The sequence below is a fragment of the Mustela putorius genome, unplaced genomic scaffold, assembly GCF_011764305.1.
Source record: "Mustela putorius furo isolate JIRA1106 unplaced genomic scaffold, ASM1176430v1.1 tig00003834_pilon_pilon_pilon, whole genome shotgun sequence".
Lineage (NCBI taxonomy): Eukaryota > Metazoa > Chordata > Mammalia > Carnivora > Mustelidae > Mustela > Mustela putorius.
The window spans coordinates 6,802,301-6,946,479 of NW_025421987.1; the positions used below are offsets into that span (position 1 = coordinate 6,802,301).

Below are 144,179 nucleotides of genomic sequence, written 5' to 3' on the forward strand. Positions count from 1 at the left end.
ACTAATGTTTCTCATTCTCCCTTTTCAAAATGGACAGGATTATTGCAATAATCCATTCCTTCTCCAAAACTTAAAGGTGCTGATAGCTGAAAACATGTCTTTAACACTAAAGGTTTTAAAGGTTGCCAGCCTACAGGGAGTCACATCTGGGATCCTTGGAAAGGGCTGCATATCATCCAGAAATCTTAGGCAGTAGATCTGAGGAAGTCTCAGAAAAAAGACTTGTGTTTGGATGCCTGGAAGAGACAGTGAGACTGCTGAGCCTCTGAAAACAAAGGTGTATATACTGGTTTAGAAAACCAAAGAGGCAGACCATGACAGAAAATGCTAATAGCCTGCTGCCTTGGCTTTAAGCTATGCCCACAAATTATTTGATACCCTTCCCTTCAGGATGACTTTCCTTTTAAGAGTGGAATTAATTTAGTGACTTACCTGGAATTAATGCAATAAAATGGAAGTACTCTGTGTGAATTGGGCGACCAGGTCACAAAGGACATTGTGACTTCATCATTGCTCTCTCTGGGGGGAGTTAGCAGCCACATCGTCAGGATACTCAAGCTCATGTAGCAAGGACCCGAGGTCTCTTGCCAACAGCCATGTGAAGAACTGAGGCTTCCTGCCAAAAGCCTTGTGAAGGAGCCTTCTTGAAATTGGATACTCCAGCTCCAGGCAAGCCTTCAGATGATTGCAGAACCTGCCAATATCCTGATTGCAGCCACATGAGAGACCTTGTATCAGAATGATCTGGCTAAGCTGTTCCTGAATTTTATACCTACCAGAAACCATGAGATAATAGTGTTTCTTGTTTTAAGCTACTAATTTTTGTGGCAGCTTGTTATGCAGCATGAGATATCTAATACACCTGCTCAATATGGAGTCTCATCTTCTTAGAAATAAAACCTTGATTTTCTCTGAGAATTGTTCCTAACTAAAACACTATATACCCCCATACTCTTTCTGGATACTTCTAGTGAAATGCTAGTAGAAATTATTGGATGGTCCTTTCAGGAAAACTCCTTAAAAAGGTGGTAGGTCACCCACATTCTTTCTGCCAGAAATGCAGACTTGATGACTGGAGCTGCAGCAGCCAATCAACATCATGAGGCAATCTTTAGGGTGAAAGCCAAGAAAGAGCCAAAAGTAACAGAATAGAAGGAATCTGGATGCTTCAAGATGATAGCATCATCAAACCAGTTCCAGAAATGCCTTTGTGGATTTTTATTTTTACATTGGAAGGAAATTAAACTTCTATCTTGGTTTAGTTGCTGTTAGTGTTTACCTCTATACTAGCAACCAAATGTAGTTACTAGATGAAGGAACTTAGAATTAGATTTCTTGGATATGACTATTAGGGAAATATAATACAGTGAACTACCTAATAAGAGTAATCATTTAGCTTTGTAGGAATAGTTATTACTATAAATTACTGAGTTATGTATATCATATAAGCCAGCTTTGTGGGACATGAACAGTATAATGTAGTTTATCCAGAATCCTCTTCTAAGTCACCTCCAGAATTCAATATTAGTGTTGCTGAAAGACGACACACACACACACACACACACACACACACACTTAATATAGTGCACACTAAATTACTGACACTTGGGCTGTCCCGATAAAACCTATCCTTCTGTACTGTGTCATTGAAGAATTGTAAAGCAGCCAAAGTTAATTTCCAATGTGTAGTTTTTTGGTTTTATAAATAGATACATTATTTTGCTAATTTCTGGCAAATCGTAACCAGCAAAAATAATTTTGAGTTGTAACATTTTTTAAACATTTACAGACTTTATTGTTTGATACATGTCAAAGTTTTATTTTCAAAATGAGAAGATAGAAAGGTTCTTTCATGTTGATTTGTTTTTTTTTAAATATATGATAGCTTTATTTAGATGTAATTCATATACCATACAACTCATCCATTTAAAGTGTATAACTCAATGGTTTTTGGAATATTCAGAGTTGTACAAACATCACCACAATTTTAGAACACACTTTTCACTACAAAAAGATATCCTATGCCCATTACCAGTCAATCCCCATTTCTTCCCAAACCCTGCCTCTGTCCTAGGTAATCACTATTCTACTCTCCATCTCTATAGATGTGCATATTATGAACATCTCATATAAATGTGATTACACACTATGCAGTCTTTTGGCACTAACTACTTTTATTCAGCATAATCTCTCCGAGTTCATTCATACTGTAGCATGTGTCAGCTTATTCCCTTTTTATTGCTCAGTAATATTTCATTGTAAGGATAGACCACATTTCCAAATCCATTCATCAGTTGGATATTTGCCTTTGTTTCTCTTTTTTTATGTTAGGAAGAGTACCACTGTGTACATTCATATATACAAGTTGTTTTGTGGAGATAGAGTTTTCATTTCTTCAGGGAATCTACTTAGGCGTAGAATTGATGGGTCACACGGTAACTATATTTAACCTTTTGAGGAACTGCCAGACTCTCAAAGTAGCCACGACACTTTAGATTTTCATCAACAATGTAGAAGGGTTCCAATTACTCCACATCCTCCCCAACACTTGTTTTTAACTGTTTTGTTTTGTTTCATTTGTTTATGGACATTCTTAGCAAGTGTGAAGTGGTAAAACATTGTAGTTTGGATTTGCATTTCCCTAGTGACTACTGCCAAGGAGCATCTCTCCATGTGCTTAACTTATATCTTTGGAAAAATGTCTATTCAGAGCCTTTGTTCATTTTAAAATATTGAGTAATAGTCTTTTTATTATTGAGTTGTAAGAGTTATACATTCTAGACACAACTCCCTTATCAGATATATGATTTGCAATTTTTTCTCTCATTCTGTGAGTTGTCATTTCATTTTATTTATAGTGTCCATTGAAGTACCAAAGATTTTAACTTTATTTAAGTCCAATACACCTACTTTCTCTTTCGACACTTGTGCTTTTGGTACCATATCTAAGAAGGTTTTGCTTAACTAAGATCATGAAGCTGCTGGCACACAATCATTTTCAGACTTTTTTTTTTTTAAGATCCAGTTTTCAGGGTTCATTTCAGTGTAGAAATTGAGTGCCCTGGTTTTGCCAGTCCATGACATTCAAGCCCCACCAAAAGTATAAAGGCTCCAATGTCATTATGGAAAACTTCACAGTAGCCTGCAGACAGATGTCTGAACATCTTCATCTGAGCCCTGTAGACCTTTCCGGTACCCAAGACTCTGTGGCACAACCTTACCACTGGCTTCAGGCAGGTGACTGCCTCAAACAAGGCTGGTCTGGACTTTAGAGTCCACAAGTAACTAACTGGGCATGGAGGAACTGAAAAGCAAAACCTGGGCTTGCACAGAATGTGCTTGACGGTAACTTGCACAGAGGTAGTTCACAGAAGACTTCTTTAAAGCTTATTCAACCCCAAATTTATAGTGTTTTATTTCTGCCATAAAGCCAGTTTACGTTTACAGTCCACCACCAGAGTTAATAGAAATAGCAGTAGTTGTAACTACTGTATGGTTAATGAAGACACAGTACATAAAACGTAAACTTTGCTGATTTTCTAATTGGCATAAAAGCCTAGATATAAGAAAGTGGTTTTTATAACACAGTATAGTTAAACACCAGTAATCAACACAAATAAAATCTTAGATTTAATAAGACTTAGATTTTTCATCCTAAGAGTTTTTTTTAAAGATTTTATTTATTCATTTGAGAGAGAGACAGAGCACGAGCAGGGGGAGAGGCAGAGGGAGAAGGAGAGGGAGAAGCAGACTCCCCGCCCAGCTGGGAGCCAGACACCACATTTGATTCCAGGACCTGGAGATCACGATTCTAGGACCTAGAGCTCATGACTTGAGCAGAAAGCAGGTGCTTAATCTTCTGAGCCACTTAGGCGCCCCTAAGAGATTTCTTTTAATTGTATTGGTAAATATTTCTTGTGTCCTCTAGAGCTGTTCTGTCCAGTACAGCAGCCATTAGTTGTACATGACTTTTAAACACTTGAATATGACTTATTCAAATTGAGATGTCCATTGGATTTTTGAAAATGTAGTGTGAATAATGAAAAATATCTAAGAAATAATGTTTATGTTGTACATACATTAAAATAATATTTTAAGTCTACTTGTGATTTCTCTGTCAAATAAATAAATAAAATCTTTAAAAAAATAATAATATTTTAATATATTGGGTTAAAATTACTTCCACCTATTTCTTTGTATTTTTTTTAATGTGGCTACTAAAAAGCTTAAAAGTCTATATGAAGCTCACATTTGTGTCTCAATTTATATTTTTATTGGGCCGTGCTTTCTCTGGAGGCTAAGGAGAGCATAACAGTGTAGCTACACTGCAGTCCCGTCACTAAATATTTTTGTCGGTTGTCATAGTTCGTTAGTCACTAATTCATAGTGTATAATGTAGATTCAATACCCCTCAATGTATATTTTTGTTTTCTTTATACCTCTCTCGTGTCCAACAGTCTTTTCTCATTTCCTGAGAATCCGTTTACTTAGCCTATGTGGCAAATTTTACCTTTTAATAGTTTGAGGAAGCATTATCTTCTCTGTAAAAATGTTCCCTCAACTCCCTCCTCCCACATCTGTACCCCAGGTGGAGCTAAACACTGTCCACTGGGCCAGAACAGAATCTTGCCCAGGGTCTACTGAATTCTGCTTGTTGGGCACAGGGATAGATGGTGGAGAGATACCAGTGTGAACCAGAGGGATATGGACCCTGACTGCCAGGAGTGCTTGCATTTAGAATGGGGTACAGTCACAGGATGGTGTGAAAAGATGCTAATGATAGCGGAGATGAGGGAGCACCTCATAAACATACCCTTCCCAGACTATTTCTCCGTGAGGGATAATCATACTAAGCCTGAACTATGAACGTCTGAGGCCATAGGAACCCTGGGTTTATAAAAATACTTTTGTGTTTAAGTATATAAACTGAAGGGCATCTTTTTCAAATCACAATTGGTTAAAATGAGTGTTGTCTTCAAAATACAAATTACTGAATAGGCATTCTGATATTATATATATGCCCCGTATCACTGCAATGTCTCTCTTAGCCAGGAAACTTAGGTATTGATTTTTCAAAAACAAAGAACAACAAAGGAGCCTCATCACAATTAGCATGATTAAGTAAAAATGAATTCCACAAAAGGTGCTCAATTTACTTTCACTAAGGCACTATCAAAAAAGAGTTCAGGATTTCAGTGATTGGATTTTTGGGGGGTATAGAAGATGGATTAATAAGAGTTGAGCACCTTTGTTAAGTCATCTGACAAATGGTTGTAGACTTTAACACTAGCGTTGGAGGGCAGGACAGATACTCTGCTGGTTGGGTCAACTGTGTAACCTCACTTATTATTAGAAGGCTGTTTGTCTACAGGTCTCAGTGATCCAAAACCCAGTTAAGGAGCAAAAACAATGCTTTTCAAAGCAACATTTGAGTGGTCTGAATAGCTGTCCCAGAGTCTAGGCATTGAGGTTGAAGTGTTTTACTCCTTGGTGAGCACATCAGCTTCTTACATAAGATCTATTTAGTTTTACTGTACGGAATTGTGGGAAGTGAAGTTATCTAGATTCCCAGTCTGCACCAGACTAGAAGCTGCTGATCAGAAGAGGAGGAAAATACCAGAGGCAGGCATGCTGTGGCAATAGAGAATAAGGCCAACAGATCCTCAGTGAGTGAAGGGGAAGAGAGAAACTACAAAAGGCAGAACAAATCATGAAGTCATAGCATTCTAGAGTCCTTTAGCGCAGCCATTGATAGCTTATGCACCTCCTGGGAGCATCTCTTAACACGTGGGAAGAAGCCTGATACAGAAGAGAAACTTGATGTATTTGTAGAATCCACTACAACCTACCACAATAAACACTTTTAATATAATTAACCCTGACTTTTTAAAGAACAAGCCAAATAAAAGAAAGAAAGAAAGAAATCCAATAAACTGCTTCAGGAAAAAAATATATATAACCCATTTTAGAAAATCTTTGTATAATACTTAACAGTTTTTTTTTTTTTAAAGAAGTTTGACTTTTAAAGGGCCAGATTCCAATTCTGCTGATCATCACTTAATTGGAACAGTTTGTTTTGCATCAATCCTGGATAAATGATATACTATGGAACAGAAGGTTTTACTAAGTTGCCTTGAACAGATTTCACACTGGTGTATACACACAATAAGCCATCATATGAAGTTTAAACAATATAAGATGGCAACAGATTGCACAGTTGAGTCACTAAGGTAATGTAAAATAATTGTTCTAAAATGCACTATCACCATTAAGCAAACTATTTCTACAATGGGCCCAGCACGGTGCTAGGTGGTGGATTTATTAAGCATATTAACCATTGCTTTCATTATTAAGACTTGAAGGTATTACAGAACTTTCATTCATATTTTTAAAGGTTAAATGAGATTTTAAATGTACAATATAGTCATTACATAACAGGCACAGAATACTGTTTCATGACTAGGATAGTGAGTTTTGGGGTTTTTTTGGGGGGAGGGTGTTTAAGTGCACCAGCAACTCTATTTTCAAATGTTATAGAATTCTTAAGGATATGGACACCTCCATGTAAGAATGGAGTGCCTCACCCACTCATTTGTTTGTGTAATAAGTGTTTTAACACGGGCATGCCATTTCTGAGTTAAGGGTGAGGCTAAGCCATACTTCAGCGTTTTTGTATCAAGCAAAAACAATTTCAGCAACAGCACTCATTTCCCCTGGTAATTTTTTTTTTTTTTTTTTTTCATGGCGAGTTACTAAATGCTAGATGCTAGAGTCAAAAAGAAACCTGACATCTGGGGAGGTGTTGAAGGGGTGTTAATAGTTCTAGTTAGATGTTTGGGGGAGCATTGAGGATAGGATTTTTAAAACAGCAAATGCAAGGTCGGGGGGGGGAGGTGGTGGATTATGGTTTCTTAGGACTCTCTCCCCTCTCCACTTTCTCTCGCCACCAATCCATATGCCCCCCAGTTTACAGGCGGGTGCAGCGAGATTAAGCTGCAGGAAACCGAGAGGCTCCACAGCGCTGCCGCCCCGGCCTCGTGATGTAATTGTTATTTCTTATTCGGAGACAGAACCGAGGAGAGCTGCCGAAGAAGTGGCAGCCCTGCTCTTTTTTGCCTCGCCTGGTAGGGTCAAATTCTTCCCGGCCTGATGTCGATTCGCCGACTGACTCCGCCGGAGACTTCGCAGTGACAAAGCAGCTGAAGACAAACCCTGCCTCTGGGTCCTACGTCCGTCCAAGGAGCTGAACGGGGCACTCCTCAGGTCTCCTCCCCAGTGTTCCTCTCCGAGTCACTCCACATTTATTCCCGGGCGCCTGCTACGCGCTAAGGCGTGGGGTCAAAGTGACCCGGAGTTAGTGCCCGTGCCCCCCAAGATCAAAGCAGGACACATACATTGCAAGGTGGTGGAAGCTGGGGGTGGGTGACAAGGAGCCGAGAGAACGCGCGTCTTGGGGGCGGGGGGGGGGATGGGAGGGGGACGCCGAGGCGCCAGCACCCCGGCGGGACCTGGGCGTCCCGGCCCCCAGACTGTGTCCCAAACGCGAGCCCTCGGCCTGGGCGACGAGAACGAGCCCCCGGGGCCCGGGAGGAGCTGTCCAGGCGCCTCCGGCGGTCAGGGGCGGCTGGACAGAGCCGCGAGCCGAGGGGGCCGGCTCGGGCGCGTGGAGCACCCACCTCTCCCGGCCGCCGCGGTCCTCCCGCCGCCTCGGGGGCCCTGCAGCCCCCGCCCGGCCATCCGGAGGGCGGGCACGGAGGAAAACAGCAAAACCGGGGTGTGTGTGTGTGTGTGTTGGGGGGGAGGCTCCTCAGCGCCCGGGAGCCGCGGGGACCCGAGCGGCTTCCTCCAGCCCCGGTGACAATGGGAGGGAGGGGGAAAAAAGGGTTAAGAAACTTGGCTGAAGAGCTGAATGGCGTGGAGCGGCGAGGGGAGGGACTGGGCCGCGGCGGACTCGGCGGCGGAGGGAGGAGCGCGGCTGCGGGCGGGCGGCGAGCGAGGCGCTCAAAGTCAGCCTCGCAGACATTGCAGCAGAGCCCCGAACTCGGGAGGCGGCGGCGGCGGCGGCGGTGGAGGAGGAGGAGGAGGAGGAGGAGGAGGAGGCGGCGGCGGCCGAGGCGGAGGGACGACCCGGCCCCGAGCCCTCCCGCCCGCCCGCGCACGCCCGCCGGTGGCCCCGCGGCCGCCCCTGCGCTTGGCAGCGCCGCCGACCTGAGGGAAGAGCTCGCCGGGGCGCCGGGGAGGACGGGGCGGCGGGGCGCCTTCGCGGAGGGAGCCTGACGGAGCCCGAGGCTCGGAGCCGCGGCGGCCTCGGGTGAGTGGCGGCCGCGGCCGGGGGCTCCGGGAGCGGCCGCGGGCGCCGCCGGAAACGGCCCGGGAGCGCGGCCCGCGGCGGCGGCGGGCAGGGCCGCGGGGGCGTCGGGGCCGCGGGGATGGCGCGGCCGCCGGCAGGAGCGAACGCGGACGGCGGGGTGGGCACGGCGGCGGGCAGGAAGCGTTTCCGGGGACGTTGCGCCCCTCCTGCCGCGTCCGCACCTTCCCGGGCACTCGGGGGGCCCGGGCAGCCGGGCCGGCAAGTTGTGGAGTTGGCCCCGGGCTCACCGGCCGGTCTGTGGCAGTCCTGGGCCGAGGGGCCGCCGCCGCGTGTCCCCTGAGGCGGCCCGGGCACGGCTGGCCCGGCCCGGGTCGCGCCCCCGCTCGGCTGCCCCCTCGGCCCGGAGTCCGGGCGCTTCTGGCCGCGCAGCTCTCGGTCTTGCTGCCCGGGGCGACCTGGGCGGCGCCGGGCGCTGCTACCCGCCTCTCGCCCGGTGCCTCCCGGCTCCGCGCTCGCCGGATTCCGGGTCGAGAAAAGTGAACAGGACTGGGGACAGCTCTCCGGGCCCCCCCACCCGACCCCCAAGCCTGGCCGATCGGTCCTTGTCCTCCCCCCGCACTCCCCCACCTTCCCCGAGGGCGAGGCTCTTTGGACCCAAGGCCTCAACCATCACTTTCAACCCCCGAGCGCGGAGCGGGGCTCTCGTTTGGGATGAGCCCCGTGGAGGTCCTGGGAGGCTTCTTTCCTCTCCTCTTACATCTCTGCCCTCCTTACTACTAGTGAATATTGTTTTATGAACGGTTTCCCTGGAAGTAGTCTACAAACCCTCCCATCCTTTCCAAAGTAGTTTCCAAATTTTAACCAAGAGTTGGTGTTCCGTCTGGAGGAACAAAGGAATCAACTGTGTCTCCGAGGCTTGCAAGCCCGGACTCTGACACATGTTGATCTCTGAAGCATTGCAGGCGGTTCTTACCATCTATCTCATGAGTGATTGCATGGGTTTCTGAAGATAGTCAAAGAACAGAATGATAAGTACTTTTGCGTTCAGTTTCTTAATAGGACATCTTATTTTAGACAAAAATTAAGACGTTCCTACCTGCAAGGACTTCTCTCTCAGTCGGTGGAACGAAGTTGGAGTTTGTCTCCGGTCATGTAAATGATTAAATTGTGAGATGGTCCGGGGCTGAAAAACTGTCTTCAGAGGGAGAAAGACTGTGTATAGGTGGCCAGAGTGAAAATAGGTGTTGGGTTCTATACCATGAATGCTCTTTACATTTTGGGTGAGGGGAGTGGGATTTGTGAAGCAGAGGGCTTTGGTAACTCATTCTTTAAAGCTGTGAATCGCATTGAACCTACTTATTAGTGAATCATAGGTTTAGCAAGTGGGTGCATCTTCCCGATGGATTATTCAGTGTTTAATCACCGGTTTGCCACCTTCGTGGAAGAGGCCTTGCAATGAGTGGACTTTTTAAACACATCTAGTGCTTCCATTGCCTGGCACCTAACTAGGCTGCTGCCTGGAGTATGTTGAAATGTTTTTCAACTTAGAAATAAGTTGCTTTGGTTTTGCTCGGGGGTTCATTGATGTTGAGTGGGTTTAGCTGGTTCTGATCATAAGGCTTCATCACCAGTAGCAACTTTTCTCTGTCTGGAATTAGTTCCTAGAGACAAAGAACAGTCAGTCAATGAAACAGCTGTGGGATTGTTTCTCTGGTCCACTTCATTCACTCTGGTGGGGAAACACCTCCTTCCACACCTACCCCTGAAAGTGCCCTATGAGTAAATACGTATTTGGAAAAAAAAAAAAAAAAAGGTCTGCTCATTGTTAGTTTTACTCAAGTGAAATCTCTGCAGTGCTTTTGAAGCAATTGAAAACCTTGTTTAATATCTGCGGGAAAACTTGACTTAGATCCATATATTGCATTTGTCTCCAAAACTCTGTAGAACTTGGAGTTTACTAATTGAAACATCCTAAAAGATTGTAGGTCTGTAAGAAAGAAGTGTCTGTAGAAGAGGCTGAAGGCTCCTCTGACTCTTGCAGTTTTAAGAGCAAAACATCATGATAAAAAATAACCTATACCACCACCTAGAGTCTGTTTGTTAGTTTATTGCTCCTGAAGTTTGCTTAAATTGACATGTCTCTTGTGGTTCCAGTAGGGCCAAAAAATGATGAAGAAGTGCTAGCTTTCAAAAGGCCATCCGAGAGAACAATTATTTGTGTAATAAATAACAAGTGCCAATTTAAATTATCCATGGTGCCTTTAGAAATGAAAATTATGACATATCCAGTTGAGTGGCTATTCTCCAAAAGGTACTAATTCAAAAGAATTTAAAACAGGGAATTTTCAGTTTGTGCTCCAAGTTTGCTCTCTCTGATGGCTTCATGACTTTAATGCATTATTAACCAGAAATTTAAGAAATGTTACAGATTAAATGTCATTAAGACTTTCTGAGGTCTGTTTCAAATAGAAGCAATGATAAAAGTATAAAGGAATGTTAAAACGCCAGAAATTCTGGAGATTCACAAGGTACGAGAGAGTGTAGGCAAAGTAGACTGAGGCTTCAGAGATGTTAGAAGTAAATCAGTGTGAAGTAAAGTGGTAATCTGTCTTGCTGGTAGTTTATGCTTGGTAAAGCAATCTGTTAAATGGGAGACCTGGGGATGGCAGCTTTAGTGCCATGTGGCTTATCACATTGTCTGGAGGAAGTAACGTTCCTTCTTTAAATGGTGTAACCTGAGAGAAAGATGGCCTCCAAGATCTTTAATTAAGTACCCGTTGAACAGAGAGAACTAGAGCACTGTATTAATTCTGTCAAACATCACTATTTTAGAACATTGAGGACAACTAAAAATGAATTAACTCATATCTGAAAGCAGAGTTTTATGGAAGGTGACAGATGAGGCAAAATATGTCAATCTAATGGAACAAGTAGGGAGATAAGAAGATATGTCATCCTTGGCTCTCTAGAAAGATGAGAGGGAAGAAGGTTATTATTAATTGTACAGATTTCATTGCAAACCAATAATAGGCGGCAATGATACAGAAGGTGATGTTAAATCAAAGTGGCTTAGGATATGTGATGGTAAAGGGATGAGACTTTAATTTTAAGACTTGCAGAATGTAAGACATTTGAAAGCTCCTATTTTAAGTGTTATTTTGGAAAAGTAGTTTTATGTATCAGGTTAAAAGATAATTCTGCCAAAATAAGTTCAAAACATCCAATTTTCATCAAGAAAGTGTTGTTCAGCTTAAACTGTGATAGGATCACTTTTGTTTTTCAGACTTTAGATTGCCAGATACCGTTAGTTTTTAGAGTGTAGGTTAATAAAGAAGAATTCTTGTTTATCTGTCAGTGCTACACCTCTCTCTCTATTGCTCTCTCCTCTCTTGCCCCCTTTTCTAAAGTAAACAGCTTCTACAATTTGGGATGTGTTCTTTCATGAAAATGCCTTCATTTGTAGCTTCCCTTCTCAGCTATTATGGTGAGGGGCAGTTTCTTTACTCGGGTGCTTTTTCCATATGCCCCTTCAGGAGGCTAATACACCATCCGGGTGCATTTCGTTTTGTTTTAATACTGATTTACTGTTCTGTGGGTGAAGACAAGGGAAAGAAGAATTTGCTCTTTTAACAAAGCCCCTGTACCCACATCTTCCAACTGAGGAAATAGTTTTATGAAAAGTGTACTGATCACCAAAAAGCACATTGATTACTATTGAAAAGTCAAACATTCTCAACAGAATAGGGCAGGGGGAGGGACCTTAGGATAATACACTTGAATCCCTGAACTGAATTGTTTAAGATTCATTTCCTTAAGTTGCTGTCTGGAGGGTAATGAGCAAACTCCTTCTGTAGGATTTAGACACCAGAACAATCACCGAAATGTAACAGGATGGTCACTAAGACTTGAAAAGGTAGAAATCAGGAGTGTCAGATGATGGAGCAGACCAGTGGAATGGGACTGAGGGTTATGTCCAGAGGTTGGAATGAACAAAAAGTAAATGGAGGAGAGAGATCTTGTTTCCGTATCCTGTTTGCATCTGATGCTGAAGCAGGGACATGAATTGCTGATGGTAATGGATTCCCTTTTATGAGGGCAGCAATATTATATAAATAGTGGTTGTTTGGAGGGGGGAAATGACAAATGCCCCATCTGTGCCTGTGCACACTTTGCATTTGAGTGTCTCTTAAATCTACCTAAGTTGGAAGATGAAAACTGGGTACCAGGATAGAACCAGGACTTACAGTTTGTTTGGAAGAAAATGAATTCATATTAGATCGCCTTCTCTTTATTCTTTTAAGAACTTGTGTTTTAAGAACTTGTGTCTTCTAAGGGTCTTCCTGAACATGGAAGAGAGTGCTGCATTTGGGTAGTGAACTAGGGACTTCCTTTATAGGATTACTGAAGAAGATAACTCGATGTCAATTACTACAGAAAGAATGTTTCCTTTAGGCACATTATCAGGGGCAGGGGAAAACTGCAAATAAGAGACATCTGAAGTCTTATCAGGGTTTCTTCACACATTATGTTATAAATGCCCATGTGTTGTTTTTTTGTTCCTTGAAATTTAACATTCAATTTGATGGATACTTAATATTTAGGATTCTAAAAATTAGAGGTCATTTAGAACAGACCTTTCCTTTCACTTTACTACAGTCATCAAGGGCAGTTTTAATTTTTCATAATAAATACAGCTACTGAGATAACATTATACTAACTGTTGCCATTATAATAGTACATTCTCTGCACCGAGAACCTTGAAATTCAAATGGATTCCTGCACTATATTGCAAATATTACAGATAAAGCATTACAAACCTTGTGATATTTTAGGGTGTCAATACATCCGAAACAACGTAATTTTTTTTTCAAGTTCATAGAACATTGAGAAGATCAGAAAAGAGGGAAACGTGATACATTTTACCACCGTATTTGCATTTTGTTAAAATTAATACCTTAGACCATGCTAGGGATAACATTTCGCTTAGAACTCTAGGAGCAATAGAAAGAGAGAGAGATTTAAAGAATTCATTGGGAGATTGGCAACTCAAAAATGTAGTTCTGAAAAAAAAAGGACCACTATACTCTATTTACTAAGTAGTAGTAAGATTTTTTTCTTATTGTCTTTACCAGATTTTAAGATAGATTGTTCCTGAAGATAATGTTATGGATAACTACCTGATTTGGATAAATCATCTGTTTTGGTTTTTTTTTTTTTTTGGTTGAAATAAATTCAAGGATAATTCCAGAATATGTTGAACTTCGGCAATATGTTGAAACTAAAGTTTCGAATATGTTGAAATTTTAGGAGGATGCTTGTGACATCCGTCCGTCCGTCCGTCCATCCTTCCGTCCTTCTCTCTCTCTCTCCCCCCCCCCAACTTTCTCCATCCACCTGTCCTCTTACCCACCCTTCCTTCTGTCTTACCTTCCTCTTTTAATAAATGAGGAGGGGGGAGCATTTTGTTAAGAAATTTGGAAATAGAATTTCTTCTCTGACAGGGTTAATAGTTGTGTTTGAAATTCAAAGCTAGCATGTTACACTCTCCCCAGGAAATTTTTTGGCTTGGTGTACCTCAGGGAATAAAAACTCTAAATTAAAACCCATCTAACCATAAGTGACTCTTAATCTCACAAAACAAACTGAGGGTTGCTGGGGGGAGGGGGTTTGGGAGAAGGGGGTGGGATTATGGACATTGGGGAGGGTCTGTGCTTTGGTGAGTGCTGTGAAGTGTGTAAACCTGGTGATTCACAGACCTGTACCCCTGGGGATAAAAACATGTTTATAACAAATGTCTTTAAGGATGAAAGGAAGAGACCCTGATTTGCCTTAAATTCCAGGTCACTCTGTGACTAAGCCTAGTGCTTCAAGAAATATTAAACTAGAAGTCTGCTGGGAACTTGAGTCATCAGCTTAAGATACCACTAGGACCAGGACCACTCTTACTGACCTGATGCTGGTGTTTATTCAGAGCTTTGGTGGAACGGACGGAGTCTCTTGCCCTTGACTTCTAATTAAGAGAGTCTTTTTTCAGTCACATGTTAAGTGACAGGGCTTATTTTCAAATCTGTAATTTGGTGATGAATTGAGGACAGATCAGGAACTAAGGAATTAGGAGTGTCTCTTGTTATTGGGATGCTTTATTTTACCTGTACCAGCAATGTGAGGTTACTGGGTGAAAAGTCAGGGGATTCGTTTTAGATAGATAAGAGGAAAGCTTAAGTCACATAGTGGTTACACTAGCTTCTCTTTGTAGTTGTGGGCTTTTAATTGTTGAATTTGTCCATACTGTGTATAACATGTGAACATCTTAAATATGTTACCGTATTTTAAAAAGTCGGATGATAATTTAGCATTGCAGTAGTTAGGAAATCATGTTTATATGCAGTCTTAAAGTGAAAATAGTATTATAATTGTGTTGATTTAATAACATAATGTAGATAAGAGTACTTGCATGTGACAGAACATAATCAAAATTTGAGAATTAGAAGTTCGAGATAAAAAAATTTCTCGGGGGCCTGGGTGGCTCAGTGGGTTAAGCCTCTCCTTCAGCTCAGGTCATGATCTCAGGGTCCTGGGATGTAGCCCAACAACGGGCTCTCTGCTCAGCGGGGAGGCTGCATCCCTCCCCCCGCCCCCCACCCCCCGCCAACCCCCGACCCCCGCCTGCTTCTGCCTACTTGTGCTCTCTGTCTGTCAAATCAATAAATAAAATCTTTTTTTAAAAAAGGGTTTTATCTTTTAAGGCGTCTCTTCAGAATTTGAGAGACAGGAAGTCTTTAAGGGATTGTAACTGGTTTTTGAAAAGCATAATTTCTTAGATATTTTTTTGATTCTTGAATTTATGAATTTATAGTAATCTACAACAGAGTGGTGGATGTATACACTAGGAAAAAAAAACAGATTAAGGGAAGGAGGGTAGATAGAAGAAGGGGACGAACACCAAGAAAAAGTACTAGAAAACCTGTGAAACCCTCCCAGGTAGGATATAATAAGAAACATCCTCAAAGGAATTAATCACAGTTTCACTTTTTTTCCTGTAAAAGGAGTATTTGCACAATGGATCATGTAGGCTCAAGTTTGATTTTTGGAAAATTAATTTTTAAGTATTTGTTATGTTTTCCCAAGTATACTTTTTCAAGCTTAGGATCTGCTACTAATACAATGTATGATACAGATAATGGGAAAGTCCTTTTGTTTCTCTGGGTAACATCATTAGATTATAGAGCAAGGGAGATTCGTTTGACTTCTAAATTCTGGAATTCTGGTTCTATATATCGATGTATGCTGTTGTCAGTAAACAGTAAAGATTTCAAGCCTATGGTTTTAATAGGAGTAGACAAGGGGAAAAATTTGAAATAGAGAGAAGCTACCTTTTTTTGCATTGTCCTTTTTTATTAAGAGAAAGATCAGGAAAAGGAAGAGGATTGGGGGGCACCTGCTTTGGCCAGGCATTGAGCTGGCCCCTTTACAGTTCCATGTAGTATAATGCTATCATTTTCTCTACTTATAGAGATAAACCTAATCTGAAAAATTCTCGAGGTCACACACCTAATTTCATTGATAATGATTTGCTTTATCATGGGAATATGCCATCTTTATAAGAGAAAACCAGTCTCTATTTGATTTCTAGAATGCCATCAACGATCCTGCTCCCAAACTTGATAGCCGGAGAGCCGGAGAACTCAAGGAGCACATCCAGTCCACCCAGCCTGGATTCTCAAAAACCAGTCCTAGGAGGAAAGCACTCTTATTTCTGGTTGATAATTCTGCAGGAGTTATTGTTAATTCTCTGGAGAACTAATGCCCCATTCCCTGTGCTTACCTGAAAACTAAGCACCAAGGGCAACCATGCAAGCTCTTTTCCCTCCTCAAATGCTAACCCTTGGAAAGTATACCACAGAGTTACTATAATGTTCTTTGAAGCAGAGAAAGCAACTATGTTTCTCGATTTAATTCATTAGAACACCTTGTCATGGTCTTAATCCAGATATTCCCAAGGCTAATTATGTTTGTCTACTTCAAGGAGCAGTTGCCACAAATTCAAACCTGGAGCTCTTCCTGGTTGAAAAGTTAAAATTCTTGACTATAACGGTTCTTGACATGAATTTTGTTTCATTGCCCTATGTTCATCCACAATAATTTATTTTAAAGACTAAATTATGCTAATAAACTAGGCTCTTTGATACAAAGAGGAAATTAATAATATGTTTGTGAATTTACCAGAAGGAAGCAGATAGAAAGATGAGTATTTGGCTTCATTTGGGAGTAGACTATTGTCAGGAAAGAGATTTTTGATTTTAGGGAGGTTTGTGGCATATAGTGTATTTTTAAGTGTACATTAGACATGCTCTTTTATTGTTGAGGTCATGAGAAATGTAGTCCTAAACCTCTTTACCTCTTTTTACTTACCTCATTTAAAATTTATAGAATTTTGAACCCAAAAGAGTCAAGCCGAGGGTTGCCTGTGTGGCTCAGTCGGTTAAAACCTCTGCCTTTGGCTCAGGTCATGATCCCAGGGTCCTGGGATGAAGCCCCACATCAGCCTCTCTTCTTGGCAGGGAGCCTGCTTCCCTTCCTCTCTCTCTGTCTGCTTCTCTGCCTACTTTTGATCTCTGTCAAATGAATAAATAAAATCTTAAAAAAAAAAAAAAGCCCGACTGGTTCCCTCTACATTAAAAGTTACAGTCAAATTCAAACAACATTGGAGACACAAGGATGAGTAATAACGCTCATATACATAATATTTTCTAGTGTGCTTTAGATTTTGAATTGCCAAGTAAATGTTGGATAAACAAAAGGGTTTCTATAAAACCTGTGAAAGAATGTTTTACTATGATGTTTTATTAAGAGGATGTATTGTATTTGGCCAGGGTAAGAAAGAAACTACATAAGTGAACTATTGGAGGGGGGCAAACTTTCTAGGGTTCAGATACATATTTTCATATTTCCCTAACCCATCCATGCCTTTAAAAAATATTTAATTGAAATAGACTGAATCTCCATGAGGCCAGGGATTGAAGATAGAAATTTTGTATTCACCATCTGGTTCTTTCCCAATATCCAGATGTTTGGTGGTGTTGACGCAAAACTCAAAGAATTGCATTGTTTACTTTGTTAATAAAACATCGCTTTTACCTATCCTAGTAATTATTGACTGACCTGAATCAACGTCATATTTTCCTCTTCCTGTTTTGTTTTGTTTGGTTTTCAGGTTTTACGAGTTGAAGTAATTTCATAGAATCCTTAGATTTTCAGATTGGAAGGGAATTTGATAAAACCTAAGGATGCTCCAGGTTTAAGTATATTTGTCCTAGAGGTATTTTGTCCTCCCCATTTTCAAACAAGTTGGTTTTATAGAGGCATCATAATGGAAAAGCACATAGGATAGGTGGTTGGTATAAACTATAAATCAAACAGTAGTAAATGCTACTGTTTAGCCCTTACACACCTTTTTCTTTTGATCTTCCTTTCTCTCTCTCTCTCTCTTTTTTGTTTCCTCTTTTTCCTGTTTTCCCTTTTGTTTTCTCAATTTCTAACTTGTCCCTTTTTTTTTTTTTTTTTCTTTTTTCTTTATTGCCAGGGTATACCTGTGGTGCAATGGGGTAAAATTACTTGCTTATCTTCCAACATTGTTGTTAATGCTATGATGTATGGAAATGTGGAATCACTATATTGTACACCTGAAACTAATATTACACTGTATGTTGACTAACTGGAATTTAAATAAAAACTGGAAAAAAATAAAATAAAATATCCAAAACAGTTGCTTGCATTTTACAGAGGAGGAAATTGAACCCCTGAGAATTTTAGTAAATTTTAAAACTCATCCAGACAGCAGGGGCGCCTGGGTGGCTTAGTGGATTAAGCCTCTGCTTTCAGCTCAGGTCATGATCTCAGGGTCCTGGGATCGAGCCCCGCATCGGGCTCTCTGCTCAGCAGTGAGCCTGCTTCCTCCCCCCTCTCTCTCTGCCTGCCTCTCTGCCTACTTGTAATCTCTCTCTGTCAAATAAATAAATGAAAACCTAAAAAATAAATAAATAAAATAAGGAATCCTGAGCTCCTTTAAAAAACAAAACAAAACTCATACGGATAGCAGTTGAGTAAACCCAGATAAGAAATCAAATCTTAATTTATTTCACACTTTGTTTTATTAAGGCAGTCTCAGCAAGAGGGCTATGTACCAGGTGTTAAGAAGTAGTTATTAATCTTTGGTGATGGATCTAGCAGTAAAGTCCAAGCTGACCTCATGATAATCAGAAAGACGGTCTTGAGAAGCACAGTGAGGCAGAGCCAGCTACACCCCCCCCCCCCAACGTCTTTGTAGCCTATTTTCTTCTCCTGGGACTGAAATATGGTCTTCAGAACAGTCATACGATTCATGTATTCTAGTAGTTGGAATGTTACTTTCTAGGCTGAGAATTTAAAACAAGTTTTACAGTGGAGCTATGCATCTATTCATGCGGCAGCTTTGTTCCTACATGTTATATACATTTTTGAGTTCTACTTAAAAACCAGTAGGGAAACTTCTCTTTGTAGGTTAACAGAGCCAGGTGCCTTTAGTTGGCTAGTGGGATCAAAATACTCACAGGTCAGCTCTGGTTATTACTGAAGAGTCATGTTCTAAAATCATCAGTGCAGATAGTTGGGTGTCTCAGTTCAATTGGGAATATAAGGTAAGGTTATGGCCCCTGTTTCAGTGCTCTCCTATGAAAAGGTAACAAGATGAGAGGGCACTGTGTGGACGAAGGTGATGATGCCCTGAGCCAAGTGTGTCTAGATCCACCCTTCTAGAACGAGAGCAAGAGAAGAAACCTAAGGGTAGCCCAGACTGACCACATTTTAACCCTGGTGAAGCAGATTGAGAAGGAATATTCTCACTCCTGGGACAGTGGGCAAGAGTGTGTAGATGCTCACTACAGTCCCCAGGCCTCCAGTAAGATCAGATTTGTCTCTCACAGTTCTCTGTACTCCTTCCTGATTGTAATAGTCCCACTTGTTTAGTGATTGTGTTTCTCAGTAGACCCTAAGCTCTGTGAATAGGGGCTTTTCATCAGTGTACTTTTGGTGCCATAGGTGCCTGGCACAGAGAAGGCTCTTATAAACATTTGTTGAAATGGACCGTACCAATCCCAGTTACTGGTAAAATCTGGTTTTGTGGGGGGGGGGGTCAGGAATGGAGTCTTTATGTATTTATATATAATGGCAGCTAATTATTATCTGTAACTAATTCGTAGTAGCTACTGTTCTACAGGGTTTTTTTTTCTTTAGATTATTTAAATTAGGACTTCTAAAAGGGATAATATTTCTTAAAATTTATCATCATCTTTCTAGGCATATTAATTATGAAGAAAAATGTGAAACTATTGGTGACATTATAATTACTTGGCACTTAAAATTGTTTTATAATGCTAGGTTTCTTCAAAAATACACAAATGACAATATATTAGAAAACACATTTAGCGAAACCTTTGGGGGAACATTTAATTATTTCTTAAGGAAACAAATTTTTTTATAGAGCCTTATAGATAGTCTCTTTAGGTTATGGTAATGTAAAATCCACCAGCTTGACACTTAATCGCATTGGATTTGACTGGTTGGGAAGAGGGAGGCATTTTGAAATCTCATGTCTAGAATTAATTTTGGTGTTAATTAATCTAAAAGTTAGAGGCCATCAAGAATGATTTGATGATTCAAACCTACTAAGTTGGAGGACTTACGTAGTATATGAAGCCCCTTTGCTGTTGTTTTAACTAGTAACTGCTCTTCTCTGGAGGTGAATCTTCTGTTAGAATACTGTTATAGTCAACTAGATTAATAATGCTAAGGTAGAGAAGAAATTTATTTTAAAATGGAGCTCAGAAATTTCTAAGCTAGCCATTTTCAAATGCAAAAGGAAATGTGTAGATTATCAGGGATATATATATTTACAACACTGAGATTTCACAAATGCTCTTAAAATAACTTTAATCCAGTTTCTTGCTTTGTGAAGACAAAAGTGTTTTTACTAAACTTCAAGCATGCTTGCAAGGGATGTCTTCTCTCATGGCTCGTATATATATTTTTTATGTCACATGCTTATAAATCATAGTAAAAAAGATATGCAGGCCCCACTGGACGATTGTCCAAAGTAAGAGGGTAGAAAAATTAGCACATTTACTAATTATGTGATATATTCTACTTTGTGCTTTCAACCTTGTTTTATCCTGATTAACTGAATTGTCTTTGCTTTTCATTGTTCCTTAATGTCAGTCAATATGTTAAGAGAATGCATGAATTCTATACATTGGTATAAATCTTCCAAAGTAGGATTCCTCAACAAAGACTCAAACTTAATCTCTATGTTCATAAACTGACTCTTGTAACGAAGACATGATGTATCGTTTGAATTAACAACATTTTCCTTTACAGTAAAAAGGGTGAATAAGATTCTGAATCATTATTTCGCTGGTAATTTTCTCTGCTACCAGTGTTTGTTTTAGTTCTGACTACTCATCCATCCGTGTATTTTACATTTTATACATCCTCCTATGCCTTCTGATAATGCCAACTGACACTTTCCTTTGAAGGTGTCATTCTAATAGCATGACCACATTTACTTTGAGTTTTAAACTTTGATGCCGTGTTTTCTTACACCTTAACACATAATAAATTCTGTCATTGGATTTAGTCATCATTTTAGTACAACACTGATCTTTCTGTGAAAAATTATGGTATGTTCCAATTAAAGGCATATTACCTTCACCTGTAAGGTTCTGGTGGAATGACAGCATTGATTAATACTGGAAATAGGTAAAGTGGGCTTTGGACAAAATTAAAATCTGATGACTCATCTTCTGAAAATTGAAAATTAATATGCATTTTTTCACAAGAATCCCAGATGAAATCCAAAATTTGTTATCTGTTACTGATCTTTACATTGTTTCCATGTGTTACAGTGAGAGTAGTAAGAACGTTTTCTAGTGGTATGAAGAGAATGGAAGAGGAATAATAATGCACATTACTATATGTTACAAGTACCCCAGTGATGACAGCATGTTAGTTTGGACTATATCTGATTTGATTTTACACTGAATTTCTTTTTCACTGTAAACAAAAAAACAAGGTTTTTTTGTCTATATATTTTGAAATTCTGATATATGGGAACAGAAATCCATATATTTATGGGTGTAAAAAAGAGGTATTTTCAAAAGATATCCAGCTATGAATTCGTCTGCTGGGGAGAAGTTGTGAGTTGTAATTGCTTAGTGTGGCTTAAGTCATTTTCTCTGTTGAATACTTAAATGAAGCATCAGGAAAGAAAGAAAAAATTGTATTCATACATATTGCCTTATATTCGAGTGTTGCAGAAGCTAGCCGTTCTTGATGACCATTGTTAGCCTTTAAAAAGAAGAAAAGAAATAGGGCGGGGATAGAAAGTCCTGTGTGCGTGGGGAAATTATTTCTGAGGTCCATTCACGTGCCCACATATTTTCCTTTAGGCCAGTTTGTGCAGTGCGACATGTGTAGTGCATTCTAGAGGATGGGGAGCGATCCACATTTGTGGTGAAAATATTAGTATCCTTAACATGCTATCAGTTGGTTTAACTATTAATCAGAGATACAGTGGAGAATAAAGGACTAGAGCCAGAGACAGGTTTCAGTATGGCTCAGCTGAAACTATGAAAGGGACAAGTCATTTAATGTTCTTCTGGACTCGGTTGGTAAAATAAGGGGGTTGGGCTAGAATCATAATTTGGTTCTTCTCAACTCCGTAAGAGTCAGTATCACTTCAAAAACGAGGTTTTACTGTTGCATGCGTGGAGTAACAGGGTGCATAGAACTAAGGGCTGGGAGGGTGTCCCTTATGATTTTTTGAGCTTGGCATTTAATATTTTACAGCAAAGTTTTTAGCTTAACATAATTGAACTTGTACTAGATAGGGTTAATAGGCTAGAACAAAAGGTCAAAGCATAAGGCATTAGGCTTAATTAAGGGAGAGCAGGAGTGGCAGGAGTATGTGACAGTTAAATGGGTTTCCCACAGACTAATGTCGGTTACAGTGCAACCATGCCTCAACTTAAGTGGGTTATTTTGTGCAAAGGGCAGCAGTGATTAGCAGTTTGACATGCCAGACACTTCTGGCCAATCCCATCTGTTTTAGAGGTTAAAAAAGCACACCTTTATGAGCTGATGGATTGATTTGTGTGCCCGTCTGGTAAAGATTAGAAGTCCAAGGCCAATGCAGTAAATGTCAGTTATGGAATATTGTACTTTCTCCGTTGGCTCATTGTTTTAACCGTCAACTGTTTTATAATGGTGGATTACTGCTGTTTATGGAGGTGGGTGCAGGCTGGGCGGGGGAACAGGTGAGAGAGGAAGAAAAATATTTCCTAGACAGAATTGTGAATGCACATATTCTTAGCAGGTGTTTCGAATGGAGATACGGCGTATTCTAGGCAGACTTGATTTTTATGGAGTGTTTTTGGCCTGTTCCTTACAGTTTAAGTCACGTTGTGCTTTTCTGAGTGTTATCTGAACAACCCTGTCAGTCCAGGATTTAATTTTACATACACAATTGTTAAGTTTATTTAGGTAACTCTTTTTCTGACACATGGGTAGTTTATCTCTGGATCATTATATATACTTAAAAGTATAATAATTTGTTCATTAACCTTCTGGGGAAGAAGAAAGAAAAAAGTAAAGAGAAAATGGAAAGAGGCACACACATACTTGAACACGCGTGCACACTTGCTTTGTGGGTAGGATTTACTAGGCTCACCTGAGATTGATGCTGTTAAAATAAGTGTATCTAAACCTGGAGTCGGACTTAACTTCTTTCTTCGAGAGCTGGAGGAGTGATGCCGTTAATACAGTTCGTTTTCAGTTCAAGGTTGTAGCCCATTTAAAGATACACAAAGGCTAGTCTGTGGCTACAAAAATTGGTTTTAACGTGTTCTGATATCCAAGGAAAGGAAAATCCTAAATTTGTGTGGATGGAATAGAACTTCAGATGTTGTGATTGTAATCAGTGAGCTGCGGGAACATAAGGCATTTGTTTAGTCACTTGGGTGGACAGAGGGAAGTGTTTCAGAAATAACAAAAAGTTGTCATCTTAATAGGAAATTAATATTGTCAACCTGAGATTTGAGTTTAAGTAAAAATGTGACCAAGAAAAAAAAAATGTGACCAAGAACACTGGAAAAAATATTGGAAGATTCTGATCTGCCCCCATGTTTTTATCCTTGTCAAAGGATATGAACCATGAATTGCCTGTTACATAGTTATACAAATTATGTATATTATGTTAGACCCTGAGTTGCTTCTTACAGAAGGAAATTTATCTAAAGAAGAAATGGCCACTGAAAGTTACATGTGGATCATAATAGTAACTAGTACCTTTAGAAATACCTGTATGCATTAATTTTATTAGTAAGCTATTCCAAAGTGAATTGGCTTAACTTATAGAGAAAAAAATGAGATATTTTATTTCTCATTTAAAAAGAATAAAATGACATTATGGTATTGGAGTTTATTTAGGAATATAGTACTTAAATAAATATGTATTTATCCTGTGTTCTTTGTGGAGTAGCATCGGTTGAAACTATTTGGATCTAACAGATTTACATGAAAAAAAGTCTTGCCCTTCTGTGAAGGTAGAGAAGAAGGTGAAGATTTTATAATAAGGTTGTTTCTCTTTCACTAACTCAGTTTTAATTACAAAACATTGGCTTGGGGAGTATAAAAGTACGTGGTTAGTTAATGAAATGTGGGAGGCTTATCTAATTTAATGGACAGAAACTTTTTTTTTTTTTAAGTGAGAGAAAGAGAGAGATAGAGAGAGGGGGTGGGGAGGGGCAGAGGGAGAGAGAGAATCCCAAGCAGGCTCCTAGTCCAGTGCGGAGGCAACATGGGGCTCCATCTTAACAACCCCAAGCCCATGACCTGAGCCCAAACCACGAGCTGAACACTTAACTGACTGAGCCACCCAGGCAACCCTGGATAGGAATTTCTTAAATGAGTATTCCAGTGATGTTATGTTAAACATAAAAGAAATATCTGATACTCTACATTTGTTCTAATAAACATTTTTAAGGTACCCCTGAGATCCTATCTTCGTCTCCTTCTCTTTTCTCCAGTAAATTCAAGTGCCAATATTATCTAGTTTGTATTAGAATTTTACAAAACTAAAGGGAAATATTTTTTTGGTTACCTTGGTTTTGTGTGGTTTGGTATATTCTGAAGTTTTCAAAGATACGCCTTGGCTTATAATCTGTGGTAATCAATTTCTGTCTGTTGTATTTCCCTCCTTTTACTAATACAGCATTACTGACATTGAGACATTTAAAATCTGCTTCTCTAAGCCAAATAATTGAATGTATGCTTGTTAAGGTTATAAAAAGAGAAAGCAGAAACTCTTAATATACTTAAGATCCTGTGTTTGCAGTTCTTGTCCTAAAAATTGTTATAACTTTGTAACCTGAATTTTAGTTGTTAGAAATTTTGTGAGAGAATGGAAAAAATAATAGCTCTGTTTCATCTTTTGGTTTTAAATGCTGGTGAATTGTGCTTTACCTCCACTCAGGCAGATTGATTTTAACAAGCAAGCCATAATATATGATGAACTTATTCTAATATATATTCTTAGTATATCTATGTATTTATAGTTATAAAATCAGTGTGCATATGTGTGATATGTTTCAAAAAGAGAACTCTGCACCTGTTGATTGCATTAAGCATTTGGTATCTTTTAATGAGGAGGGAGAAGGTGCTGAAACTCTAAGCGGATCATTCCTCCTCAGTAAATTGTATACATTTTACTTTTTTGTATTCTGTGACCTTGCAGTCAGTGACTTCAGCCCAGAATAGTTTCAAAGTCATGTAAATGAATGCAATTAAGGTATTGCTTATCATCTTACATAGTTCAGATGGAACCTTATTGGATAGAGAGATTGTTTGCTTTATGAGGAAGGTCAAAATAAGGTTAAATTTTATTACATAAAATGATTTGGTAATGTTTTTATTTAGCTGCTGAAAAAGTAATGTCCTAATAGGAAATGATAATGCTCTTTTTTCTTTTGTCTTTAAACCCCTGGGAGGTCTTTTCAGGGTTTTTGTTTGTTTGTTTGTTATCTGTCTCTAATAGTTATAATTCTATTTAAAGATGATACCGTCTGTCTACTTCTAAAATTTTGGGAACATTCTGCCCTTAGTTATGATTCTGGGTATCTTTGACTCATACATGTAGGTGACATTTCCTGGGTTGCTTAGGAGCCGCTGATGTATGTGCGTAGAGAATTTGTGTTCATGTGCAATTACCAGGCCAGTTGGTGCAGGACCTCGGACAGCAGGATTGGAGTCCTAGTTCAGAAAGGAGATGCACCACCCTACCAGGCTGATTGTCTATAAGGGATGGGAGAGCATTAATATAGATTAGAAAGAAGAGTTTTGCTGATGAAGGAGTGTGTGTGTGTGTGTGTGTGTGTGTGAGTAAAGTAATTAAAAGGCAAGTATTCCTCATTGTAGTTGGCCCATATAATTACCCTCTTTGTTTCACGGTATTATTTTTACTTCAGCATGGTATATTATTGAGGAAGTCTGGAAGATCCACCGATTAGTGGAGCCGGTCAGCTCTGGGCCTCGCACCGTGTTAGGTGTCGGAGGACTCAAAGATGAATGAGGGGTTCACAGTCACAGTGAGAGTAAGAAGAAGCACGATGCCCAGAAAGTGATCTGGAAGCATAATGGTCAAAGAGCCTGCTTGGATAGGGTGTTGAGAAAGTATTACTCAAAGAAATCTGATACCTCTATGTGGTTTTAGGGTAACTACAGACACTGGTAAAATAAAGTAATGATGGAAAGTAGCTACTGTATTTTCGGAAGTTGAAATTGCCGTAGTGGGGTCAGGGTGTCTGCGTCACACCTTCTTTAGGACTAACTAACTTCACTGTCCATTAGCCTTTTGATCAATATAAAGTCCCCTCAGCTACCGCAGTATTGAAGTACAGCCTGTGTCTCTTGATGGTCAGAAAGTCTTCACCCGCTCCTCTATTCCTGAGGGTATACACTTGCCCACACGTTGATGTCATTCTGTATCTAGAAGGCTTCAAAATCTCAGCTCAGCATTTTTTTGTTCCTAGTGGTCTAGAGAGAAAGAGAGAGGAAGAAAAGAGGTGTTCAACTCAGTATTGACTACAGAATACTCCTAGTAGCTTTTCTCTCAGAATTCATCTTCATCATCATTAACTTCTCACCTTGAGAATAGGTAATGGTGTTTATGTAGTATAAGGACAGTGTATTTTGGTAAATAATTTTGTAAGCAGATTGTTCATCAGATACAGTCAACAGCTATGCAGAGGAAAGCATGTATAATGAAGAATATTTCTTATCTTATATCTTTTTTGCTATTTTTTGAGATAATTTATTTTAGTCAATGATTAAGATTCCATTGTAAAACATACCATTGAAATTCTTTGAGATAAGAGGCGCTTGAAGTAATATTTATTTTTCTTAATTTTCAGGGAGTTTCTGGACTGTGAGCTATTTCAGACCTCTGTTCTCAGGACCCATTATTTTAACAGTCAGGAGACACACATCCGGAAGGTATTGTATTTTGTCTGTTGCTCCATTTTTTAAAAAAAGTAGAGTTAAGCCTTTCCAATTATAGAAAGAATATTATGTTGCATTTTGTTCTTTGTTTTTCTTTAAGTTTCAGATATTGATTAACTAGTTGTTTGATGTTTGTAACAGAGGAGAGGGATATATTTCAGTGTTGGTAATTCTGAATTTTGTGTAAGTCAGTAAAAAAAAGCTGCTTTGGGGGGCTGGCTGGTTAGCACAGTTCATTAAGCATCCCGCTCTTGATTTCCACTGAGGTCGTGATCTCAGGGTCATGAGATCAAGTCCCTCGTGGGGCTCCTCACTCAGCAGGGAATCTGCTTGAGATTCTCTCCCTCTACCCACCCCCACTCTCTCTAAAATAAATAAATAAATCTTGTTTAAAAATCTGGCTTAGTGGGATGCCTGGATGGCTCAGTCGGTTACATCTGCCTTCAGCTCAGGTCATGATACTAGGGTCCTGGGATTCAGCCCCACGTCAGGCTCCCTGCTCAGTGGGGAGCCTCCTTCTCCCTCTGCCTGCTATTCCCCCTGCTTGCTCTCGCTCTCTTTCTTTCTCTCTCTGACAAATAAATAAATAAAATCTTCCAAAAAAAAAAAAGAAATTTTTGGCTTAGATAGAAACAGCGTTGCCTATTTTAAGCACCTGAAGTATTTACATTTTACCTTTTTTCATACAGGACTATTTTAAAGAATGTTTTCATTTGAAAATGAGATATTGAAGGCACTTATTTATCTAAGACAGTATGGAATAGACATTAAATTAATCAGGCAGGGCTAAAGTCCTTCCTGCCTTTGACAACTCCACCTTGTAGTATAGGGATCAGCTGCTGTCTACATTTCTGCCAGTCTTTCATCAGGATCCCTGGACACCTGACTCTGCCTCTGTCCATCTGCTAAGTTCCCTATCTGCGTTATCACGTGGTTAGATCAGTGTTGCATAATAATTCATCTGCTTGCAAAGCCTGAGTCTCAGACATGTAATGTATTACTAGGAAGGAAGGAACTTACCCGTTTTATGTTTTTGTCTTTTGTGACCCCAAGACCCCATGTGATTGCACCAAAATAGACTAAAAGTCAGTGGTGAAGGCAGTTCCCTTCAGCCTTATCCAAAGTTTCCTTCTTAATATCCACCTTTAAACCTCCCCTAAGTTTTGTGTTTTCCTAAACTTGCCTGCTTTCTTGCTTGGAATAGAAATATTTAATAAAATAATGCATTTCTTGAAGTTGTAGTGAATAAGCCTACTTCTTTGAATACATATTTTCTTTATTAATTGGATATTTATTATTTATATTCACATGAGATGACACAGAAATCAGTGTCATAGAGTTTCTTAATCATTTGCCAAACCACATGAATTCCTAGGATTGATTACATTTACAGTATTTTATGTTTCCTAGTACAATATATTGAACTTTTAAAAGTAGTAACTTTATGTGTTTAAAATTCTTCACCATTGGCAAAGTGGCATTTTCTCCTTCCTCTTGTCAGTTATGAGAGGGAGAGTAAAAGTGAGTAAGAAATTTAAATAAGCACATTAGGACTATAAAAGAAATTGTAAGTGAACCCCAAATGTTAACTTTAATTTTGACTATTACCAGTGAAAGAAATGATATGATCAGAAACTCTGGATTTTGTGACATCTAGTTACCTTTTTATTTTGGGGGAGGGGTTACTAGTATTTATTTTTTTTTAATTTAATTTTATTATAGTTCTGGTATAATTAACACACAGTGTTATAGTAATTTCACATATACAATGCAGTGATTCAACAATTCCATACATCACCCCATGTTTAACACGAGTGCACTCCCTAATCCCCATCACTTACTTCGCCCATCCCCCCACCCAGCTCTCCTCTGGTAACCATCAGTTTATTTTCTACAGTTAAGAGTCTGTTTTTTAGCTTGTCCCTCTCCCTCTTTTTCTCTCTCTCTTTTTTCCTTACTTTTTTGTTTTGTTCTTAAATTGCACATATGAGTGAAATCATACGGTATTTGTCTTTCTCTGACTGAGTTATTTCAGTTAACATTATACTCTCTAGCTCATCCATGCCATTGCAAATAGCAAGATTTCATTCTTTTTTTATAGCTTAATAATATTCCAGTATATATTATTTTATATATATATATATATATATATATATATGTACAGACATATGTTCCTATGTATATATATGGCAGTTCTATTTTCAACTTTGTGAGGAACCACCACACTGCTTTCCACAGTGGCCGTACCATTGGCATTCATTGAATTCCATTTGCACTCACCAACAGTGAAAGAGAATTCCTTTTTCTCTACATCCTCCCCAACACTGAGAGTTTCTTGTGTTTTGTTTTCGGCCATTCTGACAGGTGTGAGGTGATACCTCTTTGCAGCTTAGATTTTGCTTTTCCTGATGATGACTGATGTTGAACATCTTTTCGTGTGTGTTGGCTATCAGGATGTCTTCTTTAGGGAAATGTCTTACAAATGCCCATTTTTAATCAGATTATTTGTTTTTTGGGTGTTGTATACGTCTTTATATATTTTGGATGCTAACCCTGTATTGGATATGTCTTTGCAAGTATCTTCTCCCATTCACTAGGTTGCCTTTTAGGTTTTTTTTTTTGTTGATTGTTTCCTTCACTGTTGCAGAAGCTTTTCATTTTGATGTCCCAATAGTTTATTTTGCTTCTGTTTCTCTTGCCTCAGGAGACCTATCTAGAAAAATATTGCTATGGCTGATGTCACAGATCTTATTGCCTTTGCTGTCTTCTAGGACTTTTATGGTTTCAGGTCTCACATTTAGGTCTTTAATCCATTTTGAGTCTATTTTTGTGTGTGGTGTAATAAAGTGGTCCAGTATCATTGTTTTGCATGTAGCTGTCCAGTTTTCCCAAGCACCATTTGTTGAAGAGACTTTTTCCCATTACATATTCTTGCCTCCTTTGTCAAGGAATTGACCATATGATTGTGGGTTTATATCTGGGCTCTCTATTTTGTGCCATTGATCTGTGTGTCTGTTTTTGTGTTAATACCAGGCTGTTTTGATGACTACACCTTTGTACTGTAACTTGAAGTGTGGGTTTATAATACCTCCAGCTGTACTTTTCTTTTGCAAAATTGCTTTGGCTGTTCGGGTCTTTTGTACAAATTTTAGGATTTTGGGGGGGTACCAGGTGGCTCAGTTGGTTAAGTATCAGCTTTTGGCTCAGGTTATGATCTTAGGGTCCTGGGATCGAGCCCCACGTTGGACTCCTGGCTTAGCGGGGAGCCTGCTTCTCCCACTGCCAATCCCTAGGCTTCTGCTCTATCTCTCTATCTAAAATAAATAAATAAAATCTTTTTTAAAAATTTAGGATTTTTTTTTTCAAGTTCTATGAAAAACACTGTTGGTATTTTGATAGGGATTGCATTAATGGTATAGATTGCTTGGGGGTAATTTAAACCTTTTAACAATATTTGTTCTTCTCATTCATGGAAAGTTATCTTTTTAAATTGAAGATAAGAATGAACTATTATAATTAAATTTTTGAAACAGACATTCAAATAGTTCATTAGTTATACAGAGGCTTGTTACACTTTTCAAGTCATGAATTATCCATTTATGAAAGTTTATCATGTAATCTCAAAATTCAGAGGATGTTTGAATAAAGTTGAACTGGTTACGATATTTTATTAAAAATGCAAATAAATTCAGTTTAGTTGTAGGATTAAGTAAATTCAGAATAAGAATGTGAATTCAAAATAGGAATTGGTTTTAAGTAATTCTTTTGAAACTAATGATACTTAAGACCCCTTAAAAAAAAAGTTACTTTTAAAAAAACAAAACAAAACAACTTTTTACCAAGGTATAACTTCATGTAGTCAAATAGACACTCTTACTTGGTAGTTCAGTGATTTTTTTTTTCTTGTTACACATAAGCATACCCTGCGTAACTAACACCCTACTTCAGAAGGTTGTCTTTCCTAGTCAGTACTACCTCTACTCAACAGAAACAAATCTATGACATTTTTGCCACATGTTCATTTTGCCTGTTTTTGACCTTCTTATGGCTGGAATCACGTAATGTGAACTCTTGTGTCGGAGCTTTTCATCAACATCTTGTCTCTGAGCGTCATCATGTGTGTGTCCTGTGTTCCCTCAGTTGTCTGTATTCCGTTATGTGATCACACCATTGTTTCTCCTTTCCATTCACTTTAGATGGACATTGAATAGCTTTCCAGTTTGGGGCTACAAATAAGGCTGCCATGAATTTTTTTTAGATCATTTGGTAGGAATAAGCGTTCCTTTCTGATGAGTGTATGCACAGGAGCCGAACTGCTAAATTGTGGAGCATGTGTTTGTCTGACTTTAGTAGAATGCATACTTGGACTGCTCTTTGGGATATTTTGGGATATTTGGGAAATGTCAATCAGTGTATCTTTTTGTAATAACAGATTATACTGTGATACAGATTTATTTTTCTCCAATTTTGTGCAAACTCCAAAGTTGTTTTTTTTTTTTTTAGGAGGAATGAAATTTTTCCATCTATTAAAAATAAGTTGCCTGTTTTCTGATGCCATTATGGCATGTATTTGATCTATGAAACTTAGATCTCTTCTAACCCTACTGAAGGTAAATAGGACGTAAAACCCTCCCGTATATATTTACTACTGTAGAAATACTGAAATTTTAAATGAAATCAGACATTTTAAACATGAAGCTTTTATCTTATTCTTGAATTTTGGGATACCTCTTGAATATCTAAAATAATACACTCTAGAGTCACAAAAAACTTACCTTAGCATTTGTGATGAATATTTCTTTCTACTTTTATCTGTGTTGTGTTCATCTTTTTGGTGATCTAAAGTGAAATTATTCATTCTAGAACATCAGTACTTGAGAAATTTTTTGTCAGGTCTTTTTCTCAGTCTTGAGAGCAGTGATATTCATTCAAAAAAAGTATAATGTAAGCTGCACATGTGATTTTAAATTGCCCAGCAGGCACATTAAAAAAGGAAAAAGAAACTGAACATTTAATAAAATATTTTATTTAACCCAGTATCAGCAAAATATATTTCATTGCATAATTAATATAAAATTATGAGATATCTTACATTTATTTTCTTATAGTAGGCTTTTGAAATTCAGTGTATATTTTCACTTATGTCACTTCTCAGTTAAAACTAGTCATCTTTCCTCTACATTGTTAGATCTTGGAGTTGAGTTACCTTGCAAGTGTGGGTAGTACTACATGAGGAGGGACAAGTCTTTTGCTCACAAGGGGCTCTGTTTGGCCCAGTCAATGAGTGTTATAGTAATTTTTGCTGCAAGTGTGTGTGTGTGTAAATATATATAAAAGTAAAATTGAAAATTAAAATTGAAAAGATTTTGAAAAGGCAAACTAGTCCCTTTTCAAGTGCTTCATAGCCACATGTATCTATCTAGTGGCTATCATATTGGACAGCACAGCTATAGAATTACATCTTGGGTTTTTAAAAGACAAGGCTTTAGTCAAATTCATATCTAGTTATCCCTTAGGGGCGCTAGGTGGCACAGTCGCTTTAGCAGCCCACTCTGGGTTTGGGCTCAGGTCGAGATTTCAGGCTCCTGAGATCGAACCCCCCCATTGGGCTCCACAGCCAGCGAGTAGACTGCTTCAGATTCTCTCTCTTTCTGACCTTCCTGCTTGTGCTATCAGAAGCTAATATACCATCATTGAGTGGGTCTCAAACTGCCAGTTTTTCCTTCACTGTTGAAATAATTAACATTTTCTTTGGTTGAACATCAGATAAAGCAATTCACCATGTTTAGGGAACATGTATGAAAAATACATATCTCTAAACCGCAGAATCGAAATCTGTAACAGCAGATGAGTCATAGCTTCCATCTTACTCTAGGTTATATGATGGATAGAATTTTAATCTTATTGTATGTTTCTTTTTTCCTTTTTTTTTTTTTTATTTTTTTAAAAGCATGGCTGGTTCAATTTGAATGTGATAAAACTGAGCAATGTAATTCCACTATCTCCCGCATAAAATAGGGCAGTTAAAAAAAGGTTATATGTATACATATTGGTGTACCTGTGACTTTCATCAGTGAGGATATTTAAAGGTTACCTACATTATGAGGGTTAATTAATGTTTCTTCATGCATATATTTGCCAAGTAGGATAAATCAAGACATATGCTACCTCATATGAACTTAGGTCGAATTTTACTACCAAATGCCTTGCTTTAAGCTTTTTTAGTGTTCAGAATGTGGATAAGGTTCTTTTGACCTTTGAATATGGTCACATGTGGAGTTGTTGTGAGGGATAGGGCTCCTTGAGCAATACTGGCCGTAATTGTATATGTTACCTGTTATTTTGGATTCTAGATCTGAGGTAGCCGGTTTACAGTTCAGTTCTACTCACTAACTTTTTTTTTTTTTTTTTAAGAGTACTTAACCTCTTCCTTTATAAAAGAAATCAGTTGACATCCAGTTCTAACAGTACATGGTATTGGCTGCTTTTTAAAGATGAAAATCATCCTTCTGTTGAAAATCCCTCACTTTGGTTGTAGTAAAATTTAAAGTCCTGTCTTTGCTGACCAGGCCATCACATCTTCTTAATTAGGCCTTAACCTGGCGACCACTCCACCCTGAGTGGAGGCCTTCCCTCTTTGCTTTCTCCACTTTTCTTTTTCCGCAGCACTTACTACCTTGAATATTACCAACATAAAATTTTTTAAAGTTATTGTTTATTGATTATTTTCCTCTTCTAAAGTGAAAGCTCCCCGAGGGCAGGAATCTTTTTATGTTGTGTTCATCACTAATATATATGAAAGAAGCAAGAATAATGCCGGGTTTCGATTGGTACAGCTACTATAGAGCAGTGTGGAGCTTACTCAAAAAATAAAGAACTACTGTCTGATCCAGAGTCCTACTCCTGGGTATATAGCCAAAGAAATTGAAATTAGGAGATTGAAGAGCTGTCTGCACTCCTGTGTACATTGCAGAAGTATTCACAGTAACCGAAACATGAAAGCAACCCAGAGGTCCATCGGCATGTGAATGCATCAAAGAAAATGTAGTATTTCCATTCCTTAAAAAAGAAGGAAATCCTGTCATTTGTGACAACATGGATGAACCTAAAGGACATTACCTTAAGTAAAATAAGCTAACCAGAAGCACAAATACTACACGATCTCGCTTCGGTGAGGACTCCAAAAAGTCAGACTCACAGAAGCAGAGAATAGAATGGGGGTTACCAGGAATTGGGAGGAAGAGGAAACTGAGGTTTTGGTCAAAAGGTGTAAACCTTAAATTACGCAAGAGGAATAAATCCTAGTGATCTGCTGTATAGCACAGCACCTGTAGTTAGCAATACTGTATTTTATACATAAAAATTTGCTGAGAGGTAGGTCTTATGTTAAGTGTTCTAATCATACAAAAAATAAAGAGGGCGGAAAGAAACTTCTGAAGGTGTTGGATATATTTATGGCATTGCCTGTGGCGGTGATTTCATGAGTGTGTGATTACTTCCAAATTCATCAAGTTGTATAGCATATTGTATATCAGTTATACTTTTAAAAATTGTTGTTGCTTGATGACAGGGATTTACAAGGAGCTCATAAATATTTATTGACTAAGTATTTCTTGAATTTGTGGACAAACTACACTTTTTTTCCACTCCTGGAAATATGCCTTTAGGAATTTTCTGGGGGCAGGGAATATTTAAAGCAAGAAAAAAACAAAGATCTTCAGTTGTATATATAATAATACATTTTGATAATTTGAATTCATCAAAAATAGTTTATTCATCCAATTGATACATGTATTATACCACTGAAAGGTAACATGTAAATTATTATGGCCAAGTAATTTATCTTTTGGGTATTTATATGTGTATTTTTTATTTGGGTCATAAAAATAATGTTGGTAATCAGAGAAATATATTTATAAGATACTTCTTCTTGTGAAATATAGAGACACACGTATTTTGGCATCTTAAAATTAGTATGAATCAAACAGACCTTGATAGTTTTTAAGAAATAATTTATATGTAGCAGAGTATAGATTACTTTTCAACTTATTAGATGTTTTCTTTCTTTTTTCTATTTTTTTAGTAGACGTTTTCTAATTGTAGTTTTTAAAGTTTTATATTTAGGTTACCTACAATAAATATCTTTAAAATAGTACAAAAATGTAATCAAAGACTTACATTAACAAATGGTGTATCCTACCTTAGAATACATTGAAAGGAGTTGTTATAAGTGGTTTTTCCAGAATGGTGAATGGTATGGTATGTGATTATATCTCAATAAGGCTGTAAAAGATGTAAAAAATATTTTAAAAATTTTAAAATTAAAAGAAGTTTTTATTTTTTTTTCCAAAGTAGAATAGGTAACTTTATGTGGTAATTTAAGCAGTTTTTCTTGCAAGTCTGTTTTGTAAACAGTGTTTGGTTTTATTTTATGCCCTTATTTATCAACCCATGATATATCTGACCATTTCAATAGTCATTTTTATGAGAACAGGAAGAATTATAAGTTTTGGTTTCTTTCTTTCTTTTTCCACTGCTGTTCTCCAAATTCAAGCATCCGTGCTTCCTGCTTGCGAGACAGTTAACTGCTGTCGCTTTCTAACTGGTCTTTTTGCCTTTTCCTTTTTATTATTCAACCCATTCTCCATACTATAGGACAGTAAACCTCTCAGAAGAAAGTATTAATAACTCTGAACAAAGGCCTTTGCCTAACAAGATAAAGGTCAAGTTCTATTTTGATCTGGCTCCTACTTCTTATCCCAACATTGTATTCCATTTGCCTGGGCCTCAGAGATGTTAACGCACATTTCTTCTGCGTTGTCTTGTGATCTCTGCTCATTTTCTTTTACCAAAAAACGCTACCTGTCCTGTGATTTGAATCATCACCCTGAAGTGCCCTCTTCTCTTCTCCCTTAGTAGTTGATGAGTACCTTTCACACTGCATTTATTTTATTCATCTCTTCTGCAAGATTGTAAACTTCTGAGGGAAAGGGACCATATGTTTTATAAATCTGCGATTCATAAAGCACCCTGCTTCAAGCCCTGTGTGTATGGGATGATAAAACGTTGTTGAGACAGCAGCTCGAGGGTATATCCTGGAGCTTTAGATACAATTAAGAAAAGGATACAAATTCATCATGTACGGTGCTTAAGGTGCAACAATTTTTACATGTGGCTCCTATGAAGATTTTACATGTGGTTAGAAATTTGTAGGTTCCAAAGTATAATCTGAGCATTTGTGATAGTTCTCAAACTGTGTTTTGTGGACTTTAAGTTTCTTTGTATTCATGTAGAATACATAGAATGTTGTTTTAATGTTCCTTACCTGACTAATGACAAGATTGATTTGGTATGTTAGCTTGAATGTTTACTGTAATAAGTCTCTTTACCATTCATCTGAAACAAGAAAGAAAATAGAGATGCCTTTGGGAAAGTAATAAATTACCTGCATGGTGAATGCAACAATTTGAGAGATGAATGAATTTGAAAGTTTTGTTAACAACTTCCCAGAATTGATCTTTAAGTCATCATATTGAATTACATGGAGTAAAAAAAATTTTTGAAGGGCATCATCTCACAGATTTCCTTAAGTTTCTCAAAGGTGACCCCATCCCTGTCAATTCTATTTCCTAGGAGTATTTAAAATTAAATAGCTTACTAGGCTAGTAGACGTTCTAAATGGGACTGAAATCAGAATGATGAATTTTTTTTTTTTTTTTTTTTTTTAATGGGGATATAGTTCTGGTGCTCAGAACAGCATCTAGAAATGGAGTAAGTTTCTGATTTTTCAGGGATTTCTTTTTTTTCTCCTCCTCCCCCCCCCCCCCCCCCGCCAAATCTGGATATCATGTATATCTGGGTTATAGCTGTGGAATTAATTCAAAGAAAGAGATAGGTTGAGGTTCCAGGGAGGAAACGGTTTTATAGAACCAGCATCTTGAACCATGAATACAGTCACCACCGTAGACCCTGAAAATAGGGGCCCGTATGGTCTTGTGTTTATGGGATTATGGTTTCTAAATCCTCCTTACTTGTGGTAAAATGTGATGTGCAATTTGGATACTATTCTTTTGGCAACTGAATAGGTTTGAGAAGTTAACCTTACAGGCCACCCAGGTATATTTTAGGTGGTTAGTATACAAAGCCTTTACTTATTATCTAGGTCATAATAGGAAATAGCCTTTTATTTTTTAATGGTGGCTAAATATTTGATCCTTCAGTCTTTTTTGTTTGTTTGTTTGTTTTGTTTTGTTTTTGTTTTTTATATTGCAGACAAAGATTTTGAAGGAAAGTCCAAGTGTTTACCCTAATAGAAATGGATAAAGCCTGACAGTGAATGGCTGTGAATTCTGGACAGTGAATGTTAAATGTTACTTTGACAAGTGTATTAAAAATATGTGCACGGGGTTTATATTAATAATGAGTCCATGCTAATTTGCTATTTTCACAATAATTTCAGTAAATAAGAAATAGATAAATAACACTTTCATTTTATTTAAGTACTTCCATGGGTTTCTATTAGGGTGAATAGTATTTGTTGGAAAGTTGCATATAATTTAAACCTAGTCCGGTGACCACAGAATGCTATTTTCTTAGTTTTTAAGTCTTAGTGTAACTTGAGAGAAGGCAAAAGTAGCTGTTTCTTTGTCATATATATATGACATATATATATACATATATATATATATATATATATATATACACCAAAGGATAGACAGTTGACCTTTGAACATGGAGGTTAAGGGTACCAGTCCCTGCAGAATCGAAAATCTGTGTGTAATTTTGAGTCCCCAAAACTTAACTGCTAATAGCCTACTGTTTACTGGAAGCCTTCCTGATAACCGTGAACAGCTATGTGTGTTACATACTATAGTCTTATTCTTAATTTTCTCGTATTTCTAGGCTACATGGTTCTTCCGTTTTTTCAAATTGTTGCAGATCTCCAAAAAATTTTCCAATATATTTACTGAAAGATAGTGGAGCTACACAGTTCAAACTTGTTCAAGGGTCAGTGGCATTCCTTTTACTCCTTGTGCAGATCCCAAGAGTAGTCCTGTCATGGCCACAGTTTAATACAGTGACATGAAAAATGCTGGTTTTAGAGTCTCAAGTTTGACGTTTGAGCTGTAGCTCACCAAAGAGACTGTTTAACTTGAGCCTCGAGCTTCCCTATCTGTAAAATAAGGACATAACCTACATCAGAGGAATATTATGCAAAAAGTAAAGGAGAAAGTAAGTTTGTTGTCACCCAGTGAAATGTTCTAGAAAGATAATGTTTTATTGACAATACTGTTAATTCTGTATATTCCAAAAGAATTAAAATAGGTTTTTGGATGACTACTGTTTTACTCAATAGCACACCCTTCTAAATTAGGACCTCTCTTCCACACATTATGCATTCTTCTTTTTTTGCTTCTCTTCCACTTGAGGAGTTTTCACAAACCCTGCTCCACGCTTTTGAACTCCTTTCAAGTTTGAACCCGTTACCATCTGCCACCTACTGACCCACTTCTCTCTGCTTCCTTCAACTGTGCTCTCCCCATACAGACTTGCTTATTTTTGTTGGGTGATTAAATTGGCCGTCATTTGATTTTTCCAAGATCTAGATTAATACAGGGTTATAAACAGCAGCTCCCGAATGTGTGTGAACTATAAAGCAAGATAGAGAGGGGCCCGTAAGTAATAATACTCTTTTCTCCCCCTCAGGAAGACAGTTGTCAGAGAAAACAATGGATAAAACCCCAAATGGACTTGCTTTTCCTTTCGTTGTATAGTATTTAGAAGTTTGTAAAGTGATTTCTGATTACATATCCAGGTTAAAAAAGTTTTCAGTATAAAGTATTAGTTTGTAAAGTGACTCACCATGTATGAAAGCACTTCAAAATGCATGCCCTTAACTACTATTTGAATTTTTATAGGTTTGTAGTTTTGCTGACTGCAAGAAAATAAAAGGCCTAGTGCCAGTTTTTACTGGGTCAAGATTTATTTTAATGTATCAACATTTCCTCAACGTTTTGATACTTTAAAAAGTCCTAGAGATTTTCCTGCAAAAAGGCTTCACAGACTTTATTCCAACAAGGAAAATTCAGGGTACTTATGCCATGGTAGTAACAAAAGCAGTATATTTGGTAAATTTGTTTACAGAAATGGCCAGACTATCCTAGAGATGTATTTTTGTTTAAAGAGGAAGGGACTAGTAATTATATTTGTACAGCTCCAGGCAGAGGAGATTTGACATGTGATTTAAAAACATACTGTTAGTCTTTCATGAAATGATCAGCAGATGGGTTGACCAAGGCAATTGGTCTGACACTGTGGAGGCTTCCTTCAGTCATGGTTTGTTCAATGTGTTATAGGAGCACACTGACTGAATTTGAATCCCAGGTCTACCCCATAACTGTTTATGACTTTGGGCAAGTCACTCCATGGCTCTGAAGCCTTAGTTTCTTCATCTGTAAAGTTGAATAGTATCTGTTTTATAGATAATGATTAAGTGAGATAATGTATGACTTAGTATGATTGTTAAAAAACAAAAATAAAAACTGGCATCTGCTTGCCATCTAATTAATAAAAGTTCATTATAATGTCTGGGATTTAACCCTCCAAATAGTAGTTTTAAAAACTTGCATTTCTGGGGCACCTGAGTGGCTCAGTTGGTTAAGCCACTGCCTTCGGCTCAGGTCATGATCCCGGAGTCTCAGGATTGAGTCCCACATCGGACTCCTAGCTCCACGGGGAATCTACTTCTCCTTCTGACCTCCTCCCCTCTCATGCTCTCTCTCACTCTCTCTATCAAATAAATAAAATCTTAAAAATCAAAAACAAAAACAAAAACTTGCCTCTCTAACGAGTACACTTTCTGTTTGCCCATGTGGCTCAGTCAGTTAAGTATCTGACTCTTGATTTCGGCTCAGGTCATGATCTGAGTCGTGAGATCAAGCCCTTCGTGGGGCTCCGGCTTAGTGTGGAATCTCTGACTGAGATCCTCTGCCTCTCCCTCTGCCCTTCCCCCATCCGCTGTCTCAAATAAATAAATAAAATCTTAAAAAAAAAAGTACACGTACCATGATGCGCACGGAGTGATGTATAGAATTGTTGAATGACTATGTTGTACACCTGAAACTAATATAACACTATGTTAACTATATTGGAATTTAAAAACTTGCTTAAAAAACTTGCACTGCATGTTGAGAGTCATTAAAGTATGGAAATATATTTAAGATTTCTTTAAAATCTTTAGGAAGCCATGTTAGAGTCAAAACAGTGTTTATGGGGCGCCTGGGTGGCTCAGTGGGTTAAGCCTCTGCCTTCAGCTCAGGTCATAATCTCAGGGTCCTGGGATCGAGCCCTGCATCGAGCTCTCTGCTGAGTGGGGAGTCTGCTTCCTCCGCCCTCTCTCTCTGCCTGCCTCTCTGCCTACTTGTGATCTCTCTCTCTCTGTCCAATGAATAATAAAATCTTAAAAAAAAATCAGTGTTTATAACTAATAGACTGAATTTGAGAAGGATTGAGACACTGGTGGTGTGTTTTGGACAAGTCTGAATCCTGACTCTTGACACCTGCTTTGTTGACTTTGGACTAACCATCTTACCTCCTAAGGCTCAGTTTTCTCATCTGTAAAATGGGGATAACTCAGTAGGGTTGGTTTTGAGAATTGAAAGACTAAAATCATGGAAAGCACTTAATGTTGTTCTTGGCACAGTAAGTTTTAGTTATTGTTAGTCCGTAGATACCTTTTAAACATGGCCTTTAGTACTTGTGAGAAGTATAGGCTAAATTTTTTTGGAGTAATAGTTAATGTTGGAATTTTGGAATTGATGCTTTTTTTTCCCATTTGTATAATGCTTATCTAGTTGACTTAAGATAAAATACTAAAATATTTTGAATCTCCTATTGTCCAGATAGCACTTAATTTATATTTGGAAAAACACATTTTTATATATCATCTACTGTGGTCGGAATGTTTATTTTCCCCTCTAAAATTCATATGTTGAAATCCTAACCCCCAAAAAGATGGCATTAGGAGGTAGAACATGGTGCTTAGATCATGAAGGTGGAACCCTCACAGTGGGATGAGTTTCCATATAAAAAAGGCCTGAGAGAGATCCCTTTCTCTTTCTGCCATCTTTGGTATAGTGAAAAGATGGCCATCTCTGCACCAGAAGGTAGGTTCTCCCTGGATACCGTATCTGCATGTACCAGGATCCTAGACTTACTAGCCACCACTGTGAGAAATCAGTTTTTGTTGTTATAATCACAGCCTGAATGGACTAAGACAGTATCCCTTTTTTGGAACAATTTTATGGCTCTGTACTTATAATCCAGTCTTTAATCATGTTTCTGCTTTCCTTCCTGCATCATTGCCTGAGAGTGACCCAAAGGAGAAGCAGGGAAAGCAGGAGGAGGCAGCGTCAGTAGATGGTCAGCCTTACCTTGATCAGACGTACTCGCAGGACTAAAGCCCTCGGCTAAATTGATTCATGTATACTTTTTGAAGTATTACCAATAGAATAATTGTTATTGCCTTTTTACTATTGTGGAATATGTGGACAAGATTTTAAAGGAAATCTCTACTTTTCCCACCATCCTTCAGTGATTTTTTTTCAGAGCCATGATTCATCCAGTAATTTTTCCAAGTGGCAGCTAATAAAAGATTGGCAATTAAATAGTTACCATAGGGGCCCCTGGGTGGCTCAGTGGGTTAAAGCCTCTGCCTTCAGCTGAGGTCATGATCCCAGGGTCCTGGGATCAAGCCCTGAATCGAGCTGTCTGTTCTGCGGGAAGCCTGCTTCCCCCTTTCTTTCTGCCTGCCTCTCTGCCTACTGTGTCTCTGTCAAATCTCTGTCAAATAAGTAAATAAAATCTTGAAAAAAATAAATACTTAGCATATATTGTAGGCATAATATTCAGTATAGAGTTAAGTTTATCCTATATAAAGTTAATTTTTTTTTTTAATCTTCTGTTTGGTGCCCTTTTTGTTTAAAGAAAGTTGTTTAATGGCATAGGGATTTTACATTTGTAGGAATTTTCTAAGTTTATAAGACCTTAATGAGCAAACACTGTAGTTTGGTAGGTTCTTAGAGTGAGAACTTGAGAGTTTTGGATAGATAAAACTTTGGCTTTGTTACCAACGATTTGTCTTTGAGTTAAAAACCAAAACCTGATGACTATTAGCCCTTGTACTCAAACCATTACTGAATCACCAGATCCGCCTTCCCTGTAAATCTACAATTACTTCACGGATAAAAGGGTCCCCCAGCTGCCGTCCAGTGTGTGTACACACACAAAGGAAGTGTAATTATTTATGTTTAATTCATCATGTCCTGATTTTGTGTGGCCTTGAGACCTCCAGCGCCCCTCCTTACCATGTAACTTCCTCTCTTTCTCCTTCCCTTTCTTCCTTCCTTTGGATGAGTACTGATAGTGCTGCAGAACCTGGTTAGGCAGATAGTGGTTTAGAGCACAATTCCCTATTTAAATTATTTCAAAGTTCTATATTTAGATTGCCTTTGCTTTGGTCATATGTTTCTTTTCAACTCTTAATTAAGAACACACTGTTTATAAATTAAATTCCTGTGAGAAAATATGACTCATATTGAGAGATCTTGTTTTATTATCATATGACATGTTCTGTAGGCATGCAGCATAAAAAAGGCGAAAAACACCTGACATCCATCTTCATTTTATTTGATTAACACATTGCAGGAAACTGTGACTATTTAAAAACTTTTTTTTCTGTGTTAATTAAAATAAAAGTAATTAAAGACCTAACTAAAATAACTTAAATAATGAGGGATAAATATCATACCAAACATGAAGTTTAAAATACAGGTAGCTAATTAATTGTCATAATAGTGTGATCAGGAACGCACATGCTATTTTCCATTTTTCTACTCTGTTGTCTTGAATGTTCTGGCAATCTTTGGTTACGAGGTAGACATTTTTTCCATACTACTTTTTTTTTTTTTTAAGTGAGAAAAACATTTTCTAGTAAACCCCATTGGCCATAATTGCCTCATATACCTATGCCTAAATTCCTGACTGGCAGAGTAAAGATTACTTGTCATGGTGGCTTGACCTAATCAGGATTCAGTTCCTAAGAGGAAGAGAGTGAGTGTTCTGCCAGCAAGTGAGAAGGGGAAGGTGTGTCTTTGAGAGGGCTATCACGGTGGATGACACAGCTAGGGAAGTTCAGAGTTCTGTTAATTTCTACAGGCTTCCTTATGGGATCACAAAATATAGACAGGTATGCCTTGATTCATTCAATGTATGTTTATTGAGTATCTACTGTATTCTAGTTATTCTCTGTCCTAAGAATAGAGCAGTGACCAAAAAGGGGAAAAATCACTGTCCCTTTGAAGCTTACATTTTCCTGATGAAACAGACAAAGAGTATACAACCATTCAACTTCCTATGAACTGTGCTGAGAAAAAGCTGAACCAGAGAAGGGAACTTGGAAGGTTTGGGGCAGGGATGTATGAAATTTTAGATTATGTCCAGGGAACCTTTCACTCAGAAGATGATTTAAGTAAAGGCTTAGTTGAAGTGGTACATACAGCTCTCTGAGGAGAAGAGTATTCTAGTCAAAGCCCCTGTGGGTGAATGAGAGAGAGTCACAGGAAGTGAGGTCAGAGTGAGGTGCACTAGATGGTTTTGAGCCAAGAGGTGAACACATTTTATGTGTTCACCGAATCACTTTGGCGGTTGTGTTAAGGAGAGCAAAGGGCATTAGAAACAGAAGTGGGGAAAAACCAAGCAGGAAGCTGTTGTAATAATCCAGAAGAGATGATGGTGACTTGAAAGGGGCAGTGAGAAATAGTTGGATTTTAGATATTTCCAAGGCAAAGCCTACAGAATTTGCTGACAAATTGGATGTGGCCTGTGAGGAGAGGACAGGCATCTAGGATGCCAGCCAGGTTTTTAGAATGGAGTTAATATTATCTGAGATTAGAAGGAACAGGCACTTGGTCATTGACATGTTAAATCTGAGATGTCAGATAAACAATTTATAGATGTCAAATGGAGATGTCAAATAAACAGTTGGATATGTACATATTTTTAAAAGATGGTTCAATATATATTTTTAATAGGGTAACTTTGGTCATTAATATAAATAGGGAATGTCTTTTAAAAGAATATAAATTTAAAAACAAAAACCATACGAGAGTAAGGGTAAAGTGTATATGGGGAGGGATATTTTATGTTCTGTTGACCAAATACAGGGAAATATTGGAAGGAATCTTAGGATAGACCAATGGGGGGGAAAAATTATGCACTGAGCATTTATTTAGTGCCCAATATATTCTAGTTTCAGAAATTGCACAAGAAATATACTTATTCTTTCAATCAGTACCTCATTCCTGAAACCCCAACCTTTGTCAAAAATATGCATGAAAAGTAAAATGCACCACAAGGACCAGTGGTGTGCATGGATTTAGTTTCTGCTTGTTCCCTTTATAACATGATGCAACATTTCCTCTAAAGGACGTCTCTTAACCAAGAAGCTATCGCCCCCAGCCCAATTTCCTCAGTATTGTACTATAACTATATAACTATAGGTAAGACTCAGGCGTAATATTCAGTAGTGATCCAAGCCAGGAGAAATAATTGCTATTATGTACACAGACACACACACACACACACACACACACACTATATATATAATGTATCAGGATGAGTGGTTTTTCTTTTGAAGAGGAATTAGTCCAAGATGCCCTTTAACCAGATTTTCAGTCTGTGTATATCACATAAAGTGCTGAGAAGCACCTTATAAAATACCTTTTATATTATAGATAATAAATATTTAGATAGAAAATTTGATTTAGAGCATCATTAACATTTCTAACTTATTTTTAAACTTTTAAAAACCCTATGCTGCATGAAGTAAGTGTTGCTTGATAATACGTGCCTTACCTCTAATGCAAGGTTGTTGAGAAAATTGAATTATCATGGGTTTTGTCAGATCAAAGTATTGTATAATGAGTATAAGGAATTGTTTATTGGGCAAACAAATTTTGCTTTAAGGTGGGTTAGGCTTTTCTCATCAAACTTTTGGCCAATCAGAATGAGTATATAACCATTAGCCTATAAGACCAATGAGGGGAAATGCTTAGGATTAGAGGGGAAATACTGTCTAGTCAGAACCTGAAGTATATTGAATTACTTCAGTTTGCCTGTTTCTCATGTTAAGTAATTTTTGCAACGTGACCATCTCCCATGAAAGAGTTCTGCAGATTTGCAGTAATTAAGCAAGCATTTATGCTAGTTTTGAGACCAAATTGACAGTAGATATGAATTAGCCTCATTCTTTGGTTGACCGAGCTCTAAGTTTTTATCTACAAATCTACCTTCCATTTCCGTGGAGTGTATCTCTTTATGTGCTCCTTTGCTTTTGTTTTTGAAGAGGAGATTTAGGAAAATCTGTTCCCCAGCAGTTTAGCATTTGTTCATGTGTGCAAGTTAAGATGCTTACCTAAACAATATTCTTATCAAAGTAAAACTCTGTTTTGCTACAGCGTGGCAGCTTATTTTTTATTATGCAATCAGGAATATATTTATATTTTAAAGCATAATACTGAAATGATCTACCAAGAATCCACCAGCTGACATGGAACCAGAACTTGACTAATAAAGTCTACATCTACCAGCATACGCCTCTTCTTCCCTGTGGTGCTGCCCTTACTGCCCTCCCTGACCCCCCGACCCCCCAATCATTCTTCAAGTTCGTGTTTATCATTTACTCTTTAATAATACTGCTGTTATCACATGGGTCTTTAAGTAATATGCTATTTAATTTTACTTTTTTTTTTTAAAGCTTTATAAAAATGGTAGCATTCTGCATTAGCATTCTGCATCTTCTGAGACTTGCTTTTGTTCTTTGTGTTTTTTTTGAAATTTATTATCATATGTAGTTTGTAGTTCATATATTTCACTGCTGAGTAATACTTCATTGTATGAATGTATTTATTTTCTTGTTGGTAGATATCTGGATTATTGTTGCTGTTGGGTATTTTTGTTTGCCTGTTTCTGGGCAACTATATTGAGTTTGATGTATATCTGTACGTTGATACAGATATGTTTTTGCTATTAAAAGCATTGCTAAGGTCTGCGTTCTTTTATATGTGTTCTGGAGCACACGTGTAAGACTCTAGAATACATACCTGGGAGTAGAGGTGTAGAGAATTATGAGCATTATATGAATATATTAACCAATTATACAAATTAATGCCAGTTGTTTAACATATCATTGGGCCAGTTTAAATACCACGAATAACAACCAGAAGCTCCCAGTGAACCAAATCATTGCCAAAACTTGGAAATCTCAGGCTGCTTAACTTTTCTGAATATAGTAGCAACAAAATGACATCTTACTATTTTGCTTTTCTGTGATTGCCAGTGAGATTGAACCTCTTTTTATGTGATTACTCAACATTGGTATTTTTCTTTCATGAATTTCTCATTTATGTGTTTTATCCATTACATACTCAAAACTATGCATTAAATATATATATTTTTAAAATTTTAAAAATTAAAAAAAAATAAAATAAAATTTAAAAAATTTTTAAATAACACAATGAGGAGGAAAAATTTCCCCCAACCAATTTTTCCCCAACCAATCACCCATTCAGGGGTGATGCTTAATCACCCCTGAATAAATGAGTGTATATTTCCTACAAACAAGGACATCATCCTATAAGCCACAATAAAGCCATCAAAATCAGGAAATTAACATTGATGCATTACTACCATCTAATCCTCAGATCTCATTCAATTTTCACAAGTAGTCCCAATAATGTCCTTTATAGCAAAAGGATCTAGTTCAGAAGCACAGCTTGCATTTTACTTGTCACATCTTTTCAGTCTCCTTCAATCTGGAACAGTTCTTCAGTCTTTGTTTGGCTTTCAAGACCTTGGCACTTTTCAAGACTCTGCTGTATAAGCCACCTATTTTGTAGAATGTCTCTACCTTTAGGTTCAGCTGCTGTTTCTTAATGATTACGTGCTAGTTAATGTATATTTGCAGGAATATCACGGATGTTATGCTGTGTCTTCTCTTTGTATCTTGTCAGGTGACACATTTTCATTGTGACCCGTTACTGTGTATGTTTACTTGATTACTTGATTAAGATGGTGTCTGCCATGTTTCTCTACTGTGAAATTACTCATTTTTTCTCTGTGTTTAATAATTGTTTTGTGCAGAGGTACTTTAAAACTAAGTGACTGTCTCCTTCCCCATCAAGCTTTCATTTAATTAATTAATTTGTATTAGTATGAGTTCATGATTCTGTCTTTTATTCAGTGAGCTCTGATCAGTAACTGTTGTTCCTTATTTTGATGCTCACCTTGCCCCGATTTAGCCAGAGGGATTCCTTTAAAGTTGGCTTCTGTGTTCTTTTGATATGTCATTCATCAATCATGCTGCTACTTCCAATTTCATTCCTACACGAAAGTTTAGTCCCATTTTTCCCTTTTCTTTTTTAATATCCCCTTCTCTAACATTAAGAAACTTGCCTATAATTAGCCTAAATGTGTTTACTTAATTTGACCAGTTCCACTGGGTGTCCTCAGTCTGCCATATCCATCACACCCTCCTGCCCAAATTCTCTTTAAGCTTAGAAGACCCTTCATGTGGAGGCCCCCTTCACCCTGTTTGGATTCCTGCATTCCTACATGCACCGCACAGTGCATCATTTTATGGGCACCCTCCTGCCCCTGATCAGTCACTCACATCTGCTGTTAGATCGCTGGTGGGCAGGTCCTGCTCCAACCCATACCGCTCTGCCAAAGCTTGGACTCTGACTCCCACACCTCACTTTTCCCTCCATTCCAGCATGGTACCAGCCTCATCCTGCTCAGACTTTCACACCCCTAATCAGGGATACGTTTTTGTATTTTGCCTATTTTTATTTTTATTTTAAAGATCTCATTTATGTATTTATTTATTTATTTATTTGAGAGGGAGGCACTGCACCTGAGCATGAGCAGAGGGAGAAGCATCAGGAGAGGGAGAGAATCTCAAGCAAACGCCCAACTGAGCCAGAAGCCCTACACAGGGCTTTCTCTCGTGACCCTGAGATCATGACCTGAGCTATAGTCAAGAGTCGGAAGGCTTAACCAACAGAGCTGCCCAGGCACCCTTACATTTTGCCTAATATTTTATTTTTATTTTTATTTTTTAAAGTTTTTTTTTTTTTTGTAGATTTTATTTATTTGACAGAGAGATCTCAAGTAGGCAGAGAGGCAGGCAGAGAGAGAGGGAAACAGATTTCCAGCTGAGCAGAGAGCCCGATGCGCGGCTTGATCCCAAGACCCTGAGATCATGGCCTGAGACAATGGCAGAGACTTTTGCCTATTTTTAAATAAAATGTTATAGGATACACATACGTGTGCACACACACATATTCCAGCCACCGTTTTTTTTTTTTTTTAGGCAATGTGCTTTGTGGTATTGTAGTTAATCTTTTTTTAAATTTCCTTGTTGTGTCTGTTGATGAATGAAAGTTTTTAATTATAATGTACTTGAATTTATTAATCATATGCTTTATAGTTAGCCCTATTCTGTGTCTTAAGTTTTAAATCATCCGTACTCTGAATTCATAAAGATAGTCTCTTATGTTTTTTTCAAATATTAAGAACTTGTATTCTCAACTTAAAATTTTAATCCCTCTTGAATTTATTTTTTTTTTTTTTTTTTTTTTTAAAGATTTTATTTATTTATTCGACAGAGAGAAATCACAAGTAGATAGAGAGGCAGGCAGAGAGAGAGAGAGAGGGAAGCAGGCTCCCTGCTGAGAGCCCGATGCGGGACTCGATCCCAGGACTCTGAGATCATGACCTGAGCCGAAAGCAGCGGCCCAACCCACTGAGCCACCCAGGCGCCCTTGAATTTATTTTTTACATGTTGTGTAGGAGGGATTCAATTTCTTTTTATCCCTCAAATGAATAACCAATTCTTTCAGCACTGTTGAATGATTCCTTCTTCCTTCAGTGATCTGCAGTGTTGTGACTTTTGTCAAATATCAACTCATAAAACCTTTTGAATTTCAATCGGCATTGCATTAAAATCAGTTGAATTTGGGGGAAAATTTTCATTTTATGATACTGAGTCTTTCTTTGATGAATATGGTATGTCCTCCTGTTTATTAGGTCATATTTAATGTCTTCAGATAAATTTTCAAGTTAACTTTTATTCTTTAGGTACATTTTATTGTTGGATATTTTTTAAATGTGATTTTCTGTTTGTTACTGGTGAGTAAAAGTGCAGTTGATTTTTTTTTTTAAGTGTGATTTTGTTTGTTTTTGTTTGCAAGATTTTATTTGTTTATTTGATAGAGAGAGAGAATGAGCACAAGCAGGGGGAGGGACAGGAGTGGCAGAAGCAGGCTCCCTACAACAAGGAGCCCGATGTGGGACTAGATCCTAGGACCCTGGGATCATGACCTGAGCCAAAGGCACTTAACGAACTGAGCCACCCGGGTGCCTGCAGCTGATTTTTTAAAAATGAATTCTATATAGCCACAATGAACTGAACACTAACATACCTGTTTAGATAAATGTTAGACATGCTCAAAAGAAAGTAAGATTAGAAGCCCAGATTTTTACTCTGAAATTACTTTTGCTATTTTAATAAATCGTACATTAACAGTCATCGTTTTTTTACATATGGAACGCTTCACGAGTTTGCGTGTCATCCTTGTGCAGTGACCATGCTGTTCTTCTCCGTATTGTTCCACTTTTAGCATATATGCTGTCTAAGTGAGCACAGTAATCATCTTTTTGAATAGATTTTATTGAGATACAGTTCACATACAATAAAATTCACCCATTTAAAAGTGTTCTTTATAGTCACACGTGTACGCAGCATCACTACCATCTAATTTTTGAATATTTTCATGATCCTAAAAAGAAACCCTATACCCATGGTCAGTCACTCCCCATTCTTATCCTTCCCCACTCCCAGCTCTGAGGCAGCTACGAATCTATTTTCTGTTTCTGAATTTGCCTGTTCTGGACATTTTTACATAAATGGAATCATACGGTACATGTTTTTTTGTGACTGGCTTTTTTCACTCAGCGTAATAATTTCCAAGGTTCATCTGTGTTGTAGCTTGTATCAGTACTTCATCCTTTTTGTGGTTGGATAATACTTTCTTGCTGAATGTATCACATTTTGCTTACCCATTCATCTGTTGAGAGACACTAGACTGTTTCCAGTTTTTGGCTGTCATGAATAATGCAATTATGAGCCTGCATATACAGATTTTTATATGGACATAAGCTTTCATTTCTCTACTTAGGGGTTAGACTTTCTGGGTCATATGGTAATTCTGTATTTAACTTTTAAGGAACTGCCAAACTGGTTCTACTTAGCAGTTATACCATTTTACCCTTCCACCAGCAATAGATGAGAGAGGTGAATAGTCGCCTTAAAACTACTTTTGCATTCTCTAAAGAGTAGTTGCTATACATTAGGCTTATCTTTAATTGTGATTATTATTTTAAATAATGGGAGAAATAGCAATTTATTTTAACATTGGATTCATTTTAAGTGAATTTAAGTGAATTAAAATTCATTTTAAATGAATTGAGAAACACTCATTTATGATTCTATTTAGAATATATCCTTTTAATTTTTTATAGCCTTATTGAGGTGTCATTTACATACCATACAGTTTACCCTTCCTTAGCATTCAGCATGATGATGTGCAGCCATCACCACCGTCCAGTTGTAGAACATTTCCCTCACTCCAAAGGGGTCCTTTATGCTTGTTGCAGTCAATTTCTGTTCCCTTCTCCTGTCCCAGGATATGATCTACTTTCTCCTTAATTAATTTTGGCTTTTCTAGACATTTTACATATAAATGGAATCATATAAATATGTCTTTATATCTAGCTTCCTTCACTAAGCATTACGTTTCTTCCATTAAGTTTTATCTTTGTTGCATGAATTATTAATTTCTTTCTGGGGTATTGTTTGTTTGTTTGTTTGTTTGTTACTACTTTTTGCTTATCCCTTTACCAGTTGATGGATATTTGGGCTGTTTACAGTTTTTGGCTGTTATGATTGATACTGCTATGACCATTTACATACAGTGACATATGTTATCATTTCTCTTGGTTAGATACCCAGGAGTGAAACTACTGGGTCATATGGTTAAGTATCTGAGTAGGCTGTTGAGAAACGGCCAAACTGTTTTCCAAAGTGGCCGGGCCATTTTATATTCTCATCAGCAATGTATGAGGGTTGCAATTTCTTCCTATCCTCCCAAACTTTGAATTTTTCAATTTTATAAAGATAATTATGGCTATTCTAGTGAGTTGTGTAGTGGAATATCATTGTGGTTTTATTTGTATTTCTCTATTAGGTAATGATGATGAGCACCTTTTTATATGTTTACTTAAATATTAATGCATCTTTGGTGAAATAGCTTCATAACTTTAGCCCATTTTAAAAAATTGTTTTATTATTCTTCAGGTCTGAGGGTTTTAATATGTTAGACACCATTTCTTTATCATTTGTATGATTTGCACATATTTTCTCTTATTTTAGGGCTTGTCTTTTACCTAAATTATGACTTTTGAAGAATTTGATGAAGTCTAATTTTTCCATTTTTCTTGTTCATTTTTTAATAGATTGCATCTTTGTTGTCATGTTTAGAACTCTTTCCCTAACTTAAGCTTACAAGCTTTTTTCTATGCCTCCTAGAATTTTTGAAGTTTTAGTTCTATAATTCCTGCGGTGGTCCATTTTAAGTTATTTTTTTGTATATTGTGAAAGATTGACACTTATCTACTTTTGCATGTGATTCTTGACCTGTCCCAGCATCATTTGTTGAAATGACTATGAATGTGAGAGTTTATTCTGGGCTCTATCCAATTTCATTATCTGTATGTCTGTCTTTATGCCAATATCACACTGTGTTGGTTTTTATAGCTTTATAAAGGTTTGAAGTTAAGTAATGTAAGTCCTAAAGCTTTAATCTTCTTTTTCAGAATTGTTTTGGATATTCTAAATCTTTATTTAGATTTTATATATGTCTATATATGATATATAAAATATTTTATATATATGTGTGTGTGCATGTATATAAATATATCTTTCATATATATCTTAGAGTCAATTTCATGTGTATCTTAGAATCAGTTTCTACCAAAAAAATAGCTATGGTGGTATTTTGATGATGATCAGTATGGGGAGACTTGCCATCTTTTTTTTTTTTTTTTCTTTTTGCTAAGAATGTTTTAATTTTTTAAATTTTAATTCTGGAATACTTAACATACATGTTATATTAGTTTCAAGTGAACAATGTAGTGATTCAACAATTCCATACATTAGCCCATGCTCATCACGACAAACACACTTCTTAATCCCCATCCCCCCCCCTGCTCTGGCAACCATCAATTTGTTCTCTGTAGTTAAGAGTCTTTTCTTGGCTTGTTCAACTCTCTCTTCTTTTTTTTTTTTTCCTTACTTGTTTTGTTTCTTAAATTCCACATAGGAGTGAAATTGTATGGTATCTGTCTTTCTCTGACTTATTTCACTTAATATTATACTCTGTAGCTCATCCATATCTTTTCAAACGGCAAGATTTTATTCTTTTTTATGACTGAATAATATTCCATTTTATGGAATTTCATTATATTTTATATGTAGATATATAGATTTATATATTGCAGCCTCTCTAAACTTTCTTAGTAGCTTTTTGGTAGACTTCCTAGAATTATCTCATAGAAGATAACGTTGCCTGCAAAGAGTTTTAACCTTTTTTTTTTTTTTCCCCCAATTTATGTGTCTTTCTCTTCCTGGTCTTAGAGCAGTGAGTAAACTTTCTGGTTCAATGGTGAATAGTGTTGTCTAGAGCAGGCCTCTTGCCTTTTAACCAGGATTATAGGGCAGTAGGACAGAGCATTCAGTCTCTCACCATGAAGTATGGTATTAGTTGTAGATGTTTGTCTCAGAAAGGAAGGGTTGTTTTCACTCTGAAGCAATCAATTACGTAATATATCTTATTAATAGAATAAAAGGACAAGAGCCTTTTATGTACCTCAGTAGATGCAGATAAAAGAAAATCAGGGAAATATAACAAAATAAAAAGTTTAAACAAAAGAAGAGGTAGAGGGGAAGCTACTTTATGTAAAGTGATGTGGACAAACTTCTCTGAGGAAATGACATTGAAATTGATTATCTAGACAACCTGAAGGTCCTAATCAGGCAAAGAGAATATACATGAAGGGTAGTTCAGCATCTGGCATTGTTCTTGTCTTATTCACTTTATAATTCCGACACCAAGCACAGTGCCTAGCCCCTTACAATTTGTTCAGCTTAACAGGTAGTTGAGTGTCTTGCTTTCTTAGCATCACATTCATTTTGCTGTATCTGTCATTAAATATTATTTGAAATTATGTATTTTGATGATCACATAATATTGTACGGAAATACTATATTTCTATAATTATAACAGTTACTTAAATGCTTTCTTATTCATAGAAATGCTTCCTATCTTCATGATCCCAAACTTCTGGGAAATATAGTTCCACTGACTTGTATTTAAGACTGATTTACTCATTTATTAATATAAAACAGTCTTAAGATATTAATCTATGAGAGTAGTTTCTTTAATATTACCTTTTGCCAACTTTTATTTAAGTATTCTTTTAATTTATCTTTCATGTGATCGTGTTGGCTCAAAAAGGTTAAATAGTGCTTTAATAGAAACTAGCCATTAAACTGTTGTAGAATGTGGCAAAATATCAGACACCAATTTTGGGCTCTGGGTATTTTTCTCTTTATATAGAAAGTATAGACTCATGAACTTCATATACCATTGCCAAGTGTTTTGTACTGCCTGAACTGAGACCACTGTAGGTGGGTTACTCTAGAGAAAAGTCAGATGTCTCTTCCAGAGAACTGCCAAGGCCCCATTTTTGTTGTAAGTAAAATATACCAGAGTTTGAATTCCACTTTAAGCTTTTACTGGTATTTTGATTTGGGGCCAGGTTCCTCATTTATAAAGTGGGATTGATGATAGTCACCTCATTAGGTCGTTTTAAAGATCATGTATATAACCTGATACACATGACACACTAGCGTGTCTGATACACACTAAGCACCCAGAAAACAAGGCTACCATTAATTACCTTTTAAGTCTCTGGTAGTCGTGGGCGTGTTGGTAGGAATGCTAGCTATAAGTGTTCCTAATGCTTCAAGGCCTCATTAGCAGATGCTAACCAGCTTGTTAATGTTGTGCCTCTGAAGATGGTTACTGATATTTTTGTGAGGAATTGATCATTTTCTTCACTGAGTATACTTGGAGTCATCTGGAGACTGTTTCTTGACTGCACGTGTCCCCAAAAAGATTTGGCCCCAAAGGTGGTATTTTAAAATACCATTAAGTTAGATCTTTTGACCTCTTGTAAGTCAATGTTTGTAGCATTCATTAATTTATGTATATAGTTATGGTTACTTTCTTTTACCCTCTTTAAAATAAAAGGTAATACATTTTCTTTATTTTTCAAGAAGGAAAGAATTGCAACTGAAAAATAAACGATTAAATTCTACTTGAATTTCAGAGCTTTAGTAAATAATGTTGACAAGGGGCAAGATGGGGTTGCCAGGGTCTAGCGTCTGGAAATCCCTAAGGCCCCCAGCAGATGCTAATAGGAATACTAATATGATTGCAAATACGGTTATTTTAAAATTCACATATAAATCACTGCCTTCTAGTTATAAATAATCAGAAGTGATTATTCCCTGTTTCTCTTAGAATTCCTATCAGAATTTATAGTCAAGGCTCAATTTAAATCCAAGATTTGGGGACACCTGGCTGGCTCAGTTGGTTAAGCAGCTGCCTTCAGCTCGGGTCATGATCCCAGCGTCCTGGGATCGAGTCCCACATCGGGCTCCTTGCTTGGCAGGGAGCCTGCTTCTCTGCCTCTGCCTGTCACTCTGTCTGCCTGTGTTCGCTCTCTCTCCCTCTCTCTCTGACAGATAAATAAATAAAATCTTTTAAAAATAAATAAATAAATAAATCCAAGATTTGTAATTTGGGGACACGACACTTGATTGGCCTTGCTCAGTTGTCTGTTTCCCCTCAGTAGAATGGGATCATGCCTTCTCTGCTCGTTTCACTGAGTTACGAAGATCAAATGAGGTCATGCCCATGAAAGCGCTTTGTAAAGCACGTAGCTTACTAATTATTACTCCAGTTTATCCTGTCAGACCTGCCCTTTTCTCACGACTGTTTGGTAGGTCACTGGTGGAGGTGACGTGATAGCTCAGAGCTCTGTAATGGGCACAGCTCTGAGGAGTCTTTTACTCGTATAGGGAGTGGACAGTTGTAGGCTGTTGGTATTTTTATCCTTTAATTCATTTTATTTTACCAAAGTAATGTGTGTTTATTATAAAGAAAAAAGAAACTAGGGACTATAAATCAGCAAAAAGGAAAAATAAAAATTACCTCTAAATACAGAAATAATTGCTACATTTATTTTCATATATGTTGGAAACAAATTCAGCTATACTGAACTTAGTGCTCTGTTTCCTATTTTTATCACTCAGTGCATGTTTTATGGAATGATAGCCTATATTTTTTTATATAATATATTAGTGGCTACATAGTATCCTACCATGTAATATGCCAGAATTTATTAAACCTGTCCCAAATTTGTTATTTTACATTTAATGGCTGTTTTCTTTTTTTTTTTTTTTAATGATTAGAAATAATGTATATTGTCACATCCTTATGGCTGAATACTTGTATATGTCCTCATTTTTTTTTCTCATTATGATAAATCCTAGACTTGGCATTGCTACACAAAGGGGCATACAACATTTGAGGAAATTTAATATTTTGTAGCTTTATTAAGTCGTAATTGACATCTAATAAACTGCACATGTTTAAAGTTTAAAGCTTGATCAATTTTGAATGTGTATACACCCATGTCCAACACAGTTAAGGTAACGTCCTTTTGTAATCCTTCCTTCCTGCACCATCCCACCGCTGGATCCCCAGATAACCACCGAAACATTTTCTTTCCCTGTGGATTACTTTGCATTTTCTACAGTTTTATGCAAATGGAATTACAAACTGTGTATTCCTTTTTGTCTGGCTTCTTGCACTCAGCATAATTATTTTGAAACTCATCCGTGCTGTTGTTTATATCAATCGTGCATCCTTTTTTGTTGCTGAGTAGTAAATATCCCATTGTATGAGTATACCATAATTCATTTACCTACTGAAAGGCATTTGAGTTATTCCCAATTTTTGACTTTTTAAAATAAAGCTGTTTTGGAGATTGGTGTGCAAGTCTGTCTCTGGACATAAGGCATTTGATATTTATTACAAATTTTGTGCTAGAAGGTTACATACGGAGTATTTTGTAACAGGAAAAGCTTAATATGAACATCTATTTTTCCTTTTTCCTTTTTAGTTTTCTTTTTAATTTCTTTCCTTTTTTTTTTTGAAATATACCTTTGGGAGGATTTAGAATTTTTAGATGTAACTTAATTGGAATAATTTGACAGAAATTTGAAATTAACAGAGGTTAATAAGCACAAGCTAGCAACTGTAAACCTTACTCACACTTGCCTTGAAACATCTACTTCTATCCAATGTATTGTCTAGAAAGCAAAAGTTACGTAGTTTCCCTTAATGAATGATCCCTATTTCATAAACTATATTCCTCTGTTAAATGACTACTTCTACATGGAACTTGAACAGAAAATATACTGGGAAAAGTTTACAGAACTCCACAAAAAATATTCCAGAATCTGGTTTTCCTTTTCCTCAGGTGCACACTAGACCGGAGGAGAAACGGGGAATTTTAAGTTTCCAGATGACACCAGAGCTCCTTTTCAACAGCCTTCTCCATTTCCTTTCTCAGAAAGTAGAGACAGATGGTGAGAATATTCTTCCTGATTTCTTAAGGCTTAATCATGGTGATTTTAATATATTTTGGAGAATCCTTTCTTAGTGATAAATTAGCTTGTAATCACCAGATTTATGTTTTGTGTTTTATCTGTGCAAATTATTTCATTAGGCACAATGTGGTTTAAAACAAACCAACAAAAAAGTCGATACTGAATAAGATACAATCCTAAGGAACTTACTGAGAAAGGATAAGTAGAGATAAATTTAATCAAGTAGTAGAAAGAGCTTAAACGCCATAAGAAAAACAAACAAAAAAAAATTCTATAGAATTCAAAGGACTAGATTACTTGTGGAGTGGGGTATTGGGAAGCTTGAAATTAAAAATAGTGTTTGTGTTGATGATAATGTGTTTTTACCAAAAAACAGAGAAAATGAACAGTTAATATAAAACCCGAAATAGCAATCTGATTTCAGATAAAAAGTTAATTATTGTTTTGAGGAAAAATAGAAGCATGCTTGGTTATTGTGGGATTATTATAGTCTAAGTCAATGATTACTTTTTGAATTAGGTAAAATGGTTACCTCTTATAAGGCAAATAGTATATTGGAATTTCTGAGAAGCGATAAAATGGTCTGATTAAATTAACACTAGTAAGTGGACAGCACAACAGAAAGAGATGGGTGAGTGGCTAATTCTATGTGGATTAACACTCCTGTTATCTAGTTGAACTAGAACCTAAATGAATTTGTCATATCTTAAGCTCTTGAATTTGTGCCTGCTTACGCCTGGGCAGAGAAGCGCTCCAAATAAACTGGGAAAGGACACAGTGATTAATTATTGTGCTCATCATTCGTTGTGAAGAGTTCACTTTCAATTAGCTAGCTGAAAACTCCTGTTAGAAGAAAGCAGATAGGATATCCTGAACTTCATGGTGTTTTAATGGACCCTGATGTTTCTAAAGGAGAATGGCAACTTTGAATCAAATTTGTTCCTTATCTAAGGTGTCATATGGTTGGCTCAGTGATAATACAAATTCCTTTTTCTCTACTCTTCTGATTATATTCAGAAAACCTAGTAATTAAGTTATTTAAGCATTCTACCTCTTTCTTATTTTAATTCTGTTTATTCTTGTAGTTTAAGCAAGAAAATCTTTAAAACATTTACTTAATAAAAATTAGTTACTCATAATTATTTGGTTGCTCGTCATTCGTCACATACTCACATACTGTTTTTTTTCCCCTAAATCAAGATTATAAATCAGCCAGACTTTTATTTGTTCAATGCTGAGTTCTTTCATTCAGGTATAATTATGTGTTAATGACTGATAGTCTGAAATCTATTTTTATATTTGATGAGCTAAGTTGCTACTGCACCCCAATCTCCAACTTTTAATTTCACTAAAATGAAAATTATAATCATGCATATTCTTGTGACCTGCAAGATACAATTAGTTTGTTGTTGTTCTTTGTCAACGCCTTTGTTGTTCCAAGTACCGACCACCACTTTGCCAGTTGGATAAATAAATCATACATAGCCAGCTGAGAAATTTACTTAGCCAATAAGTTGTCCTTGAAAAATGGTCAGATTTAGATCTTTCTCCCAGATAGAAAAGACAGATTATTTAGAATGTACAATGAATAGTTTGGAAAGCATATACAAATGAGCTATTTGTGATCATTTTTTATGTATATTTAAATTTTTTTCAAGATTTGAAAGGGAATATGTTAAGTATGTTTTCCAAATTGTGTTTTGTATATGTGCTGCCGAAGCGAGCACTCCAAATTGTGTTTTGAATGAGACTCCATGGTCAAATAAATTTGGGAGAAGTTGTCATTATATAAAATATCTTTTCAGTAGGCATTCCATGAGCCAGCCTTTGACTTCTCAGTTTCCAAAAGGAGGGTCTTATTTAGACTAGTATTTGATAGAAAAGCATTTGAAGACTCTGAATTAATATATTCCATGATGTTTTACTATGGTTTGTCTGTCATACAGCTACACTCCAAGAACGGGTATGGTCACTTTTTTTTTTTTTTTAATGGAAGAGAGAGAAGGGAGAGGGAGAGAGAGAGAATCTCAAGCAGACCCCACACCGAGCTCGGGAGCTTTATACGGGGCTCAGTCTCACCACCCTGAGATCATGACCTGAGCCAAAATCAAGAGTTGGATGCTTAACCTGCTGAGCCACCCAGGCGCCCCAGTACATCGTGTTTTTTAAGTAGAGTAATGTCCTGAATGAGAGGCCAAGGAGGGTGATTAGGAAAAAAGGAGAAGAATCGGATTAAATGAATATTGCAAACCATATAAAGCAGGCGGCGTTTCTGAAGCTTCTCAGGGCCTGAAGCGAGATCTCCTTTGCTCCCCTGTCAGCTCCTGCTTTGGAACAGAAAAAGTAATCATCCCACATAACTCATAAAATAAAATCACCTTTTTCTTTGGTTTTTAGAACTCCATATTCTTTCTGTCTTCTGTTTATTTCAGAGTGCAGCATTTGTTAGCTGATTTTGGCAAATACTGATAATATTAAAAACAGTGACTGTCTCCGGTAGAATTAGATAATTGGCCATAAATCAATTTACCTTAAGTACTTGAATATACTCCTTTTCTCACTAAGTGGAGTTTTTATTACTATATCTCATGAGTTCTCACTGGGAAGAGTTCTTTAATGTATGTTTTTTTTTTCCCTAGTTTGATTACATTGGTGATAGCTATTTCAATGCACATAACTATTTCAAAACAGTTTTAAGTGCTAGAACTTTTCGATCAGTGATATAAGTATCTGTATGAAAAGACAATGGCCATTACTCAGTTGGTTCTAACAGAATAGGTCACCAGTAAAGTGACCTATTTTAGTAGGTGGTAAAGTGAGTCTAATCATCTCCATGAAATGGTTTCCCCAAACTTTATAAAGCATTTCTTAAAGTCATGTTTTTAATTTAAGAAATAATACTTTGAGAGGCACCTGGGTGGCTCAGTCAATTAAGCATCTGGCTCTTGATCTTAGCTCAGGTCTTGATCTCAGGGTCATGAGTTCAAGCCCCACCTCCACACCCAGCATGGAGCCTACTTGAGAAAACAAAAAACAGGGGCGCCTGGATGGCTCAATGGGTTGAAGCCTCTGCCTTCCGCTAGCTTGGGTCGTGATCCCAGGATCTTGGGATGGAGCCCCACATTGGGCTCTCTGCTCAGCAGGGAGCCTGCTTCCTCCTCTCTCTCTGCCTACTTGTGATCTCTTCTGTCACATAAATAATAAAACCTTAAAAAAAAAAAAAAGAAAGAAAGAAAGAAGGAAATAACACTTTGAAAAAGTGTTTATGCAAGGTAATCAGTGAAGACTGTGGTACTGGTGAAACCAAGATCAATCCAGAATCTAGGTGAGTTATTTTAGTTGGAATTAATTCCCATAAACTAAGTTGTCTTTCTCAGCGGATGTTTCCCTGGCTTTGTGGACAACCTGGGCAAGAAAATTTGGGTGATGGGCTCAAATGAAGTATTGATTTCCAGCATTGCTTCTACCTACTCTTTAATTTCCTTTCCCACAGCCAGCATCTTGTCTCCGAGTGCATACCTCATCTGGAATGCTTGTGCTGGAAGCCTGCTTACTTAGGCCTTGTCTCCACAACTACCACATTTTCCTAAAACTTCCAATTTGCTTGTTACTTCTCTGATAAAATAATTCAGTGATCCCAATAATATAATGACCATAGGAAAGTGACAGGCCTTCCTTAATCCTAATTCACTGTTACAATGGGAACTGTTAATATAATTAATATTTTGCTGAAATTGATGTCATTAAAGAATTGGCTTTTTTAAAGTCTTTTACTTAGTACCTTAGTTGATACAACCAGCATCATTTTGAGAGGGAAATTCCCCACTACACCAAGCCTCCATGTCAACTCAGGTTTTTTTCTCTCCCATGAAAATTTTCAAATGAAATAATTAAAATAATTTTAAAATGTCTTGGTAAGAGTGTCCACTCACTTTCTCTTCTTATTCACACTCTGGTTTTTCTCACTTAAAATAATTGTAGTGAACCTGATACTCTCCTTGATTCTCTGCGATGTTTGCCCTCCAACCACACGGCCTGAGGTTTGCACTTTGAAGTTAGTGTGATGCTAACAGTACAGCTTATGCATGTTATTTAGATAACCAGAATTATCTCATTCTAGATCAGAGATATACTACATATACTAGAGTAATTTTCAAACCCTATTTATTTATTTAGTTAGTTAGTTATTTGCAGTTACTTATAGAAAGATTATTAATAGGGCACCTGTGTGGTTCAGCCAATTGAGTGTCTGACTCTTCTTGATTTCAGCTCAGGTCATGATCTCAGGGTTGTGAGATCGAGCCCCAGGACAGGCTCCCGCACTGGGTGGGCATGGAGCTTTGACCAACGTTCTCTCCCACCTTCTCCCTCTCCCTGCCCTCTTCCTGCCCTGCCCTATATGAGCATGTCCTCTCTTTTTCTAAGCAAAATAGATGATGAAATTTTTATCTCCAGTTGTCCTGCCTCCATCCCACCATCCTGCAGCTTGTTCTCTAAGGTTCTCAAAATGCCTATGGCAAAGGACCAGTGTTTGTTTACACTCCATTTTTTTTTTAACAAATTACTGTTATTGTATTTTTTTTAAAAAGCCACTATCTAGGACAGATTGGAAATGAAGAAAAAGGCCTACAAATTTACAAGTCCAAATTTTCCATCATTGACTTCAACTGATATATCATATTACATTATCGAATTCTAGAAAGTGTCATTATTCACAATTTCTGTGCCTTGAACAGAGGTCCGTTATCTGTTACTAGAAACTTAGTTAAACAAGTCTCTAAAACATCTGTGTGCTGTTCCTCTTCCCGCTGGGACCGACGCACCTCCCCCTGCTTGAAGAGTGCTCCTTAACTTCTGTTCCATTTGGCAAAGCCTGATTTTTGCTAGTCAGTTCATGCCACCTCCGTGGCAGAGTGCCTTCACTAACAAACGTGTTCCCTGCCTGTCTTCCTCCCAAGAATTTGCCCTTCCATGCTCTTTTGGCTTTGCGCAGGCCTTTTCTTACACTAGTATCTCACTGGGTTGTGGATTACGTTTTTCCTGACAGGGTGGGCCTACCAAAGGCTCGTTTGTTACTTAGTTATCCTCCTGTCCCGTCTTCAGCTCTCGGCACACACCAGCTTATTTATAAATATTTGTGGATTTGTTACTTCTGGCGTGGTGAATTCAGAAGAGTAGTAACTGTGCGTCTCTAGCTTACTAATTTTCTTTTTTAAAGGTCATTTTTTTCTCCCCCCTACTCAGCTCTCCGAGACGTTTCTGCATAGAGAACAGTACTTATCTGGCATAGTTATAGCATAAATTCTTGAAAATTAGAAAGTAGAGATTTTGTTTGAACATTGAAACCAAGATGGAAGTTCTTAACTTTATTAGAGTAGACTAGCAGCAGCTCTCAAACTTTTCCCTCTCAGCACCCCTTCAATCTCTTAAATTATTGAGGACCCAAGAGAGCTTTTCTTTATGGGAGTCATATCAACCAATATTTTACCATACTAGAAATTAAAACTGAGAAAATTTGTAAAGCACAAGAATATACAAGGCTACACTCCATGAGCCATTAACACATTAGCCATGACACATCTCATGGCCCCTGGACAACACTGTTGCACACTCATGAGAGAGACAAAATGGGTATCAGATTAGGTTTTGACCTCATGCACCTCCTAAATGGATCATGGAGACTCTGGGGATCCCTGGACCACGGTTTAAGAACTGCTTTATAGGAATTTACTGTCTAATTGCCTACAGAATATTCTGTATTTTTACTTCAATAATGTATCATAGCTTTTGCATTTGTAGGTTAATAAGTTGTGTGGGTTTTTTTGTTTGTTTGTTTTTTGGTTTGTTTTTTGTTTAGTATCTACAAATCTTAACATAGTACCCACCCCCATATTAATAACTAAACATCCAGTGTGCTGGAAACTTATTACTGCTAGGGTGGAGATGCTCAGTCAAGAAGTCATTTTGTTTGTAGATACTTGGGAAGGTCATTTCTAGTTGTGCCCTCCCACTATACTGGCTTTCAATTGCTAGACCTTTTTATGACTTGTGAATCTCCAAATATATCTCCTGTGATGATGATTCTTCCTCCGGAGGGTTTGGAGACTTCATCATTTCTTAAGGAGTTCACAGAGTAAAGTTTGCTTCTTCTTCAGGGAAGTGAGAAGTACTCCCTTCAGAATCTTTCTTCTCTCCTTTGTTTGACCTTCCCCTCCACTTGCCTCAACCTGATCCCTGATGCTGGCTTTCCTTTTCTGAGAGTACAGTCTGCTCTCTGGCAGATAGTTTCTTGGCCCTGGTGACTCCTGTTCTTTTTTACTCCCTACCCTCTTACTTTGGCTGATACTCTGTTAAATTCTTTCTGAGGTCTTAGCAGGACAGTCAGTCTCCAGAGAATTTGACGACTCTCTTCAAATTGCATGGGTACTGGGTCTTCCCAGAGAGTTCTGGGATTTCTCTGTATACCTTGTCAGCTGCCTGGGAATACCAAGATGGCTGCTAGTTGAGAACTGATTCCCTGAAAACTCAATATTCTTTTTACTAATAGGCTTTTTATTGTGTAGTGGTGTGATGGTGTGAACTATAATTTAGGGACTTATCATTGTAAGTGACACACTAGAAGCACAAAGTTGATAGAATGTTGGGGACTTTTTATTTTTTAATTCTGAGTTCTAAACATAGTACATACTCAATAAATGTTTGCAGAGTTAATTTTGTGCTCATTAGTGTTGATGAAATGCTTCATAATATGGTAGCCTCATCAACCACGTTATGATTTAAGCCAGACATCTCTGTCTTATACCCAAGGGAGATATGCCTTCACACTATTCTGAAAAGGTACATATTGCTGCCTTCATAAACAACAATCCCTACCTGATACTTAATGAAGATTATGGTTTGAAATGTACAAAATTCAAATCTCAATGAATTCTGATTGTGACTGTTCCCTAAATTCCTCTAAAGGAGTTCTTAGTTATCATGAAACTTTGTACAAATCATGTCAACAAGATGATTTACAAATGTGGGCTTCAGATATAATAATTATTTTCATTGTTTTTTGACTTAATGAATTTGCTATTAAAAATACCCTTTTTGGGGGTGCCTGGGTGGCTCAGTGGGTTAAGCCACTGCCTTCGGCTCAGGTCATGATCTCAGGGTCCTGGGATCCAGTCCCTCATCAGGCTCTCTGCTCAGCAGGGAGCCTGCTTCCTTCTCTTTCTCTGCCTGCCTCTCCATCTACTTGTGATTTCTCTCTGTCAAATAAATACATAAAAAATCTTTAAAAAACAAAAAAACAACCCCTTTTTTACAGCACTATTTATGTTCTATAAATTGCTTTCTAAATATTCAGACCAGCCTTTATTTATTTTTCAGTTAATTTTTTTCTTCAACATTCCTGCCCCTGTCATATTTTGACCATATTTTCTTCTCTGCACAAATTCATCCCAATTTCTCCCCTCCAAGCCATCAACGACTCTACAACTTCTGTTTTTGTTTTTGGCATGCATTTAATCATACCATTGCCTGTAAACCTTCCACTGCCCACCAGATAAAGGCTAGCTCCTTGGCATGGCCTTGATTCAAAGTCCTTGGTCCCAATTGCATTTTCAGCCTAATCTCTAGTCACACTGGACCACCCCCTTCCTGTATCACACTCAGCTCTTCCCTGCCTATTTATGTAACCCAGAGTGGCGCCTTTCTCTTCTCCCTGGCCAGACCTTCCTTGTTTTTTAATGATCACGGACCATCACCTAGGGCACACGTATCTGTGAACGGAAAACCTAGTTACTGCTCACTCTGCATCCTTAGAGTTCTTTTTTTTTTTTTAACACCAGTTTTCTAGCTGAAGCATTTAGCACAGTATATATACTCTTTTCTCCTTTTGCACAGGTACTAAAGAAATTCATATGTATGGTTCACTTTCTCATGCGTTATCTACTTACCTAGGTACTGCTTTACCCTTTTCCTGTCCCATTCAGGAAAGCCTATCAGAATTCAAGTTAGTGGGAGCGCCTGGGTGGCTCAGTGGGTTAAAGCCTCTGCCTTCAGCTCAGGTCCCCATCCTAGGGTCCTGGGATAGAGCCCTGCATCTGGCTCTCTGCTCAGCAGGGAGCATGCTTCCCCCTCTCTCTGCCTGCCTCTTTGCCTACTTGTGATCTCTCTCTCTCTGTCAAATAAATAAATAAAATCTTAAAAAAAAAAAAGAATTCAAGTTAGTGAAAGTGTCCTTGTTACTCAGCATAATCTTCAGTTTACTTGGTCTTTTTTTTTTTGAAGGGCATGATTTGAAATCTATTGAACCTTAACAAATTCTGTACCTTTTACTAAATGCTCTTTACAACGAATTATGATATACCTTGTATCTGATGATGACAAACAGACATGTTACAGGTGCAGAGATACTTAAAATGCAGTATCTTAAAATCAGTGTTACAGTGTTTGTTCCCTTAGACTATTGGGAGCATAGCTACTAAATTAAACTTTGAGAGCATTGCCAGGGAAGACTCACACCCTGTGCTGGCATTGATACTGATTTTTTGTAACAAGCCTGACATTGCTTTGTTTAAAGTATGTTCATTTTCACTATTCTGATTTCTTCCTTTTAGCAGTGTATCCATCATGTTAGATATAAGAAATTTGTAAATGTATGATGTAATTTTCTTTACCTGTTGTAATTGTGGTGAGCTATATGTAATACTTATGAAGCTTGCAACTTAACCAGCTAGAAGCTTATTCTTAAAAAAAAAGAGAGAAAGAAAGAAAATTCCAGAGATTAACGTTGATGGAAATACTTCCTTACTCTTAACCTATGACTGTTCTGCAGATCTAAGAGCAAACAAACAGAGCTTTAAGTTTTACATTCACTACACTAAAATGCAGGCAAGAAGAAAATTGACCCAAATTCTTAAATAAGTGCAGTGGGGAGGTTTAGTTTTGAGGGCTAATAGCTGCCCCATCCTTTGTGATTGCTTGCTTACATAATTTGTTATGAAAGAATGCTTCTAGGTAAACCATTTCTCCAGAAAGCTTGTGATTTGTTCTGTTCTGCTCGGGAAGGGTTAAGAGGAGACAACATCCTGTCAAAGACCTTGTTTTTAATTTTGCCTCTCACACTGGCACAGATCCTGCTAAGAGCAGCCCAGATTAGTTCGGAAAACCTTTGAAGAGATTTAAGATGTCCTTCAGCCAGTTTGAAGGTTTTTGTCTTGCAAATCCAGTACAAGGGCGCCTGCAGGCATCTCGACCCTTGCTGTGCCGCTGATGCAGCTCAAGGTCACACTAACCCGCCCTGTGACATTCAACAACAACAAAAAATTATGCGGTGAAACTGCTTCAGCGTTTAGCCAACCAACAACTTCCTTTAGTGAGGAACTGAGGAAGAAGTCTTTTTTTTCCCCCCTCTTTTTCTTTTTTTGGGGACTCTGTGAATTTTTTGCTGTAGGAAATAATCCCGGATTTATGGTGTGTGTGATGACAAGGTCATTTCTTAATTAGAACACATGTAAAGAACAAAGCTAAATGGCTTCAAAACAGCTTTGTAGTTGATGGAGAGGATTTAAATTATTTAAAGAGATAGTCACCCATGTATGATGGAAGCTGAATTCTAAAGGCATTAACTCCTTCATTCCAGTCTACTTGCCATTTCTTTCTTTGAATTCTTACGTTTGACTTGAGAAGGTTGCCTTCTGCACTAAAGCAAATGTGTAAATGCCCACTTTTTAACAAGGTGAAATGTAATTTACGAATCAAATTCTTGGGTAAACTTTTAATGGAGAAGTTTTCTTCCCATGACAATTCCCTCCTGGAAATTTTATCCAATGACTTGATTTAGGAGCCAGGAATTATGAACTTTTCCCTCTGGCAACCGTGATTTATTTATAATGTGTTGGAGGGGATGAGCGAAGGGCTTTTTATTGCCTCACCTTGTCTCCCTCACTTTTGCCCATTTGTGATTTAGAATTCTAGTTGAGCAATTGGTCCCTGCTTCTTTAGAAATCGTAGCACAGATTCATTCAGGTTTCTCAACTCTCAAAGAATCAGTATGGGAAGTTACATGCTTTTTCCTAAGGGAAAGAAAAAAAAAATAGTGTCAGTTTAAAGTGGACTTTCAGAAAGTTGTTTCTAACCATACAGAACTTTTTTGAGGCACAACGAAACCATGTCCATGAACACTGAGCCATACTGGATTCCCTCTCCTTTGTGGGGCTTGTTTGCCAATTTTGTTCCTCCTTTGTTGCCTTGCAGTGTGAAGTAGCAAAGACATTCCTTGGAGAGATCCAAGTGAATTAGCTTCCTATGCTTGGGACTTAATGCATATCACACCTAATGCAGAATAAGCCGCGTAATTTATAGTTGGTTTTTTAGATACATATCCTACACAGAAGCACACCCTGCAGTTACTTCTCTGTACACAGAATCACACCCTGTACAGAAATTTAACATCGGCGTAATGATAGCCACATCACAGTTTTCTCAGAATTCATACCCGGTTACTCTCTTGGAGACATTTCCCTGTGAGTGTGATTAAAGTAGAATCAGGGCAAGCACTAGGTGAAGAGGGCTGATGTTTTGAGGGTGATTATTTGAACTGATGTTTTAGATTTTGTGGGCCACACTTAAATTGAAGTTTGAGGCAATAGCGTGACAGATTGTTTAAGAACAACTTAGAGTTAACTAGACTTACTGTTCTGAAGGATTTTCTTCTAGTCAAGAAACAGTTTCTTTGGGTCTTCCCTGAAAAGTAAGAAGGTATGTGTTCTTTGAGGTTCTGGGTATTTTAAAGGATTTTAGGTTTACAGAAAGAAAAAGCTAGAGGGAAAATCTATATGCAAGAAGATGGTCCGCGTGATTCTTCCTGTCCCTGCCCTTGCCTGGAGTCTGCTGTGCCCTTATGTCATGTATGACCCAGGCTCACCTGCTAGTAATTTCTAATTCACTGTCCTAATTCATCGATTTGTTATCACTAATTGTTCTTCATTTACTTCTGTGTAGTTTCCAGTACCTAAAGGGTTGAAAGGTTGCTGTAATTGGCACCCGCAGCTGCTCTTTCTTTTGACAGGGGATAATTTTGCAGCCTATGCTTTGTGTGACAGCTGCCTAATTGGGCATTCTCCCCTTGTAGCAAGCCTGCCTCCTCCAGCCTCCCTGCTGACAAATGGTGGTGGATTATAGATGAGGACACGCTGACCCATTCGACCTTGCTGAGACAGCGGGGAGGGGCCTCCTGCTACTTGAGGGAAGCTTTAGGTCATTTAGAGGACAAGGTCATGAGCCAGGTGGGGAAATGACATGATATCACATGACAGTAGCCTGATGACATGGTCAGTGTGTCAAGGACAAATGCATCAGTATTGATTAAACATTATTGCAAACATTATTGCAATACTTCATTGAAGGCCCTAGTATTTCTTAATTGTTCCTGCTGCCTTTTTTTTTTTTTTTTTTTAAAGAAAAGTGTGCAGAATAGGACTTGTTTTCTAGCAGTGTTAAAGCATTTGTGTACATGAAAATAGATCTGGTTTAGGAAGCCTCCTGTTAAGTTTCTTTGATGATCTAAAGTGTTTTGTCCCTAATTATTGCTTTGTTTGCAAGTCCTCGACTGTCAGTACTTTTGAGGAGTTTTTTGAAAATTAAGGCAGGCAAATTAAAACGGTAATATGTGTTGTTAAAAAAATATTTATCAACTACTGTCATCACCCTACTCAATGATTGGCTTACCTTTTCACATTTTGGATAAAAGAAGAATAAGCCAAGTAAAAATGCCCCATAGAAAGGAACCTCAGTGTTTTGAATTTAGGAGCTCAAAATTACCACTATGCTACTACCATAATTATAAAGTTTTGTTAAAAATGTTTTCTAAATAATTTTGAGACCTGAAAAAAAATTTTTTAAATAGCTTGTGTTTATACTTAGTATGAAAACTTTAAGATAAATGAAATTCTTTTGAACATCTCTTCACTGTTGGTAATGCACATACTTTTCTTGAAGGAGTGGATGTGAGCTATTACTTTTTGGTGCAAAATTCTAAGAATCTTTGCTGAGTCTGTTAACCCTCTGTTAATACTTGAAAGTATAAGTCCATGTAAACTGTACTGAATAGTCCAATTTAGAAAAATGCCATGTTTAAAAAAACTGAACAGTATAATGCAGAGAATACTGATCATGATTCTCGTTTCTGGAAAAACGTAATTATTGTTGGGTACTGTTGGATCTAAGCCCCCAGTCCAACAGGAGGTAATTTTATGCTCCTGAAATTAAAAAAAAAAAAAGAAAAGAAAAGAAAAGAAACTATCAGTGGTAAAGTGTGATGAATTAGTTCACTGAAGTAGACACATCTGTATTTTCATGGCATGTGCATGGGTGGGTATGTGTGGGTGGGTGTGCGTGTGTGTGTGTGTGTTTCATTTTGACTGTGCTGTGCATGTGTTAGCTGCTCTCAAACCCTGACTCAAGCTTGGTGGAGGTTTAATCCTGTGCCCTTGTACACGTAGACTTGATTAGTAGTTGTGGTTATCTCAGCAGAAGACATACCGCCCTCCTCCTAGTATTGGTCGGGACCCGGGCATTGGGGAGTCAAGGCAAAGGAGAAAGAAAAGAGATTTTACATTAGTATTCTATGAAAGCCTTACTGTCTGCAGAACAAATTGATTGCTCCGGTGTACCTGTGCTTGGCACCACTGCTGTGAAGGAAAGGTAGGGTTGTAATCTGTTTTATTGTATTACATATTGTGACACTCCAGGAATATTTAACATGTGCTCTTTCTGTGGCACGTGCTTTAAGTGTAAGTAAAGAAAAAGGAAATAAATGAATGGAAAGTATGCAAGAACAGTGGGCTACAGCTTTGTTTACTTCCATCCATGAGAGTCCATTCGAGTAAGATAATTTTGCTGAAAGCGTCACGAGGAACAAACCCTGATTGATAACGAAACCCTGTAAAGTGTTCTGAGGCACTAATCTGCTTCACTGCTTGAAACGTGTCAGGCAGAGATGAAATTCAAGCTAATATTGTAAGATTTTAACCACAAAATGAATGGGAGAAGTCATGGAGAACCTAGTTGGTTTAGGAAATGATTTTTAATTATTTTCAGTATATTACCTTGTTAAAGGTCCTACATAACGTGGTGCAGAGAATAAGAAAAGAGATTTTCATTTTAAAAAAAAGAGGTAATCACTGTACAGCCTTAACTATATTAAGTAAATTAAGAAATGTTTTATTTACTTTATTCTTTTACTGATTTCATTCATTTATATGAACATTGGACTGATTCTGTTGTAGGAAATTGAAACATTTTTTCGGGGTTTTTTTTAATTATGTGACTGTCAGATAATTATAGTGTAAAATTTAGGGTTGTTTGGTATGAATTCAATAAATGTTTTAATATTTCACAAAATGGTTGAAATATCTGTGATTGGAATTTGACCCCTTGCCATTTTCAGGCATTCTTGAAATGTTGTGGCTGTACTTTTGAGGTTACGTATAAATCTGTACTGTGAAGGGGAGAGGAGAAATTCCTCTTGTCTGAGCCTCTTGCCACATGTGAACTGCAAGTGCCCTTTGCCGCCTCTGTCCCCATCCTGATCCTTCGATTAGAATCAGAACCTTGATTTCGGTCAGAGAGGAAGCAGAATAGCTCAGAGATGAAAGGAAAGTTGTTTTCCATTGTTTACTACAACATTCCTGAAATTAGTATATAGCTTTACAGTTTTTAGGTTGCATTTCACTTCCACTTAAATGTGTAATTGTTCTGCATATCTAATTTTAGTTTTATATCACAAAAACATCCTGATACAGAAGATCAGAGGTCTCGGACATTGGTCTAGACTTGCTCTCAGAGACTTTTATAGATAATGGGTAAATGGAGAAATATTTTTAAGCATTTGTTAAATAACAAATACAAATATACCAAATCCTGATGTGATTAAAATGTAAGGCTTTATTACCCATGAAGGGAAGGGCTGTTTTCAAAGAACTTTTAAACTTGATGGCAAATTTAAGACGACTAGAGATGTTTTCAGAGGAATATAAGCCATCCAAATGATTACTGCTGTACTCTTATGTACTTAGTTCTGTAGTTGTTTTCCTATTGAAAAAATGTAAATTGAGATAACGTCGAGGAAAAATAAACCATGGCACTAAGAACCAGAATATATTCCAGAATAAAACATCTTTTAAACTTTCTCTAGTTCTAATTTTAGTTTTTAGTTTTGTAATTACTTCACAAACTTTAAAAATTTTGGAATCTTTCACCTTCTCAAAAGAAATTCATGGCATGTGTATATATAATGTTCAGCCAGCTCAGAATGAGAAGATAGAGAAGGGGATACCCAATAAAAGAAATTGGTCTTTACGTTTTCTTATCTTTTTGTAGTTGTTGTTCTTCCCCTCTTTTGGTGGAGTGGGAGGTTAGTTTTTTTGTTTACCAAAGTACCCGAAATTCTTATTGTATCTGGCACATAATAACTGCTCAGTAAATATTTCTTGGTCAAATGAAAAAAAAAAAATGCTTAACCAATCCATCCCCCGCCCCAGCACACACACTTTAGATTTTCCGCTCTTGTCTATTTACGGTTCCGTTTTTACAGTGCGGACTAGAATGAGTACTTAGCATCAGCTTCTCTTCTTCTTCTTCTTTTTTTTTTTTTTTAAAGATTTATTTATTTATTTATTTGTTTGTTTGAGAGAGAGACAGTGAGAGAGAGCATGAGCAAGGAGAAGGTCAGAGGGAGAAGCAGACTCCCCACGGAGCTGGGAGCCCGATGCGGGACTCGATCCCGGGACTCCAGGATCATGACCTGAGCCGAAGGCAGTTGTCCAACCAACTGAGCCACCCAGGCGTCCCTCAGCTTCTCTTCTGAAAGTACTCTGTGTTGAAGGAATAGGGACTCATTGTTCTAGAACCAACCTAGGGATCGTGTTTATAGAATTATCTGACGGTCAGAGTAATTCAAATGACTGCTTTATCTTGTTCTTCCTCTGAACACAGGACAAGGAAGTACGAAAATCAGAACTGATCCGTGATGTTGAATTTTTTAAAACTATGAAATCTGTTTCTTATTTAGATTCATTTTGTGAATCTAGGTACATTATGCTTATTAATCAATATCAACAAATTACACTGAACATCCAAGGAAACTGCATGTTAACTTGGGTCAGAGATTTCTAGGTACATGAAACATATGGAGAAGACAAGCATTTGGCATGTTATCATGACTATTAATTTAGGCCATAAAATAAAAGTCATTCATGAGGACAACTTTGAATATGTGGGTGACAATTCTCTAAGCTCAGTTAATGAGTTAATGTTTTCATTAGTTGGTGTCCATTAGCTCAGCTTAGACCAGAGTTTTTGAGTTCTAAGAACCTTAGAAATCAGTTAATATAAAGCATACATTTAACAAATGAGAAATCTTATAGCCACAACAAAATTGAATTCATTTCCAAATAGGATGTAAATTAAAGCAAACTGTTATATCATTTTATACACACATATTTGTGGATTGCTCCCAATGAATGTGGACCCCCTATATTTCTATACCAGAAAGAGTGAGAAAATATTGATATTACTAAAAAAGACATTAAAAACTAGGGAGAAAACCTTTATATAAAATTATAGTGTCTATAGTAGAATAAATCTGTGAAAGGTACAGTCTCAAACATGTAATATCTGTTGTTATATAATAATTTATGGCAGTGTTTTCCTTAATAGTGTAATAATGGCTGAGCAGAGAAAGAGAACAGCTAACAGAGACTCTTGTTGGGTAATAGGAACCTCCAAGATGGAGATCCCAGCCTCACATGGCCTCCTTGAAGCATAATTAAATGCTGAATTGACAAGTTTGCGAAATATTCTGATTGTTCTTGGAAATATCGGACTCGTGGGGATGGAGTTAGGGTGTGCAGATCGGTCCCAGCAGTGCATGTCAGATGAGTATCCAAGTCATAGAATGAGAAAGTCTGTCCAAAATGTGTGCCTGATAAGAGTAGACTCGCCTTCATCTACCTGTGCTGAGATTTATAACCTCATTTTATTTTTAGCAGAGAAATAAGTGAGGAACTAGAGAACTGATGGGAAACCAAACTGGCCAAACATGGAAGTAGTGGAAAACTAGTAGGCATTGGAGGTGTGGTTTGAGGACTTGGCTGTCTCATGCTTAAAATTCAAGTTTATATAAAGCTGACAAGTCAGAGGAATTGCAATAAACTGTTCCTAAGCCTTTCTCTCCCGTAAGTGGGGTGGCAGGGAGTGGGGTGGGGAATCTCCATTCTTAGCTCTTTGATTCAACAGTTGGACAGAGCAAAGTTTACCAGCAAACTGTTTCACATCTCTAAACCTCAGTTTGCCCATCTTCAAAATGGGCATTATTAAAATATCTACCTTTTGAGGTTATTATAGTGAAATGAAAGGACTCGTGAATAGTGCTTGGACCATTATAAAATTATCTGATCATTTTTTGTGTATAGGGGCTTGTGTGTCTCAACATAAGACAGCCTTGCCCTGTGAAGATGTATTCTTTATGCTACTATTGATAACAGAGGCCCTGACAAGATAACCATAATACAATGTGATAGAACTTTTGGCTATTTTAAAATAAATGATATAGTGTTTTATATGCAGTATAGTGAAGCTGTATAAATATTCTTATTCCCATTTTTTTTAACCTGTCCACTTAGTCTCAGATTTCAACATTAAAAAAAAAAAAAAGGTCTGTAATTTTATATTATTCCCTCTCAAAAATACATACTGGTTAGTTATGTGGTATTTATTTGCATTGGCTGTATTAAAATATGTATTAAAAACTGTGCATAATTTTCAATGACCACCTTCCAATGTAACAGTGTAAAATGCTGAAGTAAATCATGGATCTCAGTTTAGAATTACAGCAAATAATTTAGAAAATGAGAAGCTAGAGGAGATAAAGTTTAATTTGGTTCAATCTTAGCTAAAAAGTTTAGTGTTCTTCCAGTGACACTTGTAGTTTCCACACTTTTCTTTTCTCCCTTTAGTTGTAGGATCTACCTAGCAATTTTAAGGCTTTTGTAGATCTTTAGGGGATCTAAGTGTACCAACATGAATGCTAAATAAATTGCATTTAACACGATACTTTCTCTGGAAGGCACAGAAAAGAGAAATATTAGAAATCCTTCATGATCGATCTGAGTTTAAAATTTAACTTTTTCATTAGGTAGTACTTATAATTTTAAACAAAGTGATTATTTCTTTTGATCTTTATAAAATCATAAAAATCAAAGAATTTCTTAGTGATACTTTTTAAAACGTCTTTACTTGTCTTACATGATAAATTATTTAAGTGATTGTATATGTATTTCTTATGCTGCAATTTGTTATTCAGTATGAGAGTTGTGTGGTCAGAGAGAAACTAAGAATATGTATAGATCCCCACTTACTCAGCAAAAATTCAGTGTCTCTGACATGCCTGTGGCAAACAGAATAAAACTAATCCTTGTCCTCCTGGAACAATAATTATAGCATAGTGGTCAAAGACAGGCGTTAAACAAATATTTAAAAAGCAAGGAAAAGCAAGCAAGAAAAAAAAATTACAGAATGAGAGAAATCTTAAAACAACTGTGTTTTCTGGGTACTATGCTAGGGCGTGAAGCCGTTGGAAAGAGAGGGGACACACAGAGTTGGGGAAGGCTGTCAAAGGAAGAGCCTTCTAGGAGACGGGAACCTCATGAAGCTGGGGCGGGGAGAACTGCCTGTTCTGGCACCAAGGGAAGTCCATGTAGCTCAAGTGATGCTGTCCTGTATGGTAGCTGCGAGCCACTCAGGCTTTGTCGAAATGGAGATGCGCTCCAAGTGTAAAATATATGTTAATTTAGAAGACTTGGTGTGATGAAAAGTATATAAAATAGCTTAAGAATTTTCTATTGGTATCAAAATATTTGGGGTATATTGGGTTAATAAAATTTATTCAGGTTGGCTCTACCTTTTTTAACTTTTTAAAAGGTATGGCTACTAAAAAAATTTAAATTACATTTTTGGTTCTCATTATATTTCTGTTGGACAGCGGCTTAGTAGGGTATAATGAACAAGGAACTAAATGGCTTGAGATAAAATTGGTTCGATTCACCAGAGCCAGGTTATACGGGGCCTTGTGGACCACAGAGAGGAATTCAGACTTGATTTGAAGTGAAATAGGAAACCATTATGGGTTTTTAGCCAAGGGGATTTACCTTTCACAAAGAGCATTGGCTCCAACGTGGAGACTGTGTTGGAGGGGAGCCAATTAGGAAGCTCCTACAGTAGGACACACACACCCAGCTAACGCAGTTATCACAACAGCTGTCAGATAATGTTATATAAGAAGTCGTGTCTGTAATCGTAAGTGAGTTTCTCAGTCCTTCTGATGGAATTTAGAAAGCTGTAGATGTTAGACATGGGTTTAGGTTTATATGTGTAAGAGTTTTCTTTTCTCCATGTTCATAGAATATTAAAATTCTTTTTTTTTTTTAAATTATTTATTTATTTGACAGAAATCACAAGTAGGCAGAGAGGCAGGCAGAGAGAGAGGAGGAAGCAGGCTCCCCGCCGAGCAGAGAGCCCGATGCGGGGCTCGATCCCAGAACCCTGAGATCATGACCCAAGCCGAAGGCAGCGGCTTAACCACTGAGCCACCCAGGCGCCCCGGAATATTAAAATTCTTACACAATTAAATCTCTACCAGCTTCCCAGAGCACTGTAATTCATGGAAACGGTAATACCTCAAATCACGTATAGCTCTAAAGATTTTTAAGAGTTTTGACAAACCTGAAACATTTCTTAGTACTTTGTGGTTCAAGGAATTACTTGCTGATATGGTGGAAGCTGCTGACATCGTGGATGGGGCAGGTCTGTCTGTGCAGCCTCGATCTCAGGCTTAAGAAGCTTCATCAGACTGGACGGCCTTTAATCCTCCGGACCATTCTCCTGGTAGAGTTTGTTCTCCCTCTTGTGCAAAAAGACGCCGGAGACTTAGAGTAATTAAGCAGGCTGCCAAGGTTTGAGGGTAGTAAGTAAGTTTCTGGCCTGAACCTCCAATCATTCAGATAGGGGTTGTGATTTCCTCTTATCTGATTGCTCCTTTTCTGTTGTGTGTGTGTGTGTGTGTGTGTGTGTGTGTGTGTGAGTTCGATTCATCATTCGTTTTTTTTTGGCTCAGAAGCTGCATTTGTAAGGACCACTGTTCAACTTACATAATAACATGGGAATGATTCATAACTTTGGCTTTTTACTGTTATTCTGTGATGGCACAGGTTTTAGATTATTTTTCATAGTTTTGAAAAAATGTAAGACCTGTCAATATAGTTCGGGGTTTTAGTCATTGTTTGTTTTTTGGGTTTGGTGGGGTTTTTTTGTTTTTTTGTTTGTGTGGGTGTTTTTTTTTTTTTTTTTTTTTGCCTAATTTTGGGGAAAGAATACAGTTTATTTACCATAGAATCTGCTTCCGCTTATGAGTACTTACAGGATACCAGCCACAATACTATGTACTTTGCTTGTTTTATGTCATTAAATCCTTTTTACAGCCTTATTTAATAGGTAACATTATTCCCAGAATCCCAGAAAAGTAGCTATCTGAACTAAGATTCAAAGCCCAAATTCTTAGCTTCAGTATGTTTACCCATTTTTAGGTATATTTGAAACAGTTATCTTCTCAGTATCCTTGTTATGAAGCATTTACACTGTCAACAGTATTTTTCACTGTAAAAAGCAAAGGTCAATTAAACTTAAGTTTGTAAAAATCACAGTTCTTGGGGCACCTGGGTGGCTCAGTCAGTTAAGCGTCTGCCCTCATTCAGGTCACAGTCCTGGAGTCCTGGAGTCGGTCTCCCCATCAGGCTCGATGTGCTTCTCCCTCTGCCGCTCCCTCTGCTTGTGGTTTGTCTCTCTCTCTCTCTCTCAAATAAATAAAATATTTTTTTAATCTCATTTTTTTAGAAAATTGAAGTTGATGCAGGTGTTATCACTGAAAAGGCTGATACTTTTCAGTAAACTAAAGGTTTTATTTCCTTTAATTAACTGAAAATGGGGGGGAACAGTTAAGGCAGCACTTATGTTCTCCCTGTACAGCATAAAAATCTAGAAGTTTGCTTTTAATGGATGATCTTACAGAGAATAGGATAGTGGAGTCAGTAGGACCAATACGTGATTAAGTGATTTCCTATCACTTAACATACCAAGTCACAATAAATACATGTTATGTGGTTCTACTTTAGATTTCAGATTCTGTTAGATAGCTATGTCTTATTTTATAAAAGATTCTTGAAAATACTTGAGTATCCAAAACATTTACAGTATAGTACTAACTTACTTTAGTTTCCACTGTATTGATTGGTTTTGGAAAGGACAGGTTTTGCCTAACTAATATAAAATTATGTTAAAACAATTACATAAATTATCAGCAGTATCTACTAGAGAGATAAGTAGCACAAAGAAGGAAACTTCGTTAACATTTCTTCAGGACTCGCTGTGTTGGATGTTATATATACATTACTCAGTCTTCACAACTGTCCCTTTCGATGAGTTGATACCCTACATATTAAACTGAGGTGCAGACAGATTTACAGTTGCAGAGCTAGTGGATGAGCCCCAGTGCCCCTGTGTTTGAAGCTCGCAGTATGTTTTATAAATGAAAACTGGAAGGAATTTTTGATGATACGAATTATTTGAAGATGTAAAACAAGCTCTTTCCAAAGTGAACTGCGGAGAATCTGACTCTTAAATTTTCTTCATTTTAAAGGATTGGCATTGAAAGCTTTTGCGATTAAAGTGGTATCTAGTCCTGTGAGTAGCCAAGGCAGTGTAACAGTTCATGGAGTTAAGTTTCTCAGTCCTAATTTTTTGTTGTTACTGGTCTCCATTTTTTTTTTTTTTTTAAGATCTTATTTATTTACTTGACAGAGAGAGATCACAAGTAGGCAAAGAGGCAGGCAGAGAGAGAGAGGAGGAAGCAGACTCCCCGCTGAGCAGAGAGCCTGATGCGGGGCTCGATCCCAGGACTCTGAGATCACGACCCGAGCCGAAGGCAGCGGCTTAACCCACTGAGCCACCCAGGCGCCCCCTGGTCTCCATTTTTGTTGGTTCCATCCAACCATCTTTTGTCCCAGGCCCATCACAGATAACGCAAAAGTATAAAGACTTCATAATGCAAAACACAGAGGTGATCTTCTGCCATTGTAGAAGTGTTTTTCCTGTTGGCATTTCTTTTAGCAACTAAAAACTGGTATTGAACAGATTTGAAGGAGGTTTAATAATTTTTTTCCCTTTTCAGTCATAATTGTGTACTAAGAAGATTTGACTAGTAGCCACTATCTGATGACCGTTTTTCTTGACTGTGTAGTTAAAAGTAGAAATTCAGGGCACATTCTTACTCAGTTTTGTGCCAGTATGCAGGTTTTAATGTATAATTTTATTCTTCGATTTTGCTGGTTATACACAAGTGCATTTAGTCCCTTTATTCTGACATGTGTTCCAACCAGTTTTACTTCATAATGTTTATACTCTTGAATAATACAGTTAGAACCAAAATATGGTTCAATTTGGGGACTTTTTTTTAATACATCGTAGATATTTTTAGTATATTGAAGGGTCCCCTCCCCTTCCCTTTCCTGCTTTGTGTCATTCTTCTAGAATTCTGGAAGGAATACTCTTAGTATTCCTATAGTGCATACCTCTTCAAAGGGTGAAGGGGACACTGTACTTAGGAAGACAACTTTGGTAACTATTTTACAGCAAACCTGTGTTTGCAGTTAGACTTTTTTTTTTTTTTTGGAAACACTGAGTCTTTTCTTTTAAAAGTTTGAATGGTATTCTCTTATGTAAATGCGTACAGAAACTTATCAGCCATTTCTGTGAGTGGATTTTAAACCACTGTCCTCACTCAAGCTGAATTTTTAAGTTAAATTGTTTAAGTGTTAACCTTGCCTCTGGAATTTATTTCCAAAATAGACTGAGTCTCTTTGGGTACAGTAGTGCATTCGGACTAGAGGAGAAAATATTCGTCAGAGAAACAGGGGAAAGCAAGGGAGAGGAGGAAAAATTCTTGCAGGAAAAGAATCCTGGATGCGGTTTCTTACCGTCTCAGATGTTAATGGACAATATTTATAGTTTCTCCCACTTTAATACTGGAAATACTTTTGGCAAATCTTTCTCACATGCCTGGGTTCTAGAGTGTGTTGTGGGGAGAGTGAAAGTAATGCATACCATGTTTACTCTGATTATGATATACACAGAAGAGTACATCACCTTTTTATTCTAGTCACTTTTTGAAAATTTGGTACCCTTTATGCAAGTATTTGTACTTCCTTTTGAAATCCAGGGTAATTATCTCTAAAGCTCAACTGCAAAACAATTGGAGTGACACTTACAAAAGTCTCCCTTTTGTGAGTAAGAAGGAAGATGAAAGAAGATATTTGATGCCATCTAGAGTAGGAACACATATATACTTACCCCCTGAAAGGAGCATCAGTCCTAAAAGATGGAGAAGAGAAAGAAAGGCAGAATGATTGGGCTTAGCTGTACTAAGAACATTCTCAAGGAGGGCTTTAAAATAAGAAGCTAAAATAGCTAGAGCCGAGGGAGATGAGCTAGAATCTTAAACCCGATCTTGTTGAGCCTTCTCCTTTTAAATGAGTAGAGTGAGGCACAAAGAGATAAAAACACGAGGTCACTTTTTCCCCCCCTTCAGTATCCATTGTAGCTCCAGGGTTCCAGGAATTGGTCCCGGTGGCCAAATTCAGTATCTTCTGCAGCTGATCGTGCCCGGGTCCTGTTAACAGGAAGAGGCATTCTACGTGATGTGCAGGAAGGAATCGAGGGAGAAGTAGTCGGAGAACGGTCACAGAGGAGGAACCTTCTGCCTCTTTTCTCATTTATCCCACCATGGAGTAATCGTTCTTTCTGACTCTTCCTTTGGACAGTTAGTGTCAAAACATTTTGGCCGAGGCTGTAATCTAGGATCAGAAGCCACCAAAGTTTATTTAAGAATTGGAGGCAGGTGGATATCCATTAGTTGACAGCAGCAGATGAAACAAGAGCAGCATCTGCAGCCCTTAGGTGCAGCCTGGGCTTGCCTGAGCCAGGGTAACCCTGACTTCACTAGCGAAGCTTGACTGCAGGCACTACCCAGTGTGAGGCTGCCCACTGTTAGATGCTGTACCCATGCCCTATTAGAAATAGGGGCGTATGTTTTTAGAGATGGTAGAGGTTAGCTGAATCGAGATCCCTTCATCTAATATTTTGCTATCGAGCCCTCTGAGCAAGAACCATCTGGTCTTTATTTGCTTGCCAACTTCAAAATAACCCATCTACCCACCCTTCGTGCTTGGTTCTACTTTAGGAATTCATTTTCCATATCCACTCACACATACAGCTTGAATACAAGTGTCTTCCTTAAGATTTTATCACCTTTGTCTGATTCCTACTGTAATTCCCTGGCACAGACCCTTACCTTTCAATTAAGAGAAAATACCCAGATTGTATATTGGATTAAAGATATTCCCTCTAAGCTTGCCTTTTTTTTTTTTTTCCCGCCCCTTCCAAACATTCGTTTTCAATGCCTTAAAAGGTTCAGGGGCCATCATCTAGGGCTTGGACAACCCTAGTCTTAGTCATAGTTAGGCATTAATATCTGCAGTGTTAACTACGAATAACCCACCCTGTCCCACTCCCACATCCAGTTCCCAGCATAGAGAATGGGACTTTCCCGTGAACCCCAGGAACCGTTGTCGCTGTGAATACCTGCAACATTGATGAGTGAAACAAGTAAAATTAATTTAAGACTTGAGAATTAAGCCTTAGGCTAGTGGTGCTAGAACCAGGATTTGAACGGACTTGATGGATGTGAATCTGACCTTGAGGTCTTAGGACCTGCTCTTGAGGTTAATAGTCCAGATTTGTTGTCATCTTCGCAAAATTACAAAGTAGAAGAAGTCGGGATCGTGGAGAAGGAAATGGGCTACATGTGTTCTTTCATGGTTCCCTTTTTTCTTGATTGAGAGGAAGACCAGTATTCTGTTGCCTGTGAAAAGAACAGTGGGTCTTTATTTCCTTTCCAGTGGCCATGTTTTAGATGAATTGCTTTCATTTCGAATATGAGAAGTCAGTTTGAATGTCAGAAAATATCAGTCCCCTTTGCGCACGCACATGTATGCACACACACAATATGTAAGTTCATGTAGATTCAGTAACTTCAGAGTCAGTTAAGCTGCTTGGCGGATATGAAAATATTTATCTACTTTCAAATTTAATAGAGTGGAGGGAAAATGATAAAACAAATTAAACTGTAAAGTTCCTCAACATCAGTAAGTTTCACACAGCTGCAGGGATAACTTGACGAAAGGACATGTTCAGCCAGATGGCCTGCGCTGGCCTCCTTCCCATTCCTGCAAAAGATATGTTATTCACTCCCAGGGTAACTCAGGGAAAGAGCTGATTATGGAATTAAAACAACCAATGTCCAATTAACCCCTGTTTTGGTCAATGTTTCCTACACAGTTTGGATAATTGGCATACTTTACTTCCATCAAGGGAGGCAGCTGCTTTATGGGTGAGTTCAAGCTCCTGGGAATAAGGAATTTGAAATTCTGTTATCAGCTCTGCCCCTACAAACCAAGTATGACCTTGGACAACTTACTTACCTCTTCGTGTCATCACATTTCCCCATTTGAAAATTGGAAATACATGTTGCTCTCAGACCTTCCAGAGGGGAAGGCACTAGGAAAAGTAAGGGAGAGTGTTGGTATATTGCAGATAAGACTGTCGATAAAATGGTACAGTAGTAGGGGCGCCTGGGTGGCTCAGTGGGTTAAAGCCTCTGCCTTCGGCTCAGGTCATGATCCCAGGGTCCTGGGATGGAGCCCCGCATCGGGCTCCCTGCTCAGCAGGGCGCCTGCTTCCCTTCCTCTCTCTCTCTGCCTACTTGTGGTCTCTGTCTGTCAAATAAATAAATAAAATCTTAAAAAAAAAAAAAAGGTACAGTAGTATTATGTAGTATAATTGTGTAGTATAATTATGTAGTATTATTATAATATTATGTCCTGGTTGCACAGGGCAGAGGCCCACTCAACACATGTATGGAGGCTTCACTAGAGACATGCAGTCAGTTCAGGAACCCAGTGACAAGAGTGCGTTGCACCTCCTTGAAACTGGAAAGCCATTCAACAACTCCGCACTGTCTCTTCTTTCTTCCTTTTGCTTTCCCCTTTCCTTTTCTTCTCTGTATGCGCCTCCTTCGTTCCTCTTTTCAGCATACTGATGCCTCGGCATTGTCATCTGTGTGTTGTGGCCTCATTAAAGCAACCCAAAATGAAGGTTTTCCATCTCACTGAATTTCCCATCCCAAGAGAAGAAATGAATCAATCCAGTTTAGGCAGATTCCAAACGTCCCCACATTTCCCTGTGCCCTGGGGACTGGGAACAGATACTTGACGAAAAAGGTCTAGGGCAGAAAGAAATGAGCGCTATCTTTTGTACCTAAACTAACTCTTTGGTTTATGAAAACATGTCTTATAAAATATTAGAAAATTAAGGAATAAATTAGCTAGGTTATTCAATTATTTTATAGATACACAGCATTTATTTATTTAGTTAGTTAGTTAGTTAGTTTTCCAGGATATTTAGAGAGTATGTTAAAGCATTCAACAGATAATTTTGAGTGTCTCTAATCTATTAGGCACAGGATACAAACACAAAAGACAATCTCAGTTCTCAAGGAACTTTATGTGATGACGGGCAAATAAAGAAATTTTTCTTCTTTTTGCAAAGATCTGGTGCTATGGCCATGACGAAAAGAATAGTTAACATTAAAAAATACCCGATGTTGGGACGCCTGGGTGGCTCAGTGGGTTAAGCCTCTGCCTTCGGCTCAGGTCATGGTCTCAGGGTCCTGGGATTGAGGAGCCTGCTTCCCCATCTCTCTCTCTCTCTTTCTCTGCCTGCCTCTCTGCCTGCTTGTGGTTCCTCTCTGTCAAATAAATGAATAAAATCTTAAAAAAAAAAAAAAAGATGTTATACTAAAGTGTTTTACATGCGTATTTCATTTTAAGACAACAGCTTCATGAACGTTTGGAACCTCACACCAGCTTTATGAGGTAGATACTGTGATTCCTGTTTTCCAGCTAAAGAATCTGAGCCCCAGGATGGATAGGTGACCGACCAGAGTCACCTGCTGATGAATGACAGAGTCAGGAATCCACAGAATTCTCAGAACCACTGTGCTTTATGGCCCTTATAATAAAAACCAAGAGACAGGACAATAGAGACAAGATTTGGGAGTAGAAAAAGTAATCCAAAGTTTTCAGAGTGCTGTAAATGTATTTGCCTTACCAAAATGTTTCCAAATTCACTTACGCTCTACTGGCTGGCAGTTTTACATGCTAATAAGAAAGGCTAGAACCAACTTAGGTTTGGATGAGCTACTTAATGGCCTGTTTAACCACTCACTCAATTGCTCTTAGCTTTACTACCTTTGTTCGTTAAAATGTGAATGAGGATAATATACTATTAACCAACCCCGTAAGAAGAAATGAAGGAAATATATCTTGGTATTTCATTGGAGGAGGAGATGTGGCTTAAAGCACTTGGGGAAAATCAGGGCCTTTTTAATTTAGAGTAAACAGCAAAGGAGTCCACAGTTTGTAGCAGAAAGCCCCCAGGAGCTTTTTAGACACTGCTTTGGCCAGCCGGAATATGTAAAGAATTGTATCTTTGGGGCACCTGGGTAGTTCGTTCAGTTAAGCGTCTGCTCAGGTCATGGTGTCCGGGTCCTGGGATTGAGGCCTACATTGGGCTCCGTGCCCAGCAGGAAGCCTGCTTTTCTCTCTCCCACTCCCCTGCTTGTGTTCCCTATCTTGCTGTGTCTCTCTCTGTCAAATAAATAAAATATTAAAAAAAAAAAAAAAAGACTTGAATCTTTATAGCACCCACCACAGACTGGAGCCTGAGAACTTTTGTCTTCTTTTGTTTGTCTTTTTTGTTAGACTCCTGTCTACAATGAAGTTTTAACTCTCTTACCTAGAACTTAACGAAGTGCTAGACTTAGTGGAATATGGCAGTTCTTTTCTCCGGACTGAAGGATAATTGCAGGCTTAGCTGAGTTTTCTGAGGCCTCTACAGGACCAGCCCTCAGGCTAAAAGGAGACAAGAGGATAGCCCAGTGTAGGGAAGAATTTTTATACTGTTGCACTTGTGCAAATGTGAAACAAATTCTCTACGTAATAGGTAACCTTTACTGAGTGCCTGCTCTGTGCCCAGGCACTGCGCTGTGCACTCCGACTAGGTTTTTGCACATTTGTAAATAAAACTTTCAAGAGTAGTTAACTTGCTTAAAGTCAGACAGTTTACTAACGAATTGATAAGAATAGTTTGGTAGGTGGAAGAGCTAGAAATTGAACCCAGAGAGCTGTCTGGTTCCAAAAGACAGCACCTTGGAAGACAGTCCATGGTCACCGAAGGTTTTGGGGAAAAAAACTAGACAATCAGAGTTAGTAAATGGGTTATAAAGGAGCTTAAGCATTCTGTGGAATGATTGGTTAGGCAGACCTTTCACTTCTCTTTCAACCATTAAATTCTCATCCTGTAGTGTATGTAGAATCAATTTGCAAGACGTACTGTTAGGGAAATGATAGCCAGAGGTAGAGTCATTACAAGAAAATAGGTTTCTCTTTAGAAAAATTAGCTCTTCTACCAATTTTATACAAATTCTATAAATTTGTTTTCCCGATATTATGCAGACTATGATGTTGGTCAGTTTAGCTTTAAAAAGAAGTCATGAGTCCAAGTGAAGAAAGTGCCAGGAAAAGAAAAAAAATTATAATGAATTGATGAGAATTTGATTAGAAAGCTCTGTATCTTTAAAGCCAATGACTAAATAGCTTTTGGAATACATTAAGGTATGTTTTGTTTTTAACATATATTTAGGAGTGGTTTACTGTACATTTTAGAAACCTTGAGTTTTCAAAACCTTATCCGTCTACGTCAAAGTTAATTTTTTGGACCCATGTGACTCCCTCGCCTCCTCAGACCTGAGACACATTATTTAGGCTTTAACACTATACCAGGAAGCAGGAAGAGACTTGAAGTTTACCCCTTCAGCATGGGTCAGAAGAGTCAATGTCCTGATTTTATATCACTACCAACAGCACCATGCAGACAGGGCGAAAAGTAGAAAAGGCACAGCAGTGACAGCTTGATCTCCTGCATCAGTATTCAAGACCTGCTTGGATAATATTTGTTTTTATTGAATTGGTTATTAGTTCTTTAGTTTTTAAGTCTTCAAAAAATAATTCAATTACTTTTATGTCCTCTAATTGAATCACTTTGGTAGGATATTGTTTTTATTTAGCCAGACATAGTAAAATCTCACACTTAGAGCTCTAAAGGTTCAAATGAAAAAGATTATCCTAAGAATAGCTTTGACAATTTGATTTCATCTTTATCACATCATTTAAAGGGTTCAAGTTCTTTATGATGATTATCTGTTTCAGTGATTGATCTTTAAAATGGGCATAGAGAAACAGTTTCTCAATTGTGGTTGATACAGCTGTGAATTAAGGTTAATTCATAAAACCTTTCTTTTCCCCAGTTTGTCATAACTGTTTTTTAGGATTTGGTATGTCTGGCTTTGGGAAATAAATCTTTCAATGTAGTAACTTCATTTCTTCACATATCTCCGTCATCTGAAAATTTAACAAAATAATATTATAATGTTAAATAGGTTTTAATCAATTTTCTGTCAAGTATAGAGTACAGTTTGAAGGGGGAAATATGATAAAAAGCTTTATGATACCAGTATTCTGAAACATTTTCCCATTCTAGATATAGTCTGTGGGCATATTAGATCTTATAAACCTTGACTGGGGAGACACTAATTAAAGGAAATTCAATGAGTATGATCAGTTTTTATATATACATATGTATAAACATGTTGAAAAAGATGTTCCTGTGAAAACTAAAATCTTCTAAATAGATATATATTTCTAAAATGTTTAAAAGTTGTTTTTTTCTAACAGAATACTAGTCACACTGTCTTCCAAACATAGAACTTTCTGCATAGGACAAAATACTTTATTACTCTGTAATTTTGTGATTTATATTTTTATAACTTTATATCCAGAATGAAGGGGAAAAGGATATCTTGAATTCAGAACCAAACATTATAAATAGCATTATCATACCATCTTAAAAACATTTTTTTTAAAGATTTTATTTATTTATTTGTCAGAGAGAGAGAGAGAGTATGAACATCAGCTTGGGGGGCGGGGCAGCAGGCAGAGGGAGAAGCAGGCTCCCCACTGAGCACAGAGTTCAATGCAGGACTGGATTCCAGGACCCAATGATCATGCCCTGAGTCAAAGGCAGACGCTTAACCAACTGAGCAAACTAGACCTCCCATATCATCTTAAATCTTAAAGTACTTTAAAGTTATGACAGTGGGCCCCTCATTTTACAGACTCAGATTCCAAGAGGCTGACTTGTTGCATGTTCTACTAGTAACACTACCTCTGCCAGGTGCTGGGACATGAGGATGACAAAGATGTAATGCTTGTCTCTAAGTTGCTTACCCTCTAGTTGAGGACCAGGCATAAACAAATAAAATACAATTTTGCAATGAGATGATTGAACGATCTACTGAGTGCTGTGGAGTCCCAGAAATGGAAAACTATCCTCAGCCTCCAGAGTTCGGGGAAGGCCGTAAAAGGAAGGGGTACGTCCTCAGCTGAGGCTTACAGAATAAAAGAGGTGTCTTATTCCTTTAGCTTGAGAGTAGGCAAATGGGGCTTATTTTATGATTCAAAAATGTATTACCTGATGCGTTATAATGTCTGATACATTTCACGAGACGAGGATGATTGATTGTAGGGACTGTGTGGGTGAATGGGGGAGGGGCACTGAGTAGAAGGTTCTTGACTCTCTATCCATTATTCTCCCATTATTATGTCTTATTCATGTGTAATGACAAGAATTTAAATATGAAACAAATAATTCATTTTATAAATGCCATAATTGAAAATACTATAAGGACCAAACAACCAAGCAAAATATAAATAGTAGAAAGTATTGATGTAAGGATTTCAATCGTTGATGTTAGAGTTGAACAAACGACTAAGCATAGAAGTGATCGAAATAGTGCATATGTGCCACTCCACATATCATCATTCTGTCAAAAAAAAGAGAAATGATATACATGATACCCTGAGAATCTCCTAAAGCTAGAGTGTGTGATTTTTTGATGTAGAAATGTTTTAATTTCATTAAGTAATGCTAATGGTAGATAGTAGTGGTGGTTTTTTAGGATCTTAATTGCTGAAGTCAGAGTTGTTCTGAAATGTCTTTGGTCTAATGAGCGAAGTCAGAAAAGCCCTGACTTCTATTACTGCTGTCCTTCTCACTTCTTCTCCAGCTCGAGAGGAGCCTCTTCCAAAGCCTCCTTACTATCCTGCCCCCAACCTGGGTCTGTATTTGTGGCTGAGTGTCAGGTACCCCGGCAAAGGCCACAAGTAGACTGTCCCTGAACGGACTGAACAGACCCGAGACCTGGATAGCAGCTCAGCTGGAGCTCACACTGGTAGTGACCGCCTATAGTCACTGAGATGATTGCTGCAAACATTTGCTTACGTGCCCAGTGAGCACAAGACAGGTTGGAGGAAAGTATGGGTGGCAATTTCTTCAATAAAAATGAAACCATTTAAATAAATAGCCTGTTGACGGTTGGTATGCCAGTAGCTCCATCTTCCTAGTTGAAGAACGTATTTAATGTTACCCTTTAATATTTAAAGACAGAAATTCTCCAGGTACATTGTGCATACTCTCGTTTTTTGTTTATTAATCCCCTGGGGTGGGACCCTGTTGGCTATGGACATCTTTTCCTTACAGATACCATCATTATGTCTGTCTGCCCAGGGATTGTGTCTCTAGTGATGTTTCTCTGCCTCAGGCTGACTAAAATCTTCAATTAGGAAAGCTCTGTATTCTGGGCCAACACAGGCAAGAATGATATTGTGATGTTTACCGTTTCTGGAAAATCAAGTCAGAGTTCATGGACCTTTCATAGCAAAGCAGCACTTTCATCCAGGCAGCATGTAAAGAAGGATGTTAATTGGTGAACTGATTAATTGATAGATGATCCTCTAAATAGACATTAATAGTGTATTTTATAAGGAACTTTACTTAAAAGAAAATAAATGTCAGTAGATTTCTGTGATCAAATTTTGATATACTAATTAGTATCCATTACTAGTCATTTTACTACACCCACATTCTTTTTCTGCCTGGTAAAGGAAGTTCCACTTTTTGTGGTATTTCATTGGATACATATATTTTTTATCTTTCTACTTTGTATCTGAGAAACCCAGTCTTCCTACCGTAGTACAATTCTGGTATTTTCATTTAAACCTATTTAATTATCAAAAATAATTTTGCAAAATGAAAATCTGATCATTGAGAACGTCTACATGTACATACATTATAATTTACAAATTATATAAAACTATAGCAGGTGATACTGGATTTAAGAAGGAAAGCTTTTATAGTATGAATCTACCCCCAAACCACTATGTGCCCTTAAAAATGATTTCTTTTTTTTTTAATAAGTTTTCTTTTTTTTTTTTTTAAGATTTTATTTGTTTGACAGAAACCACAAGTAGGCAGAGAGAGAGAGGGAGGCAGACTTCCTGCCGAGCAGAGAGCCCGATGTGGGGCTTGATCCCAGGACCCTGGGATCATGACCTAAGCTGAAGGCAGAGGCTTTAACCCACTGAGCCATCCAGGCGCCCCAAAAATGATGATTTCTTGATCAGAACAGGAACATTCATCACATAACTCTTGGTTCATAAATGTAATTTAATATAAATTCAATACGTTGTTTGAACAGCTAAAACAAAAGGCATGGTTTTGTTAGATAATATATTCCACTAAGAATCACTTTTATTGCTGTTGTCAGTAACAAAATTTTCTTCTTATAATTTGGAAGTTATCATGGAAGACTTTGGATACGTTCTAAAATTTTTCTGGTTCAACCAGTTTTTAGCAGTTAAATCTGTGTATTTGGGAAGAAGTGGCCCAATATTGAGAACTATATGATTAATTTCCATTTCAGCTGGTACAAAGGCATGAAGGGTCGGGGACCAGGGAATGATTCAGGGTCCTGCAAGTTAAATTAATTTCAAATTGTCACATGGCAAAGATTGGTAATAACAAATTAATATGCAAGCATACACATGCACATACATATATACAAGTTTCTTCTCATGTTCTGTGATCAGTACAACATTTTAGGCAGAATATGCTTTATAACAAAAAGTGCACAAAGATCTTGTCTTCATAGATGGGGAACATTTTTAAAACAGAGTGTACCCTGTGAGTAAATGCAGAGTATCTGGTAAGTGTACTTAAAACCTCAGGAGCTTTGATCAAATGCCAGCTGTTACATCAGTTCTGTTGGTAATCTTTCTTACTGATCTGTGACCTTGACCTTGTGCTTGTATCTGTATGTCAAATCTATTTTGGGGATGGGAAGACCATAGTTGAATTTAATAGGATTTATGCTACAATCTCAAAGGATGTCCTGGGGTGTGTGTGTGTGTGTGTGTGTGTGTGTATACATAATACATACACATGTACACACACACACACACACACACAAACACACAGTGTAAACACTTAATTCTAGGAGAAGAAAGCACCATTTTTCATTATACTTTACATTTTGATAGGGATTAGAAAATATACTTTTGAAAACGAATTGAAAGAAAGCACCAGTTACTTTGAAGAGCTCTTTAAAAAGGTTAATAGAACCTATACCTTCTATTTATTTTATATTTAAGCACTTTTTTCCCACATTGATGTGCTACCAAAATAATGTGTCAGTGAGTGTTTTGTGTTTCTTCAGAGAAACTGTTGTTTCCTCAAGAACAGTAGGAGGCAGTGAACAGACATTAATATTAATGCTAAATAAACATTGTATGTATTCTTTATCATATAATGATTCTCTTCTAGGTTTTTAAAAGTTGTAGTTAGAATTCATTTTAGCTAAAAGTATTCTAGTTTTCTAGCTAATGCAGCCCAGCATCCAGGAAAGCATTACATTTTTGGTATAGAAATTGGGCAATCGAGCTCTTTCTCTAGCTCCTTTCATTCTGTGAGCCTTTTTTGACTTAAAAACCTCCAGCTTTTTCATCTTAATTTCTATTTAAAATAAATTTTTTAATAAACTGTAGAGGCAGAGTAAAAGGGATAGTGGATTTTATTGAAATCCTTTTATTGAAAGCCTTCAGAACAAAGAAGCTCTTTATTTTGCTGTATCAGTTATAGGGGATATCTGTTTCTGTCATCTGGACAAATAATTGTCCTCTCTCTCATATGCTTTTATCTACGTTATCAAGGATCCTAAATCTTTAGTATTGCATTTTATGTAGTAAGTATCTCACTGTGAGATAAGCCAAAGCTCCAGTTTAAACATTAGCTCATATTTGGCTTTTAAATAAATATCTGTTTGAAATTCTGTGCCCCCCCAAAGACAAAAGCGAAGATAAATAATTTGGGGGGTATTGGATGTGCCAGGTGTATGGCTCTTTGAAAATCATTTCCTTCCCTCAGAATTCACTAAAAAGACTATAACACATCTTAGTCAGGACTATTTCCACAACTTTATGATAAGATTATCATCTTTCTGATTAAAATGCTGTCACATTCATCAACTACAATTTGATAAATTACTTGGAATCAGAGAAATAAAATTTTAGAGTTGAAGAGGTCCTCAGATACATGTCCTTCTATTAAACACTTGAGTAAGTCAAGCACTAGTGTGTCCTGGGGAGTCTCTTTGAACAGGGAGTGTGAGTGACACTATTTTACTCTTATGGAAGCAGCTGACAGCAAGTTAAAGCTGATGGACTTGGAAGTTAGGAGCAAATTTGCCTTGGGCAAAAATATGTAAGTCCCTCAGGTTGCGGTGCAGAGCAATCTGGATACCTGCTTTCCTCACTACAGTGTCAGTGACTTCTGTTAGCAATCTCTGAAGACTATTTACATTTAAAATGAGAATGCCTGGGAGAGGGCAAGAAGCTCTTATGTTCTAATTTAATGTTGAGGCCCCCAGTAGCGGAGTGTTCTTAAATAAGCTTATTTTCCTAGTACCCATCAAATTGTACAACCACACATCTGTCTTTTGATGATGATACTACTACAGGGAAAATTACTATCTTGGGATTCAAATTATAGCAAAGGACATTAACAAATATTTATTCCTTTTTTTCAATGAGAAATAGATTCTGATAAGTGAAATTTCAGGCTTCCTTTTTGACCATACCCTTTTTATTCCCCCTTGAAATGGCAGCAATTGAATGTTTCTTTCACTTTTTGTTCCTTAATTTTTTTTTTTTTAAACTGACTTTTGCCCATTTCTGCCACTAATTTATTATGCTTCTCTTATAGCGGGGGTCAGTCTTTTAGATTTAGTTTTAATAAAATGATAGTTATAATAATCAAAAGAATAACAAATGATATTTACAGTTTTTTAGATGAAATAACTCAAAGTTTTTCAAATGTTTACAAATACTTAGAATTCCTTAGTTTTTCCAGTTTGAAATAATTGACATACATTACTATAAGTTTAAAGTGTACAGCATAGTGGCTTGATTTACGTATATTGTAAAATGATTACCACAATAGATTTAGCTAACTTCCATCTTCTCATATCAATACAATTTAAAAAAAAAAAAAAAAGAGAAAGAAAAGGAAAAAAATTTCTTCTCATGATGAAAACTCTTAGGATTTACTCTCTTAACGAGTTTCCTAGATAGCAAACAGCAGTGTTGTTTTATTTTTGTTTATTTCTTTAGATTCTACATATAAGTGAGATCATATCATATTTGCCTTTTTCTGTCTGACTTAGCATAAGAGGCCGTCCCTGTTGTCACAAAATGGTAGGATTTCCTCTTTTTGTGGCTGAATAATATTCGTGTGTGTGTGTGTGTGTGTGTGTGTGTGTGTGTGTGTACACAGCTTTTTCCATACACCCATCAATCCGTAGACACTTAAGTTATTTCTCTGTCTTGTCTCTTGTTAATCATGCTGCTCTAAACAGGGATGCAGATCTGTTTTCAAGTTAGTATCTTTTTTTGCTTTGGATATAGTTTCCGGAGTAGAATTGCCAGATCATATGGTAGGTCTATTCGTCATTTTTTGAGGATCCTCCATACTGTTTTCCATAGTGGCTGTACCAATTTACAAACACACCAAGAGCGTACAAGGGACTTTTCTCTCTACACCCACATTGGCATTTGCTTTCTCATTCTAACAGGCATGAGGTGATGTCTCAATTGTGGTTTTAATTTTCATTTCCCTAATGACTAGTGATGGTAAGCATATTTTTTCCTGCATCTTCTTTGGAGAAATATGAGGACTACTCAAGTCTTTTGCCCTTTTTTAAAATAGGTTATTTGGGTTTTTTCTATTAAGTTTTATGAGTTCTTTAAATTTTTTGGATATTACCCTTTATCAGATATATGGCTTCCAAATATCTTTTCCCATTCCATAACTTATCTTTCCACTTTGTTGATTATTTCTTTTGCTGTGTGGAAGCCTTTTACTTTGATATAGTCTAATTTTTTTTTAATTGCTTGTGCTTTGCTTTATTGCTGGGTGTCATATTCCAAAAATCATTAACAAGACCCGTGTCAAGGAGCTTTATTCTTATGTTTTCTTCCAGGAATTTCATGATTTCAGGTCATACTTTAGTCTTTAATCCATTTTTGTGAATGGTATAAGACATGGGTCCAGTTTTATTCTTTTACATGTGACTATCCAGTCATGCCAACACCAGTAACTGAAAAGGCTATCTTTTCTCCATTTAGTATTCTTGACTCTTTTGGCAAATATTAGTTTATTTCTGGGCTCCAGATTTTGTTCCATTGGTCTGTTTGTTTTTATACTAATACTATTTTGGTGATTATAACTTTATAGTATAGCTTAAAATCAGAGAGTGTGATGCCTCCTGATTTATTCTTCTTTCTAGCTGCCCTCCCCCGCCCCACTGCTATTTGGTGTCTTTTGTGGGTCCATATAAATTTTAAGAGTGTTATTTTATACTTCTGTAAAAAAAAAAAAAAAAGCAATTGGACTCTCGATAGGAATTGCATTGACTCTATAGGTGGCTTTTCGTAAAAATAACATTCTAACAGTATTAATTGTTCCAGTCCATGATTACAGGATACCTTTTCATTCATTTGTCTTTTTCCTTTGCTGTCATCATTGTAGTTTTCAGAGTAGAGATTATTCACTTAGTTAAATTTATTTCTAAGTATTTTATTTTTGATTCTAGTGTAAATAGAATCAATTTCTTTTTTAGAAAATTTGTTGCTAGTATACAGAAATACTACTGATTTTTGTATGTTAATTTTGTATCTTGCAGCCTTACTGAATTTATTGATTGCATCTAACAGACTTTTGATTGGTTGAGTCTTTAGGATTTTCTTTTTTTTTTTTTAAAGATTTTATTTATTTATTTGACAGATGGAGATTACAAGTAGGCAGAGAGGCAAGCAGAGGGGGGTGAAGCAGACTCCCCGCTGAGCAAAGAGCCTGATGCGGGGCTTGACCCCAGGACCCTAAGATCATGACCTGAGCCGAAGGCAGAGGCTTAACCCACTGAGCCCCTAGGATTTTCTATATATAAAATCATTTCATCTGCAAATAGAGACAATTTTTGCTTCTTCCTTTCTAATTCTGATACCTTTCATTTCTTTTTCTTGCCTGATTGCTCTACCTAGGACTTCTAATACCATATTTAATAGTAGTGGCAAGACCGGACACCATTGTCTTGTTCCTGATCTAAGACCAAAAACTTTCAACTTTTCACCATTGAGTGTGCTGTGAGCTGGGGGCTTGTCACATATGGCTTTTATTATGTTGAGATATTTCTTCTGTGCCAAATTTGTTAAGAGTTTTTGTCACAAATAGATGTTGAATTTTGTCAAATGCTTTTCTGCATCTAGTAAGATGATCATCATTCTTTTCTTTCATTCCATTAATATGATGTGTCACATTAATTGATTTGCTGGTCTTAAATCATCTGTACATCTCAGGAATTAGTCCCATTTGATCATGGTAAATGTTTCTTTTAATATGCTGCTAAATTTGGTTTGCTAATATTTTATTGAGAATTTTTTTTATCTGTATTCATCAAGGATATTGACCTGTAGTTTTTTAGGTTTGGTTTCATTTTGTTTAGTTTTCTAGTAGGGTCCTTTTTTCTGGTTTTGTATCCAGATAATGCTGGCCTCAAAAAGTGAGTTTGTGAGTGTTACCTCCTCTTTCATTTTTTGTAAGGGTATGACAAAAATTGGTGTTAATTCTTCTTCAGAGTTCAGTGAAACTCACCAGTGAAGCCATCTGGTCCTGGGCTTTTCTTCATTGGGAGATTTTTTAGTACTAATTCAATCTCCTTACTAGTAATGTCTCTTCAGATTTTCTATTTTTTTCCTGATTCAGTCTTGGTAAGTTGTATGTTTCTAGAAGTTTTTCCATTTCTTATAGGTTGCCTAGTTTGTTGGAGTATAGTTGTTGATAATAACTTCTTATGATCCCTTTCATTTCTGTGGTATCAGTAATGGCAATATCTCCCTTTTTATTTATAGTTTTTGTTGACTTGGGTAAAAACTAATTTTTTATTTATATATAAAGACTGTAGTCTTTACTTCTTAAGGAAGTCCCAGGACCCTCAATCTGAAATGTTATTTTTTTCTTTCTTGTTCTGTGAAATTTAGTGTTGAGTTTCATGTATTATAACTTCTCATTGGCCCTTGGTTTAGAAAGCTTAATCTCATACATTTGGAAGATGTTTGGTGTTATGTCCTTTTGATAAATTTTAATAAATATAAATCTTGGATTTTTGTTCCCTTTTCAACTTTTAAAACTTTCTTTCAAAGTCTCACCTTAGAGAACACCAAGAGTTTTCTTAATTATTTAGCTCGATTTGTATTGATTTAATGGAAGTTTCAATAATAACGACTTTGGAATCTTCCTAGTACTCAGATATTTTTCTTTAAATGTTTAGTGAAACATCTTAATAGTTTTCTTAGCCTGTTGGGTGAAAAGCATTCCTAAAATAATCTACAGTGGAAATTAGGTAATATTGTCCAATAGGAGTTACTCTTGAATGTCACATTTCAGTAGACTTTCAGTTACTTTTGCATTTTGAGGAACCAGAGCCAAAATTTAAAATGTTCATTAGAGTGATATTGGAGAAGTACCTTTAAATTCAGTACTCAAGCAGGTATTACTTGATAATGGAGAAAAGAGTGGAAGAGATTTCATGGAAACAATTGGAAGTCATGAGGTATTCACTAGACATAATTTTAAAACCATAAAAAGTGAATTCATAGGTGTTTAGTCATTGAAATGTGTTTCTAGTGGAGAATTTGATGCAAATAAGATACTGAATCCTTTACAGCTGGAGGAAGACCTTTCTCATAATTTATTTATTGTCAATTAAAAGTAGTCACACATGCAAGAATTCTATTAGATTCATCTTTCATTTATCCAAATAAAAATCTGTTTTGCCATTTTAAAAAGTGCTTAAAAATTCAGTAGATTTTCCCTTTCCTTAATAAGCCATTACCAAATAGGGAATACAAAATGCATTGCAATGAAAATAGTTTAACTACTTCAAAGAATCAATATAACACTCATTTGGGAACTCTTAACATGTAAATTATTTACAACCATCTTATTGATTAAAGTTCTAAAAAAAAAAACCTTAGACTTCAACATAATTTCATATTTTTCAGGTACTTAAAGAAAATGTAGCTTTAAAAAACTACACTCTGAATTCACACATTTTACTAGATAGACATTTAACTAAACTAACCTATGTGTTAGTTGAATCTTTCCCCAGTTTTGTGCATATGGTCAAGATTCCATGGACTTCTTTAATAGTTTTTTTTTAATCTAACAATAATTTTTTTAACCATATGCTAGCTAGAGCAGTAAAATGTCAACTTTATAAAATTTAAAAGATTTGCATGCTTCTAAATAATTTTCAGTTAATAAAATGAAGATTCAGTTTATAATTTTAATGTTATAAAGTAGTTTTACATGAATTTTATTAAATTATCAGGAACTGCATTAATCCTTGATATACTGTCAAGCAGGGTTCTTTGGATCTGGTGTTAGTTTTTGAAACTTTTTTTTTTTTAATATTTCTATCTAGTAGGAAGGATTATATTGCATGTCTTTAACTCTTCTTTTAACATTTTAATCAATGTGTTTTTAATAGGAAAAGAACAGTTATCTTGCTGTTACTATATGTGCCAAATCAAAGATATGTTACAGAACCTTAGTGACCTTAATTTTCCCATACCATTAAGTATTTTGCCATTTTCTGGTCTTGAGAATTAATTCATTATTTATTTCCAACTGTGCCAAATAAAGACTAAAAAGAATAAGCCAAGAGAAAATAATGGAAGTGCCTAGAATGATGATGCAGTAGTGAAATAAGCCATCATTATATCATCTTCAGTTTCCTTATCGCATAGTCCATTAATTCTGTATCATTTTTCATGAATGTTTAAAAAGTCTGGAGACACTGTCTTTGTAGTCTTCCTGTTCTAAGCCTTTAGTAAACACAACGGAAAATTCAGCATTTTCCATTTTCCATCTATAATGTCAAAGAAAAGAAAGTTAACCTGGGAAGATGTTCCAATTAGATGAATCAGGGGATGACTGCAAAGAGAATGATTAGTAGTACTCCACACATGAATGGCGATGGTGACATTGACCGTATAAGCAACAGCTCTCACGTGGTCTTCAGATGACAACATCCTCAATGAATTTTTTCACACTCAGGAATCAGTGAGTGAACAATATAGTCCAACGTTATAGTTCTTTTATATTTTTCCAGGTTTATTAAGGTATAAATAACATGTAACATTGTGAAGGTTTAAGGTCTACAGTGTAGTGAATTGATATGCACATTTTTGCAAAATGATTACCATAATAAAGTTAGTTAATATACCCATCACCTCACATTGTTCCCACAACACTATAGTTCTAAAAACAAAAAGGAAATACAGTATTTCATCTGGTCAGTTGACTTCAATAAGAAGGGCTTCATCACTCACTATTTTGTGACAAGAACCTCAACTGTTCTGTTTCGCTCAAAGGAAGTATGACAGTATTCTTCTTTTATGATGTTGGTACATCCAAATTTATTTGAAATGATCGTTAAGTAGACAAATATTGAAGGCTGGTTTGTAATAAAAGAGATCAGAAGAAAAGAGATGACATGGATATGAAATAATTCATTAGGTTGGTCATTATAATTGGTGTTAGTAAGTCTAAAAATAAAAAATACGTATTTTGCAATTATGAAACAAGGAAGATTTCTGTCCTCTTGTCAGCGTCATTATGAGCTTTCAGAGTTCTCTAAAGTAACACATTTTGAATTATACAAGTACAAAAAGAAGACTCGGAGGTGATGATAAAGTTTACCCCTTAGACATGTACCAATCTGGAATTGGTACTTAAAGGATGTTTCCCGGTTCTTGCAGGACAGTTGATGAGCTGTCAGTTACCATTATCTTTCAAAACCAGGAAGATATGGAATTAAGAATGTGTAAATTTTTACTTAAAATTCTGATTTTTTAAATATTATCCCTTCATTCTTACTCTATTAACTATTCATAAATGGACTTAAATATTAGTAAAATGTTTGTTGCACTTAGATGGTAATGGTGATGCCTATTTTTCTTGGTACACTGAGGGTTAAACAAATCCATTAAAATTACAAAGAGCTGATTTTGATTTAGAATGATAAATCTAAAATGAAGATTAAGTCACCTCTTGATATATTATAAAAGATTACAGAGAGCTTTTTTAAAATCAGTTTTTCTAAAAGTTCTGTGGCACCGCCTTATAAAAATGACAACTAAGTTTCAATTCAATCAACTTTTACTCTATCACTAGGTAAGTTTATTTTTTTTCTCCTTCATACATGTGCACATTTAGGGTTCATTAAGTCTTTCTTGGCTTTGCCTGTCATATCTACCAACCTAATGTTTAAAGATAGTATACTAATATAACACGTTTTAGTTTCTAAACTAAAATTCTTTACAGAATCTCATGAGAGTTACAAAACTTGTGAGGCCTGCATTTGTTCATTCGTTACTTTTTTCTACCTTTTTTTTTCCCTGCCCCCTCCTTACTTTTACAAAGCTCTTGGTTTTCTTTTACCTCCCATAATCCAAATGTCGTGGGAAAATTCTGTTCCCTTTGCAAAACCACTTAGCAAGTGTATGCCATATAAGTAAAGTCTCTTCTTTATTGTGTCTGTGAAAAGACCGTTGAGTATCTTTCAGTAGACACGGGCTCTAATAAATCATTGTCAAAATTATAGACGTGCAAGTAGATCCGCTGGTAGGCCATCGAGTCACAGTGTTTTGTAAAATATTCCAGTTTTAAAATACAGTGCTTACCAATCTCTCAAGAAGCCTGATTCTTTTTTTTTTTTTTTTTAAGATTTTATGTATTTATTTGAGGGAGAATGAGTGAGAGAGAGCATGAGAGAAGAGAAGGTCAGAGGGAGAAGTAGACTCCCCAAGGAGCTGGGAGCCCGATGCTGGACTTGATCCTGCAAGTCGGGATCATGACCTGAGCCGAAAGCAGTTGCTCAACCAACGGAGCCACCCAGGCACCCATCAAGAAGCCTAATTCTTAATAGTGTGTTGACATTTAGTTATTTTTAACCGAATATATGTGTTAAGCATCTGGCAGTGTTTTTAAGTAACCTGTATATAAAATAAAAAAGCAAACAAACTCTATGTCAAAGATTCAAAAATAATGTGATGGGGCGCCTGGGTGGCTCAGTTGGTTAAGTGTCTGCGTTTGGTTCAGGTTATGATCTCAGGGTCCTGGGATCGACTCCTGCATGAGGCTTCTTGCTTAGCAGGAGGTCTGCTTCTCCCTCTTCCTCTGCTTCTCCCCCTGCTTGTGCTCTCTCTCTATCTCAAATAAATTTTAAAAATCTTTAAAAAATGTGGTTGTCTTTTTGCTAAAAGAAAATGAGTCGGGATATTATACTAACTACATGATTTTAACTTTAAGAAGTTTATTTATTAGGCGTGGTAATCCTTTACATTATACCCTAATATCTGTAGTTTGGGAGATGTACCATATTCAGTCACCTTGCCTCCTCTTGTTTCTTTTCTAAATTTGTCAATTAAATTGTATTCTTTATAATGGAAATATGAAAAGGCAAGATTTGGGAAGGCTAGGAAGGGTTGTTAATGATTTCTCCTGCTTCATTTATTTAAAGGAAAGAAAAGGAAGTTATCAGAAAGTATTTGGCTCACTCAATTCCCTGAAGAGTTTTTAATAGTAGAATCTGAGTGAATTCAAGCCTTAAGTAGTCTCAGAATTCCTCCTTTCTTCGGCATTTCATTTTTGCTAGCACGATGGTAGCTATTGCCACTGAGTGCCTCTTGAAGCAGCATCTCAGGAAATGCAGCCTTTGATTTACAGATTCATCATATTAAAAAACAGGTTTCCTATTAAAAAAAGGTCTTTCCTCCCTGTTTCATAATGGTGCTGTTTATATGTTTTCTTTCCACAAAAAAATTAATGAAAAATAACCACATTGACTTCGAATTTTCTGGAAGCAATTATTCATCTTCCCTTCAAGCCTATTCTAAATTTGTTTCCTACCCACTTTCTACAGGGCGCTGTGATTGCCTCTTGTATACACATGGTAATGTTTACACGTATTATGGTAACCACATTTTCTCAACTAAAAATTGGTACAAGTGCCTTGACACATTTTTCTAGATTAATGATTTTTATTTTAAAAAATCTTATAAATTTTTTTTCAAATCACGTATAATAGTTTATTTATACTTTATTTATACTGATAATGAAGTCACACAAAAAGAAATAGCATTGGTAGGGAAAAGAGTATTTTCTATGAGGAACATTCTAGAAATTTAGAATTACAAGTTCATCCATAACCTGTCTTCTTCATCTGCTAGGAATGGACCTCACATTAAAATTTTTACCTAGAGCAATGAGTGAAGATTTCGGATACATTAAACCTCTGATAGACTTGATGAGCATGTAGAGAATCACTCTCTTCTGGTTCTAATAGGTCATGGTAAAAACGAAGCTTTGATTATGCTTCAGTGTTTATGAATATGACTAAGACTGTCACACTTTGCATAGGCCTGTAAGATACTTACACTTGTCAGTCTTCCATTTCTTTGAAAACAGAAATCCTACAGATTACTTAACGGAATTTGCAATGTTTCAAGGATGCTATCAGAAGTAGTACTCAACCCTACACCCAGCTCATCAGATGAGTCCATGTCACCTGATCTCTTTTCTTTTCTGCACCTCTGCTTCTGTTCCCTCATAAGCTCCCAGTAAAATAAGAAGGCTAATTCTAGCTCCCTTATAGAGCTACATCACTATAAAAGAGACTTAGCATTCATATTACTCTGTGCAAAGTGCTCATGAAAATTCAGAAACTTGGTGTGCTTTGGAAGACAGTTACATAATGCCAAAGTATTTTCTCTAATTGATTTGCAATGTGGATCGATTCATGGGATTTCCAGTGGCAAGTTGCAGTTTAATAGGAATGGCAAAATATGTACCAAAGAGCTGTCTACAATGCATAGATGTGTATGTACATTATGTTTTACGTATGTAAGTATGTTTTACACACACATGTAGAATCTTACAAATACTAGATTCTTTTGCTTATCAGTAGCATAACACGAGTTCTGCCCCTTCTTAACTTTTTTATTTATTTTTTTCTTTTTCTAGAACACTGCTATTTGCATTTAATTGGACACAAAAGATGAAGAAGGAAAAGCAGTATATTCGCTGAGGATTCTATGTGCTTGCTGCTGCAGACCTGTGTATTGAGGAATTCTTCTGCTCCTTCTTGCTTAGGAGTTGATCAGCCCTGTGGTCAGGCTCCTTTGGAATTTGCCTATCTTTCACCTTGTCGTTGCCAGAGGAAATCCTGGTTGGAATGTCACAGGGCATCTCTGCCTGATTACTATGGAAGGTGATAAACTGGCAGTCACTTATTAAAGTTACATCTCACTCACCCCCAGAAAACCATTCTTTAACGTGAATAGAAACCAAGCTCTTGTGAACACTTCTATTGAACATGACTCATGGAGAAGAGCTTGGCTCTGATGTGCACCAGGATTCTATTGTTTTAACTTACCTAGAAGGATTACTAATGCATCAGGCAGCAGAGGGATCAGGTACTGCCGTTGACAAAAAGTCTGCTGGGCATAATGAAGAGGATCAGAACTTTAACATTTCTGGTAATGCATTTCCCACCTGTCAAAGTAATGGTCCAGTTCTCAATGCACAGTCCTATCAGGGATCTGGCATGCTGCATCTCAAAAAAGCCAGACTCTTACAGTCTTCGGAGGACTGGAATGCCGCGAAGCGGAAGAGGCTGTCTGATTCCATCGTAAATTTAAACGTGAAGAAGGAAACTTTGCTAGCTGGCATGGTTGACAATGTGCCTAAAGGCAAACAAGATAGCACATTACTGGCCTCTTTGCTTCAGTCATTCAGCTCTAGGCTGCAGACCGTTGCTCTGTCGCAACAAATTAGGCAGAGCCTCAAGGAGCAAGGATACGCACTGGGTCATGATTCTTTAAAAGTGGAGAAAGATTTAAGGTGCTACGGTGTTGCATCAAGTCACTTAAAAACTTTGTTGAAGAAAAGTAAAGCTAAAGATCAAAAGCCTGATACCAATCTTCCCGATGTAACTAAAAACCTCATCAGAGACAGGTTTGTGGAGTCGCCACATCATGTTGGACAAAGCGGGACAAAGGTCATGAGTGAACCCTTGTCGTGTGCTGCCCGATTACAGGCTGTCGCAAGCATGGTGGAGAAAAGGGCTAGTCCGGCCACTTCACCCAAACCTAGTGTTGCTTGTAGCCAGTTAGCGTTACTCCTCTCAAGTGAAGCCCATTTGCAGCAGTATTCTCGGGAACATGCTTTAAAAACACAAAATGCAAATCAAGCGGCAAGTGAAAGACTTGCTGCCATGGCCAGATTACAAGAAAACGGCCAGAAGGATGTTGGCAGTTTCCAGCTCTCGAAAGGAATGTCGAGCCATCTCAATGGTCAGGCAAGAACATCGTCTAGCAAACTAATGGCGAGCAAAAACACGGCCTTCCAAAATCCAATGGGTGTCGTTCCTTCTTCCCCCAAAAATGCAGGCTATAAGAACTCACTGGAAAGAAACAATATCAAACAAGCTGCTAGTAACAGTTTGCTACTACATCTTCTTAAAAGCCAGACCATACCAAAGCCAATGAACGGACATCACCATAGTGAGAGAGGAAGCATTTTCGAGGATAGTAGTACTCCCACAACTATTGATGAGTACTCTGATAACAACCCTAGTTTTACAGATGACAGCAGTGGCGACGAAAGCTCTTATTCCAACTGTGTGCCCATAGACTTGTCGTGCAAACATCGAATTGAGAAACCGGAACCTGACCAGCCTGTTTCTCTCGATAATTTAACTCAGTCCTTGCTAAATACCTGGGATCCCAAAGTCCCCGCCACCGTAGATATCAAAGAAGATCAAGATACCTCAAGGAATTCTAAGCTAAATTCACACCAGAAAGTAACACTTCTTCAGTTGCTCCTTGGCCATAAGAATGAAGAAAACGTAGAAAGAAACAGCAGTCCTCAGGAAGTACCCAGCGATGTGCCCAAGTTCAGTACTCAGAATTACACGAGGACTTCGGTCATCGAAAGCCCCAGTGCCAACAGGACTACCCCCGTGAGCACTCCTCCGTTACTCGGCTCCACGAAACCAGAGTCTCCTATCAATCTCTCCCAACACTCTCTGGTCATCAAATGGAATTCCCCCCCATACGCCTGCGGCTCTCAGTCTGAAAAGCCCACCAACACCGCATCCAGCCACTTGATGGACCTGACGAAGAGCAAAGAGTTGCACGGAGAGAAGCCCGTCCAGAATGAAGGCGCGCAAAACTCCGCAACTTTCAGTGCCAGTAAACTGTTACAGAACTTAGCTCAGTGCGGAATGCAGTCCACCTCAGGAGACGAGCAGAGACCCAGCAGGCAGCTGCTAAGTGTAAACACAGATAGACCCGTGGGCATGGTTGACAGATTAAACAGTCCTCTGCTGGCAAATAAAACAAACACGGTGGAGGAAAACAAGGCGTTGAGCAGCCAAGCAACAGGTCCCGAATCAGGACTTTCTGGTTCTGAAATAGAAAATCTGCTTGAAAGGCGCACTGTCCTCCAGCTGCTCCTGGGAAACCCCAACAAAGGGAAGAGCGAAAAGAAAGAGAAGATTTCTGTGAGAGACGAAAGTACTCAGGAACACGCGGATAGAGCTTTAAGTGAACAAATACTGATGGTCAAAATCAAATCTGAGCCTTGCGATGACTTACATACTCACAACTCAAATGTGCACTTGACCCATGACGCCAAGGGGGCCCCATTCTTGGGTGTGGCGCCCCCGGTGCAGAGAAGCGCCGCTGCCTTACCCGTGTCCGAGGACTTTAAATCGGAGCCCGTTTCACCTCAGGATTTTTCTTTCTCAAAGAACGGTCTGTTGAGTCGACTGCTAAGACAAAATCAAGAGAGTTACCTGGCGGAAGATCTGGACAACAGTCACAGAAACAGTGAACTGACAATTCTAGAATCAAAGAACCTTTGCATGGTCCCTAAGAAAAGGAAGCTCTATACTGAGCCTTTGGAAAACCCATTTAAGAAGATGAAAAATAACATCGTCGACGCGGCAAACAGTCACAGTGCTGCGGAAGGACTGTATGGGTCCTTGCTTAACCAGCAAGAGCTGAAACTGAGCAAAAATGATCTTGAACTTAAGTACCCTGCCAGTCATGGTGCGGCGCCCGAAAGTGAACATAGGAGTTGGGCCAGGGAGAGCAAAAGCTTCAATGTCCTGAAGCAGCTGCTTCTCTCAGAAAACTGTGTAAGAGATTTGTCCCAGCACAGGAGTAACTCTGTCGTTGAGAGTAAAAAGAAAGGACACAAAAATAACGTGACCAATAGCAAACCTGAATTCAGCATTTCTTCTCTGAACGGACTGATGTACGGTTCCCCTCAGCCCGGCGGCTGCATGGATAGCAGGACATTTCCGTACCCAGGAGTAGTGAAATCTCCCATGAGTCCCCCTTTCCCTGAGCACTTGGGCTGTGCAGGGTCTAGACCGGAATCTGGGCTTTTGAACGGGTGTTCCGTGACCGGTGAGAAGGGACCCATTAAGTGGGTTATCACAGATGCGGATAAGAATGAGTATGAGAAGGACTGTCCCAGGCTGACCAAAACTAACCCGATACTGTATTACATGCTTCAGAAGGGAGGCAGTGCTGTTACCAGTCGAGAAACGCAGGACAAGGACATTTGGAGGGAGCCTGCACCTGCCGAAAGCATCTCACAGGTTACAGTCAAAGAAGAGTTACTTCCCGCCACAGAAACTAAAGCTTCTTTCTTTAATCTAAGAAGCCCATATAATAGCCATATGGGGAGTAACGCCTCTCGTCCACACAGCGCCAATGGAGAAGTTTACGGACTATTGGGAAACGTGCTAACAATAAAAAAAGAATCAGAATAAAACGTACCTGCCATCCAGCTTCGGATCTTTTTAAAACTGCTTAGTATGAACTTGCGATCTGTATAAATAAGAGCATGATTTGAGAAAAGCATGGTATAATTGAAACTTTTTTCATTTTGAAAAGTATTGGTTACTGGTGATGTTTAAATATGCATACTGCTTTTTGCTTTACGTTAGATGTCATGAGGAAACTACTGAACTAGCAATTGGTTGTTTACCACTCTGTATGCATCGGACAACAACTGTGAGTAGCCTATGAATGAAATTCTTTTATATTCAGATAACAGGCATAAATGAAAATGTAAATCTCCATCCATAGTGGATTAACGCATTTTGCTGCCTTTATTAGGGTACTTTATTTTGCTTTTCAGAAGTCAGCCTGCATAACACATTTGTTTTTAAATCCAAATTGTTAAATAACTCTTGAAATGTTAATTATTGAGTTTAAAAAAAAAAAAAACCTAATTCACTTCTCATTATCTGATTCAGAACCAAATTAGAAAAGAAAATGCTTACATTTTTCACTTTTGCTAAAACAACATATTTATTTTTAACTCTTGGAAGGGGTTTTGTGGTTCCCAATGTGTCTGCCCTACCCCAGTCCTTTTCAATATCTATTTCTTTAAACCTTGTACTACTTAGTAAAAATTGGTTACAATTGATGGGAGTTTGATAGATCCTTCAAAAAAGGCAGATTTCCATTTTTGTATTTTAGCTACTTTACTAAATTAATAGTCCTCCTTTTACAGAATTAGGAAAGTTAACAATTTACCTTCAGGTGGTTTCCTGAACAGGTGAATATTTAAGAAGTTGTTTTTAACAGAAGCAAAATGGTTTTTCTTTGGACAGTTTTCACCATCTCTTGTAAAAGTTACTTCTCACCATTTCTGTGGTACCTGTGAGTCTTACGACCAGGGTTTCTTAAAAGCTGGACTCAGACCACCTGCATTAGAATCATCTGGAGCCCTTGTTTTAAAATGCAGATTCCCAGGCAGCATCTCAGATCTACAGATCAAGAAGCTCTGCTCAGTGGACCGGGGAATCTCCCACCTGCATCTTAACACACTCCCTAGATGTTTCTTCTGCATGCTGAAGTTTGAGAACCATTGCTTATGACTTTTCTCAGAACACAGGATTGTAAAAAAAAAAAAAAAAGAAAAAAAAACAACTATTTGATGCCTATATTTTCCCCAGTACAGTTAGTTATACATCAACTCAAAATTTGCAATATTGTAGTTCATATATAACCGTTCTGTCTTTGGAAAATCGGGTTCGAAATACTTTTTATGACAAAAAAAAAAATTGGGTGGAGGGGACAACTTTCATATCTGGCTCAGCATCTCAGGAAAATCTATGATTATTTATGTGTTCTAATGAGTAACATCTACTTAATTAGCCTTAGGGATGGTATAACAGGGCCACTTACCAAACTCAGGTGATTCCAGGATGGTTTGGAAACTTCTCCTGAAACATCCTTAGTTTCTATTGAAATCATTGTCCTAAGATCACTGCTGACAAAGATGAAAACATTTCAAACCCAAGGAAGGCACTAAACTCAGCTTGACTAAACAGAGAAGTTCAAAGGGCACATAGACATGACAGAGTTGTACACGATCACTCCATTGGACCTATTATTTTAAAATTGCAATTAGAAGTAAACATGAATATTATCTTGGAAGAACTTATTATTGAGCCACATGGGGTTTTGACCTCGCAACAAGTCCATATGTTTAAGTTCAGCTTTCATTGTCCACAATTCAGTCACCCGATAATATTTTTGTTTTTAAAAGTGAACCAGGTTTGCAACTGACCTATCAACAAATTGTTATATAATCAACTATTAATTAGAAGGAAATCTATTTGAAGTTGTTCTACTTGAAGTTGTTTCTAAGATTTTTATATTAAAAATGGGCGTTATTTCCTAATATGAATTAAAACCCTAAATGATTATTTTTTCTCAAAATGATTTGTAAATAGTTACTGGATTATATTATAAAACAATAGTCCGGAGTGAGTATTATGCTACATCATGGAGAGATGAAGGCATACACTTATTCTGAAGTGAAAATCCCACTGGCCAGTGAATATATTCTACTCCATCCCATATTGACTTTGTGACAATCTTATTGTCTACATCCTATAAATAAGCTTTTAAGCAAGTCATTTTTCTCCCTGCTACATTATGAAAGGTCTGGAGCCTTAGAGATATGCTAGAAAAATTGTTGGTATTCCCCTTTGGTCGGGGGAAAATGGGCTTTCACAAGGGAGGGAAATTGAGGTCAGGGGAATGAACATCAGGGGCCAGCATTGCTATATTTTTGTTTGTTCCTTTGGTTGGTTGGTTGGTTTTGTTGTTGTCGTCGTTCACAGTTAAAGGAATGAGGATATATAATACGTAGCTAAACATGACCAGAAAAACGATGTTCTGATTTACTAGAGAATGTCCCCAATTTGAATTTAGGGTGATCTTAAAGAAGAACAGTGAGAAAGGGCACATATCCATAAATTCACTTTGTTTATGCATATGTAGATACAAGGATGCACATATACACATTTTCAAGGACTATTTTAGATACTAGATAATTTCTTCCCAATGAAGTCATTTGTGAAAGGGTACTACAGCTCTCATTGACAACAGTAAGGTAGCATTGCCTGTTTATTCTCTGGTACATGTTACAGAAGAGTAAACTGGTGAGAGTATATATTTTTTATATATATATATATATATATAATATGTATATATATATATTGACTTGTTACACGAAGATGTTAAAATCAGTTTTTAAAGGTGATGTAAATAGTGATTTCCTTAATGAAAAATACATATTTTGTATTGTTCTAATGCAACAGAAAAGCCTTTTAATCTCTTTGGTTTCTGTATATTCCATGTATAAGTGTAAATATAATCAGACAGGTTTAAAAATTGTGCATGTATGTATACAGTTGCAAGTCTGGACAAATGTATAGAATAAACCTTTTATTTAAGTTGTGATTACCTGCTGCATGAAAAATGCATGGGGGACCCTGTGCATCTGTGCATTTGGCAAAACGTCTTAACAAGTCAGATCAGATGTTCATCCCAACATGACAGTATTCCATTTTTGGATATGACTTCTGTGGTTTAAGCTTTGTGGAAGAATGTGCTTTGAATCCAAGGGTCTTAAAACTTTTTAAAATCAAGTCAACCACTTTTCAACATGACAAGTTCACACAACTACTTTCATGAATTTTTTAATCCCATTGGAAATGTACTGTTCTACCAGGAGTATCCCAGTATGCTGGAATACAGGCACATTACCACTCATGAGATGAATTCTGGAGTTTACACAACCAATTTTGATGCGATCTGCTTCGTAATATAATTTGTCATTTTTATTAGAAATTTAATTTCTTCATGTGATGTCATGGAACTGTACATACTGCAGTGTGAGTTTTTTTGTTTTGTTTTTTAATCTTTTAGTGTTTACTTCCTGCAGTGAATTTGAATAAATGAGAAAAAAAATGCATTGTCTTTGGTTTCAAATGACTGTTATTTTGTGGGCTTTCTCTGGTTTTTAGGTTTTCCATAAATATAAAACTCCCTGGTCACGAAAGTAGCAAGTCTTCAAGGATACTTTACCCTTCTCCGAAAGAAAATGAAGAAGGCGGCGGCCAGTGAGTTAATGTATCTAGAGGCAGGGCAATTGAAGTGTAGCTCAAAGAGGCAGGCAGCCTACCTTGCCTTGATTCCATTGTTTGGTGTGTAACTCAATGATGACTGTAGATTTTCAAAGTGTGGAAGAATTTGTAAAGTGTTCAGAAATAAAGATTTGATAAACATTTGTTTTAAAATAAGATTTTATTGGGTTTTATCCAATTTTCAATGAGTGTTATGTTCATTTTAAATTTAAAAAAAAAAAAAAAAGGTCAGGGCACCTGGGTGGCTCAGCCTGTTAAGTGTCCGACTCTTGATTTCAGCTCAGGTCATGATCCTCAGGGTCATGGGATCGAGTCCCCTGTGGGTCTCTCTGCTTAGCCAGGACTCTGCTCCAGATTCTATCTTTCAACCTATGCCCCTCCCCCTGCCTGCTTGGTGTCTCTCTATCTTTCTTTCTCTCAAACCACATAAATATTTAAATAAATAAATAAATGTCTTCAGTCATCTTCCAAAACAATGTATATACACGTGTGCCCAGGCATCCATATGTAAATATATACCATATGTATATAGGTAATGACTAGTTGACAATGATAAGCAAAATATGTAATAAGTAAGGTAGACAAATTTATTTAGGAAAAAAACAATTCCTGTGAACCGATGGCTTGGGAACTTTTATTTTTACATAAGGATTATTAATGATAATTTAGGAGGAAGACATTTTCCCAAAATGAATGTCTATTTTCTGGCACTAAAATAAGTCTGTTACAACAGCAAAAATGTTGCAGCTACTCTCCTAACAGGTCTATAAGCCTTTTCTGAAAAACCACCAAGTAGCAGAAATACATTCAGCTATTCTACATCATCAAAGCACTGAAGTTATACTTTGCTATAATGTATAGCAATGAATAGCTGTATAGATATAGATGTATAGATATAGATACAGATATATAGATACCATCATTAGAAGCATAGCCCTGTTTATTGATTTATATTCTGAAAATGCATAATAAGTGTACTGAGTAATTAATTGCCCAGTAAGGAATTTTTTTGTTTGTTTGTTTGTTTATTTAATCTCTACACCAAGCATGGGGCTTGAACTCAACAGCCCCAAGATCAAGAGTCTGCATGCTCTTCCAACTGGGCCAGCCAGGCACCCCAAAGGGATTTTTAATAAGAGAACTAATTACTAATTCTTGACTACAAGATAGAGCCCATGACTTAAATATGAAGTCTTTAATTATCAGAATTTTTTCCCACCACTGATATCACTAAACTGTGTCCTATTTGGTTTTAGATATAGATATAGATATCATCTATAGATAATTTTTATCTCTCTCTCTCTCTCTCTCTCTATATATATATATATATATATACTACTAAAGTATACTACTTTATATATACTACTAAAGTATACTACTTTAATACATATATATATGTATTAAAGTAGGTTTCAAATGTTTGTTATTAAACATGTCACTTTGTGTTTATTCCATGAAGCTAAGAGAGGTATCAAACATGCACCTCAGAAGGGCTGGTGGAGGGAGCTATTGGTATCATTTAGCATGAACTACGTTTCTCTCAATGGTTGGTAAAGTAATATTTACAACATTTTTAAGGTGCATCTTCCTCGGTAAGTTAAAGACTCCTCTGAAAAACCAGTATTAATGTATTCTTTAGTTTTAGCAGAATATTGGAAATAAAATCTGAATCTTATAAACTTATAAGTAAACAAGTAAATAAATAAATGAAAACTTAATAAATCAGTCCTGAGGAAGTGCTGCTGCACTCAAGAGCTCCCCTGAGTGTCTGACAATAACTATATAAACCAAGGTTTTATTTAATTTTCTTTTTCTTCTTAAAAAAAACAAACAAACAAACAAAAAACAAACCTGGTTTTTTAAAATCGTGTATTTCTGCAGTCAGAGCAAGAGGATTTTTGAGTCATTCCAAGCAGTCTTACAGCCTTTTCAGTGATTCATATACCTAGACAAATTCTGTTTTCCAGTCTTTGCTTTTACCAAGTTTCATTGGGAGGTGCTCTAAACTTTGAGAGAAGTTTATGACCCTTCTGGACTGTGTGCTGTAGTCCTATCTGCTGATCCAGCATCCCCCTGTGAAATCACTTCTGTAAAAGGATGTGGCCTCTCCCGGGTGGATGCCCCTAGCCTATATTTTTCTAAAACCACCAGCTGGACCACAGAGGAGAGCCGAAGTGCGAATACACGGAGATTTTATTTTCTCTTAGCTAATTAACATGAAATAATTTAAGGACAAAATAGTTAGATGGTTTTCTTAGTAAACCGCAGGTTTCTCTGAAGACTGAAAGCGTTGCCTGTGGCAGCCATTATAGCTAATCTTACAATCGAACCGAGAATCCTTTTAAGACTGTCAGCACCCCACTGGGTGTGCCACCCAGCCCTGTTCCATCTGGTAGCATGCCTTCTGACTTCTGGCCCTGCCTGCGTTTTCCCATTTAGCTCCTTCTCCCACCAGCTAATACCTTTCTGCCCATCATCACAGAACATTATGATGTTCATACCTTCCCAAGAAGAATTCACTATTCAGGGAACACATCTGCCTTCTTGGCATCAGCGCCTTTCAATCATATAACATTGCCTAAAACACCTCCCTCTGCCCTTTTGTCCCCACCCCCGGCTTTATAAACTTGTACTTGTCTTCACAACTTAAGAAATATCACCTCCTCAAAGAAGCCCTTCGTCTGCGGGTCCTCTAGGGCAGAGCCCCTTCAGGCCTCTGTAATCCCATAATGCTTTGTGCGGGCCTCCTTTGTTGCAATCCTTAGAGTACTTGCCAACATGCCTTGTATTCTTCCAAAGGCGAGAAATGTGTCTTCTAAGTCTGACCTTCGGTAGCAAGTCCAAATCCTGATACAAAGCAGCTAATTCAATAAAGGTGTACCTCGTCAGAAAACGAATGAAATACACAAATACATTTTTTTGCCATACACACACACACAAAATGAAAGGCTGCCCCCCGACCCCCACGCACCAGTCTGAGACATGAACAAAGTTATTTATGTAGGAACGGGTCCATTTCCCTGAAACAATGTCCAGCCTCCTCAGCCACCTTTAGCCCCAGAGCTCGTGATCTCTGTGGTCCAGCCCGTGTATTCTTCCTTCTGCCTTCTCTATCCACAGAAATGTGACCTGCTAAGAAATTCCTGATAAAGAAACTGGTTCTTGAAAGCAGAATGGAAATTGGGGGTTTGACCAGTAAAAGTCTAATAACCTGTTGTACTGTACCTCCCTCCAAAGAGCAGGGAGCATCTTAGAAGTTGTGCCTTGTAGCCAAGAAGCTCTCAACCCTTCCAAGCATCACTTTGCTGAGATAGGCCTGAGGCAAGAATTCATGGCTTCTCCTGCCAGTCATGAATGTGTTTATGTTCCAGAGGGCTACATTTGTCGGAACTCTCGAACTCTACAAAATCAAAGCCAGGCAAAACATGTTGTCTTGGGGGAGTGTGGTACAACTAACTCCTTGATGCTGAAACCCTCATCAGGGAAGGAGCTGGAATTAGCATTAAGCTATTTCCGGTTCTCAAGGCAGTCTGGGTCCCTATGGCGTGGAAATGCAAGAAACCAGGGCAACATATGAACTAGTCCATCCAAATTAATATTCATACATCAGAATGCTTTGATGGTGTCAACTTAGGTATAAGACCAAATCACCATGTTTTAAGAGTATTGTAAAGTAATACATACATACATTCAGTGATTTGTTAAGTGCTGAATAAAAAATTGTGTTATATTGATGTGAAAGCAGAAGTTCATTTTTCATGTGTGGAACTGGGCAGATGCATGTAATTTCCTTTTATTCAGATATAAAATTAACATAATAAAAATTTTAATTTTTAATTATTGCATTTTATTCAGAAAAACTACCTTGCCTGTTCCCAGCCCCAAGAGAAGAAATAAGGTCTCAGTTTAAATCATGCTTGTTGTATGTCCAAATGGCCTTAAGGATTAGCAGAAGAGTATTCAAGACGAAGCGATCACACTATACACTCCAGGATTTTCTTTTCCTCAAAATTGTGACTGATAGTCATCTGAGGAAGGTTCCAAGAAGCCAGGGTCTTGCAATAGTCAAAGCATAACTTCCTAAAATAATGATGACATTGATGCCAGTAGGTGAATGGGATCATAGAGAACTTAGAGCTCCTTGTGATCAGCAAGTGAACTCACTCAAGCAGGGAGATAGGCCAGAGCATCCTATTCTTATATTTATCAGATTGCTTTCTCAATCTCTCTCCCTCTCTCTTTCTAAAATATAATAGATACATACTGTACAATCACATACTGTGTAATAGACCAATCTGAAGTATATAATTCAACGAATTTTAGTATATGTATAGTCACTATAATCTCTAGACACATTTTCCTCACCCCCCCAAAACAAACTCCGTTTCTTCCCATTGTGTTAGATTAACTACTAAATCTAGTTTCTGTCTCTGTAGATTTTTATATATCCTAAACATTTCATATAAATGGAACCATATATGATCTTTTGTGAATGGCTTCCTTCACTTAACTTAATGTTTTCAAGATTTATCCATGTTGTTGCATGTATCAGTACAGCATTATTATTATTTTTTTTTCTGAATAATTTCCCATTTTATACATGCCACATTTTTATCTATTTATCAGTCGCTGGACATTTGGGTTGTTTTCCTTTTTAGCTATTATGAATAATTGTGCTACAATAGTTGTTGCTGTAGTCACTCTTTCAAAAAGAAAATGGACAACCAACTAAAATTTGGCTTGGACATAGCCACATATGCACATCGTTACAGTATAAAATTGATTGACCATAAATGTGAGGGTTAATTTCTAGACTCTCAATTCTATTCCATTGATTTATATGATTATCCTATGCAGTAACACACCATCTTGATTACTGTAGCTTTGTGGTCATTTTTGAAGCAAGTATGAGTTCTCCAAATTTGTTCTTCTTTTTCAACATTGTTTTGGCTATCGTTGGTTTTGTAAATTTACATACCCAAATTTTAGAGTAAGACTGTCGATTTCTGCAACAGTGATTGGTGGAATTTAGATTGCATTCAATTTGTAGATTAGCTTTGGGAGAATATTACCTTAGCAAGATTAATCCCTCCCATCCATGAACATGGAGTGTGTTTTCATATATTGCAGGCTTTAATTTCTTTCAGCACCAGCACCCTAGAATGTTGGCTTGAGCAGGACTCTCTTGGACTGTCTCTTTCCCTGATCTGTTAAACCGTCTGCTTCTTCTGGTGTCACATCCAGCTGTTAGGCTCCACTAATTGCTTGATCCTTGCTCTATTGTTTTTGACAATGCCCTGGGGCATAAATAGCTCCATTGTCTGATCTAATTAAATTTGGGTCCTTTTGCAAGAGTAATTTTTGAAGCCAGTCTTTGAGATTTGTTCTATTCCATGGGAGGGCTCTTCCTAGCAGTCTCGTGCCCTCATTCTCTCTGGTAAACAGCTGGTTTATGGCTTAGCTTTTTGTTCTCATGGAGCTACCAGCCTCCGAAGGGTTGCTCACCACCAAGATCCTCATTGTTTTCAAGAACTCATGATGCTTGAACTTCTTTAACTCTGTTCTAAATGAAGGAAGACTTTCAGAACTCTCTGCCCTTATGGCTTGCCTCTTCCCCTGGGCAAAATTTCTGAGCCATTATTGTTGCATTGCTGGGGCAGAGATAGTGGCCTGCTTCTCTCAGTTAACAGTCTTGCTTTAAAAGCAGGGTTCTGGGTAGAAATGATAGTCTTTAGGGCTCTTTGGTCACCATTTCTGGTGGGAAACATCTACCCCCTGAGTGAGCAGTGGTTAGTTAGGTCAGCCAATGCCCACCATTCCTGGCCCGCCACACCAAGGGTAGACTTTCTTCCCTTAGAGTGGAAGCCATGTAGAGGAAGGACTGTGTAGAGTCAAGGACTGATCCTTGATATTTGGCACTTGCCTGATATTATGCTTCTGTAACACAGAGCATTATGGAGATGAGAAATGCTGGTGACCTGGCCCTTCCAAGGAGAGACACTTTTATTATTTTTTTAAAGATTTTTATTTATTTATTTGACAGAGATCACAAGTAGAGAGGCACGTAGAGACAGAGAGAGGGGGAAACAGGCTCCCTGCTGAGCAGAGAGCCCAACACGGGGCTCGATCCCAGGACACTGGGATCATGACCTGAGCTGAAGGCAGAGGCTTTAAACTACTGAGCCACCCAGGCAGCCCGGAGATACACTTTTAAAGAGGAATTGGGGAGGGGATCCTCATCTTCTCAGCCATACCCAACTTGAGGGTAATTTCCATCCCACTAAACCATGGCTGAGGAAAAGGTGCCGATCTTGGTTCAATGCCATAGACTCTCACTGTTCTTACCAAGATTTAACAGAGATTTTTCTTATACAAATGCTCACTGCCCTTAGGAAAATTTTCAGAGTATTTAAAAAAAAAAGTCATCAGTTTATATTGTTTTGCTTGGGAGTGTGGGTCTGTAGGGTGCCTTATGCTCCCACTTTCAAAGTGGGTCCTTACCACTGACCTTATTTCTAATCACCAAATTATTCAAAGCCACATTCTTCAGAGTCACCTGCTTAAGCAATGTTGAGCTAAAGCTTTATTTCTGTCCATAAGATGGCACATTTTTGGCACATACTGTTTTGAAAGACTCTTTTCCTCATTCTCATTGTCCATAATTTACCTAAATCTATTCTCTTTTCTCCAAGAATTTCATTTCTTTCTTTTTTTATTTTTTCATATCCTGCCTGGACAATATTCCTGGCCCATCAAATGTTCCACAGTTGAATCCACCAGATCAACCTCAATACAACAACCTGCCAACACTTTCATATTCAACTTATAATAATTTAAATGGCTCTTTGAATTTAGTTCAATAAAATTATTCTTAATTTTATTTTTTGTTTTCCCCTTGCTGAATCTTTTGAGCAGTTTAAGGTTTACAGAATAGATCAGAAAGTATGAGCATTCCCCCATATCAACATACCACACTCCCTCACTCAGTTTCTCTTATTATTAATACAGTGCATTTTTACAACTGATGAACTAATATTGATAATGTCTTCATTGTTGTTCATAGTCTCCGTTGGGGTTCACTCTTTCTATTATACCTTCTATGGGTTTTGACAGAAATATAATGATATGAACCCACTGTAATAGCAATATACAGAACAATTTCACTATCTTAAACATTCCCTATGCCCCACCTATTCGCCCCCTCATCCACCTTTGCTTCCATCCCCCATTTTCCCCCACAACTGATAGGCAACCAATGATCACTTTACTGTCTCCATGGTTTTGTCTTTTCCAGAATGTTGTAAAATGGGAATCACACAGTATATAGCCTCTGTGGATTGGCTTCTTTCACTTAGCAATATGCATTGAAGTTTCCTTTTATGTCTTTTTTGCAGCTTGACAGCTCATTTCTTTTTATCATTGAATAATATTCTGTTGTATGTATGTATGTATCACCATTTTCTTATCCAGTTACCTACTGAAGGGCATCATGGGAACTTCCAAAGTTTTAACAGTTATGCATAAAGCTGCTATAAACATCAATACACAAGTGTTTGTGTGCACTTTCTTTTGTTTTTTGGTATGTGTTTTCAGAGACAGAGCTTATCTTCCGGTGATTTAAATTTCCCACCATTCCTGTGCACCAACAGGGCTTAACAGTCAATTCCAAGCCCATCGATTTCATTGGATGTATCAATTGGCTCGGCTGAGTGATACTGCAGTATCACACAACCCAAGCTCTCAGTGCCTGATAACCACAGTTTATTTCATATTCTTGCTACGTGTCTGACTTGAGTTGGCACAGGGCTTTGTTTGTGGTGATGCTTGCTTTGGGACCTGGGGTGGTGGAGCCGTCACTGTCCCAAAAGGTCGGTGGTTACCATGGCAGAGCTAAAGAGCATGGTGAGCTGAGCACCACACTTCATACTACGTGAAACAAAGCTTCTGCCAGCTTAACTTCAGGGGTGTAGGAAATATAGTTGCATCCTGTAGCTAGAAGAAGAACCAGAAATATTGATGAGCTTTCAGCAGTATCAACTTTTATTTTACAATTTGTGTGAACATAGAACAATAATCTTTTTTTAGAACAATAATATTTTGATTACTGAATTTAATTTGATTATATTTTAAAGTTTACCTTCCCTCTACAGACTCTAGGCGATAGGGCAGAAGATAAAATTAATTAAACTTAAGAGTTCAAACAGTATTTACTAATCCAAACAAAAGTATTCTGGTTGTAACACAGACTTCTATAGGCTCCCTGTAAGGAAGACATCACAGGACTCAGCACAAATGAGGATGAGTTCTTTTTACCAAGGCTCAGTGCAACAACAGAGAGATATTCACTTGTGCTATCATGTAACTGTCTATTCATATACATTGACTGATATTATTTCAGGTTGTATGATTTTTAATGTTTTATGTATTTACTTTTTTTTTTTTTTAAGTAGGATCCATGTCCAATGCAGGGCTTGAACTTACAATCCTGAGGTCCAGACCTGAGCTGAGATCAAGGGTCCGATATTCAATGGATGGCGCCAACCATGCAGGTGCTCCTTTTAAAAAATTTTTTTAACTTTGTATTTGATTTTTCAGTTTGTATGATTAAATCTTCTCTTCTCTTTCCAAAATGGGATGTTTCATTTGAACCTAAACATACCTTGAAGCAAATTTCAACTCAAAAGAGTTTTGGTTTAGGTCATTGTAAATTTATGTAATTGCTCTTGAATTCTTTAGTAGATACCTACTTTGTTTGGTTGTTTTCAGGATTTACTTACAATTTCTGATTTACCAGCACCCACCTTATAAAAATGCTTTATTGACAAACAGCTCCTGGCCCTGGGCACTCCTTCACCAGTCCATCCCCAGAAACTTCTCTTCCTTCCCAAAACACCTTGTGATTAAGCTTAGGATTTGGAAATGAGAAGATTATCACAGATTATCCAGATGGGTGTGAAATATAATCACAAGAGTTCTTAGAGAAATATAATCACAGAGAGGACATTTGACACAGGCAGAAGAAGAGAAGGCAATGAGATCACGGAGTCAGAAACTGGATTGCTGGAGCCACAAACCAAGGCATGCCAGTAACCACCAGGAGCTAGAGGAAACAAGGAACAGATTCTTCCCTAGAGCCTCCGAAGGGATGGCAGCCCCGCTAACACCTTAATTTTGGCCCAGTGAAACTGATTTCGAATGTCCGGTCTCCAGAACATTAAGAGAATAAGTTACTGTTGTTTGAAGTCACCAAGTTTGCAGTCATCTGTCCCAGAAGCCCTAAGAAATTTAGAAATCCTGTCCTGCTGCCTAGAAAAATGAATGAAAGACAAAGGAATCCACTTTAATGTTCTGCAAATACCTTTCCAGGGCAGGTGCAAACTCCTGTAAACATGCACAAACTACATGAGAGATCTGTGTCTTGTTTATGTGTGTGTGAAAATTTAAGAATCAAGTATTTACTGGCCTGAGGGGAGTAATAAAGAAAAGGTAAATTTCTCAAGCCTGAGGTATATATATTCTAAGTAGAACACACACACACACACACACACACACACACTTTTAGCAGAGTACAGAGCCCTGTGTTTTCTCAAAGTCCACCTTGAGGTACACACTTTGAAATATGTTAGAATTCAGAACACATAAACATGAAAGTGTAGTTTGAATCCTCCCCCTTTGGAGATATAATTGCAGTCGTGGAAAGGAAAATAACAAGGAGTCGCAGATAATAGGGCCCCAAAGATCTCAAAGAAATAGGTTAATCTCACTGTGGATCCTAGCATGTCATAAAACATCAATGTGCACTAGCTTCTCTTTCCCTTCCTTGGTTAAAAATGTCCCTTTATCGTCAAGGTATAAAAAAAGGCAAGACATAACAAATGAATCCGCAGTGATGTTTGAAAAATATGCCCTGACACATTTGGAACATACCCACTGTTCAAAATCTGCCGGCTAAGAGAAGCTGATTAGAACCCCTGATGGCCCGTGGGAAGCCCCGTCCAGGTGCCTGTTACCTGCTGCTGCCAGCTCTGCCTTGGGCCAGCGTGGAGCCAGAGTAAGTTGCCTCTCATCTTTATGTAAACACCAGACCAGGAGGCAGCCACTGCTGTGGATACAAACATGAAGGGAAGGTTGTGCTGACTAGCGAAGAGGACGAGGCCCCTCTCTTCCTCTTCCTTGGCATTCGACTTCAGTTGGGTCTCTGTAGTGATGACAGTTCATCTTTTTCTTTATGAGATGCCTTGACTTTGGTAGTTTTTGTGTATCTCTTCATTTGAAATCAGAAAAGATGCTCTCTACACAGTCTCCCTTGAAGCTCCCAACCAAGAGAGACTTAAAATGATCATCTCTGTTGGTATGTGGATTTAAAATCGAAAGGACAATTCTGAAGTTGGCCAGAAGCCTTGAATTCCAGCCCCACATGGTGGATTTTCAGTGTATTTATCATTCACATTTCCTTTCCTTTCTGAGGGTGAAAAAAAAAAAAAAACCCACCCTGCCAGAATTCATTTAGCATGTATATTTTTTATACTACTATATATTCTGAAATAAATCATTAATGTGATTATAAATAATAAAGCATGGGAAAAGTTTTCTAGGAATGAAATAAGTCAAAATGGAACTACTGGTGCTATAAGCCATAGACAAAGCAGCCATGATCCACAGTATAAAGAAAGTCTCATTAGGGGAAAAATGGTTCATACATATATTTATTCATTTAACAAAACATTTATTAGTGCCCGCTCTATAACATCATTGTGTAAGCTCCTAGAAACACAATGAGGAATAAGATTGATCGTGTGTCTGCTCTTAAGGAATTTAAAATCTAATTATTTTCAAAACTAACAGGAGAAACAAATGGCAATCACCACTTGGTTCTCTGATAGGGAGCAGAGGAAAGCATCTAACTTCAGACTTGATTGGTCGTAAGCCTTTGCTGAGGAAATAATATTCTCCTTGGAACTTTGAGGATGGAAACAACTTGAGCAGCGACTTGAAGGTAGGAGATAATTTGAAGGATATTAAAATACGTAAGTAGGATCACAGTGGCTGGGAGATGAACTCTGAAGCTACAATCCCTCAAAGGGATCTTGTAAATAAAGATGGCGGAGGTTATTAAAGGACATTAAGCAGGTTAGTGATGTGATCCAATTTACCCTTAAGAAAAGCTCTGTATCTACAGTATACAAGATGGCTGCCAGAGTCATTTCGGGGAGAGGCGATGGCGGCCTAGGCAGTGGTAGCGATAGTGAGGAAGCAGCTGTAAGTGGATGATCCAAGAGATACTTAGGAGAGATAAATTTGTCAACCTTGGTGATTGAGTAGGCAGGAGGTGAAACAGGAGAAGGCTAAATCAAGGACAACTCTTAGCTTCCCAGACTTCACCAAGCGGCAGGTAAAGTTAATGGGCTCAGTTTCAGACAAATGCATCGGAGATGTCTAAGTTATGTTCAAGGAAAGATGTTCAGCAGAGAGTTGGATAAACGAGTTATTTCAGGAGAGAGATCCAGGCCAAAGGTATGATTTAGGAGTTGTCAGCAAGCGGTGGATTATTGAAGCTATGGGAGCCACAGAGGATACTTAGAGAACCTTCTAGGTTTAGAAGAGATGAACACCTGGGACAGAACCTGAGAAATATGACGTCTTATGGGATGAGAGGAAGAGAATCTGGCAGAAGAAACTACAACATAGGAGAAAAACTGGGGGAGTATATATCATGGAAGCCAAAAAGGAGCTTTTGAAGAAGGATGCCATGGTCCCAAATGCTGACTGTTGCCTTGATCAGTATCCCATGTATTTAATATTGGGGCAAGAGTCCCTGTTTCCTATGATGAAATTATTTGTAGTCATCATCAGATGAGATCGTAATCGTCTTTATTTTCTTGATTTGTTAAGGTTAAAATGGGCACAATTTTCAAAGAATAAATTTTAACTTTGAAGGTACTATTCAAACTCAGAAATAAAAACAAAGTTAAAATTAAAAATGAAAAATAAATAAAATTTTAAAGAATTTTAAAAAACCCTCAGTAAATTATTTCTTCTACAAATTAAAATTTATACTTACAAAGCAAGTAACACCTCAAAGTTCGCACAGTTTTGCTGTTTCCAATTTTATTTATATATTTATTTATTTGAAAATTTTATTATTATTTCTTAAGTAATCTTTACACCCAATGTGGGTCTGGAACTCACAACCCTGAGATCCAGAGTGAGCCAGTCAAGTGCTCCCCAATTTCAAATACAAATAAAAACTCCTAACATGTGGTAACACAAAATGACAGAATTAAAATAACTCAATTTCTGTTTCTTTGTCTTTACAATCCCCGTGTTGTCATGGCTTATTTTGAAGCTACTGATTAAACATGGGAATATGTATACCGTATGGCTGGAGACAAAAACCATGCCCAAAGCAAGCCTGAATGATTCTGAATCATTATGGATTTCCTCTTGAAATAAATATATGTAGCTGAGCCCATATGTGTCTGAGGTGAGCTGCAGACTCCTGAATATGTTATTTGCTAAAGGATAACTAATAAAAGCACGCTTATTTTAATTTTACACACATGTACATTTATATATACAATATACCATATTATAATATACATGGATAGTAATAATATATATTATTGAAATGAAGCAGAAAGTAGCAATTGCATAGAACTTAGATCAACAAAAGAATTTTGGGAAGGAGGATTTTATACTTACATTGCTTGGTATTGCTGGTGCATTGCGATGATAGTAAGACTTTCATAAGAAAGTCATCGGTGACCTTGGCAGACATAGTTTCAGAGGAGTGGTCAGGCGCGGGGGTCGGGGGGTGAAGCCATTTTACACTGGGCTGAGAAATCACTAGGTAGAGAAGCAGTTTAGACAGTGACCTATCTTACTGGTCCTCCAACTTCCAAATTCCTGGTTACTTTTTATCTCTTCCCTTTCAATCTTGCCTATACCTTCTACTTCTCAGGCACATTCAAATTTTCCGCTCTTTCTTGAGCATAGCAAGATCTGTGCTAATCTTCCTTTGCACTTACCATTCTGCTTGCTCAGAATGCCTTTTCCTCCTGATCAATTCCTTTCTTTCTTGCCACCCCTTCTCAATGTCAGTGATCCAAGCAGCATCTTCTCAACTCTCCCAGGCAAAATTTCAGTCTGCCCCACTGTCTCTGTACTACCCGGTTGGGTAGAATATGTTTTCTTTCACATCTCCAACAGTTACCATCAAACCTGCCTGTTTTACTCATAAAGGTTCATTGGGTGGAAAAATGGGGGAAGGAAGAGGGAGTAAGAATTTAAATGAGCAAACAGGTGAATGCATCAAGTCAAGTCAAGAAAATCTGAGCCCTTTAATTCTACATGTGTAACCACATGAAAGCTAAGCGGCCTGATGGCAGTGTGGTGATGGCCACAGTTACAGGTGAAGTTGGTCCCTGGCAGATGAGTTCAATCTGAAAATGATCATCAGACTTAAATCAGACCAGTTGGTATGTGGTCCTATCTCTGGCTTTGAAGCTCCGGGTTCTTCCCATCTACTAGGATTCCCCTGACCCTTCTGCTGTGGTTCTCTGGCACCGTAACCAAGAGGGACATTTCAGTTCTCTAGGTGCAGGAAGCAAGGGAGGTTTCTGCAAAAGCAGTATTTTTTTTTTTTTAAGATTTTATTTATTTTTTTGACAGACAGAGATAGTAAGTAGGCAGAGAGGCAAGCAGAGAGAGGGGGCAGCAGGCTCCCTGCCAAGCAGAGAGCCCGATGCGAGGCTCGATCCCAGGACCCCGGGATCATGACCTGAGCAAAAGGCAGAAGCTTTAACCCACTGAGCCACCCAGGAACCCCTGCAAAAGCAGTTTTGTCAGCTCAGTCTTAAAGCTCAGTTGAGCAAAGCAGGAGTTATTGTTGCCCTAATGTGTCCCACTCGTGCAGGAAAGGCTCCATTGGGTTTTCAGAATGAATGATTCAGATGCATCTAAATATTTACATTTGTTTGAGAAAGATGGAGATTTCAGAATGTAAATGGACAGAATGTAAATGGACATGAGCCTTTCCCCCCTTTCGTGCTTTAAATGTTCAACAGCATGAAACCAGGTAGTACTCGACTCGAAGTAACTTTCAGCAGGTCAATGTCAGCTCCAAAGTCAACCGTGTGCCTGAGGTCAGGAAGGAAAACTGGGTTGTTCCTAAGACCCCTCCCCTCCCCGCACCAGTTTATTAGTACTTTTTCTTGTAGTTGTTAAGTTTATAATGGGCCTTTTCCACATCTTGAATTCATAAACCACAAACGAGGACTCAGACTTGTTGATAATGGAAACTTGAGGCTGGGGTTCGGGATGTAAAATTGGGCTCTTTATTCTGAATATTTGTTTTCAGACTGTGTCCGTGGAGCTCCTCAGCCTACTGGGGGCTGATACACTCTGTCTCTAACAAAAGCCATTTAAATATTTGCAGTAAGGTTCTCCTCTGTGAGTTCAATGGAATGAATAGTTGAATAAATAACAAGAGGGTCAATTTCTGTGAAGGAACAGTAACATTCAAGAATATCTCTTTAAGTATGGTAACCTTTATGACTTTTAAATATTAGAAAATCTTAACAATGTGTAGCTGGTGAGTGAATGCCCTTTTGATAATTGAATATTTTTCTGGGATGGATACAAAGCTCTAGATTTAACAGATGTCCAGTCAACAGTGAAAGCTATACTCAGTTGTGTAAACACTGACCTTTTCTTATCCAATTTCCCCCCTGAGTTTATTGATACACATCTGAGCACTCTTCTTTACAATGGCCTATCCAAATCTTGAACAAATTTTCGTTATTTACATGCAACTCAGCTAGAACTAGACACAGTAAGGCCAGGATGAGAATAATAGGATCTTGTTATTTGTTGATAACAAATTGCTATTTGGTGATTTTTTTCAAGGGCAGATATTCATGCTAAAATTAAATTCAGGAAATGTAATGATGCAATAGAAAAATCCTGTTGTAGTCCTGTCTTGGCCATGAAAGCTACCATATGACCTTAGAGAAACCAATGAACATCTCTGGCCCTCAGTTTCTTCATGATTGTAATGAAATCATTGGATTAGATCACTGGTGTTCAGCCTTATTCCTAAAAGCCCCAAAGCCTCTCAGGACATGTCAAGTGCCATATGGTTTGTTTTCTCTGTGGTTTTTCTTTTTGCCATGTTTCTGTAAAAACTGGCACAAAATCTTGCCATTATTTTACATATATATATATATATATATATATATATATATATATATCATATGTATCAGTTTGAATTTTGTCTCTGTTTATGATGGAGTTGATATTCTGACTTCCATGCCCGAGCCCCAATCCCGCTGTCAACGTCCTGTCTTTCTGAGGAGGCTTCTCCTTTCCAAGGATGAACTCCAAGAACTCCCTCCTTTACAATACCTTGATTGATTTACCAACTCATGTGAATTGTTTGATTTCCCTGAACTTCCATGAAGTAAACACTTTGTGTCTCCTTTTCTATAGTTTTATTCTCTCTGCGTTAACTCCAGACTCAGCAAGTAGAGTGCAGATCTCACGTGAGCACGACTGTGGCAACCTTTTAGTGGTCGCTCCCATCCCTTCCCTTTAGGCACAACTGAATGGATCCTCTGACTATGTTCTGATCTAAAACTGGAGAGTCATGATTGGTCTAAATCAATTACAGAAACCCTGTTCCCCTTTCTCAGGTTCTCTACTGCTGAACTTGAGCCTATGACCTAGTTCTGATCAGCGATATATAAACTAGTAGAAGTCCACTGAGGAGATTAAGGGAAAGAAAGCTTTTTTTCTCTTGAGGAGAACTATCCTTTTTTGCTTTCTCATCCTTCCTGCTTCAACCACAGATAACATGCCCTGAATAGCAACAACCATGTGGAAACTGTTGAGGCAACCAAGATTGAGGGAAAGACGAAGGAAATCTCAGAGACACAGGACCCTGATCTTGGTAAATGACAAAATCAATAACAAAAATGTACCTCTGGATTTTCACTTTTTGAAAAACTTTTATTTATTAATGGTTAGAATTTTAAATTCATTCATTCATTCCACAAGTATTTATGATGAATTTATCATATTCCAAACATAGTTCATGAAACACGTTAGTAAACTAATATAAAAAGTTCATACCCTCACAGAGTTTATGTTCTAGGAGGGGAGAAGAGACAAAAGATTAGCAATAGCGATAATAAATACCCCTCATGTCTTTCTGATTTGAATATAGCCTCACATTTTTCCATATATATAATTTGGAAAATGCTACGTGTTATGGAGAAAAGAAAGGATATGTGTATTAGAAAGTCTACACTGGGTGGTGGGGGGTCAGCTCAGCCCCCAGTAGGTGGGAAGCTCCACAGGCACAAATAAGGTACTAGGAACTCGGGAAAGTGATATTTGAGCACAGACTTGAAGGTGGTGAGAGATTTAATCATAACGCTCTTGATAAAGGATAGTTGGAAGGCACATAGGAAGGGACAAACTGTCTACCCCTAAACCCTTAAAAGGATTTTACACCACCCTGGAGAAACCTTTTACCCTTACCCACGTGATATATCCGTGACAGAAACCTGATTGGATGACAGGTGCATGGAGGGCTCATCAAATTGAGACAGCCCGCCAACAAGCCCCATAAGAACCCCTAGACTTATACATTCCAGTGGCAACCCCTTCAGGTCCCCTCCCTCATTGGGACCCTTGTGCTATCACTTTGCTATCGCTCAATAAAGCTTGTTTTGCTGCCCACACCTCTGTCTGGTCTACCTCTTCGTTCTTTGAAGTGGCGTGACAGAGAACCGTGGGCACCGACGGAGAAAAAATCCTGCAGCAGTCTTGGAGGAAGAAAAGTTCAGACATGGAGTGTAATCAGTACAAAGATTGGAAAGCTAGAGCAAGCTGAATCTGCCCAAAGAACCGCAAGGAGACCAGTGTGGCTGGAGGGAAGTGAGCGGGGTAGACGGGAGCGTGTGTGTGTGTTGCATTTTACAGAATCATGTAGTTACTGTAAAGACTTCGTCTTTTCATGACATCTGTATCTTTGGGGTAAATACCCAGGAGTGCAATTGCAGGGTCATAGGGAAGTTCTATTTTTAATTTCTTGAGGAATCTCCACACTGTTCTCCAAAGAGGCTGCACCAACTTGCATTCCCACCAACAGTGTAAGAGGGTTCCCCTTTCTCCACATCCCCTCCAACACATGTTGTTTCCTGTCTTGTTAATTTTGGCCATTCTAACTGGTGTAAGGTGATATGTCAATGTGGTTTTAGTTTGAATCTCCCTGATGGCTAGTGATGATGAACACTGTAAGGAAGAAACAGTTTTCTCTCCACCCTCTCAGAGTCCCTGACAGGGCCTGGAAATTAAATTGACAGACACAAATTAATAAGAAAAGTATACAAATTTTATTAAATTTGCACATGTACACGGGAGCCTTCACAAAAGAATGGAAAGCTAAAGAGTTCACTTTTGTCCCACCTTCGTCAGAACCCTTCGCTGGACAAGTAAGGAGAGACAAGATCCTTTTGTAAATCGCTGCATTTTATGATGTGAGGCGACTGAAACTGTCTGTGACTTCCCCTTCCTGAATTTCTTTTTCTTGTATCTAAATGGACATAAGGGAAGACTAATTTCTTTTTTTTTTTTTTAAATATCTTATTTATTTGAGAGAGAGGCCAAGTAAGCAGAGGGAGAGGGATCGGCAGATCCCACTGAGAGAGGAGCCTGATGCGGGGCTCGATCCCAGGACCCTAAACTGCAACCTGAGCCAGAGGCAGACGCTCAACCGAGTGAGCCACCCAGGGACCCCGAAGACTAGTTTCTACCTATCAGGATAGATGCTTCATCTATGAAAAGCATGAACTACTTATCCAATTGCAGTTCGTTATGCTAGACTGTATGAACCGTACCTTTGCAAAATCAAGATGCTGAGCTAGAGCCCAATACTCCACTGAGGGCTGGGCTAGCAGTTCTTCTAGACATTTCTCAAGTGCATCTAGTGGAGTCACCAATGATACTGAGTCAGTTCGAAGAAAGGCAAAGACACATGGCAGCCTGTCCAGGATGGATTTAATAATCCCCTTTAGTTTCAGAGAATTGTTAGTTGTCAGGGAATTCTTGCCATCATGACATGATGTAGCATATATTGTAAAATAATATACTAATAGACAAATAGCTAGAAAACATTTCAGCAAAGGTAGTGCATTCTTGGCAGAAGTGACTACATTTGGCATTAACCTCAGAGGTACAAGAGGAAGATTGAAAACATGGTATTTTCAAATTCGTATTTTTTCTAAGATCCACTTATTTTTACACTATGAGTTAGAAGATATAAATCCTATTTGTGTGTTGGACAATACACTCTACAATTTTAGGACAGTTTTTAAAGGTTATTTTTTCTCTTTGATGTCTAGGATTAAAACTGTCTGTATCTGCACCCCCAAAAGGATGATAGTCTTACTTCATTTTCATTTTCTTCCTCACTAACTCCGGCACCTCCCATAGTCAATTTAACTGAAATTTTTGCTCCAAGTGTTTATTATGCTTTGGGTTTCTGCACTGTGCATCAACAATTATTCAGGTATTATGAGGAATGTGCTACTACTACTCTTTTGTATATTTGAGACTATATCATGCCCTTTTTTGTCATTCATTGCTTATTTGTGGCTGTGTTTCTTCAACTAAGTTTTTCAGAGATTGCTTAGCTTGGTAAACACTTAGAGGCTTCGACTTTCTGAATATTTATTTATATTATTTTTCACTTTAATGCCAGCTTGGCTGAGTATAGGATTATAGGTTTGAAAGAACTCTTCCCTTTAATTTGGAAGATCATAATCTCTGTCTTCTAGCATTGAATTATGCTCCTGAGAAGTTATGCTGATAGCAGGCTGATTTTTCAGATTTTTTTTTTTTTTTGGTTGCCTGTTTTTCTCTTTTTTTCTTTAAAAAGACTCAGGATTTTATTAATCCTTGCAATTCTGAAATTTCACAATGATGCCTGTGGCTTTGGCTCTTTTAAAGTCTGGCTAAGCACTTTCGATTTAAAGATCTATCTTTTCTTCAGACCAAGAATTTTTGGTTTGTATGGATTGGATCACATTTTCTCTTTTTTCTTATTCTATAATTTCTATAGTCTAGATTTTGGAATTTCTGGATCTACTCTTTCTGGATCTACTCTTCATATTACTGAACTCTACACTTACATTTTCTCTCTTTTTATCCATATGTCCTGTTCTGTATGAGAATGTCTCAGCTCAGGTTTTTCAGCCCAGTATTTCACAACACAATACGTATCATAGTTGCCTCTGTATTGGGATATTCATTTCTGTTTCTTTTATATTCTCAGACCTCTAGGAAATACATTTCATAGATGCAATGTTCTTTCAAACTTTTCCAAGTATATTTATATTTACTCTAGTTCGTTCCATTAGCTTTATTAACTCTATCCGGGGGTGGGGAGGTATTCTTTTTCTTATTGCCTAGCTGCCATATTATTGATTTTCTTAAAGTACCTAGTGCTTCTTGACTGCCTATAACTTTGAATTTGAGACTCAGCACTCGTGTGCCCTTTGTATTTCCATGATCTGTGTCAGTGTATGGAGAGGAAGCATTTGGAATGGAAGCTTGTCTTCCAGGTGTTAGTTTCCATCGTTTCTGGAAGTCAGTAACTGCTTGACCACCGCCAAGACTTCTCCAACCCCAATACCCCTCTGTAGCCAGTGGTGAAAGCCAATGCAACCCAGAAGAGGGAGAAAGGAAGGAAACTGACTAGCTTGCTGTTCCAAATGCAGCTCTCCAGTTAAGTCTCCTTTTAAATGCCCAGGGTTTTCCCTTAATTCTTGGAATTGTTAACATTGGGCTTAGAGACCTTTAGACCTCTTACCTGCACAGCAGGCTTCTCCTACATGTGTTGGAAACCTGTGGTTTCCTCCAGTTCTGTTTTGCTGAAGATCTGCTGGTATATGCCTTCTAAATCCCAGAAATTCTAAAAAATCTGTGGTTCATTGATTCTACTTTTAATACTTTCTAAATATTTTCTGTATTTTTACTTCTTCATTGTTGTTTTGTGTATCTGGGAGAGGGGAATAGAGGTATGCTAAGTCCATTTTGTCTAAGAAATCATTCTTACAAGAAGAGCTTACAAAAGTAAAATTATTTTCCTCAAGTTCAGAGGAACTACTTCAGTTCAAGAGTTTAATTTGCTCTTCAGTACAGGACTTTCCAAATAGGGGCATGATAAATTATATACCACAAGCAATCTTGGATCAAAAATATTTTCTTAGGTCTTTTCGTAAGACAATAAGGTGAAGACAAGGTCCTTTCAATTATTTTTTTGACCTTATACCCTGCTATTTGGGGATATTTTTTCCCTAGCAATGTTCTCATTACAATAAAGTTTCACCACAATAAATGTGAAATCTCCCTACAGTTTATTGTAATTGGTGGAGATATTAATTTTTAATGGAGTTCTCATGAGGACAAGGAGACATCCTTTGGGATCATGTGGTGGTTTTATCCTTAGAGAAGATGAAGTCATTTTGAATATAGAGCATCCTTTAACTTGCTTAATGGGATCATTGACCAATAACTTTCTATCAGTGACCTGACTTGACTTCAGTGCTGAGTTGTCTAAAATATATGCAAGACTGTGACATTTAATTACAACACAGTTTTCGGAAATAGTATCATTACATGTTAGCCACTAGATCATGTACTTTTGGCAGTGGATATGGGCTAATTTCAACAATGCAAACTTCTTATTTTAAACTGCAGTTACAGATAGAGTGCAGAAACTCTCTGTGCTACTGTATGTGACTATAATCCTAGAGCGATGAATGAGAAGGCATGGCAGATGGTTGATGAAATAATGCTGGATATGAACTTCAGAGTAATCTCCCTTCCTTCTCTTTTTATTTCTTTCTCCCAGCAGAATGTTGTGTGTCTTTCAGCAGGTTTCTGCATTACCATATCACATTTAGTAAAGTTTGGGAGATTACTAGCAAATTACCAATAATAAGAGTGTTTCAGGAGTCCACTAGTCTTCAGTTTGATTAGGTGTTTCTGCCATCTTTTCTAGTAACTCAGACTGACTTAATGCTTTCATATCTGTAAGAAGATGTGCCTGTAGTAGAAAAATGCACATACTTGCTGATTTAGTAATTGATTCAACACTATTGGACTCAAAATATGAGTGATAGAGATCAATCTAAAAAGAATATTTTTGTTTTTCTATAGCCAGGTTGACTTTGCCTTTGACATTCAGTTCAACCAGAACACATTGGCCTTTTTTATATGCATGTTAGCTCTTTAATGTTAAGTGACTCCTTAATATAACATGGGAATAATGATTCTTATTCTATTTTAGCAAAGAGATGAAGAAGTTCAGTAAGTTCACCCAAGTCATACAGTCAGTCTTTGGTAGGTCCAAGGTTAAACTTCAGGAATTCTGGCAGAAATGCAAAGAGAATTTTCCATTGACTCAAAAATCTAGTAACAAGGCTGTAAATCAAAAAAGAAATGGACCCTGGTTCAGAAACCCAGAGGCTGCATGAATATTACAAATACTCTCCAGAGTATCATCGGCTCTGAGAGTCCCAAGCACAAATGAAGGAAATTCCTGATCCCCTTCTCAAATAATTTGAAGCCACTGGTACACTGAGCCTAACTAAACCTATAAGAATGTCCAAACACAACTAGATTGTGGTTTAGATGGTCACAACACACCACACTTACACTCTGATAGAGGAAAGGGTATGATTTTTCTGTGGAAAATAATGTTTTACTTTAGTCTTTATTGTTCTTTTACATACTATGTCCAGAATACAGAAAAAAAAAAAAAAAAAAAAGCGATGAGGAGCATGGTGAAAGGAGACATAATCCCATGTTAAAGAGAGGAAACAGTTAATAGAAGCAAATATTGAGATGTTTCAGGTGTTGGATTACCAGGCAGGGACTTTAGGGAAACTATAATCAATATGTGGAAAGGATGGATGATGTGGGGGAACAGAAGGGGATTTTATTAGAGATGTGAACTTTTTTTTTAAAGATTTTATTTATTTATTTGACAGAGAGATCACAAGTAGGCAGAGAGGCCTGCTCTGCTCTGAGCAGACAGCCCGATGCGGGACTTGATCCCAGGACCCTGGGATCATGACCCTAGCTGAAGGCAGAGACTTTAACCCACTGAGCCACCCAGGCGCCCGATGTGAACATTTTTTAAAAGGCAAATGGAAATGGTAGAAATGAAATATATAGAAAATTAAGAATTTATTCAGTGGATTTATTGACAACTGGAGTGGGCACAGAAAAGAACTGGTGAGGGGTGTCTGGGTGGCTCAGTCATTAGGTGTCTACACACCTTTGGCTGGGGTCATGACCCTCGGGTCCTGGGATCAAGCCCTGCATGGGGCTTCCTGCTCAGTGGGAAGTCTGCTTCTCCCTCTCCCTTTCCTCCTGCTTGTGTTCCCTCTCTTGCTGTCTCTCTCTCAATCTCTCTCTCTCTCTCTCTCTGTCAAATAAATAAATAAATAAAATTTTTTTTTAAAAAAGAAAAGAACCGGGGAGCCTGGGTGGCTCAGTGGGTTAAAGCCGCTGCCTTCGGCTCGGGTCATGATCCCAGGGTCTTGGAATCGAGCCCCGCATCGGGCTTTCTGCTCAGCAGGGAGCCTGCTTCCTCCTCTCTCTCTGCCTGCCTCTCTGCCTACTTGTGATGTCTGTCTGTCAAATAAATAAATAAAATCTAAAAAAAAAAAAAAAAAAGAAAAGAAAGAAAAGAACTGGTGAACTTAAAAATGGGTCAGTAGAAATTATCCAAAATGAAATAGAGAGAAAAGAAACCCAACAAGGAAAGTAATGAGGTAGAGTATCTGAGATCTGTAATTTAATGATTTAATACATGTGTAATTGCTATCCCAGGAGAGGAGAGAAAGAATGAGGCAGAAAAAATATTTGAGGATACAATGAGAGTTTTCCAAAGTTAGTGAAAGACATCAAAAAGTGCAAAAAATCCTAAGTGGAGAGTGTATGAAGAAACCTTCACCTAAGTCATATTTTTAAATATTTTTAAAATAGAAATATAGGGGGCCCTGGGTAGCTCAGTCATTAAGCATCTGCCTTGGCTCAGGCCATGATCCCAGCGTTCGAAGATGGAACCCCCGCATCCAGCTCTCTGCTCCGTGGGAAACCTGCTTCTTCCTCTCCCACTCACCCTACTTGTGTTCCCTCTCTCATCATCTCTTAATAAATAAATAAATTCTTTTAAAATAAATAAAAATAAATATAATAGAAAAATAAAAGAGACGACAACAAACAGGGGAACCATGATAAGAATAATGGGTGCCTTCTTATCACAAACAGTGAAGGCTTGAAGAGAAAATAATTACATTTAATTCTAAAATAAAATTCTAAAATAAAATTCTAAAATCACCTGAAATTCATATCCTGTAAGAGTAGCCTTCAAAAATGAAGATGAAATTAAGGCAGTTTCAGAAAGGAGAAAAGGTTAAATTCATCTGCAGCAGATCTGTACCATAGCACATATTTAAAGAAGTTTTTTGGAATGAAGAGAAATTATGCCATGTGAAAACTAGGATATGCAGGAAAGAAGTAAGAGCACCAGAGAGAGAAATTCATGGATAAATGTTGGAATGGCAGTCACTACTTGTATTCTGCATTGTACCAGAAGTCCTACTTACTATAACAAAGCCAGAAAAAGAGAGAGAGAGAGAGACATAATGATTACAAAGGAACAAGTGAAACTGTGTGTATAAAACTCCATGGAATCCACACATATATAATAATTACTACTGAAACTAGTAAGTGAATTTAGCAAAGTCTCAGACACAGTTTCAACATTCAAAAATGAATTGTGTTACTATTGTATTCTATCATTAAAACTATAAAATGAAATTTTAAAATATCATTTGAATACCCTCAGAAAGCCTTAAATACCTAGCAATCTAACAAAAGATGAGCAAATTTAAAAACGTTATTGAAAGAAATTTTAATGAACTTAAATAATACCATATGCATGAATTGGAAAGCTCAATAGTGTTAAGATGTCCATCCTCCGTCAAATTATTCATAGATATGATACAATTTCCATAAAAATATCAGCAGGCCTTTTTGAAGAAATTACAAGTTAGTCTAAAAATGCAAAAGAACTGAAGTAGCCAAAACAATATTGATAAAGAACAAAGCAGATGCGTTTACACTACTTCATTTCAGAGCTTAAGACAATGTCACAGTAATCAGGTCAGTATGGTATGGACATAACAATAGACAGATTGACGGAACAGAATTTAAAAATCCAAAAATAGGCACACACACAAATATATGATATGTACACATCATAGGGCACAAATACATGTATATGATATCTACGTCCACAGATATTTGGTATCTGACCAAAGTGGCAAATGAAATCGATGATGAGGAAGAGATAATTTTGTAAACATGATGTAGAAACAACTGGATGTCCCTTTGAAAAAATTTTGTTGGTCCGACCTCACTCAATACACAAAAATGTTATTTGGAAATGGATCACAAATGAAGATTAGCAGAATATGCCACCCCAAAATTTGCCTTGTTAGCATAAGGATTATTTTGAGTTCAAGATAATTGAAAAACAGCAGGTGCAAGAACACTGTGACCTTCCTTTTTCTTCCTAAAAGTAAGAGGTGAAATTTCCAAGTGAAAGATACCCTTTTTCACCAGGAAGAAAGAAATATTCTTATAACCAGAGACAAGGGCTTGAAGCCAATAGAAATCTGTACAAACAGACCTTGTTAAAATCACTCTTAACTTCCTTCATTTTCCTTATACATTTACTTTTCTAGTTGTCTCTCTTTGTTCAACCTTGTATGTAAACACTTAGGCCTAACCAATTCTCTGGGTCTTCATTACCCTATGGGGTTCCCCCACCTATGTAAAAATCTGTATGCTGCTTTTCTCCTGTTCATCTGTCTTATGTCAATTTAATTCTCAGAACAAGCCAGAGAACCTAAGAGGGTAGAAGTAAAGTTATGCTTCTCCTACACAAATGTAAATATAAAATCTATAACAAAAAATCTTCTAGAAGAAAACAAGTAAGAAGATCTTTGCCTTCCTGGGATATACAAAGATTTATTAGACAGAATTTAAAAGATAACACTTATAAAAGAATATTTGAGTTTCATCAAAATTAAAAAGTTTCTGCTCATGAAAACAAAAGAAGTAGACAAATAACAGTCTGGGAAAAATATTCTTATCATTTCTATTTCATGAAGAGTTAAGATCCAGGACATATAAAGAACTTTTACAAGTCAATAATAAAAAGTTAAACGCCTAATAAAAATGTGAAGAGACTTGAACACAAACTTCATGAAAGAAATTGTAAGAATCCCACATAGGAATGAGGCCAATGACCACATGAAAAGATACTCAGTATCATAAGTCATCAGGAAGACGCAATTTAAATATAATTAAACAGCACTTCATACCCAGGAGGATGGCTAAAAGACGGACAACACCAAATACTAGCAAGAGTGTAGAGCAACTTAAATACACATTGTTGTCAGTAGCAGAAAACATTACTACTGTTTTGGAAAATCATTTGCCATTGGTTAAAAATTAAATATTTACATACTATGAGTTCCATTCCTAGGTAATTATCCAAGTGATACAAAAATAGATGTATACAAAAATGCTTATATAAGAATGATTGGAGGAAAAACTGGATGTTAAGTATCTACATTCAGGAAAATAGATGAGCAAATTATAGTATATTCATACAATGAAATATTACACAGCAGTGAAAAGGAATAATCTAGTACTATGTGTAACAGCACGAATGAATCAAAAACATAATAGTGAACAACAGAAGCCAGATACAAAACAATGCATGTGGTGTCTTACTTCAAGGAGAGGCAAAAATGACCTATGGCAATAGAAATCAGTCCAGTGGGATCTGCCTAGAGAGGCAAGAGGAATATTTCTGGAGTACCTGAAATGCTTTGTATCTTGTTTTTGAGTGGTATTACCTTGGTGTATATAGCAGTTATCAAAACTTACACAGTGAACAATTAAAATATGCTCATTAAAATTTTAAAATTCCATAATTTATAAAACTGTAAAGGAGAAAAGGGGAAAAGCCATTTTAGGCATCATGAGCCCTATGAACTGTCATTTTTTTTAAACACTTGGCTTTCATCTAATCAATGTTTCGAAGCAAGACTAGGGGGACTAGTGCAGGATTTGCTGAGTATTTGCGAAGGTGGAAGGAAAAGGTTAGGTCAGCACCACCTGTTTCTGGCACTCGTCTGACTAGACAACAGATTGCCTCCTGGCTTATTCCAGCTTTTCTGAACACAGGGAGAGTCACAATAATACCAGGGAGCCTTCTGCTTGCAAGATGGACACCATATGTTTTCACTATCCGTTCAGAGCTCTTCTCCTCTCTCTCCTTCTTCTGCCCTTTTACCATTGGGATCCAATGACCCCAAGAAATTTAATATGAGAAGACACCATGAATGAAATGTTAACATTTTTTTAATCAAACACAAAGGGAATGCTTATATGTATTTATTCTCTTCAACTATCCAATAGCTGTTACTTATCAAATTACCACCCAAACTTTCAAACTGTGTCTTAAAATGAATATCCATGCTTTGTACAACTAATTGTGAACACCTATTAAGAAATCCTACACATATGACTTAAAGATACCACTTACCCAGGATAGGAATTCTAAATAAATTATAGTAAATGTCAGAGAAAAAGCAAAATGTGGCAGGATATTCAGAAAAAGTAATTAGTACTTGAAGACAGGTAAATGTATTAATTTTTTTTAAAGATTTTATTTACTTATTTGTCAGATAGAGAGTATAAGCAGTGGGAGCAGCAGCAGAGGGAGAGGGAGAAGCTGGCTCCCTGCTGAGCAGACAGTCCCATGCGGGACTTGATCCCAGGACTCTGAGATCAAGAGCTGAGCTGAAGGCAGATGCTTAACCGACTGAGCAACCCAGGCACCCCAAGATATTACATTTTTAAAGGTGGGATTGTTATGAGGCACTGAGCTGGGTTTCTCTCTTTTTTTTTCTAATGACCAGATTAGGATTTAAACACAAATTAATTTATGCATAACTGCAATTTGAGAGACTATAGCTGTTAAATATAAAGTATACATCTCTGCCTCTCTTTTGTTCCATTTGCTTGCGTGCGGAAATATTTATCCATTAAACTTTGTGCTTTGGGCCGCAGGTTTCCGTTTACAGTTCCTTGTCCTGGAGTTATCTGAGGTGCCCAGAGGAGGAGGGGGACAAAGATGTGTGTGAAGGATGATGTTAGTGAGAATGCACAGGAGTGCAAAATTTGCAGACTGGTTCTGCGAGCTTAGACCTGTTTTAGGATTTAGCTCTACCTGGAAGTCCAGAGAAACACAATCCTGTTGGCTGTAGTATGAGTCTAATTTCTCCAAACTGCCCCTTATTTGTGGAGCGAATTTCTACCCAGCCACTAAAAATAACTACTTGCCTCTTGAGACACATATTGTAGTAATAAAACAATGTAATTTACTTTCGAGGAAAAGAATTTGTATATAATTTTAATGTTACATTTAATGCCTACAGTTTCAGAATCTCTGGGAAGGAGTGAGGACAGTCGGTCCAGGTTTCTCAATCCGCTCCCATCTTTGGTGCTGGAAATGGACCTTCCCCAAAGCCTTAGGAAGTAGCTTCTCTCTCCTATTCAATCCAGAGAAATTACCTCCTTTCTCCTTATTTTATCGCTTTATCTGATCTCTTCTAACTGCCTCTCTCCCTTTCTCTCCAACTCCTGCATGTTTTTCAGCTCATGCTTACTTCCCACGTTTTGATGTGTACGATTGATAATGCTCAGCTTTGGATCAATCAGTTACAAAATATGCTGCAGCCAAAAATATTTAGTAGAAAAGCATATTGCTGCTGGAAAACGACGATTGTTTGGAGAAGCAGTATTGGGCCATTGAGAAAGGATTCCGGGTCTCAGTTGCAAGTAAAATGTGATGGTAATTCAGATGGAAGAGTAAACAGCTAAGGATGTGGTCATCCAAACAGCCCACGCTTCCCCTGCTTCTCCAGCTCGCTGTGTGACCTACGTCTCCCAGCTGGAATTTCAGAACAGCAGGGGTCACAAAGCTCGCGTCCACACGCACTGCGAGCCCGTATTTCTGACCCTCGGTAGAGCTGTCTTCTCAAGAGCTTGGAGGTTGTCGGGAGGATACAATGTAGATGACTCTGGTCTTCGGCCAGTTTCCCTGTCCCCAGGCCCTGCAAACTTTCACACAGTTCACGGTGGCCTTTATTATATGTGAGAAGTGCTACTTACTGAAACAGCAAGAGTAGAGTAACTGGTTTTGTGTTTGCAAAGCCAGAAGGAACATGTCTGCGCTTTGTCGCTCTGTGGGATTACCGGCATCAGGATTCTGCTATGGGCGTGCATCAAGTGGGCATGCGTGGGCATTTTATTTATTGATTTGCTTTTATTTGCTTACTTGTATTATTCCATTTTATTAATAGTATGGCCTTGTACATTTCCATAGCTCCATGAGGACTTTGATCTCCATACTTTGGATTCATGAAAAAACTCTCTGAGTCGTCTTCAGTGTCTTCCATCAATGTTTTATGGTTTGCAGTCTCCAAGTCGTTCATCCCTTCTGTGACGTTTATCCCTTAGTATTTTATTCTTTAGTGCGATTGTAAATGGGGTTGTTTTCTTAATTTCCCTTTCTGCTGCTCTGTTGTTTGGGGTTTTTGTCCTGAACAGAGGTTGTACTTTGTCAAATGATTTTTCTGCATCTACTGAGATAGTCATATGGTTTGTTTGTTTTTAAGATTTTATTTATTCATTTGTCAGAGAGAGAGAGAGCATGCGCACAAGGAGGCAGAGGCAGAGAGAGAAGCAGGCTCCCCACTGAGCAAGGAGACTGATGCTGGACTCGATCCTACGACCCTGGGATCATGACCTGAGATGAAGGCAGCAGCTTACCTGGCTGAGCCACTCAGGTATCCCAATAGTCGTATGGTTTTTATCCTTCTTTTGGTTACAGGGTTTTTTTTTTTTTACATTTTTGTTTAAATTCCAGTTCATTGTTTTTTTGTTGTTGTTGTTGTTGTTGTTTTTAAGATTTTATTTATTCATTTGTCAGGGAGAGAGAGAGCACAAGTAGGGGGAGCGGCAGGCAGAGGGAGAAGCAGGCTCCCCGCAAAGCAAGCAGCCTGATGTGGGACCCATCATGACCTGAGCCGAAGACTAACTAGTGAGCTAACCAGCTGAGCCACCCAGGCATCCCAAATTCCAGTTCGTCAACGTAAAGTGTAATAATAGTTTCAGGTGTAGCACACATGCATTTTAAAACTCACTGATCCTTCCTGGTTGCCAAGGAAATTGGAAGGCCACTGTGGGCACCTTAATTCACTTGCTATCGGAGTTTGCACTTTGTTTAAGTGCTTACTTTGCTCCCGAGTTAGTTTTATGTTCCATAAAACCTGCTCCTTCTTGGACCGAAATTTGAAGTTTGTCTTTTTTTGTCGCTTGCCTACTAGACTCCTGGGGCTGAGCAAGAATAGACCCGAAGCTTCTGCGTAACATACAGAATCAGGCTTGTTCTCAGAGTATTTGAAGTCTTACCAGGCGCCCACTTGGTTAACTCAGACCTGTGCTTCTTGCAAATGCTATCTGACTGGGAATATTTTAACTGCCTCCAAGGGCTGCCTCTCAAATCTAATGAGCCTTGCTTGCTTGGGCCTGGCCTATAATAATCTAAAGGTATTTTGGGGACCACTTCACCAATGGTAATTCTGACCCACTTACTCTACAGCAACTTTTCTTGCCATGAAATGCTGCAGACATTTGAGAAACACTTTGCAAAGCTAGCATGTGCTATCTTTGGCCATATGAAATGTTTTCTTGTCTGTAAGCAGTGCGCTTTTCTTCTTACATGCGATCATTTGGGGCGACTGCAGGAAACGTAGGTATAAACACAGGTTCACAGTTTAAAGAGAACTTAAGAACGTGGGGACAAAGTTGATGGGAATTTACGTTACACGATCAGGGTGTTTTTTCTTGACCCTAAGCTACATGTGGCGAAACACTAAACCAACACGAATAATAAACGGCATGATGTCAACCTTCCGTAACTTACTGTCAGAAACGTCTTCTAAATATCAAAACAGTTGCTCTGAGGCAGTGATTCTCAACTTAGGAGTGGTTAGGAAAGAAGATTCTGTCCCCCTGGCGGGGGGCACTTAGCTATGTCTGGAATCATTTTTCTGTCATTTTTGCGATATTAATGGCATCTAGCCGGCAAAGGCGAGGGATATTGTGAAACATCTTAGAGTCCCCAGTACAGAATCCACTCCACCCTCAATAAAGAACTTTCTGGCCCAAAGTGCTGGTGATACTGAAGTACGGTGCCCATGCTCTAGAGGCAACATCTCAGAGAAATGATATCCTTTTATGTCTTTTGACAAAATCTCTAGATTAAATTTCATTCAATGATGAAAGAAAGAGAACTTAGTCTGTAAGTCTACCTATTTTCGGGCTAGCCTTTGACCCCTTTCTCCATTGCCTGTACTCACGTATTGCAATGTTGGTATTCCACTCACTTTTTTTTTTTTTAAGATTTTATTTATTTATTTGACACAGAGAGAGATCACAAGTAGGCAGGGGCAGGCAGAGAGAGAAGGGGGGAAGCAGGCTCCCCACCAAGCATAGAGCCCGATGCGGAACTCGATCCCAGGACCCTGAGACCATGACCCGAGCCGAAGGCAGAGGCTTAACCCACTGAGCCACCCAGGTGCCCCTTCCTCCCGCTTTTTTTACTTTCGTACAGTTTGACTTTTGAAACATATATTCTGTATTTGAGGAAGCAAGTTAAATAGGTAGGAAAGACATCAGATTCAAGCATGACCATGGTGAGGTTGAAAGAGAGTGGACTCTACCTCCTAGCGCCTCTCTAGGCTTCAGCGATTTGTGCCCCACATTCTATAACCTAATATCATATTGAATAATTATTTTAGAAGCTATAAAACACCCAGCTCAGCAGTATTTGCCAATGAGCACAGTGGTAGGGAGAAACATTTTGCATAAATAAGTTTCATTGAGTTGATATAATTTAAAGGCTGGTAAGAATGATTTTATATCGAATTCAAGTTCTAGAATTTATAGCAAAACGTTATTTTACTGCATTTAGTATCAAGAATTTCCCATATCAGTCATAGGGGGAAAATGTACAACCATTAATAGTTCTAACTGAGGAGCATATGAGAGGTTATTAAAAAACATTTTCAAAAGGAGAAAAATCTTTAATAAAATATGATACTATAAACCGTATTAAAATTCCTGTCAAAGCATCTTTGCTTTGCCAAGTAGACCTTTACATAGAAGATGGAAAGAATTTGCTAGAAGTAATCTCATCTTTTGATGTATCTTTTTATTTTTTAATTTTTATTACTTTTTCAGAAGATTTTATTTATTTATTTGAGAGAGAGGATGAGAGAGAGCATAAGCTGGGGGAAGGGCAGAGAGAGAGGGGGAGAGGAGCAGACTTCCCAGTGAGCAGGGAGCCCAAACAGGGACTCAATCCCAGGACCCCGGGATCACCACCTGAGCTGAAGGCAGATGCTTCACCAACTCAGCCACGTAGACGCCCATTGATGTATCTTTTTAGAAGTGTGTGTTTGACTTAGTTGCAAGTGTTCTGCTTAGTTACCAATGGTGGATTTAAACTATATCTGGAGCAACATTTTTTTTTTCCCTTGCTAAATGTAAATGAATTCTGTAGATTCTTTGCTTTCACTGTGTGATGAAACAAACATACACACATGTAACCCATTTTCTTTGTCAGGAGCAGAATTTAGGATGTACTGATTACGAAAGCAAAAACAACAAAATTATCTCCAAAAAGAAAGTGTGAGATGTAACAAAATAAGGTAAATACATCTACAAGCTTTTCCAAAGTTCAGCTTACCTCCTTATGATATTGCCCAATTTAATTATCTATCATCTTAAGATTTGCTTCTGACTTACTTTTGGTTATTTATAAATCACATTTACACTCAAAAGATGAAGCTACATTATCATAAAGACATTCCAAAATTGTGGCACGGAGAATGAAGGCCATCTTCAAAAAGGAACTCCAAAACATGTTCAGAACCATCCCTCTATTAATTTAAGTATGCAGCCTTCTAAATGGATACTTCAAAAGCAACAGTACACACTTGGATGTGTGAATTCTGATTTTTTTTTTTTTTAAGTCAGACTGGTTTGTGCCTGACAGTCTTGCTAGAGATACATTTCTTTCTTGGGAATGTTTATAGACCGAAGGCTGACTGTTACCTCACCAGCGAGCCTGCTTGCACGTACACACACACACACACACACACACACACACACACGCATGGAGTTTAGAAAGGACACTTTCTCCGTTGTAACTAGGCCAACATAATATTGTGATGCCTTGGAAACATCCTTAGGTATTCACTCCGAAAAGGGGATGGCACGGATTCAGACTCTGTGAAAGCAACAGAACTTGGTGATCTAGTTTGCTTAAGATCTCAGTCATTCTTCAGTCAGTTGAGCGGAACTTTGCATCTGGAAGTTAGTAGGTACGTCTCACAGCTCTAGAAGGATGAAAAACCAGAATGGACTCCATAAGATTTGGTCTTTAGAGTACAGATCTGTCTCTATTTTGGAAGCAATAATCTATTTACTAATTACCTACTTTTGAAACAACTTTCCTCTTGCCTCCGTGATTGAGGATTTCCAGAGCATCCTTTTGTCCTAAGTCAGCTTTGTCTTTCTGGCAAGCGAGCCCTTGTTTTTCAATACACAATCTTTTAGGCTCTTGTGACCTTTTCTCATTCAAGCTTCTCTCTTTCTTCCCTATTTTAGCTCCCACGTTGGCAGCCCCCTGTTGGGTCGCTGCTTCTCCTGGGTCACTGCTGGGTCAACTCAGGTTGTTGAGTCTGAGGTTGTTTTCCTGTCTTAGGATCCCGAGTGCTGTGTCTGAGTCAGTTCCGGCCTTTCCCATTGGAAGCTCATTTTTTTCTACCTCCGAGCTCCTTGTGCTGTATAAACCATGCATAACACCAGGTGACATAAAATTATCCTGGTAAAACGGATTCTATCTTGATGCCGTTACAAACCACTTCAGGCCCTCTCTTTCATGTCTCACACCTATTAATTCAGACAGCGGAGCTCCCAACTTGTGTTTACTCTACCGTTTTTCTCTCTTTCTCTCCATGCCTGTTCCATCTGTTTGTCACGATGGAAAATCTTTCCGTTTGCCATTATTTCCTGTGAACAATAGCACATGCCACTTGACCTTGCCAGCCCCGAGTTTTGCTGCTACTTCAGCACATTTCCCCTCACATTTTTTGGCAAGCTAGGAAGAACCATGATGTCCGTCCTACTGCAAGTACAAAAGACGAAGGTATAAAGGTGACTCTGTATCTCATCTTTATTAACTATTGTAGTCTGGCGTCTGAAAGGAGCAAATGTAGATGTAGATCGAGGTCTTTTCTTAGCTGAAACTGAGAACAGCTTTTTGGATTCAGCAATTCTCCCAGGCATATATTTGTATGTCTGATTTGCATTTGGAGAAGGGAGGAGAGAGGGGAGGAGGAAGTCTTGTGTCTGAAGCCCCGAGAAGGATTTGGAAGCTGAGAACAAAGGAAATAAAGAGGATAACAGGGCATCTCATTCCTGGGCCAGGGTGGCAAGGAATGGTTTGAGCCCCGTGAATTCAGGGATTAGAAATCTTTGCCCCATTTCCAGGGAAAAGCAGGGTGGACTGAAGGGAAGCCCGGGCCCGGATGGCATCGCAGTGCTAGGCGGCACTGGGGACACCAGGAACCCTGTGGGGGAAGGTCATGGTCTCTGTAAGGATCCTAGGACAGGAAACACACTGCTGCCCCCCGGACCATGGCAAAAAGCCAGGAAAGTCTGAAACAGCGCAGCCGCTTGGTTTTCAACCCTCAAAATGCCCAAGTGCCAGAATCTCTTAAGTGCTAGGAAAAACTCTTCGGAGCCCAAGATTCCTTCTAGGTAGGTATAGTAGGGAGAAGCCTGTAACTCAGTGGGCAGATCTATGCCTTCGTTTTGGTTGCAGACTGAGGCCTGAGCATGTTGAGTGTTTATAAATAAAGAAAGAGAAAGAGAATGTCAAATACTATTACATGGAGGGACAAAGAACAACAATCTGGAAATCTGTCAATAAGCAAATATTTAAGATGAGGGAACATATTTTTTAAATCTCTGTTCTTTGTTTCCTGTGTCCTATGATCTGAAGCCAGAATTGTGAGTTACAGGTATTAGTCTCAATTTGGAATTAGATTTGAGTTTCAAGATCCAATACTTTTCCTTTTTTTTTTTTTTTTTTTAATATCTTATTCATTTGAGAGAGCAAGTGAAAGAGAGAGCATGAGCATGGGGAGGGGCAGAGACAGAGGGAGAAGCAGACTCCCAACCGAGCAGGGAGTCTAATGCAGGGCTCGATCCCAGGACCTAGAGATCATGACCTAAGCCGAAGGCAGACACTTAACCCACTGAGCCACCCAGGTGCCCTGAGAGCCAATACTTTTTAATAGTTCCAAAGCTTTTCAATTTTTCCTCTGTAGCTTTTATAAATTACTGCATTTTTCTGGGCCAAATCTGATGTGCTATAGGGAAAATTAAAGATGTGATTTGGGCTCTTTCTATGTATGTAATTATTGACCAAGGCATAGACACCCCTTTTGACTGTACTATGGATACTTCGATCTACCTTTCCTTTGAAGAGTTTATTTGCAGTCTTATGGCTTGAGTACCAGCAGGAAACCTTATGTTAACCTACTCATCAAGTGGTTTTGCTAAATCTTCGTAGACATTTTCCAAGAACAAGACTATCAAACTTTTTGTCTTCTATAGGTGACGGGGTCACCAAAAGATCACTTACAATCTTATTTCCTCTTACCATGAACCTCTCTTAAGCATAACTGGTTAAAGGTCACACTCCTAGAGATTTTTGGCTCTTATCCCAATACTCTAGGTGTAAGTTAGAGCTCTGGGATCTATCTCCTTCATGAGCATGTATTCTGGTACCTTCTTTTTTAAGATTTTATTTATTTATTTGAGAGAGAGAGAGAAGAGAAAGAGCACAGAGTGAAGAGAAGAGGCAGAAGCGAACTCCTTGCCTACCAGGGAGCAGATGTGGGGCCCTGGGATCATGACCTGAGCTGAAAGCAGACACTTAACAGACTGAGCCACCAGGTGACCTCTGGAGTGAAGAATGAAGCCCTCCAGGCGTGAAGAACAGTGAGCCCCTGGAAGCCTGGTGTCTGCTGGGTCTAGCTTCAAGGACCTTTGGGAGGAAGGTTTGAGTGTTCCACAGGAAATAGCTTCAGATCACCAAGATCATTCAGATGACTGAGATGTACAAATTAAACACTGTACCCAGGGGCAAAAAATAAAATAAAATAAAATAAAAACACCCAATAGCTAAACATATACCAGGAGTTTAATTTTTAAAGTGGGAACCCCCAAGCTGTTTTAGCAAAGCACTTAAAAAAAATCACTGGGAAGTTTGGTCAACTATGTGAAAAAAATTCCTGTTTCATCTTTTTCTTGTACTGTGGATATGAATGCCTAAATAATTCATTTTAGAACTTTTCCTATGGTGTTCGGACCTTGTATAAATGCTAAATTTGCTAGATTCACACAAAAGCCCCATAAAACTGATGAAATATTTTATTTCAATAAATATTTTCAAGACTAGCCCAAAACACCCTCCTCAAAGTTATAGATGACATTTTTGCATGCTTAGCTCGATTTATAACAATTGAAAATATTTGCTTTTAAAAATTTGAGTGGAAAAGAAACTCACAGAAGCAATTCATTAGTCTTTGCTCTCAGAACGCTGTAAGATTCTATGAAAATGTAGGACTCTCTCAGCCTAATCAAGTAGTTAAAATGGCTTTAAGAACTAAGTTCCAAGCCAATGCTTATACCATGTAATGCTAGGTAGAAACAATATTAGCAAATTAGAGTGGGAAAAGGAA

General features: G+C 37.8%; 1 protein-coding gene and 1 non-coding gene across 4 annotated transcripts; one reads left to right on the forward strand and one right to left on the reverse strand.

The window, feature by feature from the left end:
* The first annotated feature begins 7,072 nt into the window (after positions 1 to 7,072).
* On the forward strand, positions 7,073 to 107,960 carry NRIP1 (nuclear receptor interacting protein 1). Of its 3 annotated transcripts, none has more exons than XM_004770504.3 (4): positions 7,073 to 7,263; positions 26,812 to 26,893; positions 56,690 to 56,798; positions 100,632 to 107,960. In XM_004770504.3, the coding sequence occupies exon 4, from the start codon at positions 100,984 to 100,986 to the stop codon at positions 104,452 to 104,454; it is 3,471 nt and encodes a 1,156-aa protein (XP_004770561.1). In that variant the 5' UTR covers positions 7,073 to 7,263; positions 26,812 to 26,893; positions 56,690 to 56,798; positions 100,632 to 100,983; the 3' UTR covers positions 104,455 to 107,960. The 3 variants fall into 3 exon arrangements, with proteins under 3 accessions (XP_004770561.1, XP_044944133.1, XP_044944132.1); XM_045088197.1 differs by lacking the exon at positions 7,073 to 7,263 and adding an exon at positions 8,261 to 8,311; XM_045088198.1 differs by lacking the exons at positions 7,073 to 7,263; positions 26,812 to 26,893; positions 56,690 to 56,798 and adding an exon at positions 8,188 to 8,311.
* LOC123394595 lies at positions 49,556 to 49,662 on the reverse strand. Its single transcript, XR_006609354.1, has one exon. It is a non-coding gene; the product is annotated as a U6 spliceosomal RNA (small nuclear RNA).
* Positions 107,961 to 144,179: the final 36,219 nt, after the last annotated feature.

Excerpts from the sequence above, each read along its gene's own strand:
- NRIP1 (XM_004770504.3), top strand. The coding sequence starts at position 100,984 with ATGACTCATGGAGAAGAGCTTGGCTCTGATGTGCACCAGGATTCTATT.